At 40.0% G+C, this 144,179-nt stretch overlaps 1 protein-coding gene and 1 pseudogene across 2 annotated transcripts; both read right to left on the reverse strand.

Moving 5' to 3' along the window:
* Positions 1-9,000: 9,000 nt before the first annotated feature.
* FERMT1 (FERM domain containing kindlin 1) lies at positions 9,001-73,364 on the reverse strand. Of its 2 annotated transcripts, none has more exons than XM_060031217.1 (15): positions 73,034-73,364; positions 67,965-68,133; positions 65,891-66,124; positions 55,399-55,545; positions 48,093-48,306; positions 45,968-46,070; positions 35,949-36,056; positions 35,402-35,533; positions 33,470-33,519; positions 19,575-19,699; positions 18,708-18,814; positions 17,019-17,240; positions 16,286-16,410; positions 15,080-15,221; positions 9,001-11,413 (listed from the first exon to the last, which is right to left on the reverse strand). In XM_060031217.1, exons 2-15 carry the CDS (start codon positions 68,113-68,115, stop codon positions 11,240-11,242), a joined length of 2,034 nt encoding a protein of 677 aa, XP_059887200.1. In that variant the 5' UTR covers positions 68,116-68,133; positions 73,034-73,364; the 3' UTR covers positions 9,001-11,239. The 2 variants fall into 2 exon arrangements, with proteins under 2 accessions (XP_059887200.1, XP_059887201.1); XM_060031218.1 differs by lacking the exon at positions 9,001-11,413 and adding an exon at positions 14,214-14,335.
* Positions 73,365-96,393: 23,029 nt separating this feature from the next.
* On the reverse strand, positions 96,394-97,117 carry LOC132437633 (pyridoxal kinase pseudogene; annotated as a pseudogene).
* Between the last annotated feature and the right edge of the window lie 47,062 nt (positions 97,118-144,179).

Here is a 144,179-nt window from a genome sequence, read left to right on the forward strand (position 1 = left end):
CAACTGGGTTTCCATCCACCCAACTAGCCAAGTTAGAAACTGTAGGTAAAGCTCAACCCTCTGCTCCATTACTCTACAAATTCACTTGTTTACTGTTAACTACAATCAGCTGGGAATACATTCAGCCGAAAGTTATAGAAAACCTACATAATAGTGGCTTAAACACATTTGTTTATTTTTCTCACATAACAGAAAGTCCAGAATTAGGCAGCTGTTGGTGTCCCTTCAGTTGTCCCATGATGACATGGACTCCTGTTTTTAGGCTCCACAATCAAAGGGGATCCTTTCATCCTCAGGTTTGTTGCCTTTGGGTTGTAAGAGGGCTGCTGTACCTCCAGGCAACACATCCACATTCAAGGCAGGAAAAATGGGAAAGGTGAAGCCAGCTGCATATCCCTTTTATCAGTATAGAAAAAGCTTTCCCAGAAATCTCCACAGTGTACTTTCGCTTAGGCTTCATTGGTCAGAACCGGTCACGTGGACACCCCTACCTACAAAGGGAACTGGGAAGTGTGGAACAAGATTGTCAGATTGGTCCAGACCAATAAAGATCCATGCCTGGGGCTAGCCACATTCCCTCAGCCAAATTCCAATTCTGTTAGCAAGGAAGAAGGGAAAATTGTGTTGGTAGGTAAAACTGTGTTGGTGGGTAAATAATAGTGTTGGTCACAGTTGCAAAGTCTGCTGATTTTAGTTCTGAGATAGCTCTCACATTTCCTATCTCTCTCTCCACTGTCTTAGCTCCAGTCCTCAGTGTCTTTTGACTTGTCCATCACAGAAGCCTCTGAACTGACCCTCCAACTTCCAATGTAGCCCTCCTACAACCATCCTCCATCAGCTGCCAGACTTATGTTTCTAAAATGCAAATCTGATTATGGCCCCTCAAATATAAGAACATTCAGTGGCTCTCTCTACTAGTGGTTGCTCTGGCAAGCTTGGCCTAATTCTCATCCATCTCCTCACTTGGCAAACTCTTACTCTTCCTTCGAAGCCAAGTCTAAATGTCCCCTCCTCTGGGAAATCCTTCCTACTTTGCTCCTGATCTAACAAAACTATTCTCTCCTTTTTTTTCTCATATGTCTGTTTTATATATCAAGAATAAGGGGCTTCCCTGGTGGCGCAGTGGTTGAGAGTCCGCCTGCCAATGCAGGGGACGCAGGTTCGTGCCCCGGTCTGGGAGGATCCCACGTGTCGCGGAGCCCATGGCCGCTGAGCCTGTGCGTCCAGAGCCTGTGCTCCGCAACGGGAGACGCCACAGCAGTGAGAAGCCCGCGTACCTAAAAAAAAAAAAAGAATAGTACATGTTATACAGTATTACAAAGTTATTTGTTCAGAGGCCTGTCTCTTGCTAGATTATAAACTCTGTTCAGTAGATTCTCCTTTGCAGCTGGCATAGTGTGTAGCATGTAACAGGAGTTTATGGCAGAGGGAGCTCCTCATCTCCCAACAACTATTCTCACCTTTATCAGAAAAAGAGTGCTGGTTTTTAATTGAGTTCATATTACTTTGAATAAAGACCAAATATTTCAATCTGCCTTGTAGCTAAATGAAGCCATGTGACATAATGCCTGGAGATAAAGCAGCCACATTAGAGATGACATCAAAGTCACACCATGAGATGGCAGAGTAAAAAGCTAAAAGGATGTGGGTCCCTGACATGGTATATAATGTCTTTTTGGCCTAGGCTTGCCTTAGCTTTAGGTGGAAGAGAAAAAAACTTTCTTGTTTTTGAGCCACTATTATTTTGGGTTTTCTGTCACTTGTAGCTAAACAATTCTAACTGAAATGTGTAAAAATTGTGTGTGTGTGTATTTAACTAAATTGGTTGAATTATAATTGGCTGAACCCTAGCATGGCTTGAAAACTCTTGGCCCATAGACTGCATTACGTTCTCAGATATATTGGATATATAATCACATATTTTAAAGATATGCGAATACTAGGCTTGGCATGCCTCATGAATCCCTGTGGTCTCATAACTGACTTACTGTGCCCATGCACACTGCCTACCCCTGAATGCATTTGCATTTACAGTGCTTTAGCCTAGAGTGGACTCTGCTAGGTTATAAGCAATGGATTATTCAACAGCTTGCAAAGTGTTTGCCCATTTGTTCTCCTGATGTTTACCCATTTCAAAGAACCATTTACAAAGGGCAGAAAAGGAAGAATAAACACATTTCACTCAGCCTCTGAAAACAGAGCTCAGTCCATGAAGAAGAGTCACCTCTCCCTGGTTGAATTGTCATCAATCATTTATATGCAATGGCAGGAGCTAGGCCAACCCTTTGTCGGGTCCGGGGGTGGGGGGGGTGGGGGTGGTTGTGTGGTGGGAAGGGTTGCCTCTTGTCATGGTTTGGTGTTTGCTCTTCTGGGAAGAAGGCAGAACTCTTTCCCCCTCCTAAACCCCACCTCTGACCCAGATTTGCAGTCAAATGTCATATTGGACAGGTAGACCAGCTGTTGGGGTCTAAAGATATTTTTAGAGGAAATTTTCACCATTTTGATATTTGAAATCTGATGTAATGTAATTGGGGGGAAAATGTCTATGGAGTTTTGTAGTCCTGATCTAATATGTTCTGGGAAAAGTCATCTCAGTGGTATATTATCACGTATAAAGACAGTCTAGGGCTCTTGGCTCACAAGGCCTTGCCGTTCACATGGGAATATCAAGAGCTGTGCTAAAGTCAGAGGTCTGGGTTCACATCCTCACTTCCCACATTTTAGCTGGGTGATCTTGACTAGTTGCTTGACCTCTCTGCATACAGTTCCAGTGTGTGCTGGAGTCAGGTCAGCCCTGTCAGAGAGCCAGGTGTTTGAATCTCTTCCCAACTCTGTGTTCACTGATGTCCTCTTGAGGTCACGTTGGCTGTAGTAGGAGTCTTTATACCAGGGAAACTGGCAAATCAGGGCTCCCTCCTGCCCATGGAGTTATTAAAAATTTACCAGGACTCCACTGCACTTTCCAGATCTGTACAATGGAGCTGATAATACCTATCTCACCTAGAGGATGAATTGAAAGACCTGGTGGGAAGCACAAGTGATAGCCCTTAATACGTGTTAGCTTCCTAATTCTTTTAGCTGTGGTCTGTTAACTATATTATTGTTGAGACTGTTCTTTGGGGAAGCAGGAGCTGACTTCAGCGGCTTTAAAATGGCACAACCATTTAACCCCTCAGTATCCCTTTTGCCCCTGGGGCATATTTGACTGCCATGGCAGGCTGTCAACCTGTCCTGATATTTGAGTCATCTATGTGGCCTGACACAGATAACAGGGTCCTGTTGGGAGAGTGATGCCAGAGCTTTGAGAGAAAAGCAAATGCGTGGTAGAAAGGTCCGGAGTGTTACAGCAGAGTAGGGGATGCAACTTGGCCTGATTGGGTAGGGGGGGAGGAATGGACTGTAATCACTGAATGCTGGGACGTAAGGGGCTACAAGAAACCACACAGTGCCAAACCCTTGCCTTACAGCTGAGGAGACAAACACTCTCAGACCGAGGCTTGATCTTCCTTTACTGTTGTTTTTCCAGTTTCATTTTTGACCAGGCTGTTGCTCTTAGCTTTTGATTATGGTGAAAACCAGATCAAGTTCAGAATCTGTAAGAGAATTTTCTGAATGGAATCAGAAAAGCATGCGAGAAAATATCTTAAAATGGGAATGTAAATTGGTGCAACCACTGTGGAAAACAGTATGGAGGTTCCTCAAAAAGTTAAAAATAGAGTTACCATATATGATCCAGCAATTCCACTTCTGGGTATTTATCTGAAGGAAATGAAATCACTCTCTTGAAGAGGTATCTGTACCCCCATGTTCACTGCAGCATTATTCACAATAGCCAAGATGTGGAAAAAAACTCAAGTGTCCATTGACAGATGAATGGGTAAAAAAAATGTGGTACATCCACACAATGGAATATTATTTAATCTTAGAAAAAAAGGAAATGCTGCCATTTGTAACAACATGATGGACCTGGAGGGTTTTATGCTAAGTGAAGTAAGTCAGACAGAAAAAGACTAATACTGTATAATCTCACTTATATGTGGATCTAAAAAACCTGAACTCACAGAAACAGAGAACAAATTGGTGGTTGCCAGAGGTGGGGAATGGAAGGTGGGAGAAATTGGTGAAGGTGGGAAAAAAAAGGAAAAAAAAAGAAAGATAATGTCTTAAAAGATGAAGCATTATGTTTCCACATCAGAAGTTGTAAGCTTAGGGCAGGATCATAGCCCCACAATGTGCATTCAGACAGCACTCAAATAGCTACTTTTTTTCCCCCAATGAATTTCTTATCAATTAATTAACCAATTTCCACGAGTCTGTAACACCTTAATAGATACTATATTGAAATATAAAAAAACAAAAACAAAAGCAAAAACAAACCAGGGTACAGGATAGTATAAAGACTGGAAAGACACTCAAAAATGCCAACAGAGTATATCTTTGGATAGCGTTAGGGTGGATAGATAGATAGAGGATCGATTTTTTTCTACTCTTCGTGATACTTTATTCTGTGTTAGCTATTCCACAATAATGCTACTTGACAAATGACCCCAAAACTCAGTTTCAATAGCAAGAATTGATTCCCATACTAATAGTCTGAGGGTCAGCTGATCTAGCTTGGGTCCAACTTGTGGATTAGGTTCTGACCTGCTGCATGTGTCTCATGCAGCATCTGTGGCCCAGGTGATTACTTAGGGAGCCTGTTCTCACAGCCGGTGACAGGAGTGCAAGAGGCCAGTCAGATTGTACAAGCACATGGAGGCCTCTACTCACATCAACCACTAACATCCCATTGGCCAAAGGAAGTGATATGGCCAAGCCCGTACAATGGGGCAGGAGGTATGCACTACCCACACTGGGAGGGGAGCAAGTATCCAAATTATCATGTGAACTTCTTTGAAAATAAGTACGTAAATACTTTTATAACTGAAAGTATGTCCTCATTAAAAATAACGATACTTTAGCTTTGTATTGCATTTTATAGTTTTTAAAACATCTTTGCTGTCATTCCGTCCTATATTCTTTCCAGTAGCCCAGTGATATGGTGGGGAAAGCAGCAACCCCATTTTTAAAGATGTGAAAATTCTGGCTATGTTATTTTCCTTGAACTGCCATAAAAGATTATCATAGGCCTGGTGGCTTCAAACAGAAATTTGTTCTCTCACAGTTCTGGAATCTAAAAATATAAAATTAAGATGTCAGCTGGACTGTGATCTCTCTGAAGGTTCTTGGGAAGAACACTTCCTTGCTCTGGTGCTTGCCAGCATTCCTTGGCTTGCAGCTACGCCGCACTAATGTCTGCCTCTGTCATCACATGGCCTTCTTTCTCTTTGTCTCTGTTTGTCTCTTCTCTTATAAGGACACTGGATTTAGGGTCCACCCTAATTTAGTACACCTCATCCTAACTTGATTACATCTGCAAAGACTATTTCCAATTAAGGTCACATTCACTGGTTCTGGGTGAACATGAAGTTTTGGGGTACACTAGTCAACCCACACACTGGCATGCAGAGTTTACGGCATTTATGCTCATAATTCCTCCAGTGTTTTGTGTCCTCTCCACCAAATCCATGCCACGTGTCTTAGGCCAGAGCTTCTCAAACTTAATTGTGTACACATAGCACCTGAGAGTCTTGCTAAAATGCAGAGTCTGATTCAGAAGTTTGGGGTGGGCCTTGGAGCTGGGACTAGGGTGAGGTAAGGAGGCCCTGATAGTAGGATCTCCTTAAATGTTGTGCCCTGGGTAACTTGCTAGTCCCGGCCCTGTGAGATTCGGCATTTCTGACCAATGCTGTGGATTCAAGCAACACACTTTGAGTAGCAAGGTCTCAAGTTGCAGTCTATGTGGGTTTAATGCTCGGTATCTGACCCTCAATAGTGAAGAGGATGCTTTCCATTTTGAAGCTGGGTGCGTGGGCTTTGTAAGTCATAGAAAAGAACACTGGTTCTGCTATGTTTTTAATGCTGGGTCTTGTGGGCTGACCTGGCTGCCAATATTGGTGCTTTGGGAACATTGCAGGGAGTTAAGTGGTAGCATGGATATCTAGGGCCCCTTTGTAAGCCCCTCATCAGACCTCCATCCCAAAGCCTGACTGGTTCCTGGGATACCTGACTATTCCAGAGCTGGCTCCCCCACTTTCCATTGTGTTGCCTGCAAGAGCATACTTGTTCTCTCCCAATAGCCACAGTGGGCACAAGTGGGGGCTTCCTTTCCCAGCCAGGTGGTGGGCTCAAACCAGCCATCCCATCACCAACCCCTACTGTTGAGCCCGGGCCCCCCAGGCTCTGTTGCATTCCCCGCCCCCTCTTTTCTCAAGGAGATATATATACATGATTTTTTTCCCTTCTGGAACCTCATTTGCCTTCCCTGCTTCCCTGTCATGGGCCCTGCTTGTGGTCATCAAGGACCCTGATGACACATCCTTTGAGTCAGAGGACACAGGCTTGGGCTTTGGACCCTCCCCTCCCCTGAGGCCCTGGGTCACCTCACAAAGGGCTTCGCGTCTTCCCTGGGCAGTTCCTGCATCCCAGGGATCTCAGAGAGCAGCCAGGGGCCCCGCCTCCCAACTCACTGGCCCAAGAAGAGAAACAACATCCTGCTGGGTTCCCGGACAGGAAAGCACCATCAGTGGGGGTCCCCTGAGAAGGAGGGGCTGTGGGATTTTTCCTCTGTAACGACTGGAGAAACCGAGGCCTGCTGGGGAATTATGGGTCTTCAAGGTCACATGTCAAGTCAGAAGGAAGTAAATTCATTTAGTTGAAAATCTCTTCAACAGTCGTTAGTGAGGAGCATTAGTGAGCCTGAAGAGAAACCTCACATTCCCATTCTGCTTATGTGCGTTCATAGGGGCTCTTCTGAGGGAACTGGGTCTTCATGCAACACGGATGTTTGGGCAAATGTGGGTAGGCTCCCGGAGGCTGTTTCTAAATCGTCCGATCTGGTGTTATGTGAAGTGGCTCCCGTGGAGCTCTGGGCTCAAGGGTGGCTTAATTCATTGGGATCCGACCTTTTACTCAGTAAAAGTGTTCAGCTCTGAAGAAGTCTGAGAACCCATCACCCCAAGGCCGGTGGGAGCTCCAGGGCAGCACAGGCATTTGTGAGGAGGGAGAATGTGCAGGCTGGTTTTGTTCTCTTTGATGGAGCTCAGTAACTCCACTCGGCTTCAGGAAGGTACCTACTGTTGAGAAAGGGGACAGGAAAACTTGAACACAAGGAAGGGCCACGTGCTGACCTTCAGATTTTCCAGGATTTCCAGGGTTCAATGGCTCTTGAAGGAAGGGGGCATGAAGGGGAAAAAGGGGTAAAACAGAACAGGAGGCGGCTCCCTCCTACCCCTGCCATCCAGAGAGATTCTCGGGTGATAGTGGGGCGGCGGGGAGAGGAGGAAGCAGGAAAACCACATGTTTGTGTGGGAAAATAATGAAAAAAATTCATATATATAGCATTATTTCACATGATCATATCTCCTGTGATTTCATAAAAATCATGTGTTTGTGTGGGAAAATGAAAGAATATAGTTCATATGTATTTCATTATTTCACATGATTTTCCTGCCTTTTCCCCTTCCTCCTGTCACCGCAGAATCTCTCAGGGAGGTTAGAGGTGTGGAAGGGAGCCTCCCTTTCTATTTTACTCTTTGCTGAATGTACTGAAGTGAAAAAGAAGTCTTTACTTACAAGTGAATTACATTTTTTTTTTTTAGCAATTTCAGAAAACGAATATTGCAGGATGTCTTGGCTTCAAGTGCCTACAACTCAAAGATGAGTTTTGAAATGAAAGACTCATTTGTTTATTTTTCTACCATGGGACTGAAAATGAAACTTGCCCAGAATCAAAATACTCACTTCTCTGACTCCCAGACCTTTTTTTTAAAAAATTAATTTATTTATTTTTGGCTGCGTTGGGTCTTCATTGCTGCACATGGGCTTTCTCTAGTTGTGACAAGTGGGCGCTACTCTTCGTTGCAGAGCACGGGCTCTAGGCACGTGGGCTTCAGTAGTTGTGGCACATGGGCTCAGTAGTTGTGGCTCATGGGCTCTCAAGCGCAGGCTCAGTAGTTGTGGTGCACGGGCTTGGTTGCTCCACGGCATGTGGGATCTTCCCGGACCAGGGCTTGGACCCATGTCGCCTGCATTGTCAGGCAGATTCTTAACCACTGTGCCACCAGGGAAGTCCCTTCCAGAACTTTTTGATCCACCTGTACCTCCCCAGCTCCTCTGGGGCAGCCAATCCTCTGACTTCCCTGGCCCTCCCCCACCGGTGTGTGACATGGGGACACTGAGCTCGGGAGAGGCCTGCCTTGGGGCTGGGAGTGGGGCAGGCAGTTCAAGGCTGAGCAGGGCTGGAAATGGAAGGGTGGGGTTTGCTGGGTTAAGCTCAGTAGTCTCTGGAGTTAAGACCTGGCTCTGAATCTTGGTTCCACTGCTTACTCTTGGTGTGACCTTGGGCACGTTACTTCACCTTCGGAGCCTGGTTTCTCCTTTGTGAAATGAGAAGGCAAGCCGTTTCTGCTCCCTGTGGGTTGATGTGAGAATTGCACAAAGGGTTATATAGCACGTGGAACTATATTCAATGTCTTGTAATAACCGATAATGGATAAGAATCCATTATCCATAACACTACACATTCCTAACCCTTATGGACCATCTATCACTAAATCAGATGTGCCCGTGACATTGGGTCATCAAATCAGAGGCCCTCTGATGTCCCTCTGCTTCTGGCTACTTTTTTGCTCTATCGTGCTTTTTCTAAAAGGTGGACCCGGATAAAAAGAGCTCACGATATGTCAGGAAATCTAGTGACAGTCAATGAGAAAAGAGTTGAAACCAATGGTTAAGTGAGGTTTCTAAGTCAATCTCACTGCAGAGAATAGCTCAGATATTGGAATTGTGAGGAAAAGCAAATGTTAAACCTGAAAGTTGTACTCTTTTTTCATAATGGAGAAAATATTCGCCTTTTTAGAGGCAACAGACTGGAGAGGACACAACTAGACCATATTCAAATCCATATAAACCATTTAATTTAAAAAGTCATATAAAATAACAGACAAAAAAATGCAGAATTCCCCATGTACTGTAGATAAGAAATCAAACAGGGTTGAAAGGCACACATTCATTTCAAATTTCATCATAGGAAGTCAGGTGACCTTTGCACCCAATGTAAAAAAAAGTCCTTAAGTTGCTCTTTGGAATAGCAGTGTTTAAGGTTTTCCTGCCATGCTTGTTTATTCCTCTGGGATGTGACTGTGGAGTTGTGGAAGAAATGCTCCCCTGAAAGTCTGGTTAAACTGGTCAGCTCTTCTGAGTGTTTTCATGGAAATGTCAGACAGCCAGGAAAAGCTAAGGCAGAAGGTTGAACCAAAGGTTTAGCTTTGGTAAATTAGGCAGAGCTACGTTTGACAGCAGACAGGGAAACTGTGACATCAAGGAGCATTACTTTAATGTCGGGCCCAGCTAGGCTCTAAAATAATGGAGCCCAGGACTATGGAGAAATGACCACCAAGTTCAATGCAGTTCACTTGGCACTGGTTTCTGTACAAAACGTTTCAAACTCAGTTCTTTTTGACATGGACCAGATTTTCCAAGTGCCCAAGCCACATCCAGGCTTTAAGCTAGGCCTCAGAAGTTCAGTTGCCTGAAGATTCTTCAATAACATTCACCTCTAAGGAGAGGCTGAAAGAGGAATTTCCAGTGACAGCTTCTGGCTCAGGGCCCAAGGGTCCCCAGCCAAGGCTGTCTCGAGGTGGCCCCCAGAATTGCAGAGATCTTTCTTCTCGAACAGTTTTGTTAGAAAATAAAGCAACAGCCAATGTTTTTGGGCATCTGAAATCCAGCCAGGCCCCCTGAGGTTTGCATCCTAAAAGAACTTCAAAATGGAAACAGAGTCTCAGCCTTACCCTTGCAACCCACATCCTTTGTGTGACAGGAGAATATTTATAAAAACATACTAAAATACATCTGATATTTCCCTCTAACCCCAGTACTGCCTTTTACCTTCTTAAAACTCAATCCTCCCAACACTGATGAACCAAAACAGAAAATGACAATTGAGGCAGCTGTTAACTGGCCCACATTCATGTCTCAAGGCAGAGACAACAGAGCAAAAAGTAGAGAAAAAAAGAAGTCCATTATCTGCTTTTGATTTACAAAGCCAAAGGCCTTCAGGGGAAAGGCTGTGAGTCATATAAACAGACACAAATCCAGAACACTGGGTAGTGATAAAAGCAAGGCTTCCCTACCCCACAGACCAGCCAAAGGCCCTAAGTAGACAGAAGCCCCTGGGGAAGCTGAGAGCCCTTAAGTTGGTGGTCTTTGGGTACGGGGCTGCCCTGTGTCCTGTTCTTCTCTCCCTGACGGGTTGGGATGGAGACCTCACTGGAAACCTTGATGCTGGGAGGTGGTTTTTATGAAGAGAGAACTAAGCCCATCTTCCTGAGCCTCAACCCAGAGTAGAAGCTGTTGAGACATGGAGTGGGTTTGAGAAATGGGTTTCCCTGAACCCTTGTGTCACTGTGTCTTTAGAAGGACTTAAGGGATCCCCTTTAATTGTGGTTGAAGGCTCCCCAGGAATGGAATGGGACTTGCAGGTGGGGCAGTAACCGATGTCCAAGACCAGATGGGTCAATGGTCACCTTGGCAGATGTCACTCGGGACTGATGACACTGAGGGCCACTACTCTGACCCCTTGTCACCAACTGGTACCAGGTAACTCCACCTTTCCCCAGACCTTCACCCCCAGACTTTGACCTATGGGACAAAAGTGTATGCAGGGGCTCCCTCTGCCATTTTCACAAGATGGTAGTTAAAGGCACTTCTGTTAAGGAAAGATATTTCTTTTCATACCTGAGTTTGGGGAATAAGATTTGTCCTTGCTACATGTGCTTTTAACCTGTCTTTCCTTTGACTTAGCAAAAAAGCAGATAAGCACACGGACAGCTTCTAGCCATGCACTTGCAGGTTCTGCAGGTCATAGCTACAGGTGGAGCCTTGGAGTAATGCCGAGCAGTGTCCTCTCTCCCGCCCCGCATTACAGAAGAGGTTAACTGAGGCCCCTTCCACAGCGGGTAGCAGAGGGCAGAGTGAGGAGAGGGATGTGCTAGGCAGGGTGCTGGAAATGAGGCGAGGGTCTGGGTGTCCAGTGGTGAATATATGCTGTCAGCCTGGAATGTACACATGGTGCAGGCTGTTGACCCAACGTCCGGGTAGGACTGCCCTCTGTGTAGGTCCAGCAGGCCTGCTTTGTTCACTCCTGGCCACCGGTCAACTTGTGGAACAGGTCCTCGTCGAGAGTTTCATTCTGGTCCTTGGAGCGGGTGGACAGGAAAATGTAGCCCCCGATGTACTCATGCACGACTTTGCAATCCGCGCTCAGGCAGGTGAATGCGATGGAGACGTTCTGGTCAAATTCGATCGCCACCTGGAAGAGGAAGGCACAGGTATACTTAAGCTCTGACAAAGACGAATGAGAAAGAAGCCGCTTGGCTGGAGATGGTCCCAGAGCTGAGGACTCCTGAGGTGCTGACAGATGGGTTTCCCCAAACCCTGCATAACCCGCTGCTTGCATCAAAGCTTACAGAAAACGTCTCTGCTCTCTGGGCGCCCTCTTGTGGTGTCAGCTTTGCTGCACACCTGGCAAAACATTCTAACGCTCAACACAAAAGATATTTCCTGTCTGGCTCTTGTTTAGATGAAAGAACTGTCTAAGCACTCCCTGTGTGGAGGGGCAGAGTGCTTTGCAGATTTTTTAGTGGAGAGAAAAAGGCTCATGTGAATTTTCCTACAGCCACGGCCCTCACTCCTTCCCAGCTGGAAGTCATAAACTCTAACACTGGAAGAAACTGAAGCTTCACCCGTTCTCCGCCTTGGCTGCCCAGTGGAATCAGCTGGGGACCTTTAAGAATCACTGATCTACACAGAAACATTCTAGTCTAGAACCCTTCATTTCTCCCAATTACTTCTTTCCATCATCCAACAGTGGGTGAGTACAGGCACATGTGTCACTTAGATGTGATTTACAATTTCATTTCCAAAGGTCCTTTTCAAAAGACGGCCTTTCAATGAATTTTAACACAAAAGTGTACAAAATGTGTTAGTTTACCAACTCTACTTTTGTCATACATTGGCAACCCCTTTAATATCTAGAGACTAGATATTATAAAATTAGGACCCATTTGTCCAGTATGTACATAATATATACAGTAAAGTTAAACCAAAGGCATGTAACATATAGAGCAATGGATAAGTTGAAATGTTCAATAGTACACACCAGCAAAAGTCTTTTGCAAGGCTCATTCTTTATTTTGCAACATCTAAGCTTTTAGATATCCTGAGGTGACAATGTATGATAAAAAGTAGAGCTAATGAATTAACCAATTGGTAAATATCTTTGTTACAACTGATAAAAAAAAGCAGCATCTTGGATATGGAATTGTTAAACCGTCTCTGAGAAATGTACGTCAGGACTAGCTCATTAGGTTAGCAGCAGAGGGGCAGAAGGAAGTATAAAGGGAGGCATGTATGTGGATGTGTTTGTATTTATGTTTTGCTTTCTGTCTCATTTTTAATGGAACATTAAGGAAATGTGGTATTTTAATCATAACTCTTCCAATATCTTTATCTAGAGGCCTGTTGCCATTTTTGTCTTTTATGAAATTTTTGTTGCCAAGCAAGGCAGGATTACATTTTTTTCCTTGTAGATTGAGTTGGTGTAGTGTATTCTTGGTTATCAAAATACTCAAATAGCTTTGGGACGTTGAAATGGTAAATATTCCTGATGTCTGAAAAAGCACAGTACATAACTGTATGATCTTACTTATATGAAAATGGATGCTTAGTTGTATAGATACACAAATGAGACCTAGAAGGACACATCAAACGGTAAACTGCTTATGATTATGGATGACTTTGCTTTTTGCTTCTTGTGTTTTTCGGTTTCCTATTATGCACATGTTAACTTTTAAAAAATAAATGTTATTTTAAAAACAAACAAACAAAAAAAGAATCACTGATCTCAGTAATTCCCAGAGTCAGATTTTTTTCCAAACTGTGTTATTGAGGTATAACCGATGTATAATAAACAGACCTATTTAAGGTGCACAGTTGGATCATTTTTTTTTTAAATTGTAGTTGATTTACAATGTTGTGTTAACTTCTGCTGTACAGCAAAGTGATTCAGTTATACACATATACATTCTTTTTTAAATATTCTTTTCCATTATGGTTTACCATAAGATATTGAATATAGTTCTCTATAACCTATACAGTAGGACCTTGTTTATCCATTCTATATTTAAAAGCTTACATCTGTAACCCCAACTTCCCACTCCATCCCTCCCCCAATCCTCTCCCCCTTGGCAACCACCAGTCTGTTCTCTATGTTCGTGAGTCTGTTTCTGTTTTGTAGATAGGTTCATTTGTGTCATATTTTAGATTCCACATACAAGTGATATCATATGGTATTTGTTTTTCTCTTTCTTTTTTTTTTTTGCGGTACATGGGCCTCTCACTGTTGTGGCCTCTCCCGTTGCGGAGCACAGACTCCGGACATGCAGACTCAGCGGCCATGGCTCACGGGCCCAGCCACTCCGCCGCATGTGGGATCTTCCCGGACCGGGGCACAAACCCGTGTCCTGTGCACCGGCAGGCGGACTCTCAACCACTGCACCACCAGGGAAGCCCTGTTTTTCTCTTTCTGACTTATTTCACTTAGTATGATAATCTCAGGCTGCATCCATGTTGCTGCAAAAGGCATTATTTTGTTCTTTTTTTTATAGCTGAGTAGTATTCCTTTGTACCTATGTACCACATCTTCTTTGTCCATTCATCTGTTGATGGACATTTAGGTTGTTTCCATGTCTTGACTATTGTGAATAGTGCTGCTATGAACATAGGGGTGCATATATCTTTTTGAATTAAGAGTTTTGTCAGGATATATTCCCAGGAGTGGGATTGCTGGATCATATGGTAATGATCATATGGTAATCATATGATACTGGATCATATGGTACTTCTATTTTTAGTTTTCTGAGGAACCTCCATACTGTTTTCCATAGTGGCTGTACCAACTTACATTCCCACTAACAGTGTAGGAGGGTTCCCTTTTCTCCACATCCTCTCCTGCATTTGTTATTTATAGAGTTTTTAACGATGGCCATTCTGACTGGTGTGAGGTGGTGCCTCATTTTTTGTAGTTTTGATTTGCATTTCCCAGAGTCGGATTTACACGACCTTGGGGGTACAAGGTTTTCGAGTCACTGCCTTAGAGGCCATCTAATCTCAGAACATTGTTCTGCAAATGAGTCCAGATGGTCAACAGCCCTGCTGAGAGGAATCCATGGTTCTTAAAAAAAGAAAAATGTGAGTCACTTATCCTCGCTCTACATTGACAGCTTTATACTGGAAAAATGGAAATGCCAAAGGAATGCGATAAAGATCCTATATCAGCAACAGCAGAATGTTTTAAATCATCAGGACACTCAGGTGTGTCTGACTTGGTCTAGCACGTCCTGTGATGCAGGCATGGCCTGACCTGGTTCCTAGGGCGGGGACGATGGGGGCTCAGGGCTCCTGAACTCAGAGGCTAAGTTTCCTCCATGACCCCTGTGTACCTCGCTGGCTTCTCTGATACTTTTCCCCTTTGGGACTGGAATGCTCTCCAGGTGGGCAGTTGAGCCTCTGAGTTCTCAACCAGTTACATCTCTTGGCAGCCAGTCAGATGACGCCTGTTTTGTATTTATTTTGTATGATATTTACATCTCAGGTAGTTTCAGCTAGGTAATGGTCAGCCTAAATCTTACATAATCATACACTGAGTTGAAAGAAATTAATCAAACTGCTCAGCAATTTTAGAGTCTGTCTGTATGGAGACTAAGCCAACTTGTGTTAATTCAAAAGCATTTGGTCTGTGCTTGCTAGGAAACTGCTCAGGACTGCATGTGATTATTTTAGCAGACAATTACCACATGCTTGTGGTTTCTGAGTTCTAAGTATAATAACACCTTCTTAAAATCAAAATAAGCTGCAGTTCTGAGGGAACACACATTTATAGGCCCAATGCTGAATGTACCAAAAACTTTCACTTTACCTGCCGGATTTCCCAGTTTACATTCCACTGTTTCATATTTGTAAATCTCCATGTTGTAATTGGAATCCCAGTGGCTGCATCGATTCTAATCAATCTATTATATGAAACTCCCAGGATGTCATCTTTCTTGCTTCCTTTAAATCTGAAAAAAAAATAATTAAAATATGAAACTGCTTCCTGTAACATGATGTTCATTCACATACAACTTCTTAAAGAGAATACCAACATTTCAAATCATTTCTGAAGAACAGACAATGAGGGATTAACTTTCTATAGAAGGGCATTTTCATTAGGATAGAATATGAAGGCTGGAGAGTAGGCTGTCCTGCAGACATTATTTAAGTGAAACTGACATCAAAGGAAAGCAAAATAAGAGGCAGTCAAGTCAGTTAATTCGAATTAGCACGAACTGTGTATGCTAGGTACCCTTCTAGGCACTGGGAATACAGCAGTGACCTAAACAGACAGAAGATTCCTGACCTCATGCAGCTTGTGTTCTAGTTGGGGGAGAGGGTCATGAATAAGTGAAATATACATGCCAGATAAGGTCATAAAGGAGGATAAGGCACAGAAGTGGGACAGGGAATACTGGCAATGAGGTTGTTACAATTTTAAATCGAGAGGGAAGGTATCAGTGAGAAGGGAGATTTGATCAAAGAACTAATGTCTGTGAGGGAGTGAGCCATGTGGATATCTGGGGAAAAAGTATCTTAGGCAGAGGGCACAGCCAGTGTGAAAGCCAGAGTCTTTTTTTTCCCTCAGGCTCAAGGCCCTGCTAGGAGGCCAGTGTGGCTGGGCACAGTGAAGGAGGGGAGAGGATGTGAAATTCCAGCACTAAGGTCTTGTAGGGCCACTATAAGGATTTGGCTCTTACTCTGAGTATGACACAATGCCTTCAGCGGTGGTGAGCAGAGGCCTGACGTGGTTTGACTGAGATCTTAAAAGGATCACTCTTGCTGCTAAGTTGAAAACTTAGGGGACCCAGGAGAAGCAGAGAGATCTGGTAGGCACTGTGAACAGAGGTATGGAAGATTGTCATGAGCAGCCAAAAGTGTTTGGGCCATTTGTGAAAGGACAGTATTCTAAAATTAAAAAAAAAAAAAAGAAAGAGTTCTACATTCTAGACCAAATGAGAATAAACTGGGCTCCATGAAACCACTTAAAATTGAACAGAAAGTGAGAGAGGCAAGTGAGCATTGTAATCACCTGACAAGGTAGTAGGTGAGGCCGAATTCAGGTAGAGACTGCCATGCCTGAATGAACTGCAGCTTGGCTTCGACCAGGGGCATCTGGGCCACGTTCTGATGGGCTTCCAGGATGCGGGCTGCCAGCTAAGCAGAAGTGGGAGATGTCAAATTCTCCTTAGCAGGCACTGACTCTCTACAGCAATCATCCCGTTGGCCCCGGGTCCCCAACGAGAAGAATGAATGCAAGGCCCAACTACAGCTCCATAAAGACAATTCCTCCCATTCATTCATTCACTCTCTCTCTCTCTTTCTATAATACATGCAAATCACTGTGGAGAAACAGGAAGATGGACCAACACATAAATATCTAAGCTTTATGTAGATGAAGAGTCCTGAGTTCTTTCTGGGGTCTGTGGTCTCCATGGACAATGGTTCTACTTGAATCAGTTTATCTGTGTAACTTTCAACCCCACTCTTATGGAAGCATAACTTAAAATTTTAATTTGTGGGGACTAAATCATTATTTTTAAATTAGGTTTATTCTGAGAATATTGCCATGTTCAGTTAGCAGTATAGTCACTGCTAACAAAATTCACAATAATTTCTTAATATCATCTAATACCCAGTTCATAGTCAAATTTCCCTATCAGCTGATTTTTCATGATGATGATCTCAGTCATTTAAATTATTTATTTTATTTCAGAAAATACAGAATTTGCTGCAGACAATCACCCCAACCAGATTAGCAGTACCTGTTTAGACTTGTGCTTTTTTGCACACCTAGGTGACACAAAACATTCTGGGTTCATATCCATGTTTTCAAGACCGGAAGCCACCTGAGATGCTGAGTTCCGGTTTTTCATCCTCAGAAATGAAAGGATGTTAAGGACCTCTGGCTGGTAGGAGCTGTCCGCCATGGTTTTGCCCTTTGATGCCAAGATGCAGGCAGCCATCCACTGGGCATACTGACTCTCCTGCAGCAAACACCAGAGAGCTGAGAAGTAAGTTCAAATGCAAAGCAGCCATGCTGGGAACAGAGCAGGACCTGGGCTTTCATCTCTATGATACAAAACCGTCACCTTCCCAGCAAGGAAAGATATGAAGTGGCACACATTCAGATTGACTGTTAACCACGTAATTTAAAGTCCAATGAGAGCTTTTGAGTCCTGTGTTGAATTTCTAGATACCACGGGGCTAGAGAATATGAATGTCAACTTTAAGAAATTTCATGTGGAGAACTTTGCATTTAAAGATGAACCAAGGAGGGACTTCCCTGGTGGTGCAGTGGATAAAACTCCATGCTCCCAATGCAGGGTCCTGGGTTCGAACCCTGGTCAGGGAACTAGATCCCACATGCATGCTGCAACTAAGAGTTTGCATGCCACAACTAAGGAGCCTGCGAGCCACAGGTAAGGAGACCGTGTGCTGTAACTAAGAAGCTGATGAGCTGCAACTAAGGAGCCCACCTGCCGCAACTAAGACCTGATGCAACCAAATAAATTAAAAAAAAAAAAAAGATGAACCAAGGACAAAAAGGAGCTCCACGGGGCACAGACAGGTGAAAACCCAAACTACCCGATAGCCTCCTTGACACATATTTCCATTTTCATATCACATCTTATCTCTATGACAGAAGAAAATGAGGAAAAATCATTAACTGACTTCTCACATTATTTCTCCCCTGGCCTATCCTTAGTAAAGATTCTAATCCCATAGCAGGAATCAGGTCCATTGGTGGTGCTGAACCAGTTAGTGGTGGCTTCTATTGTTCTTTAATGTCTGTGCTCATTTGTTACTTCAGGGAGCAAAGGGGAGTGGTCCCAGAAGCCGAGGGGATGCAGGTGAAGAATTGAATTAATTCTTCAGGGCAACAGTAGGTGTGGTTCACTGAATCACTGGCCTCAATCTTCACCCTCCTAGCATCCACACCTCTTGCCATGTAATTTTACAGTCCCTCCCACCAGAGCTAGAGTGTAATTTCCCGTATCTTGACTTTGGGCCTGGCCATGGATGTGCTTTAGTCAATGGAGCATGGGTGGAAATGACAGTGTACCTACCAATTGACTGCAAGCTTAAGATTTAGGAGGTCTCACACGTTCCCAGTTCCCCTCTGGCACTTCTGCCATCACTATGAGAAGAGCCTCCTCCCCAGGCAGCCTGGGACCCAGAATAAATCCCATGAGCTCAGCCTGTGATAAGGAGCCAGCCGAGCCAGGTGGATGGCTTGAAGCAGATCTGCCCAGATGCCCTCAGCCTGGATCACTCAATCCCCAGCCCACCTGCAGAACGTTTATTCATATGTGTCTGTGTGATTTTTGTGATTGTTTGTTACAAAGCAATAGCTGACTGATGAGTGCCCTCATTTGAGAAAACACCTGAGATGGTTTGTCCTGAGGCTTAATAAAGGTGAAGTGACTTACCATTTCTGTGGTTTTACTTACATGGTCACATCTCAGATATACTTCATTCATACCATCAGCAACCGGGATTAGTAACTTGATTCCAAATTTTCTCCCTGCTACATTTACATCTGGCACAACTTCACAGCCTGAGTGATAAAAGGCAAGGACAGAACTGAGTTCTGAGAGATCTCTTAGACAAATATCAGATGTGCATCTAAAATAAAGACTTTGAACATAAGCTCCTCAGATTTGGTTCTCTTCTGAAAAACTGAGGAGCAGGCTGATAACATTAATTAAAGGATAACTAGATAAGTTATGAACATAACATGGATAAATAAAAATATTTCTTTTATGGATTTCTTAAATAATCATCAGTTGAATTCATTTTTCAGGTTGATTGGCTATTCTAACTCATATAATCAGTTATTGAATATAAGCTTTGAAATGAATTAAAGCAGAGGGAATCCTCTGATTGTCACAATGATAAGGGAATTGAGTGCACTAGTTAATTAAATTTTTAGTTAATGGAGTTACCAGTACACTCACGGCCACTTTCAGAAATCAGGCACAAAAGTGATACTGAATTACACATAATTGTTTTGGAATTCAGAGTGTTTTTCAGGATCCAACAATGTCTAATGTACTATGTTTATGACACCAATTACCACCACTTCAGAGAGTTGGACACACTGGGAAAGAAGGGACAGCATAACACAAATAACCATTCACTGGTTTGCATTTCAGGTCCATGTTTCACAGGGAGGAGGAGCTGCAGGCAGGCGGTCACTGACAACCTGTGACATAAGAGGTTCCTCTGGGAGTGAAGCTGCTTCACTGGTGGGAGTCTTGGCTTTCATCCGCTTGCTGGGCCATGACAAGCCATACCAAGATATTGGACCCTCTTACCTCTAAGATTTAGTTTTTCTACTGGTTCTCCTTGTTCAAGTTCCTTATTTTTAAAGTAGGCTATAGACGTGTCTTTAAAGACGAACCAATATTGTTTGAAAGCTTTTAATATTAGCTTCTTGGGCCTGCAAATTAAAGTACAGTAAGCATTTGAAAAAGCATCCAGAAATGTAGGACACATTGCAAATTCAAGTGGATCAAGATGCTCTAGGGACCCTTTGAAACAACATCCTCTGTATTTTTAAAAATAATTTTCAAATTGCTAACTCATTTCTAAAAACTGAAAATGGGGTTTTGATATGAGATGCAGAAGTTAATGCAAAATCTCAGGAGCTAGACCACCTGGGGCTACACTCTGGCTCTGCTACTGTATAAATGTGTGACCCTGGAAAAGACACTTCATCCTTCTGGGCCACATGTACTACTTCTGTGTGATGGGAGAGTATCAGCCTCCAGTTCATAGGGCTTTTGTGAGGATGGAAAGAGGGAATCTCTATAAGGTACCTGGCAAACTGAAGTGCTCAACAAATTATTATTATTATTACTATGATGATGATGTGAGAAACATCCATGAATCTGGTGACATCTAAAATTTCAGTTTACTTCTTGAACCTGAAAAAGCTGTCTATACGGACAACACAATCTTCAGATTATCAGACATAAAAATCAGATATAAAGGTACTTTTCTGTACTTTCCTCTTGACCCTTAAGAGAAACCATGAGAAAATTCCCAGTGAGCCATGGAAATCACCAAAATCTACAGCTAATCTACATAGACTCACTCTTATTAAAAAATATTTTGGCACAACATTGTAAATCAACTATACTTCAATTTAAAAATATTTTGGGGGAAGACCTCCAACCATGATATCCATTGGGGCCAGAAAACTTTGTACTCTGGGCTAGACAAGGTTGGCAATGCCAATGGCAGGCCTCAGCTGGGTCATTCAAAATAGAAAACAAGAGATCGAGCTGGGGAGTAGGGAAGGGGATACAGATGGACAGAGAAAAGGTAATAGGAATTGTATGTGGTTTAATGGAACAAGCCCAGCCTTGGGGGTGCATCAGGGTATCTCATGTCTGAGGGGTAGATTTCTGCATTCAAGAACAGAGGAAGAGAGGAAGCTTGGGCTTAACTGCACTCATATATAATTTGGGGTAAGTCTTTTAACATGTCAGTACTAGTCTTTCATTAGCTAAAAATGTGCTATCCTTAACACCAGGATAAGAGAGAATATGTTCATTAAAAAACCAATGTATTACAGGAGATTATTATATAAAAATCACACAATAAAACTGAAAAACATTATACGGAGTTAATAGTTCTAGGATTTAGAAAATCACTACCTTAAAATAGTATTTATCATGTTGAGAGTTGTAGGTACTATAATTCTAAGGAACATATTTAAAAGATTACTTGTCTAAGAATCAGATTCTCTAAAGTTAATATTTTCAAAATAAAATCTAAAGACACAGCCTACAACCAAAAGACAGTGAAGTCTCAGTTTAGTCCTAGGCATCTAAATATTTCTATTCAGAATTAAGAATGAAACTCTGCTTCTCTATTTTAACTGGACTTTAAGAGTATCAAAAGATCTTAAATTCCCTCTACTATTTTCTTCCAGGTTGGTTCATCCTCCAGCTGCTTTTGCATATCCCCAAAACTAATGATGTTCCAGAGGCTGAGGCAGGGCAGGGAAGGAGGAGTGGAGAAGGTGGCTGGGTGGGGAATGGTGCACACAAGAATGAGATAGTTTTTTGTACACTGAAAACTAGATGACGCTGTTGAAAGAAATTGGAGAAGACACAAATAAATGGAAAGATATTCCATGCTCACGAATTGGAAGAATTAACATTGTTAAAATGTCCATTTTACTTAAAGAAATCTACAGATTATATGCAATCCCAAAGATATTTTTCACAGAAATAGAATTAAAAATTCTAAAGTCTCTATGAAACCACAAAAGACTCTGAATAGCAAAAGCAATCCTAAGGGGGAAAACAAAACAAAACAAAATGAAATGAAACAAAACAAAAAACAAACAAACAAATGAAAAAACAAAGCTGGAGGTATCACCCACCCTGATTTTAAACTAAATCACAAAGCCATAGTAATCAAAACAGCATGGTGTTGGCAGAAAAACCCATGCGGTTATGGACAATTAATTTATGACAAAGGTGCAAAGTACATACAATGGAGAAAGAATAGTCTCTTCAATAAATGGTGCTGGAAAAACTGGACTGCTACAGGCAAAAAATGAAACGAGATCACCATCTCACACCATACACAAAAAACAACTCAAAATGGATTAAAGACTTGAATGTAAGTCTTAACCATACCTAAAACCATAAACTACTAGAAGAAAACATAGGCAGTATGCCTATGTTTGCTAACATTGCTAAGACATTGGTCTTAGCAATATCTTTCTAGATAAATCTCCTCAGGCAAGGGAAAAAAAAGCAAACATTTAAAAATTGGATAACATAAAACTGAGAAGCTTCTGCACAACAAAGGAAACAATCAACAAAATGAACAGACAACCTACTGAATGGGAGAAGATGTTTGCAAATGGTATATCCAATAAGGCATTAATATCCAAAATATATAAAGAGCTCATACAACTCAACAACAACAAAAAACAAACAACCCAATTAAAAACCGGGCAGAGGAGCTGAATAGACATTTTCCCAAAGGCATACAGGTGGCCAACAGGTACATGAAAAGATGTTCAACATCACTAATTATTAGGGAAATGCAAATCAAAACTACAAGGTTAAAATCATCTCATGCCTGTTAGATTGGCTATTATAAAAAATACAAGAAATAACAAGTATTGGTGAGGTTGTGGAGAAAAGGGAACCCTCATACGCTGTTGGTAGGAATGCAAACCAGTGTAGCCACCATGGAAAAAAATATGGAGATTCCTCAAAAAATTAAGAATAGAACTACCATATAACCCAGCAATTTCATTTCTGGGTATTTATCCATAGAATACGAGAACACTAATTTGAAAAGATATATACACCTTTATGTTCACTGTGGCATTATTTATTGCCAAGATATGGAAACAACCAAAGTGTCCATCGATAAATGAACAGATAAAGAAGATGTGGTATGTATATGTATATGAATATATACATATATATTCACAATGGAATATTAGCCACAAAATAGAATGAAATCTTGCCATTTGTGGCCACATGGATGGACTTTGAGGGTATTATGTTAAGTTAAATAAGTCAGACAGAGAAAGATAAACACCATATGATTTCATTCATGTGTGGAATACAAAGAACTAATAAAAAAACAAAAGACAAAATAAATGAACAAACCAAACCAAACCAAAACAAACACCTAGATAACAGAGATCAAAGTAGTAGTTACTAGAGGGGTAGGGGTGGGGCAGGGGTGGCAAAATGGGTAAAGGGGATCAACTGTATGGTGATGGATAGAAACTAAATTTTTGGTGGTGAGCACACTGTAGGGTATACAGGAGTAGAAATATAATGTTGTACATATGAAACATATAATGTTATAAATCAATGTTATCTCAATAAAAATAAATTTCAGAAAACCAAAAAACAAAACAAGCAATCAATAAATGTTACCTGAAGTATGACAAAAAAAAAAAAAAAAAGAAAAGAGACAGTGTCAAATACTCATGGAGCTTGTAATTAAAAGAGGGAAATGTATAAGTAAATAAATATAATAAAATGTGGTAAGTCATACCACAAGGACATAGGAGTGGTGAGTAACAGAGTACACAACATTTAAACATAGAATGAAGGATCAATAAGAATCTGATGGGAGGAACAGGGAAAAGAAATTTCAAAAAGAAAAGTTCAGGGACTTCCCTGGTGGTGCAGTGGTTAAGAATCCACCTGCCAATGCAGGGGACATGGGTTTGATCCCTGGTCTGGGAAGATCCCACATGTCATGGAGCAACTAAGCCCATGTGCCACAACTACTGAGCCTGCGTGCTGCAACTACTGAAGCCCATGTGCCTAGAGCCCGTGTTCCGCAACAAGAGAAGCCACAGCAATGAGAAGCCCGCACACCGCAACGAAGCGTAGCCCCCACTCACCACAACTAGAGGAAGCTCACATGCAGCAACAAAAACCTAACACAGCCAAAAATAAATAAAATTAAAAAAAAATAAAGAAGTTCAGGCAACTGCATGTGCAAAATGCAGAGACGAATCAGAGCCTGGCACCTTGCTGGTAGGAGTTGGGTCAACACTTCTTGGACATCTGCCTCATGCTGGGTGCCAGGTTGAGCCATGGAAATGGACAAAGAGGCAGTTTCTGAGGCTACAGCATTTCCATGTGTGGGGCTGATGGGGACCAGAACAGCAAGCAGACGAGGGACACAGTGGGACTCTGAATGTCCACCTAAGGAACTGGGCTTTATTTTCTAGAAAAATGGTTCTCAAATTCTGGTGTTCATCAGAATTGGGAGGGAACTTGCTGAAGACATACAAGCCTGGGCCCAGTCCCAGAGAATCCTTCCTATTCAGCAGGTCCAGGTTAGGGCCCAGGCATCTTCATTTTAAGTAACCTTTCCTAACATGGTTCCCTCATTTGAGAAACACAACTCCAGACCAGTGATCTCCAAACTAAAATGTGGCACACCCAATCCTTAAAATATTTTGAGTACCTACCCCCTAACATATTTACAATTATTTATTTGTAATATATTACAATATATACATTACAAAACTTATATAAACCTAAATTAAAAATAAATATATGTGAAAAGTTTGGTTTGTTTCAAGAAGGGAGGTTGTTGCTCAGTTATACAAACCCCAGTGGAGGAAGCACACTGTTGGCCGTGTTTACTGAATCACACTATTCATATTTTAATGCCGTCTACCTGTTTGTGAAGGTTTTTATTGAAACAAGGCTGCTAATTTCCATCTTTGCTGATGTCAATCATTCACATATGCAAATTGATCAGGATATGTTGCTCTTTAATATTTTTAATGAGTGGGTTTAAAATACACTATCACTCTTAATTTGGATGCTTTAACACAGCAAAATTCTGTTTCCAGGTTTTAAAGGTGAGCAGATAATACTGCTTTAATAGGCAGTATCATTACTGGCAAAACTGTGGCAATGGAAACATTTCCAAAAAATTGTTTCAAAATGTTCTCTTCATCAGTGTCTTATAATTTTCTGCATACAGGTCTTTTTGGTAGGTTTATTCCGAGATATTTTATTCTTTCTGTTACAATGGTAAATGGGAGTGTTTTCTTAATTTCACTTTCATTTTTCATCATTAGTGTATAGGAATGCCAGAGGTTTCTGTGCATTAACTTTGTATCCTGCTACTTTAACAAATTCACTGATGAGCTTTCGTAGTTTTCTGGCAGCATCTTTAGGATTCTCTGTGTAGCGTATCATGTCATCTGCAAACAGTGACAGCTTTACTTCTTCTTTTCTGATTTGGATTCCTTTTATTTCTTTTTCTTCTCTGATTGCTGTGGCTAAAACTTACCAAACTATGTTGAATAAGAGTGCTGAGAGTGGGCAACCTTGTCCTTTTCTTGATCTTAGTGGAAATGGTTTCAGTTTTTCACCATTAAGGACAACGTTGGCTGTGGGTTTGTCACATATGGCCTTTATTATGTTGAGGAAAGTTCCCTCTATGCCTACTTTCTGCAGTGTTTTTATCATAAATGGGTGTTGAATTTTGTCAAAAGCTTTTTCTGCATCTATTAAGATGATCATATAGTTTTTCTCTTACAATTTGTTAATATGGTGTATCACGTTGATTGATTAGCGTATATTGAAGAATCCTTGCATTCCTGGAATAACCCCCACTTGACCATGGTGTATGATCTTTTAATGTGCTGTTGGATTCTGTTTGCTAGTATTTTGTTGAGGATTTTTTGCATCTATGTTCATCAGTGATATTAGCCTGTAGTTTTCTTTCTTTGTGACATCTTTGTCTGGTTTTGGTATCAGGGTGATTGTGGCCTCGTAGAATGAGTTTGGGAGTGTTCCTCCCTCTGCTTTACTTTGGAAGAGTTTGAGAAGGATAGGTGTTAGCTCTTTTCTAAATGTTTGATAGAATTCACCTGTGAAGTCACCTGGTCCTGGGCTTTTGTCTGTTGGAAGATATTTAATCACAGTTTCAATCTCAGTGCTTGTGACTGGTCTGTTCATATTTTCTATTTCTCCCTGGTTCAGTCTCAGCAGGTTGTGCATTTCAAAGAATTTGTCCATTTCTTGCAGGTTGTCCATTTTCATGGCATAGAGTTGCTTGTAGTAATCTCTCATGATCCTTTGTATTTCTGCAGTGTCAGTTGTTTCTTCTCCTTTTTCATTTCTAATTCTATTGATTTGAGTCTTCTCCCTTTTTTTTCTTGATGAGTCTGGCTAGCAGTTTATCAATTTTGTTTATCTGCTCAAAGAACCAGCTTTTAGTTTTATTGATCTTTGCTATCATTTCCTTCACTTCTTTTTCATTTATTTCTGATCTGATTTTTATGATTTCTTTCCTTCTGCTAACTTTGGGGGCTTTTTGTTCTTCTTTCTCTAATTGCTTTAGGTGCAAGGTTAGGTTGTTTATTTGAGATGTTTCCTGTTTCTTAAGGTAGAACTGTATTGCTATAAACTTCCCTCTTAGAACTGCTATTGCTGCATCCCATAGGTTTTGGTTCGTTGCGTCTCCATTGTCATTTGTTTCTAGTTATTTTTTGATTTCCTCTTTGATTTCTTCAGTGATCACTTGGTTATTAAGTAGTGTATTGTTTAACCTCCATGTGTTTGTATTTTTTACAGATCTTTTCCTGTAATTGATACCTAGTCTCATAGCATTGTGGTCGGAAAAGATACTTGATACAATTTCAATTTTCTTAAATTTACCAAGGCTTGATTTGTGACCCAAGATATGATCTATCCTGGAGAATATTCCATGAGCACTTGAGAAAAATGTCTATTCTGTTGTTTTTGGAAGGAATGTCCTATAAATATCAATTCAGTCCATCTTGTTTAATGTTTCATTTAAAGCTTGTGTTTCCTTATTTATTTTCATTTTGGATTATCTGTCCATTGGTGAAAGTGGGGTGTTAAAGTCCCTTACTATGATTGTGGTACTGTCGATTTCCCCTATTATGGCTGTTAGCATTTGCCTTATGTATTGAGGTGCTCCTATGTGGGTGCATAAATATTTACAATTGTTATATCTTCTTCTTGGATCGATCCCTTGATCATTATGTAGTGTCATTCTTTGTCTCTTGTAATAGTCTTTATTTTAAAGTCTATTTTGTCTGATATGAGAATTGCTACTCCGGCTTTCTTTTGATTTCCATTTGCATAGAATATCTTTTTCCATCCCCTTACTTTCAGTCTGTATGTGTCCCTAGGTCTGAAGTGGGTCTCTTGTAGACAGCACCTGCTGAGACTGAACCAGGAAGAAATAGAAAATATGAACAGACCAATCACAAGCACTGAAATTGAAACTGTGATTAAAAATCTTCCAACAACAAAAGCCCAGGACCAGATGGCTTCACAGGCAAATTCTATCAAATATTTAGAAAAGAGCTAACACCTATCCTCAAACTCTTCCAAAATATGGCAGAGGGAGGAACACTCCCAAACTCATTCTACGAGGCCACCATCACCCCGATACCAATACCAGACAAAGATGTCACAAATAAAGAAAACTATAGGCCAATATCACTGATGAACATAGATGCAAAAATCTTCAACAAAATACAAGCAAACAGAATCCAACAGCACATTAAAAGGATCATACACCATGATCAAGTGGGGTTTATTCCAGGAATGCAAGGATTCTTCAATATACGCAAATCAATCAACATGATACACCATATTAACAAATTGAAGGAGAAAAACCATATGATCATCTCAATAGATGCAGAGAAAGTTTTCGACAAAATTCAACACCCATTTATGATAAAAACCCTGCAGAAAGTAGGCCTAGAGTAAACTTTCCTCACCATAATAAAGGCCATATATGACAAACCCACAGCCAACATTGTCCTCAATGATGAAAAACTGAAACCATTTCCACTAAGATCAGGAAAAAGACAAGGTTGCCCACTCTCAGCACTCTTATTCAACATAGTTTTGGATGTTTTAGCCACAGCAATCAGAGAAGAAAGGGAAATAAAAGGAATCCAAATTGGAAAAAAAGAAGTAAAGCTGTCACTGTTTGCAGATGATATGATACTCTACATTTCCCATTTCCCATTGCAACAAAAATAATAAAATATCTAGGAATAAACTAAGTAGACAAAAGACCTGTATGCAGAAAATTATAAGACACTGATGAAATAAGTTAAAGATGACACAAATAGATGGAGAGATATACCACGTTCTTGGATTGGAGGAATCAACATTGTGAAAATGACTCTACTACCCAAAGTAATCTACAGATTCAATGCAATCCCTATCAAACTACCACTGGCATTTTTCACAAAACTAGAACAAAAAAATTCACAATTTGTATGGAAACACGAAAGACCCCAAATAGCCAAAGCAATCTTGAGAACGAAAAATGGAGCTGGAGGAATCAGGCTCCCTGACTTCAGACTATCCTACAAAGCTACAGTAATCAAGACAGTATGGTACTGGCACAAAAACAGAAATATAGATCAATGGAACAGGATAAAAATCCCAGAGATAAACCCACGCACATACGGTCACCTTATCTTTGATAAAGGAGGCAAGAATATACAGTGGAGAAAAGACAGCCTCTTCAATAAGTGGTGCTGGGAAAACTGGATAGGTACATGTAAAAGTATGAAATTAGAAAATTTCCTAACACCATACACAAAAATAAACTCAAAATGGATTAAAGACCTAAATGTAAGGCCAGACACTATCAAACTCTTATAGGAAAACATAGGCAGAACACTCTATGACAGAAATCATAGCAAGATCCTTTTTGATTCACCTCCTAGGAAAATGGAAATAAAAACAAAAATAAACAAATGGGACCTAATGAAACTTCAAAGCTTTTGCACAGTAAAGGAAACCATAAACAAGACGAAAAGGTAACCCTCAGAATGGGAGAAAATATTTGCAAATGAAGCAACTGACAAAGGATTAATCTCCAAGATTTACAAGCAGCTCATGCAGCTCAATGACAAAAAAACAAACAACCTAATCCACAAATGGGCAGACGAGCTAAATAGACATTTCTCCAAAGAAGATATACAGATTGTCAACAGACACATGAAAGAATTCTCAACATCACTAATCATTAGAGAAATGCATATCAAAACTACATTGAGGTATCACCTCATACCGGTCAGAATGGCCATCATCAGAAAATCTGCAAACAGTAAATGCTGGAGAGGGTGTGGAGAAAAGGGAACACTCTTGCACTGTTGGTGGGCATATAAATTGATACAGCCACTATGGAGAACAGTGTGGAGGTTCCTTAAAAAACTAAAATAGAACTACCATATGACCCAGCAATCCCACTACTGGGCATATACCCTGAGAAAACCATAATTCAAGAAGAGTCATGTTCCAAAATATTCATTGCAGCTCTATTTACAATAGCCAGGACATGGAAGCAACCTAAGTGTCCATCAACAGATGAATGGATAAAGAAGATGTGGCATATATATACAATGGAATATTACACAGCCAAAAAAGAAACGAAATTGAGAGATTTGTAGTGAGGTGGATGGACCTAGAGTCTTTCATACAGAGTGAAGTAAGTCAGAAAAAGAAAAACAAATGCTGTATGCTAACACATATATATGGAATCTAAGAAAAAAAGAAAAGGTCATGAAGAACTTAGGGGTAAGACGGGAATAAAGACACAGACCTACTAGAGCCTGGACTTGAGGATATGGGGAGGGGGCAGGGTAAGCTTTGAGAAAGTGAGAGAGTGGCATGGACATATATACACTACCAAACGTAAAATAGATAGCTAGTGGGAAGCAGCCGCATAGCACAGGGAGATCAGCTAGGTGGTTTGTGACCACCTAGAGGGGTGGGATAGGGAGTGTGGGAGGGAGGGAGATGCAAGAGGGAAGAGATATGGGAACATATGTATATGTATAACTGATTCACTTTGTTATAAAGCAGAAACTAACACACCATTGTAAAGCAATTATACTCCAATAAAGATGTTAAAAAAAGCAAAAGCAAAAAATCCGCCCCCAAAACCCAAAATGTTCTCTTCACAGCATTAATATCTTTCAAAAACTGGTTATTTTCTCACTCATTTTACAATCACCTTTTCCTAAATGACAGATTAAGTGCATTTATTATTTTGAAAGTATCTGGAGGCTCACTACTGATGGCCACTTATCATCACAGAGAGGTCATAGATTTGGAACTTCTTTTTTTTTTTTTTGGCTGCGTTGGGTCTTCGTTCCTGTGCGCAGGCTTTCTCTAGTTGCAGTGAGCAGGGGCTACTCTTCGTTGCGGTAGCAGGCTTCACATTGCAGTGACTTCTCATTGCAGAACACGGGTTCTAGGTGCATGGGCTTCAGTAGTTGCAGCACGTGGGCCCAGTAGTTGTGGCTCTTGGACTTAGTTGCTCTGTGGCATGTGGGATCTTCCCAGACCAGGGATCGAACCTGTGTCCCCTGCAGTGGCAGGTGGGTTTTTAACCAGTGAGCCACCAGGCAAGTCCCTCTTTTTTTTTTTTTTTTAAGTATAACTCTTACAGGTAATTTTGCATGTGATAACCAGTGAGCCTTAGAGTAGGACTAAAGATTTTCGTAGTCACCCTCCATCTCTTTAAAAATACTGTAAAGATTCTACCAAATTTAAGAGTCTCTTATTTATGAACTAAATCACACTGACAGTCTTCTATAGCACATTGGGTATGTTTGACTGGAACTTCTTTGCTACAGTAACTTGATTATGAATGACTCCATGAATGAGTTTTATTTGTAACCTCTCCCTATAACCCTGCTGTGGAGCCATTTATTCCAAGGTAGTTTCTCCAACAGTGGTTACACCTTACAGTTTGGAGATAAATCATTGTTTTTATTAAATATGTAATTGACTATTAGGATTGTATCTTGCCTGATTTATATTTAAGGGTTTGTAGCAAGTAAAATGTTGAGAGATTGGGCATAAAGTTCTAGATTGATTGTTATCTTCTCTTAGCCCTTTCAAGATATCTTCCAGCCAACAAGAACAGTTTTTCCTTTATAGGAAATCTATCTTTTCTCTTTGACTTCAAAGACTTTCTCTTACCAATGGTTGGCCACACCAAGATGTACGTTTATACTGATTTATTTTGTTGGGATTTGTGATTCTTGAATTTAAGGAGTTTGTCTTCAACAATTATGGAAAATAAGCATTCTCTTTGGAATGTTTGCTTCTCCCCTTTTTTTCCTTCTGAAACTCCTAGTTGAACCTTCTCATTCTATCTATACCATATCTTCCACTTCTACCTTTCTAAGTCCTCTCTTTGTGTTTTGAACTTGATGTTTAATACATGTATTCAATTTTAAATTTCTATGACTATATTTTTCTTTCTTAGAGTTTCTAATACTGCCTTTCATTACAATTTTTACCTTTCAATGTACTTAATGATTCTAAACATACTCATTTTATGGTTTCTTCAGATTGTTCTATTACCTAAAATTATTAAAATGGCTAATCCTCTTATTTACTGGGCCTACTGACTTTTCTTTATGGTGGTTCATGAACTCACCTGGTTAGTAATTTTTATTGGGAGGTTGTTTGTTTGTTTGTTTGTTTTGGGGGTGTTGCTGTTTTCTGTAGAAGGTCCACGCATGCTAGATTGTGAATATTTCCCTCCAAGTATTTTTGCAATTACATTTGCTAGGGTTTCATAGCTTCTGTGGTTCTGGACCAGTTTGTGTTTTATTTTTCAGAATTCTCTTATCATATAAGACATTTAAATTTAGATCTACATCTGTGTGTGGCACAGACCTTGGCTCTGACTTTTCAAGAGACATTTCATCTCCCCACACAGCACTCTATGCAAGGATGAACTTACTCTTCCTTTGACTGATAGGCAGTTTTTCTACTCCCTGTTAAGCAGAGAAGGCAGCTCTTGCAAGTTTCTGGCTTTAGGCAGCAGATTCAGTCCTGGCTCATAACTTTACAGGAGGCAACCCCACCTTGAATCCTGTGTGGGGATTAAAATTCCAGCCCTGAGCCATGAGAATCAATGTTCATGGCCAAACCCCCCTGTGCAGCTGAAGCTTCATTTGTAGAACTAGTTCCCTCTTCGTTTCCTGAAAGCTGAGATTTCCCAGTCTCACTTCAAGATCAACTTTGTATTGACAATTCTTTTTATCTTACCCAACATTCAAATGAATTTATAGTGAGACTGAGATTTGCATCAGATCAGAGGCCATGTTGCTAGGAAGTGAAGTTCACTATTTATATAGTGGTTCAATAGATGTGTTTAGGGGGAAAAAAGAGCTTCACTGTCAAAGAAAAAAAAAATTAAAAATCAAAGGGTTAGTTCAATGCTCTTCTCCTGCTGAGGAAAGGAGGCCCAGAGAAATGAAGGGTCTATAAGGGTCACACACCCACTAGCAGCAGAGCTCCACTCTCCAACATCTTTCCTCCCTTCCCTTCTCCTTTTCTGTTTCATCCTCACCCCCCGCTTCCTCCTTTATTATTTTCTTCCAGAAACCATATTATATTATACATTCAACGCCTTGAAACCTTTGGTAGATAAAGTGGCCACTGGTGAAATATGAGGACAACTTTGTGAGTTTTAGCATAATAATCACCCTAAAGTGATACGGATTCAGGGCTTAGTTTCAGGATATCGCTTCCTTCATCAAAAACATCTATAGGAAGAATATTGTCATTATTTGGTTTGCGAAGAGCTCAATTTGCACTATATAGAGAAAACGGCAACTGAATTTCTTTTAAGAACAATTATTAATAATTTATTAAGATATATTTGTGGATTCAAATCCTTATTTTTTTTCTGTAGCTCTGACTATAACAATATGCATGGTTGCAACTATTTATACCACAGAAGTTAAATGAATGACCCTATTGTTTGGAACCATCTGTTAAAAATCACACTAAAAAAAAAAAACCTTGTAGAAACCCAGTGACAAATATTGTTACCTCCAGACGCTTGTTTCTCATTTATAGCTGATTCATTGTTCATTCTTTCCAAGTCTTTCTTTGCATTATATGTTAAAAAAAGCGACTTGTGTTTCTTTTCAAGCCAACTGACTCAGTGAAGTGTCAGCTTGTTAAGAAAAGTCAACAAACCATAAAGTAACTGATAGAACTTCAAAAGAACCCTACTCTTTTCATCCTAACCCACCTTGGCACCATCACAAATGTGGCAGCCCTTTCTTCCCATGAAGAAGGTAAAAAACTTCTCTGCCTTTTTAACAGTTTCAGATTGACCTGAGGTGGCTGGGGAGTTTATCAGAAATACTTTAACAGGTGAAGGTAGATAAACTAAGGTGACTACTCTCTATAAGCCCAGGATCAAAGTTCTAGAGACAACTGATTTTTAAACCATGAAAGAGCTTTCAAATAGTGTGAGAGTCCTGAGCAGGTGGACCATAGAAAGAATTCCAGTCTGGCATATGTGTTCAGTATCACTGACACCAGCCGTGTTTACACCACCATTTAATGAGCCAGGCACCATGCTCAATGCTTCATATGCATCATCTAATTTAATTCTCCCAACAAGCCTAAGGGAAGGTATATCCCCACTTTATAGATCAGGAAACTGAGGCTCAGGGACATAAGGACAATACCTGAGGTCACCCAGCTGATGTGCATAGTGGAGCTAGGACTCCATCCATTGCCTGATGCCAAAGCTCATGCTCTTACCTTTGAACAATGAACCTGCCTAATGGATGTTCAATTTAAACTCCTAGACTCTTTACCTGCAAGATTTTGTGTAACTTCTTTCCTCTTCAAGGGTGACTTACCTAAATAATCTGAGATTATCTGCAAGTTTAGGGATATCAGTAATGTCCTCCTGAGGAAAAGCAGATAACATTTGACAAGCAGTAATTAGACAGGTGGTGCTGATACTCTGTACCTGCACTGTCCCACACTGTAGCCACCCGCCATGTGTAGGTATTTACATTAGAATTAATTAAAATTAAATAAATTGAAAAACTCAGTTCCTCAGTCCACCAGCTACATTTCCAGTTGTTACCTTGGGGGTGAGGTGGGGGAGGGTTAGGACTAGGATCGGGCACATGTGGGACTTCTGGGGTGATTGGTAAAGTTCTAGTTCTTGATTTGGGTGGTGACTTGGGTGATAAATTAATACTAATTTGTTAAGCTGTACGTTTTTGTATTTTTTACTTTCCTGTGTCATATATTACACAAATGAAAAAAGATTTTAAAAACTACCACACACTATCACTCAAGTTAAAAATCTGAGTTAGAAACTACTAATTTGGGGCTTCCCTGGTTGTGCAGTGGTTAAGAATCCACCTGCCAATGCAGGGGACATGGGTTCGAGCTCTGGTCCGGGAAGATCCCGCATGCCGCAGAGCAACTAAGCCCGTGCACCACAACTACTGAGCCCACGTGCCACAACTACTGAAGCCCGCGTGCCTAGAGCCCATGCTACTCAACAAGAGAAGCCACCACAATGAGAAGCCTGCATACTGTGATGGAGAGTAGCCCCTGATAGCTGCAACTAGAGAAAGCCCACGTGCAGCAACAAAGACCCAATGCAGCCAAAAATAAATAAATAAAAGAAATAAATTTATTAAAAAACTACTACTTTTATGTATAAACAAAATATTTTACAATGTTTATATCAGAGTGGATAAGTCTTGCTATATCTAGTTCACTGATTAAACTCTCAGAAGGAATCTCATTCAAAGTTCATTCTGCAGTGTAGGTTGGTGCCTTTTTTCAAACTGAAAAGACTATTGTTTGGCATCAAAAAAAAATACTGAGGAAGGTGAGAAGGGAATTTTTTATTTATTCTAAGAAGGATGACTTTTCCATTGTAAGTATTTAGTGGAGGATGTAGACAAAAGAGAAGTCCAGTTTCATGGGGCCCATGTCTCTAACAAATGTGATTCAGGGCCTGAATCTCTACAGAATCTGGGAATTCAGTTTGTATGAAGTATTTGCTTTGGCATGATACCAATTTCCTATTTTAAGGAATTTAACCATAATAGAACACACATTAAATACAAAACTATATAATGACTCATTTTTATCTATTACTATTTATAGCCAATTACAATGACTCTACCTCTCTGATTCAATGTGATTAAACTAATGACTGAAGAAGTTATACAAAAGAGTGGCTCCCAATGAATGAATCAAACAAGGAGGGGCACTGCAATTATAAAGCTGACATTCAGCCACATTTCTTGGATAAGGAGCAATAAAGATGATAAAACAGTGTTATTTCTTTATGTTTTACTGGAGAGTTTTTCTTTATTTACTAAAGTCAAAAGGTTCAGGAACTTTTTACAATGTCCAACCTTGCCCAGTTGAAATGTATGACTAAGTCAACAGATCATATGGTTTCTCTACTTTCACAGCTACCTCATTCTTCTAGACTTAAGTTAAAGGGCCAATTCATGTTCCACACTAGTGAAATGGAGCCCTCAGCAGTCTTTCCCTCATACAAGCTAGCTTATCTTTAAGAAGAAATACAATATGAAAGAATTGTCATTGAGAGTGATGAAAATACCTTACCGTCTCTTACAGAGCGACCTGAGAAAAGCTAGTCCGTTCTTGCTAGGTTTAAGTTTGTCAGATGAAGAGAGTATTTTCTATTTTTCAAAATCAGACAAAATATTCCCTTATAATAATAAAAAAACTCATCTATGTTTGTCAATCAGAGCAAAGCCACAATTCCGAGTTATCAGAAAAATTCATACCAAAGTGTTGTCTGCTTTTCCACCTTCCAGGGTCACTTCCAAATTAGAAAGTGCTGCTTCTACTTCATCGACCTCAGACTCATTTGTAAAATCCTGTATTTCAGTAGACAACGACAGTTTGCTAATGTGATACTACAACAAAAACAGAGGTTTTAGGAATGTTATAAACACAAGGGAATCCATCGGCCATTTCTTCTTTGAAGACAATTCCCCTGTAATACTGAACATCTCCTGGAAGGAGATCCCCCAGCTATGTAGGGAAAATGAAATATAATTTAAATTATTTTGAGATTTATGGTTAGTCATGTTCCAACTCAGTTCTTTCCCATCACTGGTTGACCTTGTAGTGCAGAAGAGATGAGGACGGCAAGACTGATGCTTTATAAGATGTGCATGTGGATGGGTTATGAGGAATATTTTAAATAATTTACTACCCTCATTTTCAGCTCTTTTTCAAAGAAAAACAATCAGTATGAAGAAAATGAAACTTTAAGGAGAACAAATTTGCTTTCTCTCCTTTCAGAGAAAGGTACCGAGGTTCCCATACCTGTAGTGCTGCAAAGATCAACATTTCTTCCTCCGTGCAGTCAATTTCTTCTAAGAGAATGGCCCACCTGGCTTGTTCATAAAGTTGGTTTATTCGGACAGCATCGTACTAGAGAAAGAAAGAGATATATGTGTGTGTATGTATGAGGGGGCATATTTACATTCCACAGTACAAAAGATCTAGAATAACTGAGGCCAATCCTTGTTAATCAGATGCAATAAACTTTAGTTCAGGTAACGGAAAGAAACCCCTCTATCTTTCCACTGCCCCAGCTCATTTTACTTCTGAATTAAGAAGTTTCTTTCTCAAAATATTTTCCAGAGCTTCTTGAAGGGGCCAAACTGACCCATCTTAGATTCCAGTATTTTCCCTTTCTTATCACACTTCTATTGTTGGGAAACACAGGTAGTGAAATGGTTTATGTGATAAGTAGTATAAGGAGAAGGGGTCCCCAGGCTAATCTGTAGACTCTGTAAATCTAATCAGAATCTGACAGGGGTTTTTAGTGGAACTTCATGCAAGCTGATCAAGTTGGGCTGGAAGAGACAATGTTCAAATATCTCCAAGAACATTTTGAAAAAGAACAATGCTGGGGAGACACTTGTCCTCCCAGATATTAAAATATATAATAAAGTGGCAGCAACTAAAATAGTGTGGTATTGGTATAGCAATTCACAAAATGTCAGTAAAGCAATATCCAGCAACAGACCTATGTATGTATATAATTTAATATAAAAGAAAATGGCATTTTATCAGCAGGGGAAGAAAGAATTCAGCACTATAACAGTGTTAAAAATGCCAAGCAATTTGGAGAACAAAAATCGAAAATCACAAAACAATCTTACACATCCAAAATACATAAATTACAGATAGATTAAAGAATCTAAACATGCAAAACCACAATGAGATACCACTTCACATCCACTAGGATGAATCTAATCTAAAGGACAGATAATAACAAATATTGGTAAGAATGTGGACAAATTGGAACCCCTGTGCATTGCTGGTGGGAATGTAAAATGGTGTAGCCTCCATGGGAAACAGTTTGGCAGTTCCTGAAAAAGCTGAACATAGAATATGATCCAGCAATTCCACTCATAAGTATATACTGAAAAAAAATTGAAAACCGGGACTCAAACAAATACTATTACACCAATGTTCATAGTAGCATTATTCACAATTGCCAAAAGCTAGATACAACCAAAATATCTATCAATAGATGACTGAATAAACAAAATGTAATGTATATCCAATACATACAATGGAATACAATGGAGTATTATTCAGCCTTGAAAAGGAAAGGAATTCTGATACATGCTACAACATAAATGAACCTTGAAGACATTACGCTCAGTGAAATCAGACAGACACAAAAGGACAATTATTGTATGATTCCACTTACATGAAGTACCTAGACTAGGCAAATTCATACAGACGGGAAGTAGGATAGAGGTTACTAGGGGCTGGAGGAAGGGGAAAATGGGGAGCTTTGTTTAATGGGTACAGCGTTTCTGTACAGGATGATGAAATAGTTCTGAAAATAGTGGTGATAGTTGCACAACACTGTGAATGTACTTAATGCCACTGAATTGTAGACCTAAAAATGGTTAAAATGGCAAATGTTATGTTTTGTATATTTTACATTAATTTTAAAAAGTCAAAAAAAAACAAAACCGAGACTTGTACATGAATGTTCACAGCAGTATTTTTCATAATAGCCAAAAAGTAGAAACAATCCAGATGTCCGTCAGCTGACAAATGCATAAATACATATATATATAATGGAATATTATTTGGCAATGAAAAGAAATGAAATACTGATACATGCTACAATATGAATAGACCTTGAAAATTCTACGCTAAGTGAAAGAAACTGTCACAAAGTACCACATAGTTTGTATATTGTATAACTCCATTTACATGAAATGTCCAGAATAAGCAAATCCATAGAGACAGAAAGTAGACTGATGGTTGCTTAGGATTAGGAGGGTTGGAGGGAAATGGGAAGAGACTCCAAATGGGTGATGGACTTCTTGGTGGGATGATGAAAATGCTCTGAAATTAGATAGTGGTGTTGGTTGCACAACTCTGTGAATATACTAAAAACCATTGATTTGTACATATTAAATGGGTGAAATGTTGGTATGTGAAATGCATGGTATTATGTGAATTATATATCTAAAAGCAGTTATAAAAAAATCTAAAGATAACAATCAAAACTATTAGAAGGAAACATGAGAGAAAACTTTTTGTAATTTTTCAGCAAGGAAGCCCTTTCTAAGCAAGACAGGAAAACTTTAGGTTATGCTGTATAAGGCTGACTTGACAATCAATAACTAAACTTTTTTTTTTTTTTGCGGTACGCGGGCCTCTCACTGTTGTGGCCTCTCCCATTGCGGAGCACAGGCTCCGGACACGCAGGCTCAGCGGCCATGGCTCATGGGACCAGCCTCTCCGCGGCATGTGGGATCTTCCCAGACCGGGGCACGAACCCGTGTCCCCTGCATCGGTAGGTGGACTCTCAACCACTGCGCCACCAGGGAAGCCCAATAACTAAACATTTTTAAGTGAAAAATCCCCTGAATAAGATTATATATTTATAAGGTATAGATTGAAAGGAAATATCTGCAATAAAAAAGGTAATATCCATTACACACAAAGTGCTCCTATAAATAAATACAAAAAATATAAAGAGTTCAATAGAAGATGGGGCAAATATATATATCAACAGGCAATTCACAGAAGAAAACAAAATGGCCACATAAACATTAGAAAAGATTCTCAACCTCACTAGTAATCAGAGAATTCAAATTAAAACAAGAAGACATAGGGCTTCCCTGGTGGCATAGTGGTTAAGAATCCGCCTGCCAATGCAGGGGACACAGGTTTGAGCCCTGGTCTGGGAAGATCCCACATGCCGTGGAGCAACTAAGCCTGTGCGCCACAACTACTGAGCCTATGTGCTGCAGCTACTGAAGCCCATGCGTCTAGAGTCCATGCTCCACAACAAGAGAAGCCACTGCAATGGGAAGCCCGCACACCACAACGAAGAGTAGTCCCCACTCACCGCAACTAGAGAAAGCCTGCACACAGCAACGAAGACCCAACACAACCAAAAATAAATAAATAAATTTATTAGAAAAAAACCCCAAAAACAAGATGACATAATTTCTATTTTCTTATGGGATTTACCCAGGCTGTAAGTGCTGGTAATGGCTGGTATTGGTGAGGATGTGGTGCAAACGGGCACTTACACATATGAGATCAGTAGGAAGAACTTTGGTGGGATATTTAAATGTTTTTTTTGCCCTTTCATGAGCATGTCCACAGTTACTATTCTAAAGAAATGCAAAGTACTCATCAAAGACACTTGTACAAGAATGTTCACAGTTTTTGAAAGAGGAAAAATTTCAAGCAACCCACAGGTCCTGATAAACTATAGCCTTTCCTCTGATTATTTTGTACTGGTTAAAAAAAGTGAGTCAGACACATATGCTGACATGAAAAGATGGCTGTGATATATTATGAAGTAAAAAGAAGCGAGCTACACAGCAAATACATGATCCTATTTATGTAGGAAGAAAAGATCCTGAAAATCTGTTCAAAAATACGTTTATAAATGTATGTGAAAAAATCTGCATGAATGATTAATCATTAAGCTGTTAACTGTGGCTAGTTCTCAGGAGAAAGGTCATGGTAAAGGACTATTTTCCATTTTTACTCTAAATAATTCCTTTTTAGTATTAGCCATTTTTAAGTGTATGGTTCAGTGGCATTAAGTACACTTGCGTTGCTGTGCAACCATTACCACCATCTGTCTCCAGAACTCATTTCATCTTACAAAACTGGAATTCTGTACCAATTAAACAATAACTCTCCTATGTTTGATTTTCTTTTCTTTTCTTTTTTTTCATATTGAGGCTATACTTTACTGTATCCTTTAAAAACGATAAACTGTTAAAGATAACATGGGGGAGAAATAGAAAGATAGAGTACCTAAACAGGTTTATCACGGGTTGGTTGGCATGAGTTCGTTTTTCGTTTTGCATTAACTTTATGCACACTAGGGAAAAAGGTGACAGGGAAGGTCAAAATCCGCAGTGAACCCGAACCTGGCAAGCGGTGCTGCTCTTAGGCCAGTGGGACCGTGACCTGTCCACAGGCTCCCTCCTTCTCAGCATTTCTAAAGCTGCTTGGAAAGGAGGGCAAATGCAGATCCAGGGGTGTGGTTTTCAGGAGGCTGGAATAATAAGAATCTTAAGAAAGTCTGTCTTTGTTTTGTGAACTTCAACGGGTGTCATGGAAATCCTCAGGAGTTTGCCCCAGAATCCTCCAAAAACAAACTAAAATATGACACACATAAAAACATTCATGGTAGCATCATTCATAACAGCTCCAAACCAGAAACAACCCAATGTCCCTCAGCTGGAAAATGGATAAACAAGTGTATCCAAATGTGTCCAGCCACACGATAGGACACCACTCCGGCAAAAACACAGATAACCTTCGAAGTCATCATGCCGAGAGTCCAGATACAAGATTACACACTGTATGATTCCATATGTGAAATTTCTAGAAAAGGCAAAACTCAAGACAGAAAGCACACCAGGTGCGGGCTGGGGCTGGGGGCAGGGACTGACCACAAATGGGTATGAGGAAACATTTTTGGGTGACACAAGTGTTTTAAAACTAGATTGTGGTGATGGTTGCACAACTGTATAAATTCACTGAAAATCACATTGTACACTTACAATGGGTAAATTTTATGGCATGTCAATTATACTGTAATCCAAAGACATGACAACTAAACAAACCACACACACAGTGCACACCAAAACCAGGCAAGCAACGCCCAACCCACTCCCCCATAGGCCCCTGCCTTTAATTCACAGCTGAAACACAAAATCTAAATAGTATGTGCGGTTGCCGAAATCTGAATTGGACTAACAAACTGTCATATTTGTCTATCTATCTATCTATCTATCAATCAATCAATCATCTATTTCTCCCTCTCTGTCTGCTGTAGGGGTTTTAGTGAGAGTAAGTTAAATCACCCTGTAAGGCTTCTCTCTCAAATGCAGTCAGTAAAGATTTAAAAAATTTAATAAGAGCTTTCTCACCTAAAAATACTTAACTCCCCTCCACCCCAAGCCAGATTAAAAAAAAACTCTTTGACAGAATATTGGTTAAACAAGAGTTGCCTGCATTTACAGACTAACATCAAGAGAAGATGCTGGGCCAGCCTGGCTCCTGCTGAGGAACCTGGATTCCTCTGCGGCATCCACAGAGCTCTGGATTTTCCTCTTTGGAGGCTTGTTCACATTCCCACTGAGGCTCTGGGACAGCACAAGGTCCTGGGTCTTCACAGGTTCATTCATTAACAGGTGTCCCAAAAGCTTTTTTCCTGAGAACTCTTTCAGTGGTTTCAGCTACTCAGAAACAAATTTTTCCCTGGTGGGAACTGGCTACTGCTGCCCTCTCCTTGGCCCTCAATTTCCTTTGTCTCCTGGTTAATTGAAAATAGAAACCACCAAAGCACGTGGTTTCTGCCAACCCCACTGCTTGAATCCCTGTTTCTCCCTATCTAGTCAATTCAGTAAACCCTTCCCTCCTTCCACCAACCAACAATATAAAAAATAACAAAACCTACCTCCCATAGTTTTCATGCTATCAGGAAAGGATTACTATTTGGATCTAATCACTCTTAAGTGATTCCCTAAAAACTTGGGTAGCAAGTTTTTTAAATTAATTAATTATTTTGGCTGTGCTGGATCTTCATTTCTGCGCACAGGCTTTCTCTAGTTGCTGCAAGCGTGGGCTACTCTTCGTTTAGGTGCGCGGGCTTCTCATTGCGGTGGCTTCTCTTGTTGCAGAGCATGGGCTCTAGGTGTGCGGGCTTCAGTAGTTGTGACATGTGGGCTCAGTAGTTGCGGCACGCAGGCTCAGTAGTTGTGGCGCACGGGCTTAGTTGTTCTGCAGCATGTGGGATCTTCCCGGACCAGGGCTCAAACCCGTGTCCCCTGCATTGGAAGGTGGATTCTTAATCACTGGACCACCAGGGAAGTCCCCAGTTGGATAGCAAGTTTTAGTATCTTCTAGGCCTCTTATTAAAACTGATGTACCTTTTCTCTAGTGAACATTTAAAAAAATACTATAAACTACTGGAGTCACAAAAGTTTTTTTTGTTTTTTTTAAATGCACACATTTTAAAATGCACTTAAATGGGGCAAAAGAGTATATAATGATGGAATTCATTTTGAATGAATTCAAAAGGGACAAAGGGTGTACAATAAAAAGTCAGTCTCTTTCCCTTCCTTGTTCCCCACAAAGTGTAGTTTCTCTACCGATTGTTTTGTACCTTGTTCTTTTTCATTCAGTAATATTCCCTGAATATGCTCCCCATCAAAAGAAAGCTGATTCATTCCTCCTAATCAAAACACTATATGAATGGACCATAACGTATTTAACCAGTTCCCTATTGATGGATGTTTAGGTGTTTTCCAATTTTTCCCTAAAACAAATAATGTAATAACTGTTCTTGTGTACAGACATATCAACTCACATATTTGAGTATAACTGTGGTATAAATATCAAGGGGTGGATTTTCTGGGTCAAAGCCATGCAGAATGGTAATTCTGATAGAAATTGCCAAATTGCCTTCCATAGAGGCTAGATTAATTCATAATTTGACCTACAAGCAGTGTATGTATGAGAGAGCCTATTTCCCCATACTCTTGCTAACTCAGATAGTGCATGAAACTTTTTGATCTTTGCCAGTATAAGACCTTATAAGAGCCATTGTAGTTCCTTTTCTATGAACTATGTGTTCACATCCTTTGCTTATTAGTCTCCTGGGTTGTTGGTATTTTATTATCGATTTGGAAGAGCTCTTGATATATTAGAGACTGGCCTTTTGTTTGTAGTATGTGTTGCAATGACTTTTTTAAACTTCATTTATAGTTTTTTTGTCATGCATAAAATTTTCATTTTTTTAATTAAAATGTACCAATCTTTTCTTTATGGAGTCTGGATTTTGCATTTTTAAAGTATATCATATTTGAAATGTATTCTAGTACTTTCATACATCTGAGATTTTAATCAGTGCCTGTTGCCTCAGCTCTATAGCTTGCTTGGATCTCTCCTCTGAAAGCCAGAGAAGAGAAGCTCCCTGGTCCTATTATATGATTTAACTCCTAAATGTAGGGTACCTTGTATGTTTGCAGTGGTTTCATGGGTGCTATCTTTGCTCTTCTTGATTTGATTGTAGATTCTTTGAAAGCACAAACTCTATCTTAATTTTCTATATCCCTCTACCCAGGAGCCTTAAACTTGGTTTCATTTATAGCACTCTGTACTTTAGGAGGGCAGAGAAGGGAGGGCTGCCACAACTCTAGAGTGGTTGGGGAATCATCCTGCACCCCAAAGTCCTATCTCACCAGCTTGAGTTTTCCTGTCACCTTTGGGTTGACAGCTGCTATTTGGCTGTTAGATTCAGATACATTTTGTTCATAGGCTATGGACACAGAACTCCTTACCAATTAAGCAAGCAGGGGCTGGAGGCAAAGAGCCTAGGACAACAGCCCTAGTAACATTTGCCTTCCGGGTTCTTGTCCCCTTCTGGAAGAATGATTCCTTTTAATCTTCCACTTTTTAGACAACACATTTTTAACACTGCCCCTCCATGTTTGATATTTATGCTGATGATCTGCCATGTCTGACTTCCTTGACTGTGATGTCACTTACATGTTCCTGACTATTATTTTAAGCAGTAGATGACTGAGTTTACTTTTAACATTGAGCTCAATTGCCAAAGCAAGGGTTTTAATGGGGAATCTCTTGGCAAGGAAATTGATAGGAGGGTCTCCAAGGACCAGCTGATCCCATCCTGGAGGAGGCGACTAGGAAAGTCTGACTCTCCCAGCATCCTTGCAGCACGTAGGGGTTGAGGGTAAAGGAAATATCAGAAGTGCTCCAAAACTCCAAGGAGTTTGAAGTTTATTTATAGAGAAAATCCATGAATGTGGTACAATTAGAGGTGTGAGTCCTGAAATTACACTCAGTTGTGGCTCAGAGAAGAGATGGGCCAGTGTGACCAAGAGTAGAGAAAAGCTCCTTTCTGGAAGGAATAAGACCGGAATGTGATCTTAGGGCAGGGTTTCTGAATCTGCGATTCTTGGATTTGGGAGTCTAAATCAGGTGGTCCATAAGCCTGGATTAGAAAAAACTACACCTCCATTTGCACCGGCTTTTAATGGAAATTTAGCATTTCCTTCCATGGTGAATGTAGGCCACAAACCACAGTACTACAGAGCACTTGTGACTTCATGACTACCAGAATCACAGATTTTTCATATTGCATCACAGTTGCTATTTTCAAACAATGCTCACATTCATCATCACTTTGATATCAACTAATTAAACAGATATGTTACTTATATCCATTTTGAAAAATATTTTGGTTACTATAGTTCAATATAGTTCCATTTTGTAATCCTATGTATTTTATTTCATAAATTTGAAAACGTTATTCTACCGTCCAGCAGTTTTGGGCCCTCAACTTCTATTTTAGTTCTTGGCACACGGTAGTTGTTCGATAAATAATTGAATAAATAAAACAACAGGGGCACAAGTCTGAAGAGATAAGTTGGGGCCACATTCCTGACTTAGCAATTAGAAAATGCATAAGTATGTTTTATTTATGTGTTATCTAGTTTCAGAAAAAAATTTAAGGCAGTTTATTAGAATAGATAGCATACAACAAGGTAGATTAAGTTACCTAGGAACTAGGCAAGGAAAGAGTAAAGCTGAGTCAGGAATGAGGCTAAAAAATGAGGTTACAGAAAGTGTAAAGATTTGATTCTAGAAGGCAACACAAAAAGGAAAACCTGAATAATTGTATAATTCACATTGCCCTTAAGAAAATCAAAACAATTGGTTAAGAGAAGCCGTAACAGTAATTTCTCCTGAAGATTTTATCAAAGAAGAGCCAAAGTTTGCTTTCTTACCATGATTCACTGGAAGTGATGTACTCCAGATGCAAGCTAGGCCCATGGGCAGTAAGTTGGATCTCAATCAAAGACTGAGCAAGAGCTCCACAGAAACAAGGAAGAGGGCTTATTTTGAAGCAGATGCCAGTTAGGTAAGCAGTGGGAGTCCAGATGGGCCTCTGGAGACCAGACAAAATGAGGACCAAGCAGAAGACAGTGACACAAGAGGCGGAAACACTGCCGTGGATGAGGAAGGAACGGGTGCAGAAGAGGTGACCCGAGGCAGGCCCCTTGAACAAGTGCCCGGTGATAATTGAAGAACAGCAGTCAGCTCGGAACTGGGATGGGAAGGATACCATCATGCTGTGCACTCAGAGGACTGGTGACCCAGTGTGTGTTTTCTACTTTGGGCCACTTTAAGTGCCGATTCACAACTCTACAAAAGGGAGAATTGGGACAAGGAAGGGGCAGATGTTCAGAGGACTTATTTCACCATTCAGCTGTCCTAGGAAACTTCAGGTGGGAGATGTGCACTTAAAATGAGAGTTGGAAACCAGCTGGGGGTCTTTATTTATCCAGATAATCCCTCTGTCTCATCACCCAAGACTCATTCAGCACCGCAGTGGGGAGCCAGGTGTGTGCTATCATGAGGTCCTGGCTTCTTTGCCAAAACCCCTTCCCTTTTAACCTGGGCCTTGACAACTCCCTCCTTCCTAAGCATGAAGGGCTCCAACTCTGCGAGTCACTCTCTTTTTGTTCCTGCTTCACTGTGAATGGAGAGGGACAGCACATGCCATGAGTGAAGACCCTTAGAGACGCCCCTAACTCAGGGGTAGCCTACCTTTCATCTGTTAGAGACAAACAGATGAAAATCCAGAGACCAGTATACATTTATTGGTCTAACCCTACAGAGCTAAACAGAAGGTTACATAAATTAATCCTAATTTTGAAAACTAAATAACTCAATTTTACACTTTCATGTATTCACATTAAAAAAAAAGGGAGAGACAGAATACAGAAAAAGTATCTTACTTTGGGATTCAAGTCAAAGAAAGTGTAGTATTTAAATCGTAACAGCAGCTGCTCATCCTCCTGGATGCCTTGCTCCATAAGGGAACGTGAGGAGTCTAGCCAACTGGAAAACAACAGGATGAGTTTTAAAAGTCAATCAATTTTACATACATAATTATAGTATTATACAATGTGTTTTTATATACATATACATGTATATCTAAATGTATATGTGTGTATATATACACCCTTGAACAAAGTCCGGGTTAGTAATATAACCAAAACTCAGTAAGGGAGATGACTTGATAATAGCTTATATCTCCATTTTATCATACAGCTTTCCAAGTGCTTTTTTGTATGTATATATTTTCTCACTGACACTTTAAAGTAACCAACTGAAGGAGCCAGGGCAGTTCTTATTTTTATTTTTTTTTGAGTTAATTTTTTTACAATTTAATTTTATTTATTTTGGCTGCACCAGGTCTTAGTTGCGGCATGTGGGATCTTTAGTGGTGGCATGTGGACTCAGTTGCAGCACGCGGGATCTTTAGTTGTGGCATGTGGGCTCTTAGTTGCAGCATGCGGGATCTAGTTCCCTGACCAGGGATTGAACCCGGGCCCCCTGCATTGGGAGCACAGAGTCTCATCCACTGGACCACCAGGGAAGTCCCCCAGGGCAGTTCTTATTTTCTCAGTTTTACAGATGAGGAAAATGAGCCTCAGAAACATTAAGTGATATGTTCAAGGTCACATGCCTCGTGGTGGAGCCGGAATTAGAATCTGCGCTTGGTGACTATTGCATGTACTTGTTCTGCATGTATTTGCTGACTGCTGACCACTTCTACACTAGGTGGTCCAACCCAGAACTGGCTCTATCTTACAGAAAGTTCTATGTAGAACTTTCTGTAACGATGGAAATATTCTATATTGCCCTGCCCAACTGAGTAGTCACTAGCCACATGTGGTTACTGAAGGTTTAAATGTGGCTAGTGCCACATTTTAATTTTAATTATATTCAAACATAAATGTAAATGTCCATATGCGGCTAGTGACTCCTATACTGGGTAGCACAATTCTAGTGTTTGAAACATAAATACTGGCAATGGTGAGGTGTGATGAAAAGTTAACAACAAAACAAGGTGGGAATGAAGGGCATCCAATACCACTGAAGGAAAATGGTTTGAACTTCTATCAAGTATTTTATATATGTTTATATATATTGATTATATATATTCATATATGTAATATTCTATTACATATTATATATTCCCTTTTGGGAGAATAAGAATAACCAAGATGCAGTCTCCAACCTAAAGGAATTGACAGTCCGTGGGGTAACCAAGCCTTATACTAAAGGAACAAGGTAACACTGGAGCCAAAGAACAGAACTCAAGGGAAGTGACTGATCTTGAATGGTGACATCTCAGAAGGAGACTGTATGTGGCTGGGCTTTAAAGGACAAACAGGGACGGGCTGGTAGAGGAGGAGGGAAGGAGAGGGTTCTGGAGCAGGGGAAAAGCTGGAGGTGAGGCGGTGACACAAGAGTGAGCATGCACGTGGGGGGATGGGGTGCATGACAGCACAGCAGGACGGACAGATGGACATCTTCGGGACCAGATCTCACAGGGAGTGGAATGCTGTTAACAAACTTGACTTGACTTGGTGGACAACAGGGAGTGAAATAGATGGTGGTTTGAGAAATAAATTGTGTTTTCTGAGACCACTTCATACAAAAGCTGAAGGACTCACTTGTTGGATCACAGAATGGAGGAGTGCTCTACGAAAGACAGTGAGGTCACCTTGGGTCTCCCCTGCTGCTCCATGGGGACCAACCCACTTATAAGCTGTTCTACATTCCATAAAATACACTTTGCACACGTGTACGGTCAAAGAGTTAGTATTCACATACGGTAAACCGTTGAATTAACCCAGTGAGTAAATGTTGTTACACTTTAAATGTATTGAAATGATGAAAGGCTGCATTTTTCCCTTTTGTTGCTAAAATCAGCACTGACTTTTGTGAACAGTATACAATCCCTAGGTATGCTAACTTAAAAATGAAACACCCCTTCCCCCATCCCTGCAGCGTCTCTCTTACTATATCAACATCAGTTCACAGAGACACAAAACGAAGTCATGTCCTTACCCTGCGTTAAGCTTGGCTTTGTCAACCAGAGACCGAGGCTGGTACATGTCAGCAAGAGCTTCTGGTGACTGAGGGGGCTGGCTGAATGCGAGGATACTGCAGTTTTGTTCAGTCAAAGGGCTGTCACTGAACCAAGTCATTGTGGATGACGCTGGCGTTCCGTTGATGGGGTCATATGTGGGGGTCATGGTTCTACTGTATAAGCCAGGACTTACTGCAAAGCAAAGGAGAGAATGAACTAGGATATGAGATTTGGGGTAGGAATCTTTAGAAAAATAATTACCAATATTGCTTGTACTAAAATGGATTTTGAAGTTAAATGTTTGTTAACATTGAAAATAATCAGATAAGTCATGAGTGATGGGGAGAGAAGTTAAACACAGGTAAAACTCCTGTCTGAATATTTAGCTCCTGGGAAGCTTGGGAACTCATAGGCTGTAAAAATTTCCGAAATCAACCCAGACAGATGTGGGACTATCTCCTTCTCAATAATTCAAAATTCTCCTATTTCAGTAGTGAGTTCTGGCACTATTAGAAAACTGGAGCTCTCGCAGAATGCATGAATACACTATATTTTTTTGGCAAATCCCCTAAACAAATCACAGTATTTAAAATTTTAAGAAACCAGCTAGTTGACGGTTTATAAATCATCTGAATCTAATTTGCATAAGGAAAGCATAAATAATCCTTTTCATTCTTTTCATTGGAATATACTATGCAAGAAGCCCTCAGAGTTGCAAGCAAGCTAGAGATTAATTCTTTTTTCTTTTTTTTTACATCTTTATTGGAGTATAATTGCTTTACAATGGTGTGTTAGTTTCTGCTTTATAACAGAGTGAATCAGTTATACATATATATATATATTCCCATATCTCCTCCCTCTTGCGTCACCCACCCTCCCACCCTCCTTATCCCACCCATCCAGGTGGTCACAAAGCACCGAGCTGATCTCCATGTGCTATGCGGCTGCTTCCCACTAGCTATCTATTTTACGTTTGGTAGTGTATATATGTCCATGCCTCTCTCACTTTGTCACAGCTTACCCTTCCCCTCCGCATATCCTCAAGTCCATTCTCTAGTAGGTCTGTGTCTTTATTCCCGTCTTACCCCTAGGTTCTTTATGACATTTTTTTTGCTTAGATTCCATATATATGTGTTAGCATATGGCATTTGTCTTTCTCTTTATGACTTATTTCACTCTGTATGACAGACTCTAGGTCCATCCACCTCACTACAAATAACTCAATTTCGTTTCTTTTTATGGCTGAGTAATATTCCATTGTATATATGTGCCACATCTTCTTTATCCATTCATCCGATGATGGACACTTAGGTTGTTTCCATCACCTGGCTATTGTAAATAGAGCTGCAATGAACATTTTGCTACATGACTCTTTTTGAATTATGGTTTTCTCAGGGTGTATGCCCAGTAGTGGGATTGCTGGGTCATATGGTAGTTCTATTTGTAGTTTTTTGAGGAACCTCCAAACTGTGCTTCATAGTGGCTGTACCAATTCACATTCCCACCAGCAGTGCAAGAGTGTTCCCTTTTCTCCACACGCTCTCCATCTAGATTTTTTGATGATGGCCATTCTGACCGGTGTGAGAGGATATCTCATTGTAGTTTTGATTTGCATTTCTCTAATGATTAATGATGTTGAGCATTCATTCATGTGTTTGTTGGCCATCTGTGTGTCTTCTTTGGAGAAATGTCTATTTAGGTCTTCTGCCCATTTTTGGATTGGGTTGTTTGTTTTTTTGTTATTGATCTGCAGGAGCTGCTTGTAAATTTTGGAGATTAATCCTTTGTCAGTTGCTTCATTTGCAAATATTTTCTCCCATTCTGAGGGTTGTCTTTTGGTCTTGTTTATGGTTTCCTTTGCTGTGCAAAAGCTTTTAAGTTTCATTAGGTCCCATTTGTTTATCTTTGTTTTTATTTCCATTGCTCTAGGAGGTGGGTCAAAAAGGATCTTGCTGTGATTTATGTCATAGAGTGTTCTGCCTATGTTTTCCTCTAAGAGTTTGATAGTTTCTGGCCTTACATTTAGGTCTTTAATCCATTTTAAACTTATTTTTGTGTATGGTGTTAGGGATTGTTCTAATCTCATGCTTTTACATATACCTGTCCAGTTTCCCTATCACAACTTATTGAAGAGGCTGTCCTTTCTCCACTGTGCATTCCTGCCTCCTTTATCAAAGATAAGGTGACAATATGTGCGTGGGTTTATCTCTGGGCATTCTATCCTGTTCCATTGATTCTATATTTCTGTTTTTGTGCCAACACCATACTGTCTTGATTACTGTAGCTTTGTAGTATAGCCTGACATTAGGGAGCCTGATTCCTCCAGCTCCGTTTTTCGTTCTCAAGATTGCTTTGGCTATTCAGGGTCTTTTGTGTTTCCATACAAATTGTGAAATTTTTTGTTCTAGTTCTGTGAAAAATGCCAGTGGTAGTTTGATAGGGATTTCATTGAATCTGTAGATTACTTTGGGTAGTAGAGTCATTTTCACAATGTTGATTCTTCCAATCCAAGAACATGGTATATCTCTCCATCTATTTGTATCACCTTTAATTTATTTCATCAGTGTCTTATAATTTTCTGCATACAGGTCTGTTGTCTTCATAGGTAGGTTTATTCCTAGATATTTTATTCTTTTTGTTGCAATGGTAAATGGGAGTTTTTTTTGATTTCGCTTTCAGATTTTTCATCATTAGTGTATAGGAATGCCAGAGATTTCTGTGCATTAATTTTGTATCCTGCTACTTTACCAAATTCATTGATGAGCTCTAGTAGTTTTCTGGTAGCATCTTTAGGATTCTCTATGTATAGTATCATGTCATTTGCAAACAGTGACAGCTTTACTTCTTCATTTCCGTTTTGGATTCCTTTTATTTCCTTTTCTTCTCTGATTGCTATGGGTAAAACTTCCAAAACTATGTTGAATAAGACTGGTGAGAGTGAGCTACATTGTCTTGTTCCTGATCTTAGTGGAAATGCTTTCAGTTTTTCACCATTGAGGACAATGTTGGCTGTGGGTTTGTCATATATGACCTTTATTATGTTGAGAAAAGTTCCCTCTATGCCTACATTCTGCAGGGTTTTTATCATAAATGCGTGATGAATTTTGCCAAAAGCTTTCTCTGCATCTATTGAGATGATCATATGGTTTTCTCCTTCAATTTGTTAATATGGTGTATCATGTTGATTGATTTGCGTATACTGAAGAATCCTTGCATTCCTGGAATTAACCCCACTTGATCATGGTGTATGATCCTTTTAATGTGCTGATGGATTCTGTTTGCTAGTATTTTCTTGAGGATTTTTGCATCTATGTTCATCAGTGATATTGGCCTGTAGTTTTCTTTCTTTGTGACATCTTTGTCTGGTTTTGGTATCAGGGTGATGGTGGCCTCATAGAATGAGTTTGGGAGTGTTCCTCCCTCTGCTATATTTTGGAAGAGTTTGAGAAGGATAGGTGTTAGCTCTTCTCTAAATGTTTGATAGAATTTGCCTGTGAAGTGATCTGGTCCTGGGCTTTTATTTTTTGGAAGATTTTTAATCACAGTTTCAATTTCAGTGCTTGTGATTGGTCTGTTCATATTTTCTATTTCTTCTGGATTCAGCGTTGGCACGTTGTGCATTTCTAAGTATTTGTCCATTTCGTCTGGGTTGTCCATTTTATTGGCATAGACTTGCTTGTAGTAATCTCTCATGATCTTTTATATTTCTTCAGTGTCAGTTGTTATTTCTTTTTCATTTCTAATTCTATTGATTTGAGTCTTCTCCATTTTTTTCTTGATGAGTGTGGCTAATAGTGTATCAATTTTGTTTATCTTCTCAAAGAACCAGGTGTTAGTTTTATTGATCTTTCCTATCATTTCCTTCATTTCTTTCTGATCTGATTTTTATGATTTCTTTCCTTCTGCTAACTGTGGTGTTTTTTTGTTCTTATTTCTCTAATTGCTTTAGGTGCAAGGTTAGGTTGTTTATTCGAGGTATTTTCTGTTTCTTAAGGTAGGATTGTATTGCTATAAACTTCCTTCTTAGAACTGCTTTGGCTGCATCCCATAGGTTTTGGGTCGTCGTGTCTCCATTGTCATTTGTTTCTAGGTATTATTTTATTTCCTCTTTGATTTCTTCAGTGATCACTTCATTATTCAGTAGTGTATTGTTTAGCCTCCATATGTTTGTATTTTTTACAGATCTTTTCCTGTAATTGATATCTAGTCTCATAGCATTGTGGTCAGAAAACATACCAGATACGATTTCAATTTTCTTAAATTTACCAAGGCTTGATTTGTGACCCAAGATATGATGTATTCTGTAGAATGATCCGTGAGCACTTGAGAAAAACGTATATTCTGTTGTTTGTGGATGGAATGTCCTATAGATATCAATTAAGTCCATCTTGTTTAATGTATCATTTAAAGTTTGTGTTCCTTACTTATTTTCACTTTGGATGATCTGTCCATTGATGAAAGTGGGGTGTTAAAGTCCCCTACTATGAATGTGTTACTGTCGATTTCCCCTTTTATGGTTGTTAGTATTTGCCTTATGTATTGAGATGCTCCTATGTTGGGTGCATAAATATTTACAATTGTTATATCTTCTTCGTGGATCGATCCCTTGATCATTATGTAGTGTCCTTCTTTGTCTCTTCTAATAGTCTTTACTTTAAAGTCTATTTTGCCTGATATGAGAATTGCTACTCCAGCTTTCTTTTGATTTCCATTTGCATGGAATATCTTTTTCCATCCCCTCACTTTCAGTCTGTATGTGTCCCTAGGTCTGAAGTGGGTCTTTTGTAGACAGCATATATATGGGTCTTGTTCTTTTATCCATTCAGCCAGTCTGTGTCTTTTGGTGGGAACATTTAATCCATTTACATTTAAGGTAATTATCGATATGTATGTTCCTATTCTCATTTTAATTGTTTTGGGTTCATTATTGTAGGTCTTTTCCTTCTCTTGTGTTTCTTGCCTGGAGAAGTTCCTTTAGAATTTGTTGTAAAGCTGGTTTGGTGGTGCTGAACTCTCTTAGCTTTTGCTTGTCTGTAAAGGTTTTAATTTCTCCATCAAATCTGAATGAGATCCTTGCTGGGTAGAGTAATCTTGGTTGTAGGTTTTCTCCTTCATCACTTTAAATATGTCCTACCAGTCCCTTCTGGCTTGCAGAGTTTCTGCTGAAAAATCAGCTGTTAACCTTATGGGGATTCCCTTGTGTGTTATTTGTTGCTTTTCCCTTGCTGCTTTTAATATGTCTTCTTTGTATTTAATTTTTGACAGTTTGATTAATATGTGTCTTGGTGTGTTTCTCCTTGGATTTATCCTGTATGGGACTCTCTGTGCTTCCTGGACTTGATTAACTATTTCCTTTCCCATATTAGGGAAGTTTTCAACTGTAATCTCTTCAAATATTTTCTCAGTCCTTTCTTTTTCTCTTCTTCTTCTGGAACCCCTATAATTCAAATGTTGGTGCATTTAATGTTGTCCCAGAGGTCTCTGAGACTGTTCTCTGTTCTTTTTATTCTATTTGCTTTATTCGGCTCTGCAGTAGTTATTTCCACTTTTTTATCTTCCAGGTCACTTATCTGTTCTTCTGCCTCAGTTATTCTGCTATTGATCCCATCTAGAGTATTTTTCATTTCATTTATTGTGTTGTTCATCATTGCTTATTTCCCCTTTAGTTCTTTTAAGTCCTTGTTAAATGTTTCTTGCATTTTCTCTATTCTATTTCCAAGATTTTGGGTCATATTTACTATCATTATTCTGAATTCTTTTTCACGTAGACTGCCTATTTCCTCTTCATTTGTTCGGTCTGGTGGTTTTTACCTTGTTTCTTCATCTGCTGTGTGATTTTCTGTCTTCTCATTTTGCTTATCTTACTGTGTTTGGGGTCTCCTTTTTGCAGGCTGCAGGTTCATAGTTCCTGTTGTTTTTGGTGTTTGTCCCCAGTGGCTAAAGTGGGTTCAGTGGGTTGTGTTGGCTTCCTGGTGGAGGGGACTAGTGCCTGTGTTCTGATGGATGAGCCTTGATCTTGTCTTTCTGGTGGGCAGGTCCACATCTGGGGGTGTGTTTTGGGGTGTCTGTGGACTTACTATGAGTTTAGGCAGCCTCTCTGCTAATGGGTGGGGTTGTGGTCCTGTCTCGCTAGTTGTTTGGCATAGGGTATACAGCACTGTAGCTTGCTGGTTGTTGAATAAAGCTGGGTGCTGGTGTTGAGATGGAGATCTCGGGGAGATTTTTGCCATTTGATATTATGTGGAGCTGGGAGGTCTCATGTGGACTAGTGTCCTGAAGTTGGCTCTCCCTCCTCAGAGGCAGAGCACTGACTCCTGGCTGCAGCATCAAGAGCCTTTCATCCACATGGCTCAGAATAAAAGGGAGAAAAATAAAGAAAGAAAGAAAGAAAGAAAGAAAGAAAGGAAGGAAGGAAGGAAGGAAGGAAGGAAGGAAGGAAGGAAGAAAGTAAGGTAAAATAAAATAAGGGCTTCCTTGGTAGCGCAGTGGTTGAGAGTCCACCTGCCGATGCAGGGGACATGGGTTCATGCCCCGGTCTGGGAAGATCCCACATGCCACGGAGCAGCTGGGCCCCTGAGCCATGGCTGCTGAGCCTGCGCATCCGGAGCCTGTGCTCTGCAACTGGAGAGGCCACAACAGTGAGAGGTGGGCATACCGCAAAAAAAAAAAAAACTTATTAAATTAAAAAATAATTATTAAGAAAAAAAATTTTTTAAAAAGTACCAAAACAACAACAACAACAAAACTACGGAACTAGAGAACCCTAGGACAATGGTGAAAGCAAAGCTATAGAGACAAAATCTTACAATAGCTCTGATGTACGACTGTAAAAATAAAAGGATGATGCCTTTACAGAATTTTTACTGCCCCTCCTGTTACACACCCAACTCAAAATTTAAATTGAGTTCAGGAAAGAGTGATATGAAGGTAGGATCAGGAAGAGAAGTATATCTGAGTGATCTAACAAATTTCCTTTATTCCCCAAATTCATGGCCAATTCTACTAAAGTTTTACATTCATCCGTGACCTAACACATACAATTAAAATAATGAGCCATACAACATACCTTGTCAAAAAAATTCTGTTAGTTCTAAAATTATTTGGATATTCTATCCTCATCACTGGAATCTTCAATTTTAGTCCTCTTTGTTTGGGGGAGAGAAGAAAGGTGACCAGAGGGGAGGAGAGTTCTTGGGACTTAAGAATTTAAGAAATGCTTGGATTTAATAATGAATTAAAACAACAAAACACCTATCATAAATCTTCTTCTTCAATACATCTTACCTGGCGGACCTGAATTTGTTGGAGAACACTCCAGGCTTAAAATATCTTCAATTATGGGCTCCTTATTATTTTTTTCTTTTCTTTTCTTCTTTTTAAAATATTCACCAGAAGGCTTTAACAAGGAAACTTCTTCTGCTCTTCTAATATCTAAAAAATAAAAAACATATAAAAAAGAAAGAAGACATGCAAAAAGTAAAAAGAAAATTCCTTCTAAGACTCAAGAGTCATGTTGGGCATCTGAAACCATTTCTCAGGAAATTCCTGACAGATAAATGGAACTAAATCGCATTCCTTTTGAAGAAATTGAAGGGGATAAGTGACTCCCAAAATGGGTGTGTGTGGGGGTCAGATAGTGGAGGGAGGTTCAGTCTAGGAAAATTTCTAATTTGTTTTTTAATATACTGTGAAAATATTTCAAACATATCTAATGTGAAGGGAATAGTATAGTGGCTCCTTCCTGTGATCGTCACTCTGCTTAAACTGCTCTCAGCATTTCGCTATGCTTGTGTCATCTATTGACTACGTTTTCCCCTCCCTCCTTGCTTCTTTCCTTCCTCCCTCCCTTCCTTCCTTTTCTGTTTTTAGGTTTTTAAGCAACAACAAAAGACCCCATCTTTTTTCTTTATGGACCAGCGGTCTTCAGAGCCTTTCTCTGCCCAACAGCTACTTTCATCCCCGAGGCAGACTTGGTAGGTGCCCTGCCCACCCCTTGGCCATCACCATTTCAGTGAGCTCTGACCCCCTTCCAATGGCAGCTAGGATGTGTCTCTCTACCCAAGGGTTTGCTCTGGATGCCAGAGTCCACACTGCTCAGATACAGATGCAACTGGCCACATGAGTTCAGTGAATTAACGCTCCCCAAGATCAGCCCTTGATGACTCAATGACTGATGAGAATGGTGTATTAACACCCCAGCTCCCTTGCCCCTTGGGTGGCACAGCCCCAAGACATGTCCACACTGCCTTCCAGAGGTCCCCAGTTGCCCAAAGTGTGACTTGATCAGTGATACTTGCTCATTAGTGGCCTTCTCTTCCCAGTCTCAGTTTCCCACTCCCAGCCAGTGTTTCCTGGCATCACCTTCCAAATAAATAATATTTGTACTTGAATTCTTATCTCAGGGCTGCTTCTGGAGCACTCAAACTAAGAAGATAGTCCCCATTTTCCTCCATTAATCAAATATACTTATAACTGCCATTTCCAATCAGAACTGATAACTTTATAAACACACTGCGCTGCTAGGATCCTAGGTAAAAGCCAAGGAATGTGGATGTTAGAGTTTCTGGGCAGCTTTCCTGGAAGTAAATGCACTGATTCCATAGGTCCTCCTACCTCTTAGTTCAAACATTGCTTGGTGCTGAGGCTGAGGCTGGCAACTGGGCTCGATTCCCTCCCTTTAACCAAGCCTGACTGTCAGGTTGCAACACACACCTGTGACCATTCCAAATGCATAATTTATACACAAAACCCAGAAATGAATCAAAATTTCCAGTGGAAGCTTTACAAACAAACAAAACAAAACAAAACTCTGATATCTCCAAGCCCAAGATTTGTGTCTTGTCTTTTCTTCGAGGGAAAAAATCATCCTATTGCTAAATTTGATTTAGTTTCAATTGGTCACACATAAAAAGTGATTATTAGGGAATTCCCTGGTGGTCCAGTGGTTAGGACTCGGCCCTTTCACTGCTGTGGACTGCGTTCAATCTCTGGTTGGGGAACTGAGATCCCACAAGCCATGTGGCATGGTCAAAAAGAAAAAAAACAAAGGGTTTATTAGAAATGCCAAGTTGAGTCCTTTAGAACTACCATGAAGGTGTAATCTGGAAAAGAAAAGAATGTATGAATGTTTCTGTTTATTTCAAAACTTCCAAGTTTTTGGCCTCAGCTACAATGTGTGCTTCCAGTCCACTGTGGTGTGTGAAATGTAGAATTTTATTTACTCATTTACTCTGTTTTCAAATTTTCTTTAGAATATTACTGAAAGCAAGGTGCCCTGTGCTTGTTATTTGCTCACCATGCAACAGGGACAATTCTGGAACTTATGTTTTGTAATGGAAGCTTCCATTCATTTGCTCAGTCAACAACCAGTTACTGGAGTTGAGGAAGATGGCGGAAGAATAAGACGCAGAGATCACCTTCCTCCCCACAGATACATCAGAAATACATCTACACATGGAACTGCTCCTATACAACACCCACTGAACACTGGCAGAAGACCTCAGACCTCCCAAAAGGCAAGAAACTCCCCACTTACCTGGGTAGGGCAAAAGAAAAAAACAGAGACAAAAGAATAGGGATGGGACCTGCACCAGTAGGAGGGAGCTGTGAAAAAGGAAAGGTTTCTACAAACTAGGAAGCCCCTTCGTGGGCGGAGACTGCATGTGGCGGAGGGGGGAAGCTTTGGGGCCACGGAGGAGAACGGAGCAATAGGGGTGCGGAGGACAAAATGGAGAGATTCCCGCATAGAGGGCCGGTGCCTACCAGCACTCACCAGCCTGAGAGGCTTGTCTGCTCACCTGCGGGGACAGGCGGGGGCTGGGAGCTGAGTCTTGGGCTTCGGTCGAATCCCAGGGAGAGGACTGGGGTTGGCGGCGTGAACACAGCCTGAAGGGGATAGTGCACCACTGCTAGCAGGGAGGGAGTCCGGGAAAAAGTCTGGACCTGCCAAAGAGGCAAGAGACTTTTTCTTGCCTCTTTGTTTCCTGGTGCGCGAAGAGAGGGGATTAACAGCGCCGCTTAAAGGAGCTCCAGATACGGGCGTAAACCGTGGCTAAGAGCGCGGACCCCAGAGACGGACATGGGACGATAAGGCTCCTGCTGCTGCCACCAAGAAGCCTTGTGAACAAGCACAGGTCACTATCCACACCTCCCCTCCCAGAAGCCTGTGCAGCCTGCCACTGCCAGGGTCCTGTGATCCAGGGACAACTTCCCCGGGAGAATGCACAGCTCGCCTCAGGCTCGTGCAACATTATGCTGACCTCTGCTGCCACAGGCTCGACCTGCGTCCGTACCCCTCCCTACTCCCGGCCTGAGTGAGCCAGAGCCCCCGAATCAGCTGCTCCTTTACCCCGTCCTCTCTGAGCGAAGAACAGACGCCCTCAGGTGACCTACACGCAGAGGCGGGGCCAAATCCAAAGCTGAACCCCGGAAGCTGTGTGAACAAAGAAGAGAAAGGGAAATCTCTGCCAGCAGCCTCAGGAGCAGAGGATTAAATCTCCAAAATCAACTTGATGTACCCTGCATCTGTGGAATACCTGAATAGAAAATGAATCATCCCAATTGAGGTGGACTTTGGGAGCAAGATATATTATTTTTTCCCCTTTTCCTCTTTTTGTGAGTGTGTATGTGTATGCTTCTGTGTGAGATTTTGTCTGTAAAACTTTACTTTCACCATTTGTCCTAGGGTTCTGTCTGTCCATTTTTTTTCACTTAAAAAATCTTTTTTGTTAATAATTATTTTTATTTTAATAACTATTTTATTTTATCTTACTTTTATTTTATCCTCGTTCTTTCTTTCTTCTTTTTCTCCTTTCTTTTATTTATTTATTTTTTTTTTGCAGAACACGGGCCTCTCACTGTTGTGGCCTCTCCCGTTGTGGAGCACAGGCTCCGGACGTGCAGGCTCAGCGGCCATGGCTCATGAACCCAGCTGCTCTGTGGCATGTGGGATATTCCCGGACTGGGGCATGAACCTGTGTCCCCTGCATTGGCAGGTGGACTCTCAACCACTGTGCCACCAGGGAAGCACAGATTTTCTCCCTTTTATCCTGAGCCGTGTGGATGAAAGGCTCTTGGTGCCCCAGCCAGGCATCAGCGCTATGCCTCTGAGGTGGGAGAGCCAACTTCAGGACACTGGTCCACAAGAGACCTCCCAGCTCCACGAAATATCAAACAGTGAAAATCTCCCAGATATCTCCATCTCAAAAACAAGACCCAGCTTCACTCAACGACCAGCAAGCAACAGTGTTGGACACCCTATGCCAAACAACTAGCAAGACAGGAACATAACTACATGCATTAGCAGAGAGGCTGCCTAAAATCATAATAAGGCCACAGACACCTCAAAACACACCCCCAGACGTGGACCTGCCCACTAGAAAGACAAAATCCAGCCTCATCCACCAGAAAACAGGCACTAGTCCCCTCCACCAGGAAGCCAACACAACACACTGAACCAACCTTAGCCACTGGGGACAGACATCAAAAACAACGGGAACTACGATCCTGCAGCCTGCAAAAAGGAGACCCCAAGCACAGTAAGATAAGCAAAATGAGAAGACGGAAAATCACACAGCAGATGAAGAAACAAGGTAAAAACCCATCAGACCGAACAAATGAAGAGGAAATAGGCAGTCTACCAGAAAAAGAATTCAGAATAATCATAGTAAAGATGATCCAAAATCTTGGAAATAGAATAGAGAAAATGCAAGAAACATTTAACAAGGATCTAGAAGAACTAAAGAGGAAATAATCAACGATGAACAACACAATAAATGAAATGAAAAATACTCTAGAAGGGATCCATAGCAGAATAACTGAGGCAGAAGAACGGATAAGTGACCTGGAAGATAAAATAGTGGAAATACCTACTTCTGAGCAGAATAAAGAAAAAATAATGAAAGAACTGAGGACAGTCTCAGAGACGTCTGAGACATTAAACGCACCAACATTCGAATTATAGGGTTCCCAGAAGAAGAGAAAAAGAGAGGGACTGAGAAAATATTTGAAGAGATTATAGTTGAAAACTTCCCTAATAAGGGAAAGGAAATAGTTAATCAAGTCCAGGAAGCACAGAGAGTCCCATACAGGATAAATCCAAGGAGAAACACACCAAGACACATATTAATCAAACTATCAAAAATTAACTACAAAGAAAATATATTAAAAGCAGCAAGGGAATAACAACAAAAAACACACAAGGGAATCCCCATAAGGTTGACAGCTGATCTTTTGCAGAAACTCTGCAAGCCAGGAGGGAGTGACAGAGCATATTTAAAGTGATGATGGAGAAAAAACTACAACCAAGATTACTCTACCCAGCAAGGATCTCATTCAGATTTGATGGAGCAATTAAAATTTTTACAGAGAAGCAAAAGCTGAGAGAGTTCAGCACCACCAAACCAGCTTTACAATAAATGCTAAAGGAACTTCTCCAGGCAAGAAACACAAGAGAAGGAAAAGACCTACAATAACAAACCCAAAACAATTAAGAAAATGGGAACAGGAACCAACATATCAATAATTACCTTAAATGTAAATGGATTAAATGTTCCCACCAAAAGACACAGACTGGCTGAATGGATACAAGAACAAGACCCATATATATGCTGTCTACAAAAGACCCACTTCAGACCTAGGGACACATACAGACTGAAAGTGAGGGGATGGAAAAAGATATTCCATGCAAATGGAAATCAAAAGAAAGCTGGAGTAGCAATTCTCATATCAGACAAAATAGACTTTAAAATAAAGACTATTACAAGAGACAAAGAACGGCAGTACATAATGATCAAGGGATCGATCCACGAAGAAGATATAACAATTGTAAATATTTATGCACCCAATATAGGAGCACTTAAATACATAAGGAAAATGCTAACAGCCATAAAAGGGGAAATTGACAGTAACACGATCATAGTAGGGGACTTTAACACCCCAATTTCACCAACGGACATATCATCCAAAATGAAAATAAATAAGGAAACACAAGCTTTAAATGATACATTAAACCAGATGGACTTCATTGATATTTATAGGACATTCCATCCCAAAACAGCAGAATAGACATTTTTCTCAAGTGCTCATGGAATATTCTCCAGGATAGATCATATCTTGGGTCACAAATCAAGCCTTGGTAAATTTGAGAAAATTGAAATTGTATGAAGTATCTTTTCCGACCACAATGCTATGAAACTAGGTATCAATTACAGGAAAATATCTGTAAAAAATACAAACACATGGAGGCTAAACAATACACTACTTAATAACGAAGTGATCACAGAAGAAATCCAAGAGGAAATCAAAAAATACCTAGAAATAAATGACAATGGAGACACGGACCCAAAACCTATGGATGCAGCAAAAGCAGTTCTAAGAGGGAAGTTTATAGCAATACAATCCTACCTTAAGAAACAGGAAACATCTCAAATAAACAACCCAACCTTGCACCTAAAGAAATTAGAGAAAGAAGAACAAACAAAACCCCAAGGTTAGCAGAAGGAAAGAAATTATAAAGATCAGATCAGAAATAAATGAAAAAGAAATGAAAGAAATGATAGCAAAGATCAATAAAACTAAAAGCTTGTTCTTTGAGAAGATAACGAAAATTGATAAACCATTAGCCAGACTCATCAAGAAAAAAAGGGAGAAGACTCAAATCAATAGAATTAGAAATGAAAAAGGAGAACTAACAACTGTCACTGCAGAAATACAAAAGATCATGAAACATTACTACAATCAACTATATGCCAATAAAATGGAAGAAGTGGACAAATTCTTAGAAAAGCACAACCTTCCAAGACTGAATCAGGAAGAAATAGAAAATATAAACAGACCAATCACAAGACTGAAATTGAAACTGTGATTAAAAATCTTCCAACAAACAAAAGCCCAGGACCAGATGGCTTCACAGGCGAATTCTATGAAACATTTAGAAGAGAGCTAACACCTATCCTTCTCAAACTCTTACAAAATATAGCAGAGGGAGGAACACTCCCAAACTCATTCTATGAGGCCACCATCACCCTGATACCAAAACCAGACAAAGATGTCACAAAGAAAGAAAACTACAGGCCAATATCACTGATGAACATAGATGCAAAAATCCTCAACAAAATACCAGTAAACAGAATCCAACAGCACATTAAAAGGATCATAGACCATAATCAAGTGGGGTTTATTACAGGAATGCAAGGATTCTTCAATATACGCAAATCAATCAATGTGATAAACCATATTAACAAATTGAAAGAGAAAAACCATATGATCATCTCAAAAGATGCAGAGAAAGCTTTCAACAAAATTCAACACCCATTTATGATAAAAACCCTGTAGAAAGTAGGCATAGTGGGAACTTTCCTCAACATAATAAAGGCCATATATAACAAACCCACAGCCAACATTGTCCTCAATGGTGAAAAACTGAAAGCATTTCCACTAAGATCAGGAACAAGACAAGGCTGCCCACTCTCACCACTCTTATTCAACATAGTTTTGGAAGTTTTAGCCACAGCAATCAGAGAAGAAAAAGAAATAAAAGGAATCCAAATCGGAAAAGAAGTAAAGCTGTCACTGTTTGCAAATGACATGATACTCTACTTAGAGAATCCTAAAGCTGCTACCAGAAAACTACTAGAGCTAATCAATGAATTTGGTAAAGTAGCAGGACACAAAATTAATGCACAGAAATCTCTGGCATTCTTATACACTAATGATGAAAAATCTGAAAGTGAAATCAAGAAAACACTCCCATTTACCATTGCAACAAAAAGAATAAAATATCTAGGAATAAGCCTATCTAAGGAGACAAGAGACCTGTATGCAGAAAATTGTAAGACACTGATGAAAGAAATTAAAGATGATACAAATAGATGGAGGGATATATCATGTTCTTGGATTGGAAAAAATCAACATTGTGAAAATGACTCAATTCCCAAAGCAATCTACAGATTCAATGCAATCCTTATCAAACTATCACTGACATTTTTCACAGAACTAGAACAAAAAATTTCACAATTTGTATGGAAACACAAAAGACCCCAAATAACCAAAGCAATCTTGAGAACGAAAAATGGAGCTGGAGGAATCAGGTTTCCTGACTTCAGACTATACTACAAAGCTACAGTAATGAAGACAGTATGGAACTGGCACAAAAACAGAAATATAGATCAATGGAACAGGATAGAAAGCCCAGAGTAAACCCATGCACATATGGTCACCTTATCTTTGATAAAGGAGGCAAGAATATACAGTGGAGAAAAGACAGCCTCCTCAATAAGTGGTGCTGGGAAAACTGGACAGATACATGTAAAAGTATGAAATTAGAAGACTCCTTAACACCATACACAAAAATAAGCTCAAAATGGATTAAAGACCTAAATGAAACTATGAAACTCTTAGAGGAAAACATGGGCAGAATGCTCTATGACATAAGTCACAGCAAGATCCTTTTTGACCCACCTCCTAGAGCAATGGAAATAAAAACAAAAATAAACAAATGGGACCTAATGAAACTTCAATGCTTTTGCACAGCAAAGGAAACCATAAACAAGACCAAAAGACAACCCTCAGAATGGGAGAAAATATTTGCAAATGAAGCAACTGACAAAGGATTAATCTCCAAAATGAGCATGAGCTCCAAGCAGCTCATGCAGATCAATAACAAAAAAACAAACAACCCAATCCAAAAATGGGCAGAAGACCTAAATAGACATTTCTCCAAAGAAGATATAGAGACTGCACACAAACACATGAAAAATGCTCAACATCATTAATCATTAGAGAAATGCAAATCAAAACTACAATGAGATATCTTCTCACACCGGTTCGAATGGCCATCGTCAAAAGATCTAGAAACAATCAATGTTGGAGAGGGTGTGGAGAAAAGGGAACACTCTTGCACTGTTGGTGGGAATATAAATTGGTACAGCCACTGTGGAGAACAGTATGGAGGTTCCTTAAAAACCTACAAATAGAACTTCCATATGACCCAGCAATCCCACTACTGGGCATACACCCTGAGAAAACCATAATTCAAAAAGAGTCATGTAGCAAAATGTTCATTGCAGCTCTATTTACAATAGCCAGGACATGGAAGCAACCTAAGTGTCCATCAACAGATGAATGAATAAAGAAGATGTGGCACATATATACAATGGAATATTACTCAGCCATGAAGAAAAACGAAATTGAGTTATTTGTAGTGAGGTGGATGGAGCTAGAGTGTCATACAGCATGAAATAAGTCAGAAAGAGAAAAACAAATACTGTATGCTAACACATTTACATGGAATATAAGGGAAAAAAAAAGAAAAAGGAAAGGTCATGAAGTACCTAGTGGTAAGACGGGAATAAAGACACAGACCTACTAGAGCATGGACTTGAGGATATGGGGAGGGGGAAGGGTAAGCTGTGACAAAGTAAGAAAGTGGCATGGACTTATATACACTATCAAACGTAAAATAGATAGCTAGTGGGAAGCAGCCACATAGCACAGGGAGATCAGCTAGGTGGTTTGTGACCACCTAGAGAGGTGGGATATGGAGGGTGGGAGGGAGGGAGATGCAAGAGGGAAGAGATATGGGAACATATGTATATGTATAACTGATTCACTTTGTTATAAAGCAGAAACTAACACACCATTTTAAAGCAATCATACTCCAATAAAGGTGTTAAAAAACAAACAAACAAAAAAACAAACAAGCAGTTACTAAGCAGTTGATGTGTGCCAGGCATTCTCCTAGGTGTTAGGAACACAGACATGTTCAAGAAATGGTTCTGTTTTCACCTTATTTAATACTATACCAACCTGCCCTACCCAACACTGGCACTCTCAATCCTGTGTACACTATATACTTTTTCCTTTTTTTCTCCACTACCTATCTCCTTTTAACATCTTATTTTTTTACATGATTTATTTTCTGTCTCTGTATGCTACACCGTAAGCTCAAGGAGGGCAGAGATTTTGGTCTATTTTTTTGCTTAACCCATCCCTAGCACTCATCCTAGTGCCTGCCAAACCAATACGTATATATTTGTTGAAGGAATGAATGAGCAGTTTACAGTTTAATGGGGAGATAGATCACTCACTCACATACCGTATATACTGTGTTCAAATACTAAATCTTTGCCTTGGAACTCAAGAATATACCTACACACTTTCAAAAAATATAAAATAAGAACACCTTCCTGACCCAGGGTTTGCTCCTATTATGGAAGTCCCAGGAAGAAGAAATGGTTTGGACAGTGTTGTCTCTAATGGCTGTTAAAGTTTCTGATCCATAATTAAGTGTACTTTCCTGCTTAAAATAAACTCCACAAATGATGTTTGTGGACAGAGTTATTTACTGGAGCCAAATGTTAGGGAAGCAATTAAGACATTGCATCACCATTATCTCAAAAACAATAAAGACACATTGGCTCTATGGTGATAATAATTTAATGGAACTCTTTTTTTGTCTTAAATATAATGATGATTTCAGTATGGCTTAGAGAAATGAGTTTTGGGGGGGGAAATCTTAATGGGGTTGTCTCTTCTGTTTACAAATCTCTTTGAAATAGTTTTAAGCTTTGTGGAAGTGAATCTGATTTATTCCAATAATTTTCCGTTTGGTTTAACTTCACTTAAATGGCTAAAGTCTCCAGAACTGGGCTCAAAAAGTATGCTCCTAATAAGGCACATGTTCTGTAAAGCCAACTGCTTGTGGACAGAAGTGCACGTATTTTCCTGTCCTCCTCTGCTGAGAGTCCAGAGGGCGCAGGCGCCTGCGGAAACTCACTCAGGGCTCTGCAGATGTCGCTGACCGCTCTGAAGACCACGGCCGAGAAGCTGACTCGCAGTCGCACTGTCTTCACGTTGGGCAGGCGGAGGCGAAGCATTTTATGCTGAGGGGTGAAGAGAAGCTTTGCATCTGCCTGGACCCCACATTTGTCCAGGGTCCAGTGCGTTTTCAGAAGCCAGCAGTGCTTTTGTTCCCACCAAAGGGCAAAGTCTGACCAGTCCTGGGCTATGTCTGCAAGAACGGAGAACACAGTGCAGTAAAGTGAGAGTGAGCACTCGCACCCCAGAGTCAAGTCCCTTGTGTGCAAAACTGAAGCCAACGCTCCCACCTCCTCTTACAACCCAAGGTTCCATCATTCTTGGCTTCTTGTCAAAGTCCCTAAGGCAGGGCAGGTAGAAGACAGACTGAACCTTACCTTCTTTATATTTAAATACTATGGAAGTAAGAGAGACATACAATTTTTGCTCCTGATGAAATACTAAAGTTATCTTCTCCCAAGTCCCTTGGTGCCATGGTCCTTTCTGGGAAGGCCAGGAGCATCACCTCTGTTTAATCAAGATTATTTCTCTAATAGAAGTGAATCTTTCCACAAGGGAATATCAACAGCTCCCAATCAAATTCCACGCAGAAGTACTGGGAAGCTGACATTTCACTCTTCTCAGGAATGTCCATCTCTTATTAGCTCCACCATATTCCCAATTTCCAAAGTGTTTACACTGAAATCAGAGCTGAATATTTTCTCTCTTAATGGTAGCATCAACATTGAATTCTTCCCCTTCTTCAATGCCCCTTGGTATCTAGGTTGAATCTTTCCCCTTTGCCAATGTTAGAGTCAATATTCAATCTTTTATTTTGCTAAATTAAGAGCCACCGGTATTTTTATTTCCTTAAAAAATAGTTTCTCCCTCTTTCTTTCTCTCTATTTAAATTAGAAAATGTTTCTCTCAGTGTTATTAGAAGTATAAATGCTATAACTATTTTGGAAAGTCCTATTCAGGAATTTTTCTCTGAGCTATATACCCATTAGAAATGCGTGTACTATATAGACCAAAAGACAGGTACCATCTGTAAAAGCCCCCAAATGGAAACAATCCAAATATCTATCAACAGGTAAATGGATAAATTGTGGCATAGTCATACAATGGAATATTATACTGCAATGAGAATCAATGAACCCAAACTATATGCAATAGCATGGTTAAATCTCACAGACATAATGTGGCAGGAAAGAAAGCAGATGCCTAAGAGTATATTATCCTGTATAATTCCACTTATATACAGTTTACTGTACAGTTTACTCCTATGGAGTAAGAATTCAGGATAGTGGTTACCCTTGGTGGGGCAGTGGCTGGGAGGGGTTAGGTGCGGGACTTGGGTGGGGGAACAGGTAATGTTCTCTTTCTTGATCTGGGTGGTGGTTATATGACTTTGTGAAAATTCACTGAACTGTACACTTATAATAAGTGCACTTTTCTGTACGTATATGATACTCCAATGAAAGCTTCCTTAAAAATACTTTATCACTAGTGTAAATGATAAGCTAACATCTGTGGTCTTAAGTAGAAGACAAAAAATAAATAAAAAGAAAATAGAACATTATTAAATTCTAGGTACCTCATGTTGACTCGTGATGTGAAGACTCTGACCCTGAAGACTTCTTTCATTGTTTTAAACAGGGTAAGTAGCAAATGGTGGACAATGTTAAAAGACATATTGGCACCAGGCCGCCTGCATCTCGGAGCAATCAAGCATTAACAGAGAATCACACAATAATCTAAGGCCCCAGGTGTGGTCTAAAGTCACCATGGAAGGGGTCCTGTTCTTGTGCAAATAGGTTTTTACACCTACTGGGGAGCTTTTGTTTGCCACCAAAGACTCAAATTTTCACATTGGGGGTCAGGGGGTGGTTTGGGCTCCTTCAGGCATTTCTCTTCCTCTTGCAGGCAGGGACCATTACAAGATGGATCATCAAAAAAATTTAGATGGTCAGACAATCCAGTTCAGCCATTTAGTGGTGATGCAACAGAGAGGGTTTCAAATGTAGAGAAACCATAAAGAAGCAGCAACTTACTGATCTGTTCCACTAACTTGAGCATCACTCCCCCAATGTGCAGGTCTCCAGACACTCTCAGTGTGATATCCTTCTGCTCCTCTTCATTTGGATGGTCAACTTGGATCACAAGCTCCCAAGAAGCAGACGCAAAGTCACTGGATGAGAGCATTGTGGCAAATGCAGGTGTCTTTGCGTAAAAAGGCAGATAGATCAGAAGGAGGGTGGGACTCGTCAAGCAGACCTTGCAGAGCAAAACATTTTTCCCCCATTTTAGCCCCCCTTCAAAAATGCCACAGGGTTCCTGATATTAAATTCAGCATCTTAACTTTAAAGAGAAAAAGTGTTATAAAATTATCTCAAGGCCTTCTAAATTTATGTACTTCACTTTTCCACCCTCCCAGGTCCACCTGGCTATTTTCTGTGCCTGCCCAGTGCATCCATCCCTCTCTACTGACTCTTCTTGACCTTCTCTGAACTATTCTAGCAATAGGTAACAAATCATGGCAATCCTTGACACTTAAAAAAAATCAACTTTATTGAAGTATAATTTGTATACAATAAAATGCATTGAATTTAAATGTACACTTTGATGTATTTTGTTGTATGCAAATTATACCTCAGTAGAACTGATTTTAAAAAAGGAAATTAAAATCTTTATCTTGGTACTTCCCTGGTGGTGCAGTGGTTAAGACTCAGTGCTCCCAATGCAGGGGGCCAGGGTTCGATCCCTGGTCAGGGAACTAGATCTCACATGCAAGCCACAATGAGTTTGTATGCTACAACTAAGGAGCCAGCAAGCTGTAACTAAGGAGATCTTGAGCCACAACTAAGGAGCCTGCCTGCTACAACTAAGACCCAGCCCAACCAAATAAATAAATATTAAAAAAAATTTATCTCTAATGTATATACATATGTATTATTACATTCCTCCCATAAATACTGATGACATCTTCTGGTATGAAAATTCAAAAAATAAAAATAGAGCAAAACCGTTTCTTTTTTAGTCATATAGCATAGTTTTATCTTAAGCACATAGAGATGCAGGTCATTAGTTATTGCCACATATTTGATTTACTTGAATAACTGTTTTATATCATATAGAGGTTGATAAACAAGTGCATCAATTAAGTTTTTGGACACACCTTTAGCAACAGATTTAAAACAGGAGTGACAGACATACAAACCCACTCTTCAAAGTACAGTTAGGGGTGAGAACTTCAAACCCATAGTGTTCTCCTCGTTGGAGGAACTATCATGAAAGAAGCTAAGCAGTATCAGAACTGAGTGTTGTGGGGGTAATAGGAACACTGGGATCCAAATTGGCAGAACTTAAAAATGTCAGCTCTCTCTTAAATAGAAAGCAAATGATACTACCTCTCTTGGCTATCTTAAGATTTAAAATAAAAATCAGTCATTTAAGTGATAACAAGTGTTTTTCATTTTTCCAGGTAAAGACAGCTTATGAGAAATCTATGTTTTCATAAGGCCTGTTTTTGAGAAACATCTGTGCATGCAAACGGCCCAGGAAAGGGCTTCTCTAATGGAAAGTGCACATGAACCCTGAGAACCTTATTAATATGCAGATCCTATTCAGCAGGATCTTATTAACATGCAGGTTCTAGTCAGCAGGTCTGGGGTGGATGTGGAAACCCTGCATTCATAACAAGCTCCAGCTAATGCTGGTCTTCCTCTCACACCCTCAAATTGCAATAGCTACTTGAAAAATTAGCTCCAGGACTCATTTCCTCCCTTCAAACTAACTAGATCACTTATTAAGCCAGGACTATGGTGACCTCTGAGAAGGTCTGCAGAAAGTGGGCATAGAGGGAACGTACCTTAACATAATAAAGGCCATATATGATGAACCCACAGCTAAAATCATACCCAATGGTAAAAAGCTGAAAGTATTTCCCTCTAAGATCAGGAACAAGACAAGGATGCCCACTCTAGCCACTTTTATACAACATAGTATTGGAAGACCTAGCCACATCAATCAGACAAGATAAAGAAATAAAAGGAAGCTAAATTGGAAAGGAAGCAATAAAACTGTCACTGTTTGCAGACGACATGATACTATACATAAAAAATCCTAAAGATGCCACCAGAAAACTACTAGAGCTCATCAATGAATTCAGTAATGTTGCAGACCACAAAATATATATATAGTAATCTGCTGCACTTCTATACACGAACAATGAATTATCAGAGAAATTAAGGAAACAATCATATTTACCACTACATCAAAAAGAATAAAATACCTAGTAATAAACCAACTTAAGGAGGTAAAAGATCTATACTTGGAAAACTATAAGACACTGAAGAAAGAAATTGAAGACAACACAAACAGATGGAAAGATATACCATATTCATGGATTAGAAGAATTAATATACTTAATATATAATTAATATAATTAATATAAATACTACCCAAGGCAATCTACAGAGTCAATGCAATCTCTATCAAAATAGCAACAGCATTTTTCACAGAACTAGAACAAATAATTTTAAAATTTGTATGGAAACATGAAAGACCCCGAATAGCCAAAATGATCTTGAAAAAGAAGAGAGCTGGAGGAATCATGCTCTCTGACTTCGGACTATACTACAAAGTTACAGTAATTGAAACAGTATGGGACTGGCACAAAAACAGACACATAGATCAATGGAATAGAACAGAGAGCCCAAAAATAAACCCACACACTTGTCAATTAATCCACAAGGGAGGCAAGAATATACAATGGAGAAAAAACAGTCTCTTCAATAAGTGGTGCTGGGAAAACTGGACAGCTACATGTAAAAGAATGAAATTAGAACACTCTCTAACAACATATACAAAAATAAACTCAAAATGGATTAAAGACCTAAATATAATCAGAAACCATAAAACTCCTAGAAGAAACCATAGGCAGAACACTCCTTGACTTGAATTGTAGCAATATTTTTTTTGATCTGTCTCCTAAAGCAAATGAAATAAAAGCAAAAATAAACAAATGGGACCTAATTAGACTTAAAAGTTTTTGTATAGCAAAGGAAACCATAAACAAAATGAAAAGACAACCTATGGAATGGGAGAAAATATTCGTAAAAGATGCGAAAGACAAGGGGTTAATTTCCAAAGTATACAAATAGCTTATACAGCTCAAGTAAAAAACAAAAGCAAAAACAACACAGCCCGTTAAAAAAATGGGCAGAAGACCTAAATAGACATTTCTCCAAAGTAAACATATAGATGGCCAACAGGCACAGGAAAAGATGCTCTACATGTTAATCATCAGGAAAATGCAAATTAAAACCACAGTGAGATATTGCCTCATACCTGTCAGAATGGCTATTATCAAAAAGACTACATATAACAAATGTTTGCAAGGATGTGGAGAAAAGGGAACCCTCCTACACAGTTGGTGGGAATGTAAATTGGTGTAGCCACTGTGGAAAACAGTATGGCGGTTTCTTGAAAAACTAAAAATAGAACTACCACATGACGCAGCAATAACACTCCTGTGTATGTATCAGAAACAAAACAAAACAAAACAACTGAAAACACCAATTAGAAAAGATACATGCACTCCAATGTTCGTAGCAGTATTATTTACAATAGATATGGAAGCAACTTAAGTGTCCATCAACAGATGAGTGGACAAAGAAGATGTGGAATGGAATATTAGCCATAAAAAAATAATGAAATTTTGCCGTTTGCAACAGCATGGATGGACTTGGAGGGTATTATGCTGAGTGAAATAAGTCAGACAGAGAAATACAAATACTGTACAATATCACTTATATGTGGAATCTAAAAAAATAAAACAAACTAGTGAATATAACAAAAAGGAAACAGACTCACAGATATAGAGAACAAACTAGTGGTTACCAGTGGGGAGAGGAAAGGGGGGAGGGGCAAGACAGGGGTAGGAAATTGAGGTACAAACTATTATGTATAAAATAAATAAGCAGCCAAAACTAACACAACATTGTAAAGCAATTTTACTCCAATAAAAAAAAATTTAAAAAAAATAAAATAAGCTACAAGGATATATTGTACAACTCTTAAAACTCTGAGCTAAACTCTCAGTACCTTCACTAAGCATTCCTACTAACATAAATATTTCCCAGTGAGGACACAATAAAGATAACTCTTTCATAGACAAACTCATAACATGCCATTGAAGTATTTGACTTTAAGATCCTTACAATTTCTAAAATGCTATGATTTGAGGTTTTGTTATTTAAAATGTTTTGTACATAAAGAAAATAACCTTACTTTTAAGGTGACCCTTACTGCTTGTTTCGTGAGCAATCAGACAGTGGGTTTTTTCTTTTCCTAACCTGGGCAATCAAAACACTTCTCATTTAGGCAATAAATGGTGATTCCCTTACAACGAAATTCTGGCTAAAATTAGGCAATCTGGTTTCCCCACATTCCTCTCCTATCTTTTCTGTGCCTTTTTGAGCGAACTTCTCACGTTCAGCAAGCTGTTACTTGTTGAGGAAAGCACATCTAAGTTAAAGACAAGAACAAGAAGCAAAGCACACCACCAGACCTGCCTTCCTCTGGGGAAGCCCAGTTGCCCACTTCCTCGGGTCCTTTATAGAAAACTCAATCAAGAAAGACAGACAGACGCAGGCAGGCAGACAGAGAGAAAGATGGGGGGAAATAGACCCAACGCTTCCCCTGGAAGATCAGAGAGTGAGTGGGTCCGAAGGCCTCTGGCCTGTCTTTTGCCAGCTCTGCAGGGTCCTGGGGCCCAGGGGGGTGTGGTGGGTGGGTAAAAACCTGCCCCCTACCCCCATAAAGGCCTCTGGCCTGTCTTTTGCCAGCTCTGCAGGGTCTTGGGGCCCAGGGGAGTGTGGTGGGTGGGCATAAACCTGCCACCTACCCCCCCCCCGCCCCGCGGCTGGACGGACAGTTTACTTTGCGCAGCCAGATACGCAAGGACGGAGAAGGTGGTCACAAGCCGAGGACGCGGTTTTTAATTCACCAGCCATTTAAGTGCAAGGGGCTGTAGAAAGGCAGGGGCGGGGGTCTCGGGAACCTTTGGCGCCCATCGCAGCCTCCCCTCCCAGCCTGGTCCCGGCCCCTCGCCACCCACCTCCTTTCCGGAGCCTGCGGCGTGCAGAGTTGCTGCCCCCTGGAGACCCGGCCAGAGGCCCCTGCGGCCGAGCCAGGGGCGCGTGGTGGGTGGCGGCAGCTGCTCCGCGAGGTTCGGCTGGCGAGGGCTGCGCGCGGACCTGCCACCTAGACAGGCACCCGCCCCCGCCGCCCAGTCTCCGCCCCGCGCGGCCCCCGGGGCAAGGCCGGCCAGCACAGCGGGCAGGCGGCTGCACGCCCAGCCCCTGCCTGCCAGGTCCCGCTGCCCGAGGAGGAGGCGCTCCGCAGACTTCACGGGCAAAGGGTGGTCGCCCGGCTACCGCGCGGCGAGAGGGCGGGGAGAACCCGGCGGAGGCTCAGCCCCGTGCCCCTCTTGCGACCTCTCATCCTGCCCACCCTCCCTTAGACCGCCTCCAGTTTCCCGGTTCCCCGAGGCCCGCCCAGTACTAGCCCGGTGATTAAGGTCCTGCTACTTCCCCGCCCTCAGGGTGTACCAGTCACTCACACCCCGGGGTGCGTCCACGCGCCAGGAGCCCCGGCTTCAGGCGGGAACAACCGCCTCCCCTCTAGAGAGCCTGGAGGAACTGTGGTCGCCAGGTGGAAGAAACAAAAGCGGTTCATCTCTGAGTAAGAGGGTGGTGTAAACCCCTGAGAAGGGTGAGGCACCCCAAACATGCACGATGGAAGACCCTGGGGGAACCCAAGGCCCCGCCCCTCGCGGAAGTCTGGGTGGCTCACCTCACATTCACCACCCAGCGCTCCGCTCACCCTCCTGTGGGATTCATCCGAAGAGAGCAGGAAGGGTGGGTGACCTTGGGGAAGTTACACAACCTCTCCAAGCCTCCTTCGCCCAAATTACACACTTTTGTTGAGTGTTTACTATGCACCAGGTCTGGGGTTGAGCTTTGAGGATACAGTCAGTGGTTATAAAATAGACAGGAAATTATAGTTTTCTCATCTGTAAAATGGGTAAAGGGATGGAATTCCCACCACCAGAACTGCATTCAGTCCATGGAGGAGTTTTATGCAGTATAATAGTCTTTAGCGATTTTTGTCAAGTACATAAAGCTTTCGATAACTTAAATATTAATTTAAGATGTTGTAAAATTTAGAAATGGAATCTTTGTTTTGCTTGGACATTACCATATTCAGCCATTATTATGTTTTGAAAGTACTTTACCTTTAATTTGAAAAGGTCAGTTGAACAACCGTCAGCAAATATGGGATTTTATAATTAAAATGATTAAAAAATTTGAAACTGAATTTCCTAATTTGGTAGAGTTTGTCAACTATAGGAAGGTGGTCAGCTGTCTTCTGATCTGACTTCCCCACATGCCTAATACCGACTGAGCAAATATGCACTTATTTGGGACAGAAAGTGTCTAAGACTTGCTTTCTGGAGACTGTGCATGGTTGATTAGACCATAGACTGTCTTCAGGATCTTGGATATGATCAGGAAGCAGTAACGGCTTTCTTTACGCCAAATTAGTTTTCCATTTTAGTTGAAAATATCTGGATTGCGCTAAAGAATTTAACTGGTTTTAAGCTTTCTGCTTGGCCTAACTTCTTTTTTAAGCCTTTTAATGGAAATATTATATATTTATATGCAAGAACACAAATCATAAATATACAGCTGGTGAATTTCACATACTGAACACACCTGTGTTGTAATGAAATTCCGATCAAGAAACAGGACATTGCCAGTCCCCAGAAGCCCCCTAATCCCACCTTTTAGTTACTACCACCCCTCACCAAGAGTAACCATTATCCTGACTTCTAATCCTCAGATGGGTTTTGCTGATGTTTGTACCATACATAAATGGAGTTGGATGATGTATGCTATTTTGTGTCTGGTTTCTTTTGTTCAGCATTATATTTTTTAGTTTCATCCATATTGAATGTCCTAGGCTTTTTTTTTACTACCTAGTTATTATTGTGATGCAGGTCCAACTCATCCCCTAAGGTTCTAGTTTAGAAGTGTATTAAAAAGTATATTCTGGACTTCAAAATTTCATACATATATAAACAAGCAATACTCACCGTAATCCCTCTTAAAAAACAAGCAGAATCAACATTTTGAGTCTGTTATTTAATCCATACATACTCATCAAGCAATGAATAAGCTTATTTATTCATTCAGCCACTGTATAACTGTGAGCTAGACACCAAAACAAGTGCTGAGAATGCTCAGATTAGGCACAGACTTTATCTTCGTATCATAATATGATACGAAGGAATACAGAGGAGGGATGTGTACCTCTCCCAGGTGTGTACCTCTCCCAGTTGTGTGGTGTGGTGGGGAGTATGAGAAAAGGCTTCAGAGAGGAGATGGGTTTTGAGATGGAATTGGAAGATTTAGTTGCCTACAATAAACTGTAGTCTCTAGAAAAATGTTTTAAGGTATTTTTTAGTTAGCAGATAGTTATTGTACTTCAAGAGATGTATTTCCTGATCTTAAAAATTTCCATGTTCATGGTGCAAATAGTGAAACAATAACTATTATCAGATACTTATATATGGCAAAGCTGGCCTGAGAATCATTACCCTCAATAGGTAAGTTAGTCATGTTTGCATTATCATGTGGGATATGAGTGTGTAACAGAAAAGAACAAACCTGAAATGTACATGATAGCCCATTCTCAAGGCTCTGCCTCCCTTTAAAGATATAACACTTCTCATTCATGTAGAGAGAAAATATTGTGGAACAGAGGTTTACAGGAACCTTGTTGGAGGTTTACAGGAACATGGTGACCTGACTTACATGGATAGCTGCAAGCACAAAGGATTCCAGCACCAAGAAGTTTGAAACAACCAGCCACACTGCTCCTCTTTTACTGTAAAAAAAGCCTGAATTCTAACTCCAGGAAGATGGTTCTTTGGGACACTAGTATACCATCTTCTTAGTCTGCTGGATTTCTAAGTAAATTCGCTATTCCTTGCACCAATAGCTTGTTTCTCGATTTATTGGCCTGTCATGTGGCGAGCAGTATGAGCTTGGTAATAAATACATTGGAGTGGATGAGAGATGTGTCCATGTTCTTAATTGCTGAACAGAAAAGGGAAATACAGCAGTTGAGGGCCTTTGACCATCCTGGCTACTTCAACCTGTGAAGCACAAGTGACTTTCTTCCTCTAACACCTTTCTACTTCCACCACATGAGCCCTCAAAGTTTAAAAAATTCTTTATAATCAACTTAGAGAGAATGAGAAAGCTGCTAGAAGGAGAAAAGAGGTGTTTTTTTCTGGATTGATGCTTTTATTTGACAAAACAAATAGGCCGTTACTCAATGTAAACTTCTGTGTTGTGCATTCAGCTTATAAACATTCTGCAAGTCTGGCAACTAAGAAATGACAAGAGTCACCGAAAATGTATTTTTGTTTGCACTGAGTCCTTGGGACTCAGCAGTTGTGTTCACGTTTGTGGACAACGCGTTCTATTGAGTGCAAAGAAGCAGAATGTGCCTATTATAGCTACACCCTCCTTTCCAGCTGTACAAATAATGAGCACTTTCTATGCCCAGGCAAGTTCTAAAATGTTCTCCCTGACAGGGTAAAGAGGTGTGTCTTGATGTATCGACAGGCACTGGATGAAGAAGTGTGAGGAAGAGCAAAGGAGGCCTTGCTCCCTGTTGTTGAGAGTGAGAGGAGCAAGAAAGATGGTGCCTCCCTCCCTCCCTTCCCCTCCTTCTTTCCTTCTTCTTCCTTCCTTAGCATCCATCTCAATCAAAGGGTGCAAAAGAATATACACTGATAATTAAGTCTTCGTCCTCTTCTGATAATGAAGTTCCCTTCCCCGGAGAAAACTGTTACTATTTCCTCCTGAACTTTCCAGAGATAGTCTTTGTGCATAGGCTATTTAACTTTTATATGGTAGTATTCTATACATATATTTTTCTGTGTTTTGTTTTCTCACTTTAAAATATCTTAGTTATCCTAGTGGACATCATTCATATTCATGGCTGCCTACCACCCTTGGAAAGTCCTCTTTACATATTTGTAGAAATTCTTACGTTATTATTTCAGTCTAGAAATCGGAGCTCAAATTCTCAACCTCCCTTGCGGCTAGGGCACAGGCCTATGACCTACACCGTTTCACTTGGGCACACATAGACATAACTTTAATTTGGAAGTGAGTGAGATGCAAAGACAAGATGTACCTGAGGTTTCCATCCGATAATCATAGGCAAGAATCATTGATGGATTATAAAATGAGTAAAAGTATGTTGAGAAACAGGATATTTGTAGTCTCAGAATATCTCCCTACAAAGTATTTGTCAATTACATAGGGAAAGATACATGGTAACTTCAGAGTGGAGAAAACTGGCAGTTATCACCTTAATCAAGTGATCAAAATGAACATCATCTGTAATAATGCATATTGACCTCACACACCTGAGAAGACACAGCATCACTTCTGTAGTATTCTTGCCCAAAATATACAACCTCAATTTAATCATGAGAAAATGTCAAACCCAAATTGGAAGATAGTTTATGAAATAAGTAGTTAATATTCTTCAGAAGTGAGAATGAGAGACAGAAAAACTGAGAGACTGTGTCAGATCAGAGGAGACTCAAGTGACAACTAAATGCCATGTGCGATCCTGGATTTAGTCCTGGAATGGAGAGCGGACATCGGTGGGGAAGGCCTGTGAAATGTGAACAGGGCAGTAGGTTAGTTAATAGTATTATTTCAATACTAATTTCCTGGTTTCCATAAGTGTATTGTGGTTATGTACAAGGGTAGACAAGTTCTCTGTGTACCATTTTTGCAACTTTACTATAAATCTAAAATTATTCAAAGTGAGGAAGAGGAGGAAGGTGGTGGCAGGAGCATGCTCTGACCCTGAAGCAACTAACTAAGAGGATAAGGAGGGTTCAGGGTTCTGGATTCAGCTATGACCTCCAGTGAGCAAGGGGAGAAAAGTCCATGTACAGATGGTTGTTTGTTGTAACCCAGAGTTTTCAAACTGGCTTGGGGTTTGGAGCCCATGTCTGGTACTTTTACCCCGGCAGTGAATTTATAGCATGATGGTTCAGGACTTAAAAACCGACAAATTTGGGTTCACCTGTTGGTACTGCTGACAGAACAGAGCAGAGGGCTTGGGCATGTTTTAATCTGGATCTCTGACGAAACTGAGATCTGTCTGATCTCAGTTTCTGGTTCTGTAAAATGGGAGTAATAATACCCATCTCGTAAGGTGCTGTGAAATGAGAGAATGTTCCTGAAGCACAGAGCACAGAGCCTGAAACATGGAAAATGTTCAATAACTTTATTTATTACTGGAGTAATAAGTAAATAAGAAAGAGTGGGGGTGTTCTCTGGGAAAGAGGAGGAATTGGAGACTCTGAGGCTGTTGCATCTCATCCCAGTGAGGTAAGACTGTGCTCACCTCTCCTCCTCTCTTGCTCAGAGGTAAGGGACCAAAGAAGGGGAGGAACTGTCACTTAGGTGAACCCGTAGGAATTTATTAACTTTTTCAGACTGCACCACAGGGAAAATGTGACAGTTTACACCCAGGTTAGCAGGAAAAGGTTCACAGTGAGCTCTTTCCAAATCCCAATGCAGGTGTAAGGTGATCTAGAAATATTGGAATGATTTCTGTCCTGCTTTCTTGTAATATATGTTCAATAAACACTAGCTATTATTATAGTAGCAGGTATGATTTTGAAAAATCCAGAATGCTGAGTGTGAGAACGGTCATGGTCCTTTATTTTTCTAAATATAACTTCATATTTTGATTTTTGGTTAAAAATAATTGATTGAAAACTCATACTTATCTTTCCTTCCTATTGACTCCCTGCTAAAATTATAGTATAGGAATAAAAAGGTATAAACTTACAATGACAAAGGTTAACAGGAGAAAGGCCATCAGCCAATAAGAGATTTCAAGATTTCCTAGAAGATAGAAAATTGAAGAAGAAATGGTTAGTAATGAAGCAGAGTAGTGAAATCCATAGTCTAGGAGTGAAAATGGGAATGTGACTGAGGCTTTCCAGAATATTCTCAGAGAAACTCAAGTCCTGGAAATATCAGGTGTGACAGACAGTGGATATGAAATGTGTTGTCAAAAACAAGGGAATGAATAGAAAGTCTCTATAAAGAATAGTCAGTCCTCTCACTGTCACATTCAGGGTGAATATATGGCTGCCAGATCTCCACCCTGCGGGCCCAAATCCAGAGGGCTCTGGTCCTTAGAAGTTAAATGTTTCCGGGATTCCCTGGTGGTGCAGTGATTAAGAATCCGCCTGCCAATGCAGGGGACACAGGTTCGAGCCCTGCTCCGGGAAGATCTCACATGAAGTGGAGCAACTAAGCCCATGCGCCACAACTACTGAGCCTGCATTCTAGAGCCCGCGAGACACAACTACTGAGCCCGAGTGTCACAACTACTGAAGCCCGTGCACCTAGAGCCTGTGCTCTGCAACAAGGGAAGCCACCCAATGAGAAGCCCGCGCACCACAGCGAAGAGGAGCTCCCGCTCGCCGCAACTAGAGAAAAGCCCGCGTGCAGCAACAAAGACCCAAGGCAGCCAAAAATAAAATAAATAAATTTATTTTAAAAAAAAAGTTAAATGTTTCCTTTGAAAACGTTACTTGGTATTAAGGCCAACTCCCCACTCAATTACCCTAAAGCAAAGCGTATCAGTGAAACCTCCCAAATAGATCAAAAAAACTATATCCTCATTCTCAAATGCTATCAAACATTTAAGGAAATCCTCCAATATAAGAGAGAAACAAACTTTAAAAAATCCTTATTTTATTTTATTTATTTTTTCCAGTTTTATTGAAATAATTGACATGAGAAAATTTAACACAAAAAAATGAGTAAAAGGATAAGAAACCTAGAGGGTCAATACAAGAGAAGAGCAAAAATACAGTGGGGTAAATTATCACAGAAATAATGTGAGAAACTGCCCAGAAATGTGGAACATGAACCTCCAGTTTAAAGAGTTTACTGAATACCCATCAAATAAATAAGAGATAGCTACACCAAAGTACAGCATTATGAAATGAAGATCACTGTGGAAATATAAAAAACCTAAAAGCTTTTAGGAAGAAAAAACAGCTTATCTACAAAAGAACCCAAATGAACACTCTATACCCAGTCAGACCATCAATCAAATATGTTTCAGACATGCTGGGACTAAGAAAATTTAATTCTCACAAAACCTGTCTTAGAAACATTCTCAAAATGAGCTCTAGAAAACAAGGAAGTGAATCAAGAGAGAGGAAGACCTAGGATGCAGGAAACAGTAGATCCAATCCAGAAAAGCAAAGGAGAATTGATTGCCCTGGGAGGAGTTCTCTGGGGCAAAAGAAGACATCGTAGAATATCTGATGTTATGAGAAATTCAGAAAAAGATTTGGGATATGGTAAAGAAAAGTAGGGCAAAAAAAAATAAACTCATTTAGAAAACTCAGGAAAGCAAAGGGACATGAAAAAGGAAATATAACTTTTTCAATTTAAAAACTTAATCTATAAACAAAGCAAATAAGACTTAATTATAGTTATGAAACAGAACGTAAACATTGTCAGTGTGATATAATAAGAAAGATATTTGGTCTTTATCCGGTTCCTGACACACAGTTATTAAAACCCTTGGAATTTCCTGAGTGATAAGGGTGACAGGAGTGTCTTTCATTGTAACTGGTGGCTCTTGGCAGGGCCCTGGATAGCCTCAGGCTGGGGGCTGCTTGCCAGAAAGACCAGGCCTTGATTAAAATCTTGGAACTTTCAGTACTACCCTCTAATCATTAGGAGCCGGAGTTTGAGTTAATCACTAACTGCCACAATCATGCCTATGTATTGAAACCTCCATAAAAACCCTCCAGCGATGGGTTTTGGAGAACTTCTGAATTGGTGAACACATCCACATGCTAGGAGGGTGGTGCACCCCAACTCCACAGGGACAGAGACCCCTGCACTTGCCATCCTTCTGGACCTCATGCTCCGTACTTCTTTATCTGCCTGTTCATTTGTATCCTTTCTTATTAACTGGAGTAGTAAGTACAGCATTTTTTCTGAGTTCTGTGAGTCTTTCTAGCAAATTATTGGACACTGAGGGAGGGGGACTGTGGGAACCCATGACTTTGTAACCAAGTCAGACAGAGTACAGGTAACTTGGGGATGCAATTCTTGGAACTGGCATCTGAAGTGAGAGCAGTCTTGTGGGACTGAGTTCTTAAACCTGTGGGGTCTGCTGCTACTCCAGGTGGCCAGTGTCAGAATTGTACTGACTTGAAGAACACCCAATTTATGTCAGAGAATTTAGAGAATCGGTTGGGGTAAAAGCCCTCCAGTCAACATCAACAATGCAAAAATAAATGCACAGGTGACAGAATTTGAGGGTGGAAGAAAGAAAGAATGATGAAGGCAAATGTTAGAGGTGCTAAAAGCCTCATGTTACATTGTGGGATGCCAGAGATATGGTTGATAAGCAAGTAATCAATGTTTTAGTATATTACTTGAAGTAACAAAAGTAACCAAGAGAAGAACTAAAATAAAAATAAGTCTAAATATAACTGTATTGGGAGGTGGGAGTTTTATAAGAGAACTTAATACTCATCTATTACACGTGGAAGTCCACAGATGATGTCTAAAATTGGTAAATTGAGAATTAGTAGTAGAAACATATTATATACAGTTGATTCTTATTATTCATGGGAATTATGTTCTATAAAGTTGCCATGAACACTGAATTAGCCAATAACGAACCATTGCTCCTAGGGAAAATATGTGCAGACACACACACACACACACACACACACACACACACGTACATATCTCACATAGATCATAATCTTAAATTTAAAAACAACTTATCCTTGTAGATCCTATTTTTAAAAATTTTCTGAAGTTCAGAAGTGTTAAGTGACTAACCCTAGGCTGCTCCACTAATAGATGCCAGAGTTGAGATTCATACTACATCCAAGTGACCCCAGAGCTGGAGCTTTTTGCAGGACACTGCACTGCCCACTGATCTCCATCCTCTTGTCATCTCTGTAGTGGAAGAAATTTTCACATATTGAAGTACGGGGAAATCATTCTGGCTTATAAATGATTTAGCTTAAACTTTATGCTAAACTATCGATAAAACAGCCTGTTTGTGGTCTACCAAACATCTGCTTTAATCATTAAAGGGTGCATTGATTAGAAGAATGTCCATATTAAAAATAAAGATTAAATGCCTCCTTTCCTGGGATGGCAGTGCTGGTATTCCTTCGATGATAAGACGCCCTTCCCAGGTGCCAAGGACTTATTGACTCGCTGTGTATGTGCTGTGCTGATCTGTTTAGTTTTGAAACCTTGAAAGAATGTATGCCTGACTTGTTTGATGTTCTTTGTTCTGACAAGATGTAAAAGTGCTGAAAACCATGCTTCTCCAGAGTGGTTTCTCAGAGTTATTGGAGAGGTTATCTCCCCAACTATAGTCCTCAATTTGGGCCAAATAAAACACTTTTCTATTCCTATTATAGATTGTTTATTGATTATTTCCAATGACATTGCTTGGCATAGCCCATAGCATGTCAGAGAAACCCACCTGAAATCGCCTGGAGTCTACTTTGGACCAGCGCTTGGTACAAAGAACGGGCCCCGTGAGCCCCTCCAGCTTCACAGCACCTTTCAGGTGCTTCAGTGAGTTTTTCCTGATATCTGGGTCTCCTTGCATTAAGTGACAGTCCATGAATTTTATTTGAGCTGTTTGTTATCTTAAGACTTGGAGTCTTAAGATAACAAACCAGTACATTTCCTAGTGGAAGGAACCTAGGGGAAAGTTACTAGGCAGAGAACCTAGAGGGAATTTCTAGGCAGGAAAAGCCTAGAAGGAACTTTGGAGTGAACTGAGTTGGCTGACCTCTTTTTAAAAAGTGGCATATTGGAAATATTTGTCCTTTATAGTAAAATGAAACTAAAAAAAACAAAACTAAGGGCGGGAAATTGTGCTTTTAATGCCTACCAGCTCCTGGACAGGAAGCCACCCACTGGAACTCCAGTTAGGTTCATGTACAATTGGTACAGAGCTAATACTTGCAAGTACTTATCTAGCCCTACAATAGCCAGGATGGGACACTTTTGAAATTCCAAAACTGTTTTTTTGTGTGCACAGTTAGAATAAGCTGCCTTGATAAAACATCTTTTTAAAATTCTGACCCTGAGAGAACAAAAGCACTCCTAGGAGAATATTGGAAATTATAACTCTTATCATGTCCTTGAAATGTAAACATAGCCCACATTGCCTGAGACTACAGCCCTGGCTCAATTAGTAGAACCTAAAACTTAAAAAAAAAAAAAAAAAGGGAAAAGAGGCCTTTTAAAACTCAAGCAGGAAAACTATGAGATCTCTGTGTCTAGCTGGATGTATGTATGTCTGTGTGCACATTATAAATATGATGTTTCTACCTCCAGATGATGTAAAATTAATTTTTAAAAGAGCTCTACTAGTTGACTTAAATATTAGCACTTACAGATCAATATTTCTTTTTTTTTCTTTTTTTTTTTTTGGCCACTCTGCGCAGCATGTGGGATCTTATTTCCCCAGCCAGGGATCCAACCCATGCCCCCTGCAGTGGAGCATGGTGTCCTAACCACTGGACTGTCAGGGAATTCCCAAATCAAATATTTCTTTTTATTTTTTATTTTTAAAACTTTTATTAGGGTATAGTTGCTTTACAATCTTGTGTTAGTTTCTGTTGTACAGCGAAATGAATCAGCTATATGTATACATATAACCCCTCTTTTTTGGATTTCCTTCCCATTTAGGTCACCAGAGAGCACTGAGTAGAGTTCCCTGTGCTATACAGTAGGTTCTCATTAGTTATGTATTTTATGCTTAGTATCAATAGTGGATATATGTCAATCCCAATCTCCCAATTCATCCCACCCCCTTTTCCCCCTTGGTGTCCATACATTTATTTCATATATGTGTCTCTATTTCTGCTTTGCAAATAGGTTCATATGTACCATTTTTCTAGATTCCACATATATGCATTAATATAGGATATTTGATTTTCTCTTTCTGACTTACTTCACTCTGTATGAAAGTCTCTAGGTCCATCCATGTCTCTGCAAATGGCACAATTTCTTTCATTTTTATGGCTGAGTCACATTCCATTGTATATGTACCATACCTTCTTTAGCCATTCCTCTGCTGATGGATGTTTAGGTGGCTTCCATGTCCTGGCTATTGTAAATAGAGCTGCAATGAACACTGGGGTGTGTGTATCTTCTGGAATTATGATTTTCTCTGGGTATATGCCCAGGAGTGGGATTGCTGGCTCCTACGGTAGTTCTATTTTTAGTTTTTTAAGGAACCTCCATACTGTTCTCCATAGTGGCTGTTATCAATTTACATTCCCACCAACAGTCTGGGAGGGTTCCCTTTTCTCCACACCATCCCCAGCACTTACTGTTTGTAGTTTTTTTTTTTTTTTTTTACATCTTTATTGGAGTATAATTGCTTTACAATGGTGTGTTTGTTTCTGCTTTATTTTTTTCTTATTTTTTATTTTTTTAAGACAAATATGATTAAAGCACTTTCCATCTAGTATTTTCTATTTTAACATCTTTATTGGGGTAAAATTGCTTTACAATCGTGTGTTAGTTTCTGCTTTATAACAAAGGGAATCAGTTATACATATACATATGTTCCCATATCTCTTCCCTCTTGCATCTCCCTCCCTCCCACCCTCCCTATCCCACCACTCTAGGTGGTCACAGAGCACTGAGCTGATCTCCCTGTGCTTTGCAGCTGCTTCCCACTATCTATCTATTTTACGTTTGGTAGTGTATATATGTCCATGCCACTGTCTCACTTTCTCACAGCTTAACCATCCCCCTCCCCATATCCTCAAGTCCATTCTCTAGTAGGTCTGTGTCTTTATTCCCGTCTTACCCCTAGGTTCTTCATGACATTTTTTTCCCTTAGATTCCATATATATGTGTTAGCATATGGTATTTGTCTTTCTCTTTCTGACTTACTTCACTCTGTATGACAGACTCTAGGTCCATCCACCTCACTATAAATAACTCAATTTTGTTTCTTTTTATGGCTGAGTAATATTCCATTGTATATATGTGCCACATCTTCTTTATCCATTCATCCGATGATGGACACTTAGGTTGTTTCCATCTCTGGGCTATTGTAAATAGAGCTGCAATGAACATTTTGCTACATGACTCTTTTTGAATTTTGATTTTCTCAGGGTATATGCCCAGTAGTGGGATTGCTGTTTCATATGGTAGTTCTAGTTGTAGTTTTTTAAGGAACCTCCACACTGTTCTCCATAGTGGCTCTATCAATTTACATACCCGCCAACAGTCCAGGAGGGTTCCCTTTTCTCCACACCATCTCCAGCACTTACTGTTTGTAGTTTTTTTGATGATGTTCATGCTGACTGGTGTGAGGTGATACCTCATTGTAGTTTTGATTTTCATTTCTCTAATAATTAATGATGTTGAGCATCTTTTCACATGTTTGTTGGCCATCTGTATGTCTTCTTTGGAGAAATGTCTGTTTAGGTCTTTAGCCCATTTTTGGATTGGGTTGTTTGTTTTTTTGATATTGAGCTGCATGAGCTGTTTGTATATTTTGGAGCTTAATCCCTTGTCAGTTGCTTTGTTTGCAAATATTTTCTCCCATTCCAGGGTTGTCTTTTTGTCCTGTTTGTGGTTTTCTTTGCTATGAAAAAGCTTTTAAGTTTAATTAGGTCTCATTTGTTTATTTTTGTTTTAATTTGCATTACTCTAGGAGGTAGGTCAAAAAAGATCTTGCTGTGATTTATGTCATAGAGTGTTCTGCCTATATTTTCCTCTAAGAGTTTTATAGTGTCCAGTCATATTTAGGTCTTTAATCCATTTTGAGTTTACTTTTGTGTATGGTGTTAGGGAGTGTTCTAATTCTATTCTTTTACATGTATCTGTCCAGTTTCCCCAGCATCACTTATTGAAGAGACTGTCTTTACTCCATTGTCTATTCTTGCCTCCTTTGTCATAGATTAGGTGACCATAGGTGAGTGGATTTATCTCTTGGCTTTCTAACCTGTTCCATTGATCTATTTTTCTGTTTTTGTGCCGGTACCATATTGTTTTGATTACTGTGGCTTTGTAATATAGTCTGAAGTCAGGGAGCCTGATTCCTGCAGCTCTGTTTTTCTTTCTCAAGATTGCCTTGGCTATTTGAGGTCTTTTGTGTTTCCATACAAATTGTAAAAAATTTTTTTCTAATTCTGAGAAAGATGCTATTGGTAATTTGATAGGTATTGCATTGAATCTGTAGATTGCTTTGGGTAGTATAGTCATTTTGACAATATTGATTCTTCTAATCCAAGAACATGGTATATCTCTCCATCTGTTTGTGTTGTCTTTGATTTCTTTCAACAGTATCTTATAGTTTTCTGAGTACAGGTCTTTTCCTTCCTTTGGTAGGTTTATTCCTAGATATTTTATTCTTTTTGTCACAATGGTAAATAGGAGTGTTTCCTTAATTTCTCTTTCTGATATTTCATTGTTAGTGTATATGAATGGAAGAGATTTCTGTGCATTAATTTGGTTTCCTGCAACCTTACCAAATTCACTGATTAGTTCTAATAGTTTTCTGGAGGCACCTTTAGGATTCTCTGTGTATAGTATCATGTTATCTGCAAACAGTGACAGTTTTACTTCTTCTTTTCCAATTTGTTTTCCTTTTATTTCTTTTTCTTCTCTGATTGCCATGGCGAGGACTACCAAAACTATGTTGAATAACAGTAGTGAACGTGGACATCCTTGTCTTGTTCCTGATCTTAGAGGGTATGGTTTTAGTTTTTCACCATTCAGAATGATGTTTGCTGTGGGTTTGTCGTATATGACCTTTATTATTTTGAGGTAGGTTCCCTGTGTGCCCACTTTCTGGAGGGTTGTTTTTATTTTTTTAACATAAATGGGTGTTGAATTTTGTCAATAGCTTTTCTGCATCGATTGAGATGATCATATGGGTTTTATTCTTTAATTTGTTAATATGGTGCGTCACATTGATTGATTTGTGCATTTTCAAGAATCCTTGCATCCCTTGGATTAGTCTCATTTGATTATGGTGTATGATTCTTTTACTGTGTTGTTGGATTCTGTTTCCTAGTATTTTGTTGAGGATTTTTGCGTGTAAGTTCATCAGTGATATTCATCTATAATGTTTTATTTTTGTAGTATCGTTGTCTGGTTTTGGTGTCACGGTGATGGTGGCCTTGTAGAATGAGCTTGGGAGTGTTCCTTCCTCTGCAATGTTTTAGGAGAGTTTGAGAAGTATCAGTGTTAGCTCTTCTCTAAAAGTTTGATAGAATTCACCTGTGAAGCCACCTGGTCCTGGACTTTTTTTTGTTGGAAGATTTTTAATCACAGTTTCAATTTCATTACTTATGATTGATCTGTTTATATTTTCTGTTTCTTCCTGGTTCAGTCTTAGAAGGTGGTACTTTTCTAAGAAATTGTCCATTTCTTTCATGTTTTTCATTTTATTGGTGTATAGTTTCTTATAATAGTCTCTTATGATCCTTTATATTTCTGTGGTGTCAATTGTAATTTCTCCTTTTTCATTTCTAACTTGATTGATTTGAGTCCTCACCTCTTTTTTTCTTGATGAGTCTGGATACAGGTTTTTCAGTTTTGTTTATCTTCTCAAAGAACAAGCTTTTAGTTTCATTGATCTTTGCTATTGTTTTCTTCATTTCTATTTCACTTATTTCTGCTCTGATTTTTATGATTTCTTTCCTTCTACTAACTTTGGGTTTTCTTTGTTCTTCTTTTTCTAGTTGCTTTAGGTGTAAGGTTAGGTTGTTTATATGAGATTTTTTCTTGTTTCTTGAGATAGAATTGTATGGCTATAAACTTCCCTCTTAGAACTGCTTTTGCTACATCCCATAGGTTTTGGGTCATCGTGTACTCATTGTCATTTTCTTCTAGGTATTTTTTAATTTCCTTTTTGATTTCTTCAGTGATCTTGGTTATTTAGTAGCATATTGTTTAGCCTCCATGTGTTTGTGATTTTTACAGTTTTTTTGTAATTGATTTCTAATCTCATAACATCGTGGTCAGTAAAGATGCTTGATACAATTTCAATTTTCTTAAATTTACTGAGGCTTGATTTGTGACCCAAGATGTGATCTATCCTGGAGAATGTTTCACGTGCACTTGAGAAGAAAGTGTATTCTGCCACTTTTGGAATGTTCTATAAATATCAATTAAACCTATCTGGTCTATTATGTCACTTAAAGCTTGTGTTTCCTTATTAATTTTCTGTCTGGATAATCTATCCATTGGTGTAAGTGTACTGTTAAAATCCCCCACTATTATTGTGTTACTCTTGATTTCACCTTTTATGGCTGTTAACATTTGTCTTATGTATTGTGGTGCTCCTATGTTAGGTGTATAAATATTTATAATTGTTATGTCCTCTTCTTGGATTGATCCCTTGATCATTATGTAGTGTCCTTCCTTGTCTCTTGTAACAGACTTTATTTTAAAGTCTATTTTGTCTGATATGAGTATTGCTACTGCAGCTTTCTTTTGCTTTCCATTTGCATGGAATATCTTTTCCCATCCCCTCACTTTCAGTCTGCATGTGTCCCTAGGTCTGAAGTGGGTCTCTTGTAGACAGCATATTTATGGATCTTGTTTTTGTATCCATTCAGCCAGTCTGTATCTTTGGGTTGGAGCATTTAGTCCATTTACATTTAAGGTAATTATCAATATGTATGTTCCTATTACCATTTTCTTAATTGCTTTGGGTTTGTTTTTGAAGGTCTTTTTCTTCTATTGTGTTTCTCGCCTAGAGAAGTTCCTTTAGCATTTGTTGTAAAGCTGGTCTGGTGGTGCTGAAATCTCTTAGCTTTTGCTTGTCTGAAAAGCTTTTGATTTCTCTGTTGAATCTGAGTGATATCCTTGCTGGGTAGATTAATGTTGCTTGTAGTTTTTCCCTTTCATCACTTTAAATATAACCTGCGACTCCCTTCTGGCCTGCAGAGTTTCTGCTGAAAAATCAGCTGATAACCTTATGGGAATTCCTTTGTATGTTAAGTTTTGTTTTCTCTTGTTGCTTTTAATATTTTTTCTTTGTATTTAATTTTTGATAATTTGGTTAATATATGTCTTGGTGTGTTTCTCCTTGGGTTTATCTTGTATGAGACTCTGTGTGTTTCTTGGACTTGATTGACTATTTCCTTTCCCCTCTTAGGGAAGTTTTTGACTATAATCTCTTCAAATATTTTCTCAGACCATTTTTTTTTCTCTTCCTCTTCTGGGACCCCTATAATTTGAATGTTGGTGAGCTTAATGTTGTCCCAGAGGTCTCTGAAACTCTCCTTATTTCTTTTTATTCCTTTTTCTTTATTCTGCTCTGTGGCAGTTATTTCCACAATTCTATCTTCCAGCTCACTTATTTATTCTTCTGCCTCAGTTATTCTGCTATTGATTCCTTCTAGTGTACTTTCATTTCACTTATGGTGTTGTTCATCACTGTTTTTTCTTTAGTTCTTCTGGGTCCTTGTTAAACATTTCTTGTATTTTCTTGATCTGTGCCTCCATTCTATTTCTGAGATTTTGGATAATCTTTACTATCGTTACTCTGAATTCTTTTTTAGGTAGATTACCTATTTCTTCTTCATTTATTTGGTCTTGTGGATTTTTACCTTTTTCCTTCATCTGTGACATATTTTTCTACTGTCTCATTTTTGTTGATGGGTGGAGCTGTGTTCCTGTTTTGCTGGTAGTTCGGCCTGAGGCTTCCTGCACTGGAGCTTGTAGGCTGTTGGGTGGAGTCAGGTCTTGGTGTTGAGATGAGGACCTCTGGGAGAGCTCACACCGATTTGTATTCCCAGGTGCCTGAAGTTCTCTGTTAGTCTAGTGTCTTGGACTTGGCGCTCCCACCACAGGGGCTCAGACCTGACCCTTGGCCTGGGAACCAAGACCCCACAGGTTGCATGGCATGGCAAGTAAAAAACAGAAAACAGACAAAGACCAATGCAAATAATAAAAACAAAACTGAACAAACACACACACAAAAAAAGAAAACAAACAAATAAAACCCAAAACAAATTAGAAAAACAAATCCAAGCAAACAAAAAACAAAGCAACAAGCAAACAACAACAACAAGAAAAAAAAATCACAAGGAAAGCATAAAACCAGAAGACACCCAAACAAACAAGAGAGTTCAAAACCAATAATAAAAACAAAACTAACATAAACAGAAAACAAAAAATAAAATAAAAGAAAAGAAAAGCTAAGAGAACAAAAGACAAACACACAAAAATGACAAAAACAAAAATAAAAAAAGAAATAATAAAAGAACATAAAAGCAAAAGAAAATAAAAAACACAATGAAAGAAAACAGCACAAAAATATCCAAAGAACAAACCAACAGAAAACCAAAACAACAACAAAAAACAACAAAAAACAGACAACAAAAAAGAACAGAACAATAACAAAGAATAAAATATAAAATAAAATTAGAAAAGTTAAAAATATATTAGAAAAAATGAAAATGAAACAACAAAACAAAACACAACAACAGCAAAAAAAAAAATTAATTAATTTTAAACAATTCCCTGGTACCTCCACTATGAGTGTCCTTGTTCCCACGGTGAAGTGCATGCAACTCTGCCTCCCCAGCTGGCCCTCCAAGACCTCTAGGTAGGTCTCTGGACCTGCTGTGTCAGCCTCACCTCTGCGTGTATTCCTTTCAACCAGCATCTGCTCCTGAAGCTGGCCCAGAGCACATGTGCCTGTGTAAACCAGCTGGGGTGCAGGCTTCCATGTGTGTGCCTGCAGGGGCTTGCGAAACCAGAGAGGGCCTTGAAGGTGGGCAGTGCTCAGTCTGTCTGGACCCATAAGGCCAGAGGAGGCCCCATCAGGGGACAAACATGGGCTGCCAGGACCCACGCAGCCTGTGGAGGCTTTGTGGGGTGTGCAGTGCTTGGGTCCACTGGGACCCACATGGCCAGAGGAGACTTTGGTGGTGGCAGGGCTCAGGTCCAGTACCCACGTGGCCTGCAGAGGCTTTGGCTGGTGTGGGGCTCAGGCCCAGGACACTAGAAGGCTCACCAGGGCCTGAGCAGGCAGGGGAGAACCTGGCTTGAGGGGAGGATGAGCCAGATCAGGTGTGCACCTGTGCCACTGCCCGAGGAGGTTGGGCCAGCAGGTGGGGAAGGGTGCTACAATGGAGGCCCTGCCAATTGTGTTCCACTCATCAATGGTGCCTCACTTCCTGCTGCCCCATGCTGCCTCCCCACCACCAACAGCCATCCCCTGCCTGGGTCCACCCTCCAAATTCCACTCTCTGGCACCCAGCCTTCCTCCCTACCAGGGAACACAGCTCAGGCTGGGGTGTGCAGGGCTGTGGCATGGACCATGTGCATAGGTCCCACTCTGTCCTACCCTCCACTGACTGACTGTTGCATTCCCCTCCAAACCCCCTATCCCCTGAAGGTCGCTCTCTGTCCCTGGTGATCCCCTCTCTTCTCTCCCAGCCCCACCTCAGGGGTGCTGGTCCCATCCCGCCTCCACTTTTCTTTACCCCTTCCTTCTCTCTCACATCCTACCCGGTTGTGCGGGGATTCCTCCCATCCCCTTAGGTGTCTGAGGTCCCTCATTAGTGCTCAGTAGGTGCTCTGCGAGAATTGCTCTGATGCATTCTTATACTTGTGAGGAGACACAAACTCCACATCCTCCTACTCCACCATCTTAACTCTACCCCCAAATCAAATATTTCCAAATATAACAAAAAACTATTCCCAAATCTTTAGAAGATCATGTGATCTAGGATTAATCCTTAATGAGTGAAAACAAGTATAAGTTTTTGGTTTGATTAATACAGACATGTCTTTAGAGTCATAAACATTAACTATAATACTTTTACCTAGGTTTACTAAAAGTCAATAAGCTCATATTATCTCTGTTACAAAATTTGTCGACAAGAAAATTAACTTGGTAAGATGATATTTTTGTAAGTAATAAATAGAGGATAAATGGGATAAAAGTTTTTAAGTGAACTCTTTAAGAATGATTGTTTTGTGGTATGTCTACCTAAAAATAGTTTCTCCAGACTTGAAACTTTAGAATTTTCCTAGATTAAGTTAAATGATAAGAGTTCATTGAATATACAGATCACTTCCAATTAAGGTAAAATACTAAAACATTAATTGCTAAGAAAGTCTAAATTTACCTACTTTTGTCTCTTTATTAGAGAAAAACTAAAGATGCTTGAGTTTGTTGGAAAGACGTCTTGTACCCCATTGAGGGAAGAAATTGGGTTATGAGAAAACGTATGTTTTTAGAGATTATGGAATATGTTCACAAGTTTGCCAATCAGGAAATGCTGATATGACAAACAGTTCACAATTGCTTGCATCTTGGTTTTTGCCAGAGATTAAGGTTTTTTTAAAGGTTAAAATTGATAATATATAGGTAATTAAAGATATTAGAAATAATAAGGGAAATATTTCAGTATACAATGAAAATAAGATGTGTGTTTTCAGTAAAAGAAAGTATGAAGAATGGAAATGCATTTTGCTAAGGGAAAAGAAAGTGATTTTTGTCCTGAAGCATCTCAAAGAGAGATATTAAACTAATTAGGTTTATTCAGTATGTTAAATTATGTGGGAAGCATTGTCAAATAAAAGGTAATATTAAGTCTTCTTCATGTTATATCTACATAAGTGTATATTATGAGTTCCAGAAATTATATGAAATTCCTGGAAGTCTTATATGTCCTGACATAAAATGTTATGTTGTCATCAAAATTGAGGCTTATGCTAAAGGGACTGAACCCAAGTATCAGGAGAATGCCCTAGATGACTTTCATGCAAAGGCAACAACAACAGAATCTGTATAGATAAAATCCATTCCAATTCTGCAAGAAAATTGACCCCTCATTGGCAGGATTTTGCCACGCTGATGTCCTTGTAACAAGGCAACAGTCTGTTCCTAAATGAGAGATATTAAGGTGGGTAAGCAATACCTGTGAATTAAACAGTCAGGGTTATGGGAAACCCAAGATGGCTACTGGATTCTTCCCAGTTCTCTGATGAACCCCATTTTTCATGTGATGGGTTAAAGCCTTCTCTTTCTGCAAGGCTGATGATGTCACAATGGTAAAGAAACTGTTAGAAAATGTATTTTCCACTTGGAGAATATTTTCCACAATCCCCAGTGATCAAGACACTCACTTCATTGGGCAAATCATATGAGTCTTAAAAAAAAAACTTGAAAATTTCTTGAAATTATCACTGTCACTGTCACCTTCAATCTTCAGGCAAGGTCAATAAAACTAATGGAAAAACTGGACTTCAGCAGAACAAAAATTAATTACATGGGATTGAATGAACTGGTAAATACAATTTTTATGACTTTTTGTCTGAAATATTACTGGCTTTTAATTTTTGTCTTCCAGACATAAGGGAACCTTTCCTCTTAAGCTAATTATAACTTACAGCAATTATGTAAATTATATCTTTATAAGCAGATTATAAGTAGATTCCTCTCTACTTGATCCCTCCAGAGATTGGAAATCCTTAGGTTCCCAGCAGCATTTCCAGGTGAATAAGGAAGACCACTTCCTGGCAGGTGCAGGAACCTCAAGATATTTTAGACTTCAAGAAGAGAGGTATACACCTAAATCTGTAGGTATTGCAGGCAGAATCTGATGGCAAGTTCTTAGCATGGCTTTCCTCATCTTGAGAGGACTTTTAAAAGTTCAATTTGAGATTCCTCTTGAAAAGTTCCAGCAAAGCCAAATTTAAAAGAACCTATACGATCAATTCCACTTATGTAAATAATCAGGCCAAGTTTATTGAAATCAGACTTATTTTTGAAAATAAATCAGTCTTAATTTGACTATATTTGGTGAAAAATGAAGATAATTTAGAGAGAAAAATCATTTTTCCATAATATATCTTGTGGATATTGAAGTTTTGTATATACCGAGGTTTTCTATTTACTACCTACATCCAAGATGCCTCTTTGTTGCTATGTTACATTATTGTAAAGTTTATTGAATTATTGAAAGGATATTCTAAGCTTGCTTCTGAAGCTAATCACAGTAATCTATCTTTGGATGAAGATCAGATGCCACATGACCTGCATCCAGGAGATCATGCTTACTGGAAAAGACATCATATAAAGGACACTCCAACCTAGATGAAAGGATTCTTATCAGGTATTCTTAAGTAGCTCATGTACAGTGAAACTTACGGGAATTGACTCTTGAATTAATATTTCTGACTTAAGAAAGCCTCTGCACCTGAGTGTTTTATAGAAAGGACTTCTGACCTCAGATGACATCCACACCAGGACAAAAAGATGACAACAATGGTAGACAGCTGACCCAAGAATCTGGACTGGGCCTGTAAGACTCATCCTATTAATTCAATTGTACTGTTTACCAAATACTCATCTCCCTATCAAAATTGAAAGTTATTGTTTTACTTCTAGCTATACTTTTGATGCAATGTTCAAAATGGAAAGAAAATTCTTTAGTAAAGTTGTCACAGAGTATAGCTCCTGGAGGCAATCTAACTGACTGTTGGATTTGTCATCAAATTCCTCCATCAGTACAAGACCAATTTGGCCCCTCCTAACACCTATATCATGACTTTTCAGATGTTTCTAACATTACCACCCACCTTGACTGACCTCCCTCTGGCCTAACCTTTCAGGTTCAAATTCTTTAACATATTAATTTGTCTATCCTTTGTCTGATACTATCCATGATCCTTAGAGACCTGACACAACTTACCCTAGGACACCTCACTCTGTTCCTTACTTAATTAACAAATGTCTTAAAGAGAAAAACATAAGAAAATTATGCCAGCAACTCCCTTACATCAAATACCATACAGATAGGTTTTGGAAAGCCTACAAGAGAAATGACCCATGGTTTAATACCGCATTAACAAAACTTCCAACTGATGAAGCTATCAATGAGAGCACTCTAGGAGGGATCACTTGTGCTCCCCCATGTTTTGTCTTCGTGTGGTATTGGAATTGATCCACTTTCCTAAAGATGGGCACATAGTCTTACTAGCTGGCAAATAGAAGGTTTATTTTTACTAGGATAATATGTTACTCCATTGCCTATACATAAGTAAGTAGATGAACCTCCTTTCTCTCTTCATTACAGAGTCAAGAGATCCATGTTAGCAAGATACCAAGATATCTCATGACAAAATCTTTTGGCAATCTTGGTTCCTAATGCAGGAGTATGTGTAAACAGAGATATGATTAGAAATCTATCACCCACCATTGGTCAAATAGTTGAGGAAACTGAAAAAAAGCATTGCAGCATAACAGACATCCCTAAATTCCTTAGCCCATATAATATTAGATAACAGAATTGCCTCATATTTTTGTTGGTTAAACAAGGAACCATTTATGTTATTGCTCGCACTACTTGCTGCACTTATATCAACAGCTCTGGAGAAGTAGAGGCACACACACACACAATTTCCCAAAAGAGTGAAATGGCTACAAGATCAGACATTTTTTTCCCGTTTTGCTTACAAATGATTATCATTGTCATAGTATGTATTGTTATTCTTTTCCTGGCTATGAAGCTACTCAGGACATGTATCACTACTTGCTTTAAGCCTACTGTTTACAGCAGGTGTAACATAGCCAGGTCATTGGAAGCAACCTAAATGCCCATCGACAGACAAATGGATAAAGAAGATGTGGTACATATATACAATGGAATATTACTCAGCCATAGAAAGGAATGAAATTGGGTCATTTTTTGAGACGTGGATGGATCTAGAGACTGTCATACAGAGTGAAGTAAGTCAGAAAGAGAAAAACAAATATCGTATATTAACACACATATGTGGAACTTAGAAAAATGGTACAGATGAACCGGTTTACAGGGCAGAAATTGAGACACAGACGTAGAGAACAAACGTATGGACACAAGGGGGGGAAAGCGGCAGGGGTGGGGATGTGATGAATTGGGTGATTGGGATTGACATGTATACACTGATGTGTATAAAACTGATGACTAATAAGAACCTGCTGTATAAAAATATAAACAAAATAAAATTTTAAGAAAAGCAGGTGTAACAATGTTTATGTGACAATTCAACATAATTGATAAAATGTATAGCCTATAAAATGTTTCCCCATTAGCATACATCTGTGCTTGTTCACTATGTCTGATTAGACACCCCCTCCCTCCCACCCCCCAAGTGGATAACTAGGCAAATCTCTTCTTTTTTTTTTTTCTCATGAATGAAAAAAATGTCAAATTTTGGTCACAGCTCTAAGGCAGACGTTACATTTTTCACAAGGATGGAAATGGAGACACCTAACGCTGGGTGTTAAGGAGGTGGGTTCATACGGCTCTCACAGCACTATGGCCTGGATGATGATCTCTGGGATCTTGATGTCCTTCTTGCTCTGGACAGTCCTCAGCTACAGCTGGGCTGGGCTGGGCTTCAGTCCTTCCACAGCCTTGGCTTTTGCACACTTGATGGTCTGCTGCAGAACATGGTGCATGGCCGACACAGTATTTTCACAGGCCACCTTGAGACTGTTGAGTTGCTTGTGCATCCATGCCAAGAGCACGGCAGTGAAGAGGTCCCCGGTGCCTATGGAGACTGTGTCCACCTTGCACATCTCCATGAGGATGCTCTGCATCATCACGGTGCCGTCAGGGGTCTGGGTCATCTGGCTCCCTGGCATGATCAGGTAGTTAATGCCCCTTGGCGATGGCAGGTCTAAGCTGGTGATGACCACTGTGTTGAGGCCCATTAAGTGCAGCACGTCCATCACTCACTGCTAAGTCTTCTTCTTGGCTGTGAATCTTTCTGCTGCTCAGCAACTCAGTCTCAAATTGGTTGGGGGTTATGATGTCTGCAACTGGCATGTCCTTCTCTCTGTAAACCAGAAGAAGGTCCTCAGGGAGGTAGATGGAAACTTCTCTGTTCCACTTGTCTCCCATCACGGGGACACACATGACCAAGAGCCTGGAGTTCTGCTGCTTCAGCTCCTTCCTGGTGTCCACCACCATGGCCAGGAAGAACTTATCTTTCATGTAATCTGTGAGCACATAGTTATATTTGTTCATGTTGTTCAGCTCCAGCCCATCATACAGCTCGTGGAGCTCATCTGAGTTCAGCACTTGGCCATTCCAGTGTGAGTAGCCTGTGTGGTTTAAAAACTGGACAGAGTTCACTACATCAATCTTGAACCCCAAAACATGTAGTGGGAGTGTGACCGCCTGATTGCCCATGTAGCCACAGATGACATGGCTCTGAATGGAGAGCACCTGACAATCTTCCTCCTTGCCAGGTCTGCCTCAGGGGCAGGGCCAGGCAGGGTCATTGTCTCCGCCGCATGCTGGGGCTGTGCTCCACTTGGTTCCAGCTGCACTCAGGCTCTGCTCCGCTGCAGCCCTGCTCAGTGAAGGCACTCTGCTTGAACGATGGGCCACCTCCCTCTTAGGCAAATCTCTTTACATGTATAAACAACAAAAACGGAAGCCTAACACTGAGGGACATGATGGACCCAGGGCAGGCAGAAACTACCCTGGCATTGAGAGACAAATATTTTGATCATCAGTGCTTTCTATTCAAAGATTTTCAATCAGAAGGGAGAAATAATGGAAGGAAATTTTCACATATTGAGGTATGGGAACGTCTGGTTTCTGGATTATACATGATTTGACTTAAATTTTATGTTAACCTAAACAGCCTGTTTGTGGTCTATCAAACATACATTGTACATCTGCTTTAATCATTAAAGAAAAAAGTACATTGACTAGAAGTAAAGAATGTCCACATTAACAATAAAGATTAAATGCCTCTCTTCCTGTGATGCCAATGCTGGTATTCCTTCAGTGATAAGACTGCCTTCCTAGGTGTCAAGGACATCTGTTTATTTTTGAAACCTTGAAAGGATGGTGTCCCTGACTTGTTTGATGTTCTTTGTTCTGACAAGATGTACAACTGTGCTGAAAACCATGCTTCTCCAGAGCAGCTCCTCAGATTAATCTGAGAGGCTGTCTCCCTGACCATAGTCCTTAATTTGGGTCAAATAAAACTCTTTTATTTTCCTATTATAGATTTTTTATTGATTATTTTTGAAGACATCTGTGTGAGAGCTGAAACAAGAAGGCAGACTACTGCCTTGCTCTACCTCACCTGGGCAAAAGCATGTTAGAGATGATTCAAATTTTTTGTTTCTACCACAAAAGCACCTTGAGTATTAATTCTGGAGTTACAAATAAATTTTAGCTAGTAGACAAATTCACAAATATGGACCCATCGAGTAGTGAGGCTTCACTGTATAGAGATATGGACTTGACACCCAGGAGAAAGAGCTAAAAGAATTAGAAATAGTTGTCTCTGGGAACAGGACACTGGATGGCAAGGAGTGAGTTATGGGACAGTTGCTTTTAATCAAGTATAAATTTTAATTTGTTAACAAATTTAAAATGAATAATTTTTCAAAAATATTTTAAACCACTCCTTCTTCCATGACTTCTTCTCCCCTTCGTCCAGGCTGGTGGAAAATGTAATCCATCATTATTGGGTTTCACTTCCCTGACCTCCAGCATCTCAAGAATATCCTGAGATTATTTTAGAAAAGGCAGAGCTTTCTGGAAGGGCTCTCTGGACTCCAGTCTAACTGGTCTCTAAAAATTTGTCTTCTCTAAGTACTTACTTGAAAGAAATGTCTCTCTTTTTCTGAGCCCAGTTTGAGACTGGGTCTTGCCCTGTGGCTTCCAGGGCCACAGTGAATACCTCTCTTGCATTTTTCTGGGAAGAGGATGGTTCTTGGGAAGGGGGCAGGGGCAGATGGCAACCTCAACTTCTCAGTAGGAATTGCAAATGACAGTTGTTTCCAATCCTTGACCACTGGGAAGGGTAAGTTCAAGCTTGCTGTTTCCTGAGTCATGAAGGCAAAATTTAGCCTTTTGTTGAGCACTATCTGTGTCCCAGGCACAGTGTCTAGTTCTTTGTATGCATTACGTTACTTAATCCTCACAACCTAAGGGGACATTTTACAGATGAGGAAACTGAAGCTTAGGGAGCTTAAGCAATTTGCTCAAGGTCATCCAGCTACTAAGTGGCAAACTTGGGATTTGAACTTACACCTGGTTAACTCTCAAACCAATGCTCTCAACAGCTCACAATACTATTGGCACACACATGCAGTATTCCTTTTGCAAATTTCAAATTCTACTTAGTTTTGATAGGTTGAATTTCTGGCAGCTTCTGAGAGTTTATTGCCATTTATGAGGACTTTATCTTGGCAGGATGGTTTCCTTAGAGCCCACCAAGGAAGGTGTGCTTTTTGTTGCTTCTCACTTTGTTTAGACTGTTCCTTCCATCTGTACTGCCTTCCCTGACCCTTCCTTTGTGTATAATTCCTAGCCATCCTTTAAGAACTAGCACTGTAGGTGGTGAAGCTGTGGGAAGCACAGGTGAAGGAAGGAGAAATTTTAACCTTGAATGAAGACTGACATTTAAATTTTTACTTGGAACTGGACTATCTCTTACCAAAGTGAGATTTTTTTTTTTAAAAGGACCACTGATGTTGGGAGCACTTTTCAGATCTAAGAGGGTCCAAGTGTTTTATAAAAGCTGCCCTGATTTTCATCCAAGGAGCGAAATATAAATACCTTTTTTCATGTCAACAGGCAGAATGAGAAACAAATAAAATAGTTTTAAAAAATTATGCTGCATGAGTCTTGCTTAGTTATTGTATTAATAATACACATATTTGTACAATACTTAATGTGATTGCAAGCTTTCTACTGTTTGGATAAACATAATTTATTTTAAACCATTAAATCTACTGTTTCAAATTGTCTCCATTTTCCCCCAATTTAAGACTATGCTGGACATCTTGTTAAATTTTTTTTCATGTATGTAAAAATGTAAAGGGTTTTGGTATGATTGTAAATATTTTTTGCCAGAATATTCTCTCTAGAAATATATCAGAGCTCCTCTAAGATTATTATGCATTGTTACTATCACTGTCCTGTATGAAATATTGTGCTTTACTAGGTCCTTGGGATACCTGCCTTTGACACTCAACTGAAACAGCAAGGGACATATGGCAACACTATAATAATGACAATGTATGTGTTTATTATTTTACAGTTTCATTTACCTTAATAAATGAACAGTTTCATGTACCTTTCATATTCAAGGCTTCTCAAACTATACTATGCAGATAAATCATTTGGGTATCTTTTTTTTTAACATCTTTATTGGGGTATAATTGCTTTATAATGGTGTGTTAGTTTCTGCTTTATAACAAAGTGGATCAGTTATACATATACATATGTTCCCATATCACTTCCTTCTTGCATCTTCCTCCCTCCCACCCTCCCTATCCCACCCCTCAAGGCGGTCACAAAGCACCGAGCTGATATCTCTGTGCTACGCGGCTGCTTCCGACTAGCTATCTACCTTATGTTTTGTAGTGTATATATGTTCATGCCTCTCTCTCGCTTTGTCACAGCTCACCCCTCCCCCTCCCCATATTCTCAGGTCCATTCTTCAGTAGGTCTGTGTCTTTATTCCTGTCTTACCCCTAGGTTCTTCATGACATTTTTTTTTCTTAAATTCCATATATATGTGTTAGCATACGGTATTTGTCTTTCTCTTTCTGACTTACTTCACTCTGTATGACAGACTCTAGGTCTATCCACCTCATTAAAAATAGCTCAATTTCATTCCTTTTTATGGTGAGAAATATTCCATTGTATATATGTGCCACATCTTCTTTATCCATTCATCCAGTGATGGGCACTTAGGTTGTTTCCATCTCCAGGTTATTGTAAATAGAGCTGCAATGAACATTTTGGTACATGACTCTTTTTGAATTACGGTTTTCCCAGGGTATACACCCAGTAGTGGAACTGCTGGGTCATATGGGAGTTCTATTTGTAGTTTTTAAGGAACCTCCATACTGTTCTCCATAGTGGCTGTACCAATTCACATTCCCACCAGCAGTGCAGGAGTGTTCCCTTTTCTCCACACCCTCTCCAGCATTTATTGTTTCTAGATTTTTTGATCATGGCCATTCTGACTGGTGTGAGATGATATCTCATTGTAGTTTTGATTTGCATTTCCCTAATGATTAATGATGTTGACCATTCTTTCATGTATTTGTTGGCAGTCTGTATCTGTATCTGTATCTTCTTTGGAAAAATGTCTATTTAGGTCTTCTGCCCATTTTTGGATGGGTTGTTTGTTTTTTTGTTATTGATCTGCATGAGCTGCTTGTAAATTTTGGAGATTAATCCTTTGTCAGTTGCTTCATTTGCAAATATTTTCTTCCATTCTGAGGGTTGTCTTTTGGTCTTGTTTATGGTTTCCTTTGCTGTGCAAAAGCTTTGAAATTTCATTAGGTCCCATTTGTTTATTTTTATTTCCATTTCTCTAGGAGATGGGTAAAAAAGGGTCTTGCTGTGATTAATGTCATAGAGTGTTCTGCCTATGTTTTCCTATAAGAGTTTGATAGTTTCATTTAGATCTTTAATCCATTTTGAACTTATTTTTGTGTATGGTGTTAGGGAGTGATCTAATCTCACACTTTTACATGTACGTGTCCAGTTTCCCAGCACCACTTATTAAAGAGGCTGTCCTTTCTCTACTGTACATTCCTGTGTCCTTTATCAAAGATAAGGTGACCATATGTGCATGGGTTTATCTCTGTGCTTTCTATCCTGTTCCATTGATCTATCTTTCTGTTTTTCTGCAAGTACCATACTGTCTTGATTACTGTAGCTTTGTAGTGTAGTCTGAAGTCAGGTGCCTGATTCCTCCAGCTCCGTTTTTTGTTCTCAAGATTAATTTGGCTATTCGGGGTCTTTTGTGTTTCCATACAAATTGTGAAAATTTTTGTTCTAGTTCTGTGAAAAATGCCAGTGGTAGTTTGATAGGGATTGCATTGAATTTGTAGATTGCTTTGCATAGTAGAGTCATTTTCACAATGTTGATTCTTCCAATCCAAGAACATGGTATATCTCTCTATCTATTTGTATCATCTTTAATTTCTTTCATCAGTGTCTTATAATTTTCTGTATACAGGTCTTTTGTCTCCTTAGGTAGGTTTATTCCTAGATATTTTATTCTTTTTGCTGCAGTGGTAAATGGGAGTGTTTTTTCGATTTCACTTTCAGATTTTTCATCATTAGTGTATAGGAATGCCAGAGACTTCTGTGCATTAATTTTGTGTCCTGCAACTTTACCAAATTCATTGATTAGCTCTAGTAGTTTTCTGGTAACATCTTTAGTATTCTCTATGTATAGTATCATGTCATCTGCAAACAGTGACAGCTTTACTTCTTCTTTTCTGATTTGGAATCCTTTTATTTCCTTTGATTCTCTGATTTCTGTGGCTAGTACTTCTAAAACTGTATTGAATAAGAGTGGTGAGAGTGGGCAATCTTGTCTTGTTCCTGATCTTAGTGGAAATGCTTTCAGTGTTTCACCATTGAGGATGATGTTGGCTGTGGGTTTGTCATATATGGCCTTTATTATGTTGAGGAAAGTTCCCTCTATGCCTACTTTCTGCAGGGTTTTTATCATAAATTGGTGTTGAATTTTGTCAAAAGTTTTCTCTGCATCTATTGAGATGATCATATGGTTTTTCTCTTTCAATTTGTTAATATGGTTTATCACATTGATTGATTTGCGTATATTGAAGAATCCTTGCATTTCTGGTATAAACCCCACTTGATCATGGTGTATGATCCTTTTAATGTGCTGTTGGATTCTGTTTGCTAGTATTTTCTTGAGGATTTTTGCATCTATGTTCATCAGTGATATTGGCCTGTAGTTTTCTTTCTTTGTGACATCCTTGTCTAGTTTTGGTATCAAGGTGATGGTGGCCTTGTAGAATGAATTTGGGAGTGTTCCTCCCTCTGTTATATTTTGGAAGAGTTTGAGAAGGATAGGTTTTAGCTCTTCTCTAAATGTTTGATAGAATTCGCCTGTGAAGCCATTTGGTCCTGGGCTTTTGTTTGTTGGAAGATTTTTAATCACAGTTTCAATTTTAGTGCTTGTGATTGGTCTGTTCATATTTTCTATTTCTTCTGGATTCAGTGTTGGCACGTTGTGCATTTCTAAGAATTTATTCATTTCGTCTGGGTTGTCCATTTTATTGGCATAGACTTGCTTGTAGTAATCTCTCATGATCTTTTGTATTTCTGCAGTGTCTCTTGTTACTTCTCCTTTTTCATTTCTAAATCTATTGATTTGAGTCTTCTCCCTTTTTTTCTTGATGAGTCTGGCTAATGGTTTGTCTTCTTCTCAAAGAACCAGCTTTTAGTTTTATTGATCTTTGCTATTGTTTCCTTCATTTCTTTTTCATTTATTTCTGATCTGATTTTTACGATTTCTTTCCTTTTGCTAACTTTGGGTTTTTTTTCTTCTTCTTTCTCTAATTGTTTTAGGTGCAAGGTGAGTTTGTTTATTTGAGATGTTTCCTGTTCTTAAGGTGGGCTTGTATTGTTATAAACTTCCCTCTTAGAACTGTTTTTGCTGCATCCCATAGGTTATGGGTCATCGTGTCTCCATTGTCATTTGTTTCTAGGTATTTTTTTATTTCCTCTTTGATTTCTTCAGTGATCACTTCGTTATTAAGTAGTGTATTGTTTAGCCTCCATGTGTTTGTATTTTTTACAGTTCTTTTCCTGTAATTGATATCTAGTCTTATGGCGTTGTTTTCAGAAAAGATAATTGATACAATTTCAATTTTTAAAAATTTTCCAAGGCTTGATTTGTGACCCAAGATATGATCTATCATGGAGAATGTTCCATGAGCACTTGAGAAAAATATATATTCTGTTGTTTTAGGATAGAATGTCCTATAGATATCGATTAAGTCCATCTTGTTTAATGTACCATTTAAAGCTGGTGTTTTCTTACTTATTTTCATTTTGGATCATCTGTCCATTGGTGAAAGTGGGGTGTTAAAGTCCCCTACTATGAATGTGTTACTGCTGATTTCCCCTTTTATGGCTGTTAGTATTTGCCTTATGTATTGAGGTGCTCCTATGTTGGGTGCATAAATATTTACAATTGTTATATCTTCTTCTTGGATCGATCCCTTGATCATTATGTACTGCCGTTCTTTGTCTCTTGTAATAGTCTTTATTTTAAAGTCTACTTTGTCTGATATGAGAATTGCTACTCCAGCTTTCTTTTGGTTTCCATTTGCATGGAATATCTTTTTCCATCCCCTTACTTTCAGTCTGTATGTGTCTCTAGGTCTGAAGTGGGTCTCTTGTAGACAGCATATATATGGGTCTTGTTTTTGTATCCATTCAGCCAATCTGGGTCTTTTGGTGGGAGCATTTAGTCTATTTACATTTAAGGTAATTATCGATATGTATGTTCCTATTCCCATCTTCTACATTGTTTTGAGTTCGTTATTGTAGATCTTTTCCTTCTCTTGTGTTTCTTGCCTGGAGAAGTTCCTTTAGCATTTGTTGTAAAGGTGGTTTGATGGTGCTGAACTCTCTCAGCTTTTGCTTGTCTGTAAAGGTTTTAATTTCTCCATCAAATCTGAATGAGATCCTTGCTGGGTAGAGTATTCTTGGTTGCAGGTTTTTCTCCTTCCTCACTTTCAGTATGTCCTGCCAGTTCCTTCTGGCTTGCAGAGTTTCTGCTGAGAGATCAGTTATTAACCTTATGGGGATTCCCTTGTGTGTTATTTGTTGTTTTTCCCTTGCTGCTTTTAAGATGCTTTCTTTGTATTTAATTTTTGACAGAGTGATTACTATGTGTCTTGGCATATTTCTCCTTGGATTTATCCTGTATGGGACTCTCTGTGCTTCCTGAACTTGATTAACTATTTCTTTTCCCATATTAGGGAAGTTTTCAACTATAATCTCTTCAAATATTTTCTCCATCCCTTTCTTTTTCTCTTCTTCTTCTGGAACCCTTATAATTCGAATGTTGGTGCATTTAATGTTGTCCCAGAGGTCTCTGAGACTGTCCTCAGTTCTTTTCATTCTTTTTTCTTTATTCTGCTCTGCAGTAGTTATTTCCACTATTTTATCTTCCAGGTCACTTACCTGTTCTTCTGCCGCAGTTATTCTGCTATTGATCCCATCTAGAGTATTTTTCATTTCATTTATTGTGTTGTTCATCATTGTTTGTTTCATCTTTAGTTCTTCTAGGTCCTTGTTAAATGTTTCTTGCAATTTGTCTATTCTATTTCCAAGATTTTGGATCCTCTTTACTTTGATTATTCTGAATTCTTTTTCAGGTAGACTGCCTATTTCCTCTTCATTTGTTAGGTCTGGTGTGTTTTTGTCTTGCTCCTTCATCTGCTGTGTGTTTTTCTGTCTTCTCATTTTGCTTATCTTACTGTGTTTGGGGTTTCCTTTTTGCAGGCTGCACGTTCGTAGTTTCCATTGTTCTTGATATCTGTCCCTAGTGGCTAAGGTCGGTTCAGTGGGTTGTGTAGGCTTCCTGGTGGAGGGGACTAGTGCCTGTGTTCTGGTGGATGAGGCTTGATCTTGTCTTTCTGGTGGGCAGGTCCACATCTGGGGGTGTGTTTTGAGGTGTCTGTGGACTTATTATGATTTTATGCAGCCTCTCTGCTAATGGGTGGGGTTGTGTTCCTGTTTTGCTAGTTGTTTGGCATAGGGTGTCCAGCACTGTAGCTTGCTGGTCGTTGAGTGAAGCTGGGTGCTGGTGTTGAGATGGAGATATCTGGGAGATTTTCACCTTTTGATATTATGTGGAGCTGGGAGGTCTCTTGTTGACCAGTGTCCTGAAGTTGACTCTCCCACCTCAGAGGCACAACACTGACTCTTGGCTGCAGCACCAAGAGCCTTTCATCCACATGGCTCAGAATAAAAGGGAGAAAAAGTAGAGAGAAAGAATTAGTAGAAGTAGGAAGAAAGAACGAAAGAAAGAAAGAAAGGAGGGAAGGAAGGAAGGAAGGAAGAAAGAAACAAAGAAGAAAAGAAGGAAAGAAGGAAAGAAGGAAAGAAAGAAAGAAAGGAGGGAGGGAGGGAGGGAGGGAGGGATGGTGGGAGGAAGGAAGGAAGGAAGGAAGGAAGGATGGAAGAAGGGAAGGAAGGAAAAAAGAAAGAATGTAAAATAAAATAAATTAAAATATAATAAGGTTATTAAATTAAAAAATAATTATTAAGAAAAAAAATTAAAAAAAAAAACTGGACAGATAGAACCTTAGGACAAATGGTGGAAGCAAAACTATACAGACAAAATCTCACACAGAAGCATACACATACACACTCAGAAAAAGAGGAAAAGGGGAAAAATCATAAATCTTGCTCTCAAAGTCCATCTCCTCAATTTGGGATGATTCGTTGTCTAAAGGAGGGAAGGAAGGAAAGAAAGAAAGAAGATAAAGTAAAATAAAATAAAGTTATTAAAATTAACTGTTAAGAAAAAAATTAAAAAAAAAAAAAACGGACGGATAGAACCCTAGGACAAATGGTGGAAGCAAAGCTATAAAATCTCACACAGAAGCATACACATACACACTCACAAAAAGAGGAAAAGGGGAAAAAATCATAAATCTTGCTTCCAAAGTCCACCTCCTCAATTTGGGATGATTCATTGTCTATTCATGTCTATTCATGTATCCACAGATGCAGGGTACATCAAGTTGATTGTGGAGCTTTAATCCGCTGCTTCTGAGGCTGCTGGGAGAGATTTCCCTTTCTCTTCTTTGTTCTCACAGCTCCTGGGGCTCAGCTTTGGATTTGGCCCCGCCTCTGCGTGTAGGTCGCTGGAGGGCGTCTGTTTTTTGCTCAGACATGAAGGGGTTACAGGAGCCGCTGATTCGGGGGCTCTGGCTCACTCAGGCCGGCGGGAGGGAGGGGCGCGGATTTCGGGTCAAGGCTGCGGCGGCAGAGGCCGGCATGACATTGCACCAGCCCGAGGCCCGCCGTGTGTTCTCCCAGGTAAGTTGTCCCTGGATCCTAGGAACCTGGCAGTGGCTGGCTGCACAGGCTCCCTGGAAGAGGGGTGTGGATAGTGACCTGTGCTCGCACACAGGCCCCTTGGTGGCAGCAGCAGCAGCCTTGGCATCTCCCGCCCGTCTCTGAGGTCCGCGCTTTTTGCCGCGGCTCACGCCCATCTCTGGGGTTCGTGCTTTTAGCCACGGCTTGCGCCCATTTCTGGCGTTCCTTTAAGCAGCGCCCTTAATCCCCTCTCCTCGCGCACCAGGAAACAAAGAGGGACGAAAAAGTCTCTTGCCTCTTCGGCAGCTCCAGACCTTTTCCCGGACTCCCTCCCGGCTAGCCGTGGTGCAGTAACCCTTTCAGGCTGTGTTCACGCAGCCAACCCCAGTCCTCTCCCTGCGCTCCGACCAAAGCCCGAGCCTCAGCTCGCAGATCCGCCTGCCCTGGCGGGAGAGCAGACAAGCCTCTCGGGCTGGTGAGTGCCGGTCGGCACCGATCCTCTGTGAGGGAATCTCCCCGCTTTGCCCTCCGCACCCCTGTTGCTGTGCTCTCCTCCGCGGCTCCGAAGTTTCTCCCTCTGCCACCCGCAGTCTCCGCCTGTGAAGGGGCTTCCTAGTGTGTGGAAACTTTTCCTCCTTCACAGCTCCCTCCCACTGGTGCAGGTCCCATCCCTATTCTTTTGTCTCTGTTTTTTCTTTTTTTCTTTTGCCCTACCCAGGTATGTGGGGAGTTTCTTGCCTTTTGGGAGGCCTGAGGTCTTCTGCCAGCATTCAGTAGGTGTTCTGTAGGAGTTGTTCCACGTGTAGATGTATTTCTGGTGTATCTGTGGGGAGGAAGGTGATCTCCACGTCTTACTCTTCCGCCATCTTCAGAACACCCCTCCCCCATTTGGGTATCTTGTTAAGATGCAAATTCTGACTCAGTGGGTCTGAGTTGGGGCCTGAGAACCTGCATTCCAGCAAACTCCCAGATGTTGCTGATGCCACTGGTCTCAAAACTACATTGTGAATAACTAGTCTTTGTTTATCTTAATTCCTGTGATAATCTAACAAATAACAAAAACCTCAAGTTAAGTGATTTGTCTTCAGTCCTGACAATGCAGCTTCTTTCAGTCATTCATTTGTTCACTCACTCACTCCTTCAGGCACTGTGGAGACTGAAGCCAGTGAAACCAAACCCCACCTTTGTGGGACTTGTCTTCTAGTGGAGAAGACCGACTATAGGTGAGTAAATAAATAAATACAAATAAAACAATTTCAGGTAATAAAAGTGTTTACAAAGGAAAATAAAGCAGGGCAAGAGAGTGACTATTAACAGGGGTCTTCTGGATCTAAAGTTTACTCTCTATACTCGTCGATTAAAGATATGGCCTTCACTATTGCATAACACTTCATAGGTCATGTTTTGCTATCAAATCTCTTCCCCCTACTTAGTTTTCACAATATCCCTGTGATAAGTTTAGGCAAGGATTCCACATAATCCAGCTGGTGAACCATTCAAACTTCTTGAACTAAAATACAGAGGGAGAGAGGCACCCTCCTTAAATAAAAGGTCTTTTGTTTTCATTTGAGTTGACAAAGGAAACTTTGGCCTCTTCTTGCCAATCTCACTCATGGAGGTCGAAGGGGAAAGGAGATGGGAGAGATGACTGATTGTGTGTGTGTGTGTAGGTGTGTGTGTGTGGGTGTGTGCACCACACTCAATCCATTTGTCTTGGAAGACTACATCTAGCTGTTAGGATACTTTGGCTGTAGGCAACATAAACCAATTCTGTCTTAAAAAGGTAAACAAATAAAATTGAAAGATATGGTTAGGTACGTATAGTTCACAGAATCAGGAAAAAGCTCCCATTAGACTTCGGAAAGCACAGAAACCATGGCAGATCATGGATCTAGGGAGTCCCTTTAGGCTTCTCTCTTCAGACGAATGGGCTCCATATAGTTTCAGTCTTTGTGTCTGTTAGGGGTTGAATTGTATCCCGCCAAAATATATGTTGAAGTCCTAGCACCCAGTACCTGCAAATGTGATCTTATTGGGAAGTAGGGTCTTTGCAGATGTACTCAAGTTAAGACGAAGTCATACTGGAGTAGTGTGGCCAATCCAATATGTCTGGTCCCCTTATTAGAGGAGAAGTGACAGAGACATGTGGGGAGAAGATGGCCATTGACAATGGAGGTAGAGATTGGAGTGACACATCTAAAACCCAAGGAATGCCAAGGATTGCCAGCAAACACCAGAAGATAGAAGAGGCAAGGATGGATTCTCCCCTACAGATTTCAGAGAGAGCATGGCCCTGTCAACAACTTGATTTCAAAATTCTACCCTCCAGAATTGTGAGACAAAAAATTTCTGTTGTTTTAAGCCATTCAGTTTGTGGTACTTTGTTATGGCAGCCCTAGGAAACAAATACAATGTTTTTCTGCTCCAGGTTCAAACTCCAAGGAGCAAACATCTGAGTAGCCCAGCTTATGTAATGTGCACACTCATGAGATCATATTTGGGGGGGTGGGCGGTTCTTCAATGAGTAAATAGATGCTGTTGCCAGCAGTAGGGAGAATGGATGAGGGCAGCAAAATAAGGATATGTACCTGGTATGAACCCATGTGTGCTGCTGGAGCCTCATGACCTGGGGTGGGGGTGGAGGAGTGATTTAGGAATGTTCAGGCCACTTCCTTGGGTTGCTCCAAACCCTGGTGGTGTTTCTGTGAGTTCTTCCTGACTGGAGCAAATTCAAACCTCTTTACAAATTGAACATTATCACAAGGATCTTGATAACTATACTGAAATTTTCCATTTTTAAAATCACTCACCCACATATGCACCAACCAATAAACAATTTATCTGTTTACCCACCCATCCATCCACTCCTTGACCTACGCACCCTTCTCATCACTGTTAACTGATCTATATGTTTATCCACTCATCTACTCTACCACCTGTTCACCTAACTATCCATAAATGAGCACCTACGTTTGTCAGGCAATATTCTTTTTTTTTCTTTTTTTCATTTTTTGGTCACACTGCACACCTTGTGGGAGCTTAGTTCCCTGGCCAGGGAGTGAACCCAGGTCCATGGCAGTGAAGGCACTGAGTCTTAACCACTGGACTGCCAGGGAATTCCCCGTTAGGCAATGTTCTTCAGTTTGTTCATTTATTCAGTCATTCATTCAATAAATCAATCAGTATTTGTTGAGTGCCTCCTCCATTTCAGACAATGTTCTAGGTGGTGGAGATAAAGCAATGAATAAGAAGATATGGTCTCTGCCCTCATGGAGTTTGCAATATTGTTGTAAAGGTAGATGTTAAACCAATAACTAGGAAGACAATATGTGAGGCAACTTCTCCTTTTGTCGTAATTCCTTTTCCTCTTGTACCTCCCTCTGTTTAGTGTGTATGGAAAACTTTGATTTTGGAAAATTTACAGAGCATATAGCGTAGGCAGATGACTGGATTGGAGAAAAGGAACATCACTTCCTGAGGTGAGTGAGATTGAAGTCCACTAGACTCTAAGCTCCTGGAGGGCAAGAAGAGTGTATATTTTAATTCATCACTTTTTCCCAGGACTTGTCACAGAGAAGACACCAAACAAATAGGTGCTAAATGATAAAAAGGGCAAATATTTACTCTGTAATTTCCTGAGTTTTGACCCTTTGAAATATTTTTTTTTTTCTGATTCTGGCACTTTCAAGATCATAGTTTATTTATTACTTCAGATAAAAAGATAGTATACATATTAGGGAATCCCTTAAAATTCAACTCTAGCATTATACAGCATCTATAACTTTTGCACTGAATGTTAACCAAAAAAAGCTCTAAACACCTGAAAGCCACACTAGTAACATGAACTATGGTAATAAAAAATTTGACATTTAATTTGCTCAATATATAGTATTTACATTACGAAACCAATGGTGATACGATAAACAGTGATAAAGAAATAGTAAAACTAAACTTTACAAAGCAAAGTTTTATATTCTTACAATATGCTAATTATCATAATTGTATATAAAAATTAAAACATAGCAGAGCTTTCTGTTACAGAATTCTTAATTATCTGAGTTGTAGTCATTACTTGCTAACGATTTACATGCAACATTTGCTAGTACTGACATTTGATTTTTTTCCCCCAAGAAAGTGTAAGTAGATATTTATTTAAGAGCAGACATTAATTTACTTGTGGACAGAAAAAGATAAAACTGTACTCAAGATTCGTACTGGTCACAAGCCTCTTCTCTATAGAAATGATAAAAATAGTAAGACCGAAAAAAACTCCTGAAAGGAGATGCATAGGCAAAGAGTACCATGAATGGCACAGCTCAAAAAATCTTGGGACCAATTAGACACACATCTTTTCTCTCTCCTTCAATGATGAGAGGTCTATTTTGCCATCAAATTATAATAACTGCAGCAAGTAAAGGGTACCATCAAATTATCATAACTGTAGCAAGTAAAGGGTACCAGGTATACAACTAATTAAACCTTGCAAAATACTAAGATGGGCAGGGGTGGCCGGAAGAAGGAACAATTTCCATATAATTCAAACTATATACAGCATAACTAGAATGGGAGCTCATCCCAAACTGACTATATGAAACAACTGGACTTTTATGATTTAATAGTTAAAATTATAACAAGTGTAATAATACAATAGAGTTACATGGGAAGCAAGAGCCAAGGGGCACTTTATATTATTTACTATGTATTTCAGTTTAAAAATAATTTTGCTAAGTATACATCTCAACTGAGGTCTATGTATAAAATGTACTAACAGATACAGATATTTACCTTTGGTGACTTAAAGGCCTTTTTGTGACTTCTGTCTGAATTGCAGGCAGAATGCTAGATGTACATGCACATGTGGAAAAACTCAACCTGAAGTAATCCAAAAGATGTGCATGTGAGGAGCCTGGAGGTACTCTGACATTCAAAGCACACCAGAACCCAAACAGGCAACAGTGAGGATGGCCACAAGGAATGGAATGCCAGTATGGCAGAAAGAGGAAGGCCAGCAGAATCCTGCATACATACACAAAAGAAAAAGCCACCCACCATTTCATAAAACAAAAGCCAATTATAGTGTGGGAAGTGCAAACTGCAGAAAATCAGAAGTCCACAGAAGAAAAACGACTGGCTCCTGTGAGAGAAAGGAGGACGCTTCGTTCTGAGCAGGGTCACTTGGTGAAGGCTGTCATGGTCACCCAGAGCACCTTGTTGGTGCTGGCCTTCAGACACTCCACCTCAGAGACCCTTTGAAATATTTAAGGACAATACTTAAAAAAAATAAAGACAATACTTAAACAAAAAGAAATTAGGGACGACCTTAAGTAATATTTTTACAGATTTCTGTAGCTGTTCTATCTCCATTGTAGAGATAAAAAACCATCCCAGGAAACTGAGAGGAAATATAGACAAAAGAATTCAGAATAGACAATTCAAAGATGATTGCACTTTAAGGACTCCCAAAGAGCAAAAATAAATGCTAGGAAAATCATTCTCAGCATTGTGAAGCTTGGCAGGACTCAGACAAAAAACTTATTTCAGTATATTTTCAACATACGTTATAATGCTTTTTAAAATGCATTTTTCTCGATTCTAAGATGCACATCAGTGGTAGAAGATGTAAAATGGAGAGCCCCATGGGGAACCTCACTCTCTCCTCCTCAAAGGATCACCTGAGTTCTTCCATACTCTTTTTGGGAGAGGTCCTGAATGAAAGCCAAGCTGTTCCTATGTTCCTCTGACAGTCCTTTACTGAGGAGACACCAAAGGGCAATAAGAGGGAATTTTATGGCACCGCTGGTAAGTGGTGCCTTCAGTCCAGCTGCTTGGGACCCAGCCGGGAGAACTTGAGACAGATGGCCACACCAGGGACATTAACAAGTGGAGATTCTGGGTTTGAGAAGGTTCCCTCCATCTATTTGCCATTGAGGTGATCAGGTAGCAGTGGGGAGGATGGAAGTGAGAGAACATAGCACATCACACCTGCCAGCTGCTGAGTCTTTGGAAGTCTCTTTATAATTTCATTTATTTATTTTTACTAAAGTATAGTTGATTTACAATATTATGTTAGTTTCAGGTGTACAGCACAGTGATTCAGTTTTTAGAGGTTACACTCCATTTATAGTTATTATAAAATAATGGCTATATTCTTTGTGATGTATAAACATCCTGGTAGCTTATTTATTTTATACATAGTAGTTTGTACTTAATCCCCTACTCCAATCTTGCCCCTCTCCCCACTGGTAAACACTAGTTTGTTCTCTATATCTGTCAGTCTGTTATATTCATCCATTAAAACTTTTTTAGATTCCACATATTAGTGAAAACATACAGTATATTTGTCTTTCTCTGTCTGACATTTTTCACTTAGCATAATACTGTCCAGGTCCATCCATGTTGCTGCAAATGAATTTTTTTATGGTTGAGTAGTATTCCACTGTGTATATATACCACATCTTCTTTATGCATCATCTGTTGATGGGCACTTCGGTTGCTTCCATACGTTGGTTATTATAAATAATGCTGCTATGAACATTGGGGTGCATATAACTCTGGAAGTCTATTAGTTAAAATCCCAGAAACACACAAAATGTTATCCATAAGCCACTATCCAGAAATGATAAACTTGTTAATATTTGGATGTAAGTTTCTTTAGTCATTTTTTTCTGTCTCTATATAGAAAAATATACAGAAAAATATTTTTGATAATAATAAGGTTCATATATATAGTTTTATAAACTGCCTCTACCATCTAAAGGATTAATGTATAATACATTACGTATTAATGTATTTTTTCCCATTAAATATTATTAGTCAATGGATATTTGTTTACTACCTGGCCCTGCTATGCTACTTGCCGAGGGACTTTTAAAAACAATAAATTTATTTATTTATTTTTGGCTGCATTGTGTCTTTGTTGCTGTTCATGGGCTTTCTCTAGTTGCGGTGAGTGGGGGCTTCTCTTCAGTGCGGTCCACAGACTTCTCATGGCGGTGGCTTCTCTTGTTGCGGAGCAGAGGCTCTAGGCGCATGGGCTTCAGTAGATCTGGCATGGAGGCTCAGTATTCGTGGAGCAGGGGCTGAGTTGCTCCACGGCATGTGGGATCTTCTGGGACCAGGGCTCGAACCCATGTCCCCTGCATTGGCAGTAGGATTCTTTTACACACACACACATATATATATATGCATATATATATATATATATATATATATATATTTAGGTCCATATTTTTTTAATTTATTTTTTTATACAGCAGGTTCTTATTAGTCATCAGTTTTATGCACATCAGTGTAAACATGTCAATACCAATGTCCCAATTCATCACACCCCCTCCCCCCTCCCCCATGCCGCTTCCCCCTCTTGGTGTCCATATGTTTGTTCTCTACATCTGTGTCTCCATTTCTGCCCTGAAAACCTGTTCATCTGTACCATTTTTCTAGGTTCCACACATATGCGTTAATATATGATATTTGTTTTTCTCTTTCTGACTTACTTCATTCTGTATGACAGCCTCTAAATCCATCCACTTTTCTACAAATGACCCAATTTCATCCCTTTTTTATGGCTGAGTAATACTCCATTGTATATATGTACCACATCTTCTTTATCCATTTGTCTGTCGATGGGCATTTAGGTTGCTTCCATGACCTGGCTGTTATAAACAGTGCTGCAATGAACATTGGGGTGCATGTGTCTTTTTGAATTATGGTTTTCTCTGGGTATATGTCCAGTAGTGGGATTGCTGGGTCATATGGTAATTCTATTTTTAGTTTTTTAAGGAACCTTCATACTGTTCTCCAGAGTGGCTGTATCAATTTACATTTCCACCAACAGTGCAAGAGGCTTCCCTTATCTCTACATCCTCTCCAGCATTTGCTGTTTGTAGATTTTCCGATGATGCCCATTCTAACTGGTGTGAGGTGATACCTCAATTGTAGTTTTGATTTGCATTTCTCTAATAATTAGTGATGTTGATCAGCTTTTCATGTGCCTCTTGGCCATCTGTATGTCTTCCTTGGTGAAATGTCTATTTAGGTCTTCAGCCCATTTTTGGATTGGGTTGTTTGTTTGTTTAATATTGAGCTACATGAACTGTTTATATATTTTGGAGATTAATCCTTTGTCCATTGATTCATTTGCAAATATTTTCTCCCATTCTGAGGGTTGCCTTTTCATCTTTTTTATGGTTTCCTTTGTTTTGTAAAAGCTTTTAAGTTTCATTAGGTGCCATTTGTTTATTTTTGTGTTTTTATTTCCATTACTCTAGCAGGTGGGTCAAAAAAGGTCTTGCTGTGATTTATGTCAAAGAGTGTTCTTCCTATGTTTTCCTCTAAGAGTTTTGCAGTGTCTGGTTTTACATTTAGGTCTCTAATCCATTTTGAGTTTATTTTTGTGTATGATGTTAGGGAGTGTTCTAATTTTATCCTTTTACATGTAGCTGTCCAGTTTTCCCAGCACCACTTATTGAAGAAATTGTCTTTTCTCCATTGTATATCCTTGCCTCCTTTGTCATAGATTAGTTAACCATAGGTGTGTGGGTTTATCTCTGGGCTTTCTATATGTTCCATCTATCTATGTCTCTGTTTTTGTGCCAGTACCATATTATCTTGGTTACTGTAGCTCTGTAGTATAGTCTGAAGTCAGGGAGTCTAATTCCTCCAGCTCCGTTCTTTTCCCCCAAGACTGCTTTGGCTATTCAGGGTCTTTTGTGTCTCCATACAAGTTTTAAGATTTTTTGTTCTAGTTCTGTAAAAAATGCCATTGGTAATTTGATAGGGATTGCATTGAATCTGTAGATTGCTTTGGGGAGTAGAGTCATTTTCACAATATTGATTCTTCCAATCCAAGAACGTGGTATATCTCTCCATCTGTTGGTATAATCTTTAATTTCTTTCATCAGTGTCTTATAGTTTTCTGCATACAGTTGTTTTGTCTCCCTAGGTAGGTTCATTCTTAGGTATTTTATTCTTTTTGTTGCAGTGTAAATGGGAGTGTGTCCTTAATTTCTCTTTCTGATTTTTCATCATTAGTGTATAGGAATGCAAGAGATTTCTGTCCATTAATTTTGTATCCTACTACTTTACCAAATTCATTGATTAGCTCTAGTAGTTTCCTGGTGGCATCTTTAGGATTCTCAATGTATGGTATCATGTCATCTGCAAACAGTGACAGTTTTACTTCTTCTTTTCCAATTTGTATTCCTTTTATTTGTTTTTCTTCTCTGATTTCCATGGCTAGGACTTCCAAAACTATGTTGAATAATAGTGGTGAGAGTGGACATCCTTGTCTTGTTCCTGATCTTGGAGGAAATGGCTTCAGTTTTTCACTATTGAGAATGATCTTTGCTCTGGGTTTGTAATATATGGCCTTTATTATGTTGAGGTAGGTTCCCTCTATGCCCACTTTCTGGAGAGTTTAGGTAGGTTCCCTCTATGACCACTTTCTGGAGAGTCTTTATCATAAATGGGTGTTGAATTTTGTCAAAAGCTCTTTCTGCTTCTATTGAGATGATCATATGGTTTTTCTTCTTCAATATGTTAATATGGTGTGTCACATTGATTGATTTGAATATATTGAAGAATCCTTGCATCCCTGGGATAAATCCCACTTGATCATGATTCTTTTAATGTTTTGATTCTTTTAATATGTTGTTGGATTCAGTTTGCTAGTATTTTGTTGAGGATTTTTGTATCTATATTCATCAGTGATATTGGTCTGTAATTTTCTTTTTTTGTGGTATCTTTGTCTGGTTTTGGTATCAGGGTGATTGTGGCCTCATTGAATGAGTTTGGGAGTGTTCCTTCCTCTGCAATTTTTTGAAAGAGTTTGAGAAGGATGGGTGTTAGCTCTTCTCTAAATGTTTGATAGAATTCACCTGTGCATCCATCTGGTCCTGGACTTTTGTTTGTTGGAAGACTTTTAATCACAGTTTCAATTTCAGGGCTTGTGATTGGTCTGTTCATATTTTCTGTTTCTTCCTTGTTCAGTCTTTGAAGGTTATACCTTTCTAAGAATTTGTCCATTTCTTCCAGGTTGTCCAATTTATTGGCATAGAGTTGCTTGTAGTAGTCTTTATGATGCTTTGTATTTCTGTGGTGTCTGTTGTAACCTCTCCTTTTTCATTTCTAATTTTATTGATTTGAGTCCTTTCTCTCTTTTTCTTGATGAATCTGGCTAATGGTTTATCAATTTTGTTTATCTTCTCAAAGAACCAGCTTTTACTTTTATTGATGTTTGCTATTGTTTTCTTTCTTTCTATTTAATTTATTTCTGCTCTGATATTTATGATTCCTTCCTTCTGGTAACTTTGGGTTTTGTTTGTTCTTCTTTCTCTAGTTGTTTTAGGTGTAAGGTTAGATTGTTTATTTGAGGTTTTTTTGTTTCTTGGTAGAGGTAGGCTTGTATACCTATAAACTTCCCTCTTAGAACTGATTTTGCTGCATCCCATATGTTTTGGATTGTCATGTTTTCATTGTCATTTGTTTCTAGGTATTTTTTGATTTCCTCTTTGATTTCTTCAATGATCTCTTGGTTATTTAGTAATGTATTGTTTAGCTTCCATGTGTTTGTGTTTTTTACGACTTATCCCCTGTAATTGATTTCTGATATCATAGCCTTGTGGTCAGAAGAGATGCTTGATATGATTTCAATTTTCTTAAATTTACTGAGGCTTGATTTGTGACCCAAGATGTGATCTAGCCTGGAGAATGTTCCATGCGCACTTGAAAAGAAGATGCAATCTGCTGTTTTCAGATGGAATGTTCTATATATATATCAATTAAATATCTCTGGTCTATTGTGTTTAAAGCTTGTGTTTCCTTATTAATTTTCTGCTTGGATCATCTGTCCATTGGTATAAGTTGGGTGTTAAAGTCCCCCAGTATTATTGTGTTACTGTCAATTTCCTCTTTTATAGCTGTTAGCAGTTGCCTTATGTATTGAGGTGTTCCTATGTTGGGTGCTTATATATTTATAATTGTTATATCTTCTTCTTGGATTGATCTCTTCATCATTATGTAGTGTTCTTCCTTGTCTCTTGTAACATTCTTTATTTTAAAGTCTATTTTATCTGATATGAGTATTGCTACTCCAGCTTTCTTTTGGTTTCCATTTGCATGGAATATCTTTTCCCATCCCCTCACTTTCAGTCTGTATGTGTCCCTAGATCTGAAGTGGGTCTCTTGTAGACAGCATATATATGGGTCTTGTTTTTGTATCCATTCAGCATGTCTGCGTCTTTTGGTGGGAGCATTTAATCCATTTAAGTTTAAGGTAATTATCAATATGCATGTTCCTATGACCATTTTCTTAATTGTTATGTTTTTTTTTTTTTTTCCCAGTACACGGGCCTCTCACTGTTGTGGCCTCTCCCATTGTGGAGCACAGGCTCCAGATGCGCAGGCTCAGTGGCCATGGCTCACAGGCCTAGCCGCTCCATGGCATGTGAGATCTTCCCGGACCGGGGCACGAACATGTGTCCCCTGCATCGGCAGGCAGACTCTCAACCACTGCACCACCAGGGAAGCCCTATGGGTTTGTTTATGTAGGTCCTTTTCTTCTCTTGTTTTTCCCACTTAGAGAAGTTCCTTTAGCATTTGTTGTAGAGCTGGTTTTGTGGTGCTGAATTCTCTTAGCTTTTGCTTGTCTGTAAAGCTTTTGATTTCCCCATAGAATCTGAATGAGATCCTTGCCGGGTAGAGTGATCTTGGTTGTAGGTTCTTCCCTTTCATCACTTTAAGTATATCATGCCACTCCCTTCTGGCTTGTAGAATTTCTGCTGAGAAATCAGCTGTTAACCTTATGTGAGTTCCCTTGTATGTTATTTGTCGTTTTTCCCTTGCTGCTTTCAATAATTGTTCTTTGTCTTTAATTTTTGCCAATTTGATTACTATGTGTCTTGGCATGTTTCTCCTTGGGTTTATCCTGTATGGGACTCGCTGTGCTTCCTGGACTTGGGTGGCTATTTCCTTTCCCATGTTAGGGAAGTTTTCAAGTATACTCTGTTCAAATATTTTCTCTGGTCCTTTCTCTCTCTCTTCTCCTTCTGGGACCCATATAATGTGAACGTTGTTGCATTTAATGTTGTCCCAGAGGTCTCTTAGGCTGTCTTCATTTCTTTTCATTCTTTTTTCTTTAGTCTGTTCCACAGTAGTAAATTCCACCATTCTGTCTTCCAGGTCACTCATCCGTCCTTCTGCCTCAGTTATTCTGCTATTGATTCCTTCTAGTGTAGTTTTCATTTCAGTTATTGTATTGTTCATCTCTGTTTGTTTGTTCTTTAATTCTTCTAGGTCTTTGTTAAACATTTCTTGCATCTTCTCGATCTTTGCCTCCATCCTTTTTCTGAGGTCCTGGATCATCTTCACTATCATTATTCTGAATTCTCTTTTGGAAGGTTGCCTATCTCCACTTCATTTAGTTGTTTTTCTGGGGTTTTATCTTGTTCCTTCATCCAATATATAGCCCTCTGCCTTTTCATCTTGTCTGTCTTTCTGTGAATGTGGTTTCTGTTCCACAGGCTGCAGGATTGTAGTTCTTGCTTCTGCTGTCTGCCCTCTGGTGGATGAGGCTATCTAAGAGGCTTGATGGGAGGGACTGGTGGTGGGTAGAACTGACTGTTGCTCCGGTGGGCAGAGCTCAGTAAAACTTTAATCCACTTGACTGTTGATGGGTGGGACTGGGTTCCTGCTCTGTTGGTTGTTTGGCCTGAGGCAACCCAACACTGGAGCCTACCTGGGCTCTTTGGTGGGGCTAATGACAGACTCTGGGAGGGCTCACACCAAGGAGTACTTCCCAGAACTTCTGCTTCCAGTGTCCTTGTCCCCACGGTGAACACCTCTGCAGGAGAACCTCCAACACTAGCAGGTAGGTCTGTTTCAGTCTCCCCCGGGGTTACTGCTCCTTCCCTTGGGTCCTGATACGCACACTACTTTGTGTGTGCCCTCCAAGAGTGGAGTCTCTGTTTCCCCCAGTCTTGTCAAAGTCCTTCAATCAAATCCTGCTAGGATTCAAAGTCTGATTCTCTAGGAATTCCTCCTCCCGTTGCCAGACCCCCAGGTTGGGAAGCCTGACGTGGGGCTCAGAACCTTCACTCCAGTAGGTGGACTTCCGTGGTATAAGTGTTCGCCAGTCTGTGAGTCACCCACCCAGCAGTTATGGGAGTTGATTTTACTGTGATTGAGCCCCTCCTACCATCTCATTGTGGCTTCTCTTTTGTCTTTGGATGTGGGGTATCTTTTCTGGTGAGTTCCAGTGTCTTCCTGTCGATGATCGTTCAGAAGTTAGTTGTGATTCTGGTGTTCTCACAAGAGGGAGTGAGAGCACGTCCTTCTACTCTGCCATCTTGAACCAATCAGCAGGAGTATTCTTAACCACTGCACCACCAGGGACATCCCTTGCTGAGGGATTTTAAAGATGTATTAATTAGAGTTTCTAGCACCAAGGAGATTACAATTTAGCTAATAAGAAGACATAAAATACGTATAGTAATAAAATAGCTAAATAATATGACAGCATTAGAAGAGTCCACACATTACAGTTTGGGGGAGATTGTTTGTTGATGGTGATATAGAATCAGAAGATTTGAAATTATCTCAATAATATTGTTCACTAAATGAATTTGCCACACAATCATTTTGAGTCTCCTCATCTATAAAATGGGAATAAGGATAAAAACAGTACTAACTACTCTGAGAGGTTGTTTTGGGATAAAATAACAACAATAACTTTAGTAATAGTAATAGAAGGCACTTATACAGATATTACCATGTGCTGAGTACTGTTCTAAGAATTTAACATACATTAGCCAACCAAACATCATGGCAGCCTTAAGTAAAGAACTGTAATTATCCCTATTTTATAGATGAGGAAATGGAAGCACAAAGAAGCTGAATAACTGGCCCAACATCATACAGTTTAGAAGGGGCAAAGTGGGCTTTGAACCCAGGCAGTTTAGCTTTGTGTTGACTATGTATCTGAAAGAGGCTTTGCAACTGGAAAATGCTTTATAAATGGGATTATAAATTTTACTGTAAATAAAAAGTTCTAAATGAGAGGCCCTTGGCTGTTAGAACTGTGGGTTTCTTTTTATTTTTTGACCACACTGCATGGCTTGTGGGATCTCAGTTCCCCGAACTCAGGCTGTGGCAGCGAAAGCCTGGAATCCTAATGACTAGGCTACCAGGGGACTCTCAGAACTGTGGGTTTCAATGCAGGAGGTTTCCCTGGTGGCACAGTGGTTAAGAATCTGCCTGTCAATGCGGGGGACATGGATTTGAGCCCTGGTCCGGGAAGATCCCACATGCCGCAGAGCAACGAATCCCATGCACCACAATTACTGAGCCTGCGCTCTAGAGTCCGTGAGCCACAACTACTGAAGCCCGTGTGCCACAACTACTGAAACCCATGCACCTAGAGCCTGTGCTCCACAACAAGAGAAGCCACTGCAATGAGAAGCCTGTGCACTGCAACAGAGTAGCCCCTGCTCTCAACAACTAGAGAAAACCCACATGCAGCAATAAAGACCAACACAGCCAAAAATTTAAAAAATGAATAAATAACTAAATTTTTTTAAAAAAAGAGGGGTTGGGGAAGGCTTCTGGAAGGCATGGCCCTTTGAAATGGGAGCAATGTCTCTGTTTTGAAATCAGCTGCTGTCTGTATCTTTCACTAGTCTCAAGAGTGAAATCAGGAAGTGAAGAGACCATCTGAAACTAGCTCAAGGACAAAAGGAGTATGTTGGTCATAACTGAGATGTCGAGAGGCATGGCTGGACCTGGGATTTCATCAGAGCCCTGTCTCTTTCTCACCTTGTCTTGGCTCTGTTTTCTTCTGCAATGGTGTTATTCTCAGGCTGACTCAACTTGGTGAAAAGGATGACCTTCACTATGCCCATTATGACTGCACAGTTGGAAATGCTGAAAAGTTCTGACAATATCCTGGGAAGGCCTCCCATCAGTCTGGTGGGAGCAGGTGCCCACTCTTGGGAGGGTGGAACCAGCCTCAAGTGAATCACATGGACTGAGGAGGATTCTTATGGAATGGGAGTGGGATGGGTTCTCCAAAATAATGAGATGCTGGGCAGAAAAAAATTATGTCTGCTCTCGACTTGCTACTCTGTGTGGTCCACAGATAAGCAGCATCAGCATCACCTGGGAGTTGCTAGAAATGCAGTTTCTTGCTTCCCACCGCAGAGCCATGGAATCAGAATCTGCATTTTAACAAGATCCCAGGTGATTCCTGTGTCCAGTGAAGTATAAGTGCTGTACCATAGAGTGCTGTTAGAGAGATGTGGTTGATCTCTCTCACTTCTCTTCCATGTGGACTCTGTGAATGTCTAGAGTTGCTACAGTCATGAAAACATCACAATCAGAAAATGCAGGAGAAGGGAGGACAGGTAAGGGCAGTGATACCCTTAACTGTTGGCAAGAACTCTCTCCTGTCCCTCAGCTCTCCTCTGGCCTTGTCCATCCCACTGGCTGAGAAGTCCATTGGGCTTAGAGGAGTGCCCCCTGCAGACCACTTCTAGACCCTTTTAGGGCTTCCACTGGGTACCTGAGACTCAGGAATTCTGTGCACAACTGGTCCCAAGCATGTTTCTGCCTGGGCTTATTCTCAGCCATTGCACTCTGATCACCCAGGTCCCAATGCCTCTCCAACCTGCCCTGAGCAGTGCCTCGGGCTGCCCTTCTTTGCAGGGTGGATCCACAAGTGCGTGCTCCTCTAGGTCTGAGCAGTGGCCCCGGGACCTCACTTTCTTTCAAATGCTGTCCATCTTACTTCTTCTTCTTCCCTTCTTCTCCTACCTCTGAGGCACTTTGGGTTTGTTGGAGGAAGGCAAGAGGAATGATCCAAGGGGGAGAGAACATGGAAGTAGTTTGTGGGGAATTGAATGACTCCACCCCAGGTCTCCAATACTATAACCTACTTCAGTGCACACGTTTTTCTTTGTTTTCATGGACAAATATCCCTTGCCTGGGTTTGGTCATCTCATATCTGCCTGACTTTTTACTTTGGCACTAAATCTTCAATCAGCCAGTCTGTGAAAGGGAAGAGTAGTTCCTGTGTCTGGGACTTGGCTTAAGTGTGTACCCATGAGGCCATTATTGTGTGGGACGGAGCCAGGGGAGGGAAAAGTGCATGAGTGGGCTGTTGGCCTGGGCCTAAGGAGATATTAATCTATAATAGGTGCTCAATAAATGTTTAATGATTGTGTCTTTCTGTGCTTGTTTCTATCTGCAGCGTTCCTTGGTAGGTAGTCGAAGTGCTTTACCACATAGCTCCCACTAGATGTCACTGTTGTCCTGTTTGCAAATCATATCTACTACTTTTCCTCCCGCCCCGCCCCCATCTTGGTTTGATTTCATTAGATCTAGAGCACAAATATGTTCAGTTTTAAGTTAGAGGGCAGATTTTCCTTTAACAATTATCAGAATCCTTGCTTTACTTACATGTTGTCACTGACTTCCTATTACTTTTGTTGTTTTACTTGCTCACACTGGGCATTTGAAGGTCTCTGTAGGTACTTAAAATTTGAATTGAATTGAAAAGAGGGAGTTTCTAGGGATTTGAGGAGGATAGTGTCCTCCTACTTTAACTTACTGCAGTACTATTTGTTTCTAAAAATTAAGTAAATGCCTTGATTCTACCAGAATTTTTTTTTTTTAATATTTATTTATTTTGGCTGCACCTGCTCGTAGTTGCAACACGCAGGATCTTCACTGCAGTATGTGGAATCTTTAGTTGTGGCATGTGGCATCTTTTAGTTGCGGCATATGGGCTTCTTAGTTGTGGCACGCATGTGGGATCTAGTTCCCCGACCAGAGATCAAACGTGGGCCTGCTGCATTGGGAACACGGAGCCTTACCCACTGGACCACCAAGGAAGTCCTCCTATCAGGGTTTTAAACCAGATCTTAAGCCAAATTCAGTGTGAATTTGAAAAGGAAGAAAAAAAATCACTAACCTCTAACACAAAAGTAGCATTTCCTTTGATTATAAATATAGACAACAAACCACAGTAGTAGTTCCTGGAACTATGCCACAAGAAAAGTCGCAATTTTTTATATCACACTTGTTGCCTCAGGGCCTTTGCATTTGCTGTTCCTCCTGCCTGGAATGCTTTTACCCCAGATATGTAGGTCTAAAATGTCACTCTGTCAGAATGGCATTCTCCAAACATCTTGTATAATGTCATCCCTCCTTCTCATCATTACTTTGATTTATTTTAGCTATAGGACTTACCTGACATATTATGTCATCTGATACATTAGGCATTCACTTGTTTATTGTCTGCATCCACTGGAATGTGAGCTCCCAGGGGCCATGGACTTTGTGTCTTTTTTTTAAAGTCTCTAGAGCCAAGAACAGTGTCCAGCACAGAGAAGCTCTCAATAAATATTTATTGCATTAATAAATGAGATAATGAGAACCAGCTTTGCATTCATATCTGTACTAGTTTCTTATTGCTGCTGTAACAAATTACTGACAAAAATTTGTTATCTGAAAGTTATGGAAGTTAGAAGTCTGAAGTGGGTCTCATGGGACTTAAATCAAGGTGTTGGCAGGACTGTGTTCCTACTGGAGGCTCTAAGGGAGAATCCACTTCCTCTTTTTTTCCACTTTGTAGGGGTTGCCCACATTCCTTGTCTTGTGACCCCTTATTATTTCCATCATTATGTCTCCTTCTGTGACTTGAACCCACTAGCCTCCCTTCCATTCGGACCCTTGTAATTACATTAAGCCCACCCAGATAATCCAGGATAATCTCTCCATTTCAAGGTCCTTAACTAATCACATTTGCAAAGTCCCTTTTGCAGTTTAAGATAAAGTATTCACATGTCTTGGGGATTAGGATGTGGACATCTTTGGGGGCCATTATTCTGCCTACCACATTATCTGTGTTATTTAAAAAATGAACTGGTTTGGATGATTTTTTCTTTAGAAGGTCTACGTGGTGGTATAATGATGGGAGGCATGGGGCTAGATTATGAAGCAAACCCTATGTGTGTTGATTCTTTTTTGTGTGTGTGGGGCATGACAGTATTCACTGCCTTGTCCCCTTCTCCACTCCTTCCCCACCCACTCTGTTAAGGATCTACCTGAGCCCAGTCCCAGTACCACCTTTGGCCACCTGTGATAATTTCTCCTCCTCTCCTAAATTGACCTGAGGAAAGTCAACAGAGAAAGTGGATTTGATGAGGGAAGGAACAGTAGGAAGGATCCAATAAAAACTGGAACTGTGCCACTGTAGAAAACAAGAAAGACTCTGTCTTCATTTCTCCTCCCTTGAGTTGAGATCCCATCCATAGTAGACTTACATACTCACAACTTTACCCACCACCTACACTGTCCTCACCTCTCCAGCCTTCACTGGCTGCTAAGAAGCCAAATACCCTGATCACCTACCGGAGCTTATCTCCTGCTACCCTCCCACAAGTTTGCTCTGATCCAGCCAACCTGGCGTCCTTGCTTTTCCTTGAGCACACCAACTTTGCCCTTGATTGTGGGTCTTGCCTTGGCTGTTCCCTCCGCCTGGAATGCTGTTCCCTAGTCTCAGTCTGACTGCCCCTATGGATATTTTTTATCTTCATCTGTAAAAGACCTGCCAGATCTCAAAAGGCTTTTCCAGTTCCTAGGATTTTGGACATCTAGCTGGTCATGGAACTTCTAGGGCACAAATGATAAAAGAGGGGTCTTATCTTATTGTTGTGATTGTAGTTCACAAATTTAATTACTAAGAAATACATTGGTAAGTAGCTTTTTATATACGTTTTCAGCTCTTGAGTATTATAGTTAGGGTTTCTTAGCTAAATGGTTTCCTTTACCATTTGGTTGGGAAATGTGAGTGCTGGTTTAATCACTTGGAGTTTTATTGAACATACTTATCTCAGCTCCACCAACTACATACTGTGTGGCCTTGGAAAATTAATTTAACCTCAATTCTGAAAAAATTAAGAGGTTATTTAGAGTTTTTCATTTTTTTTAACCTGGACCATAATGGAGCATTAGGTGGGAATATCATAATAGCTAAAATTGTAAATTGTAGCTAAAATATTGTACATTTTATATACATCTGTTTTTTCTGGGAGAATAGCCATAGCTTTCATTGATTTCTCTAAGCAATCCATGACTCCCCAAAAGCTAAGAGTCACTAGGTTAGATGATTTCCAAGGACATTTCTCATTTTAGATGAGTGTTTATTGCCTTTTACCTGCTAGGCACTGTAGAATGGTGATTGAAGAAAAAAAGCAAAGTTCTGGTCCTTATGGATGTCCATGTCTGGAAGGGGAAGCATATATAGAGCAACAAATAACTATGGAATAACATGCTGAAGAAGGTGCTCTGAAGATATCCCTCTGAAGATATTTGATAGGATAATGGGAATATCACTTAGGAGACCATCGTAGGCATTCAAACAAGTGATGGTGGAGGCCTAGACCACCGGGATGGCAGTGGAGTTAAGGATGGAGATGAAGTGAATGAATGCAAGGTGTCTTTTGGAGATAGCCTTGGCCAGACTCCATTATGGAATGGATGTTAGTAAGAGAAAGAGACAGAAAGAATCAGTTAAAAGGAATCTTCAGCTTTCTAGCTTGAAGAACAAGTGGTGCCATTTCCTGAGATGGGGAAGTGCTGATGGCATTTCAGAGAGGCAGTCAAAGTTCACATTTGGACAAATCATATGGGAAGATTCTAATGCGTAGAAAAAAATTCTTAAAGAACTAGTAAAGTCTATAGTGGCTTCTCTGATGTGTTATCGCTGGAAATCTCCATTAACTGGTATGATTTTAGATGTTCCTTTCAGTGACCTTCATTCAACAGTCAATGTTCGGCGATCCTCTGTTTCATGCCTCCCATGTACTAGGTGTTGGAGGAGGTCATGGAGAGGACATGACCGCTGGTTGACCTGTGAGCTGGACCCAGGCAATTGGAGGCTCGTCACCCCTCCCCTGTCCTAGGAATGTACATTCTGCCCACTGTTCCCACACTGGGAGCTGGTTTCAAGGACGTGGCCTTGAGAGATTATGTGTTGTTGGGATCAACTGAAACAAATTAAGGCCTCTGTATAAACTTTAAGATTCTTACAGTGGGTGTGGAGATCTACTCCTCTTGAGGCTGCCCAAGACAAGCCTTGCATGTAAGTACCCTTGCTTTTTAAACCTGGCATATACTCTGGCTCTCTCTTTGGTCTCTCCTCGCCCTTCATGTACAGGGATCAGTTTCAGATTTCACCCAGTTTCAAATTTCATCCAAGGAACTCCCAAGGTTGTGAACTAACAATTAATGAGCCAGGCAGGAAACCCAAGAAATGGGCCTTGGGAAAGAGGCATCTGGGGGAAATCATGACCTCTATGTGGGGAGGGATGGCTCATATATTAGATGCTTGTGGACTATGTGAGTACAGGGATGCCCCTAAAACACTGGCTGGTCTGATGCATTTGTTTGAGGAACCATGCTGAATGCACTGCAGTGAAGAAAAGAGATGAATGTCTGTCTCTGCTGTGGGTAGGTTGGTGGTCTCCAATGTCCAACAAGAGGCTAAGGCTTGATTAGAAAGTTGGAAGAAGAGCTGAGGTTAGAGAAGGATGTGCCATATCCACTGCTCTGCTAGCTTCAGGGCTGGCAGACCAGATGGGAGAGCAGGGTGAGAAATTGAAGAACTTGGCATGTCATTTTGCAAAGCTAGTGGGACAGGGAGGGGGCAGGGCACAACCTTTAAAAGAATGGCATCGCTGTTGAGGAAACGACCTAAACTGGTTAGAACCAACTAGGCCCAAGTTGGTGGAAAGTTCGATTTCCGGTGGAACTTGAGCCTCATTATATGCTCATTGTAATACATTAACATCTAAGTGACACACCCACAAGCACGATGACAGTTCAGAGGCCAGTCATAAAAGGCCAAAAAGTGGGTGGTGACCCAGTTCCTGGAAATCCCTGCCCCTTCCTCGAAATAGTTGGAATAATCCTCCCACTCGTTAGCCTATGAAATTGCCCTGCCCATAAAAACTAATCACCCATATTTCAGGGCCTTTTGTCTTCTGAGATGGCCCACACTGTGTCTGTGGAGTGTGTGTCTCCCAGGGCCACTCTCACTCTCTGAGACAGGCCGCATTCTGTCTATGGAGTGTATATCTCTCTCAGTAAGCCTGCTTTCACTTTCCTACAGCTTGCTCTTGAATTCTTTCCTGTGCTAAGCCAAGGACCGGCATTTGGCAGCCCATCCCAGGGACTCACTCAAGTCCTGGGATGTGACCCTCCTCTTGCACCCACTTTTTCCTGCAACATTAGGAGGGTGCAAGCTGCCACAGATTAAGGTCCAAACGCTTTGGCAAAGCCTGATTGGGACTCTAGGAGATGGAATCCCTGGGAAAGTGAGGAAGCAAAGAGGAGGACATTGTAGTGATTGACAGTGAAATCACCCCATGGTGTTGACCCCCAATACAAAGGAAGACAAAAGCACAGCAACAAAAACCCCAGCCAGCAAGGCAGCCCCCAGTTCATGATGAGACAATATACTCCTTTTGAGCTTATTGTTATAGCTGCCATGTTTCAGCAAAAGGCCAGGTAAAGTATCCAGGCATGGTTAGTGCAGCTATGGGATACAGGAGGCGATGACATTTATCTGAGCAGCAGAAGGCAGAGGAAATGAGCAACATCACCACACACCCTGCCCTCCAGCAGCTCCTGCATTGTGCTTGGGACATTCAAAGTACTCACTCGCTTGTTGATTAGATTATTCTAGCCTGCAGGGAGGATTGGCCCAATGAAGCACATGGAATCCTGGAAATAGAGGAGATATGGCAAATTCTTAGGGAGTTGGGAATGAGATGAGTCACCTATGGCCCTGTCTTTGAAGACCTTGATCAGGCCACATTCACTACAGGGATGAGGGCCAAGATAGTCCAGCCTGCTCCCAGCACCTGGTATAGGACACTCATACCCATGCTGAGCCCAGTAGTGGGACAAGACATTTATGACTTTGGGCAATGCATTGCTGATATGGGGGAAACTGACAAATCCTGGGGACGGGTATGGGCTGTGGGAAAGACCCAAGACAGAGAGGGAGCTCTAAAAGCCAAAAGCCTATCCCAACTGGCTCTAAAGTGTCCCGTAAAATTAACTTGGAGGCAAATGTGGTTTGATCTCCTTGCTGCGAGGACCCCACCTGAGAAGATAGACCGCCAACCCAAATCTGGGTTGGTAGGCCTGTGCAAAGCCTTAAAACCTGAAGGACAGCTCAGAACTGTCCCACCTGCCCTTTTCTTCCCTGATGCCCTGCCTGTTCCCGCAGAGGCTGCAGGGACACAGTCCTGTTTGGAGTGGGTGTCTCCCATGCCCCAGGTATAGGATGCAGACCAAGATCGCCTCCAGGTGAGAGCAGTTGGAGACAATCAGAGGTCTCATGTGGTGTTCACTATTCACTGGTCCCCTAGAAATAAACAAAAGGTGATGGCTCTAGTTGATAGTGGAGCCTAATGTGCTCTAATACATGTTCAACTGCAGAGGTTTCCTCATCCCCTCGGCACCGTCAACCCAGTGGGTATTGTATGCCCTGCCCACGACACTTTCAACAGCTGGTATGGTCAGTAAAAATGTCAGATGGCGCATGGTGACTGGCCATGGGCCACCGAGAATTGAACAAGGTGGGGCCCCATCTGTGCAGCTGTGCCCAACTGACCTCATCTTAGAAACCTTGGCATGGCCCTAGGAAGATACCATGCTGTGTTGCCTTTTTTAGTTCACCTTGGGCCACTAGGTCACAAGATCATTTTGCCTTCACAAGGGAGGGACAAAAATGCACCTTTCAAGTGCTTCCCCAAGGCTGCCGCATGTCATGGGATGGGAACCCTAGACCTGTCCCTGTTCTCCTTCTCCACATCAGGAAAATGGGTCCACTACATCAACGATACTATGTTAACCTGTGAAGACTTGCCTCTGCTGCAGGACACTCTGCAGACTTTACTGGAACAGCTGTGAGGGAAAGGATGGGCGATGAACCCACAGAAAATTCAAGGCCCAGGCACCGCCATAAAGTTTTTGGGAGTCATGTGGTTGGGTAAGCTTCCCATTGTCCCAGAAGCTGTGATTGATAAAGTACAAGCCTGTCCAACCCCTAAGAACACAAAAGAGGTGCAAGCCTCTGTAGGGATTTGGGGTTTGGAGGATGTTTATTCCCCACCAGGCACAGTGCTCCATCCCTTATGCCACTTGGTAAAGAAAGGGCATTTGTGGGACTGGGGATCAGAGCAGCAAGCCGCCTTTGAGAAGGAAGAATACTAGTGAAGCAGATGAAAGCTCTGGGCGTCTCCCAAGTAGGGCTGCCCTTTGAGTTTGGTGTTTATGTGGCTCTGCAAGGTATGGGCTGGGCACTGTGGCAACAGGAGAGAGTCCTCCTAGGATTTTGGTCTCAGCTCTGGAAGGGGGCAGAAACCCCATGTACCCAATAGAGTAACAGCTCCTGGCAGTGTACACAGCACTCCCCCAGGCAGAGCCTCTCACGAAGGCGAGAACATCCCTTCCTATCAAGGGGTAGGTTGAGAACATTTTCCATCGACCCACCTCTGCCATGGCTCAACCTCCCACTCTAAGTGGCAGCCTTTTTACATCAGAGGAGCACCCTTCTGCCAGCCCACTGTCTCTAGATATGTGGGTGCTACTAGGCCTTGAAGGGTATGTGGATCCTCCAGATGCCCTCTCCCCTATTTCTGTGGCAGCCCCTGCAGCCTGTAGAAAGGGAATGGGGGAAATTTCCTCGCATGCCTGGTATACAGATGAAACTAGTCAGGGCAATCAGCCCATGTGGACTGCAGTCACTGTTCAGCCCAACACTGACACCATCTGGATGGAAAGAGGAATGAACCACAGCAGCCAGTGGGCTGAACTCAGAGCACTTTGGCTGGTGATCACTCATGAGCGCCGGCTGTTAACTCTTTACATTGACAGCTGGGATGTTCTAAAGGGATTAATCCTATAGCTTGAACAAGAGGAAGCTGAGGGGTGAATGACCATGAATAAGCCATGTGGAATCAGGATATATGGAAGGACATCTGAGTTCATCTGCAAGAGCCTGAGGCAGCCCTGTCTTCCAAAGTCCCACCTCGTAAAGCACTGACATTCCCTGGCAGTTAGGAAGCTTGGGTACAAGCTCTAGCAACTGACCCTTAGTAGATACAGCAGACTGGGTGCATAGAAAAAGCAGTCACTGCAGTGCCTGGGTGGCATATTGCCAAGTGTGCTGGATTGCCCTCAAAATATAATGACTTGTTTAATTCAGTAACAACATATCCTGTGTGTTCTAAACAACTCCCAAGACAACAAACTGCAAAAGGAGTCTGTGGCCATTCACCAGAGTTCCCAACCAGTGAGGGATTGCAAATTGATTATATTGGCCACTCCCTCCAAGTGAGGGTTTTAAACATGCCTTGGTTTGTGTGGTCACTGCATCTGGCCTTTCTTCTGTTGCCACTCAAACCAGGCTGCCACCATTAGGGGATTAGAGAAGCTGAGTACCACGGACAGATACCCTCATTGACTAGACAGTGAGTGGACATCACATTTCAAAGGTCATGATGTACAAGAATGGGCAAAAGAACATGACATTGAGTGGAAGTTCCATCTCCCCTAGATCCCACAAGCAGCAGCATTGGTAAAAAGGAAGAATGAAATATTAAAGCAACAGATTAAATTACTAACAAGTAAAGCACCTTTGCTGGGTAGACTAAAGTACTGTCCTAGGCTTTAATACATTTGAAGGATCAGCCAGTAAGGCCTGTTGCCCCATGTGTCAGACTGGGGACCCCTGCTGCGATAGCCAATGCCTTAAAGGTATGGAAGTCTCGGGAGATGGCCATTGCCCTGACTCTTATTGTGGATCAACGTGCTGCTGAGAACACCAAGCCCCATCACACCTCGGAAAGGCGTATCTACTGGAATTTGTAATGGGGCATACCCACAGGGATGGGAGAGTTACTTCACACTCCTGGGTGAAGGGGAACTAGTCAGCCTCCACTGGGATCCTGTCGTCCTGCTGTAAGCTGGACCTTTAGAAACACACTATACCTGGAATGGAACACACACCATTGAAAGAGAGGAGAGGATAGGGGTCCTCTTCTGCCTTATCCTGCCCCCCGGTCCACTTCCTCACATCTGACAGCAACTGATTCCTCCAGTCAACATGTATGGTTTGCACAACCATGTCAAGTTCCTAAAGCTGCAGCTACATTAACATCCAAGGGTCAGGCCACAAGTGTAGTTCTTATAGAAAGGGAAGACATTTCCATACAGGTTTCTACTAAATGTCTGTCTTTTTGACCTTAAACTTCTTATGTTCCTGTGGTGTCTGGATAGGCACCTGATGGAAATGCCTTTCTGTGGTGGGCTCACTTGTATGCCCGGCAAAGTAATCAATCCAACTGTTAGGTATGTAGGCAGCTGCCCCTCTCTAGCTCTTCAGGATTGCCATGGAGGGTGTCATCACCCCAGGGAGGGGACTGGAAGGCCCTAACACAGTACATTAAGGAAGAACAAGCTAGGACTAGTACTTTTAATTCATCTGTTATCAGCCATACTGATCCAGAACCCTGGCCTGTGGCACACATGATCAATAACTCTGGGCATGTGTACTCTTTTTCTGTCAATCAAACTATACAGAGAGTCCACCAAACTGCTGATTGGAAGGGTCCTAAAAATACCACCATCAAAACCAGGGTTGCTACACTCAGATTTGGGATGGGTTCATGTAGTTCACCCCAGGTTATGGACACTTGAGCACCCAGGCACCCCTAAGCTGGGAACAGAAAAAATTACTCCAAACAGAACCAACCCAATTGTACAAGGAATATGGGATGAATATCACTGGAACTGTGCAGTCATTCTGTCATGACTGGTTTGGCACTGACTGATCATGCTGTCCAGGTCTAAAATAATAATTTATTACTAGCCCTGAATGGGACTGAATGGTTGTATGACACAAATATTTGGCTGTGACTTTAACTTGGGTGGTTGGGCTACTTAACTCTGGGTTTTCCCTGGGTGCAGGGGAGAACGTGCCCCACAGTACCAAACTTGCAAACTTCCCTCTCCCTAAGGCCAGATGGGCACATTCTATTTTCCACTGGCACGATCATTTGGCCACTGCCTTTGCCCCTTCTGTTGGCTTGGAGAACATTATAGCACACATAGAAGCCTTTACTAAATTCACCCAACAAGCCTTAAATGATAGCTGGCAAAGCCTGTCTTTACTGAACTCTAAACTGTCTCTAATGAGAAAAGCTGTCCTCCAAAATAGAATATACTTGGACATTTTTATTGCCTCGCAAGGAGGCACCTTGCCATTATCCAGAAAGAATGTTATGAGTCTGCTAATGTATCATCTTTACTAAATCACACGAGGACACAAGTGAATGACCTGAGTGATCTGACCCTTGGCCTAAGGGACTTACAAATCAGTGATTTGGATCATGGGCCTTTATGTGGGAAAATTGTTACTTATTTTGGGATTCATCTTAATCTATGTTTTCTCTTGCATGTGCTTATATTGTTGCTGTGGTACCCACCTCCAGTGCAGTCAGATAGCTGCCAAACAAGCCACCTCCATGCTATTGAAACACCTTGCTATGCTCTCAGGGCACATTGTGGAAGAGGTGGGGGCATGTAAGACGGTTAGGGCTAGTCATGAGGGTTGGAGTGTTGGAGGAGGTGACCAAGAGGATGTGACCACTGAACTGGACCCAGGCAATTGGAAACTCCTCATCCTCTCCCTGTCCCTGGAATATACATTCTGCCCACCGTTCCCACAGTGGGAGGTGTTTCAAGGGCACAGTCTTGAGAAAGCATGTGTTGTTGGGACCATCTGGACAGGATACGTGACTGAACCCCATTAAGGGGTTTGCGTTCTTCAATATTGCATTTCTTTTCCTTAAAAGGTAATAACCTGTTTATTATATAGTAGAACTTAGCTTAACCCAGATAATTTAGACATAGCCATGGCATTATAATTTTATTTTGGTCACTGAGGTTGGGGAAAAAAACAATCTAAAGACTGAAGTAGTCTCTGAAGGCCTATAAATTTTTCAACCTTCCCTTTCTCCCAATTTTGAAGGACTGTATGACTTTGATGAAAAGTAAGACTGCCTTCAGTCTTCTGTCTGTCAGGCATTATTGTTGGTGAGGTTCTAAAAACCCAAAAGGAAAGCCAACAAAAACAAAGGAAAAAACCTTGAAAGACCTGAACATGAATCAATTAAATTAGCAATTTAAAAATCAATTAAAGGCAATCAATTAAAAAATCAATTAAAGACAATCAATTAAAAAATCTCCAGAACACCTGGAATTTGGCAGTATTCACATCACTTTTGGGCATTGTGAAATCAAGCAAAACATTCTATTTGGTCTTCTAAATCATTGCTATTCAAAGGGTGATTCCTGGACCAGCAGCATCCGCATCACTTGGAAATGCCTTAGAGATGCAGAATCTGAGGTCTCATACTAGATCTCCTGAATCATCATCTGTATGTAAACAAGATGCTTAGAAGATTCATGGACATGTTAAGTTTTCAAGGAATTGGTCCATTTAATCTAAGTTATCAAATTTGTGAGCGTAGAGTTCTTTGTAGTATTGCTTATTAGCTTTTTAAGGACTGTGGGGTCTATAAAGATGCCCCTTCTTTCACTTCTGATACTGGTAACTAGCTTTTAATTTTGTTGAATTTCTCTTTTGTTTTTCTGTTTTCATTTTGTTGATTTTTGCTCTAATTTTAAAATTATTTCCTTGCCTTTGCTTGCTTTGGTTTTAATTTACTCTTCTTTCTCTAGTTCGCTAAGGTGAAAGCTGAGGTTATTGGTATTAGAACTTTTGACTTTTCTAAAATATACATTTAATGCTACAAAACTCCTTCTAAGTTTTGCTTTAGCTGCATCCTACAAATTTTGATAAGTAGGTTAATTTTCATTTAGTTAATAATATTTTAAAATTTTCTGTTGAGATGACTTTTTTGACTCATGATTTACTTAGAAGTGTGTTGTTTAATTTCTGGCTATCTTTCTGTGTTAATTTCTAGTTTAATTCCATTGTGGTATGAGGACATATTTTGTATGACTTCTATTTTTTTGAATTTGTTAATTGCCCAGAATGTTCCATGTGAGATTGAAAAGAATGTGTATTTTGCTGTTGTTTCATGGAATATTCTATAAATGTCAATCAGTTCAAGTTGATTGATAGTGCTATTCAGGTCATCTGTAGTCTTACTGATTTTCAGCCTGCTTGAAGTATCAATTATTAACAAAAATGTGTTGAAGTGTCCAACTATATTATTGGATTTGTCTATTTCTCCTTGCAGTATCAGTTTTTGTCTCATATATTTTAATGCTCTACTGTTAGGTGCATACACATTTAGGATTGTTATGTCTTCTGGAGAATTGATCTCTTTTACTTTAATTAATTTTTTTATTGGAGTATAGTTGATTTACAATGTTGTGTTAGTTTCTGCTGTACAGCAAAGTGATTCAGTTATATATACACATATATCCACTCTTTTTTAGATTCTATTCCTATATAGGTCATTACAGAGTATTGAATAGGGTCCCCAGTAGGTTCTTATTAGTCATCTAATATGGTAACTGTTATCATATTAGTTATCTAATATGATAGCCATCTGTATGTCAGAGAAATCTCTATTTAGATCTTCAATTGGGTTGTTTGTTTTTTTGATATTGAGCTGCATGAGCTGTTTGTATGTTTTAGAGATTAATGTCTTGTCGGCTGCTTAGTTTGCAAATATTTTCTCCCATTCTGTGGGTTTTCTTTTCATCTTGTTCATGGTTTCCTTTGCTGTGCAAAAGCTTTCAAGTTTAATTAGGTCCCATTTGTTTATTTTTGTTTTTATTTTCATTACTCTTGGAGGTGGATCAGAAAAGATCTTGCTGCGATTTACGTCGGAGAATGTTCTGCCTATGTTTTCCTCTAAGAGTTTTATAGTATCTGGTCTTACATTTAGGTCTTTAATCCATTTTGACTTTATTTTTGTGTATGGTGTTAGAGAATGTTCTAATTTAATTCTTCTACATGTAGCTGTTCAGTTTCCCAGTACCACTTATTGAAGATAGTCTTTTCTCCAGTGTATTTTCTTGCCTCCTTCGTCATAGAATAGGTGACCATATGTGCATGGGTTTATCTCTGGATTTTCTATCCTGTTCCATTTATCTATATTTCTGTTTTTGTGCCAGTACCATACTTTTTTGATTAATGTAGCCCTGTAGTATAGTCTGAAGTCAGAGAGGTTGATTCTTTCAGCTGTCTTTCTTTCTCAAGATTGCCTTGGTTATTCAGGGTCTTCTGTGTTTCCATACAAATCATAAAAAGTTTTGTTCTGATTCTGTGAAAAATGCTATTGGTAATTTGATAGGGATTGCATTGAATCTGCAGATTACTTTGGGTAGTATTGTCATTTTGACAATATTGAGTCTTCCAATCCAAGAACATGGTATATCTCTCCATCTGCTTGTGTCGTCTTTGATTTCTTTCATCAGTATCTTATAGTTTTCTGAGTACAGGTCTTTTGCCTCCTCAGGTCGGTTTATTCCTAGGTATTTTATCTTTATGGTGTGATGGTAAATGGAATTGTTTCCTTAATTTCACTTTCTGACCTTTCATGTTTAGTGCATAGGAATGCAAGAGATTTCTGTGCATTAATTTTGTATCCTGCAAATTTACCAAATTCATTGATGCACTTCAGTAGTTTTCTAGTAGCATCTTTAGAATTCCCTGTGTACAGTAAGTCCCCTACATACGAATGAGTTCTGTTCCAAGAGTGCATTCGTAAGTCCAATTTGTTCATAAGTCCAATAAATTTAGCCTAGGTACCGAACTAACACAATCGGCTATATAGTACTATACTGTAGTAAGTTTATAATACTTTTTCACACAAATAATACATAAAAACAAACACAAAAAATAAAGAAAAAAATTTTAATCTTACATGACAGTACCTTGAAAAGTACAGTAGTACAGTACAACAGCTGGCATATGGAGCCGGCATCAAGTGAACAGGAAAGAAGGGTTACTACCTGGAGGAGGGAGAGGAGGTGGGAGATGGTAGAGCTGAAGGATTGTCAGCAATAGGAGATGGAGGGCAAGCTGCAATTTCACTTATGCCTGACGTTGATGGCACAGGTTCTGGTTCCTTGCTGGATTCAATTCTATCTACCCTCTGAAAAAACGATCCAGTGGTGTCTGGGTAGTAGCTCTTTTTATCTCACCATAGATGGTGCCAGACACGTGCACTAATTTATGTGATTGGACATGCAAACACACATTTACACCTTTGAAAGTTCACAACTTGAAGGTTCCTATGTAGGGGACTTACTGTATAGTATCATGTCATCTGCAAACAGTGACAGTTTTACTTCTTTTCCAATTTGGATTCCTTTTATTTATTTTTCTTCTCTGATTGCCATGGCTATGACTTCCAAAATTATGTTGAATAAAAGTAGAAAGAGTGGACATCCTTGTCTTGTTCCCAATCTCAGGGGAAATCCTTTCAGTTTTTCACCATTGAGAATGATGTTTTCTGTGGGTTTGTCATATATGGCCTTTATTGTGTTGAGGTATATTCCCTCTATGCTCACTTTTGGAGAGTTTTTATAGTAAACCCTAAATGTGTGTTGAATTTTGTCAAAAGCTTTTCCTGCATCTATTGAGATGATCATATAGTTTTTATTGTTTAATTTGTTAATGTGGTGTATCACACTTATTGATTTGTGTATATTCAAGAATCCTTGCATCCCTGGGATAAGTCCCACTTCATCATGGTCTATGATCTTTTCAATGTGTTGTTGGATTCTATTTGCTAGTATTTTGTTAAGGATTTTTGCATCTATGTTCATCAGTCATATTGGTCTGTAATTTTCTTTTTTTGTGATATCTTTGTCTGGTTTCGGTATTAGGGTGATGGTGGTCTCATAGAATGATCTTGAGAGTGTTCCTTCCTCTGCAATTTTTTGGAAGAGTTTGAGAAGGATGGGTGTTAACTCTTCTCTAAATGTTTGAGAGAATTCACCTGTGAAATCTTCTGGTCCTGGACTTTCGTTTGTTGGAAGTTTTAAGATCACAGTTTCAATTTCATTATCTGTGATTGGTCTGTTCATGTCTTCTATTTATTCCTGTTTCAGTCCTGGAAGTTTGTACCTTTCTAAGAATTTGTCCATTTCTTTGAGGTTGTCCATTTTACCAGCATATAGTTGGTTGCAGTAGTCTCTTATGATCCTTCATATTTCTGTGGTGTCAGATGTACCTTCTTTTTCATTTCTGATTTTATTTATTTGAATTCTCTCCTTTTTTTTCTTAATGAGTCTGGCTAAAGTTTTATCAATTTTGTTAATCTCCTCAAAGAACCAGCTTTTAGTTTCATTGATCTTTGCTATTGTTTCCTTCATCTCTATTTCATTTATTTCTGCTCTGATCTTTATGATATCTTTCTTTCTACTAACTTTAGGTTTTGATTGTTCTTCTTTCTCCAGTTGATTTAGGTGTAAGGTTAGGTTGTTTACTTGAGATTTTTCTTGTTTTCTGAGTTCCCTCTTAGAACTGCTTTTGCTGCATCTCATAAGTTTTGGATTGTCGTGTTTTTGTTGTCATTTTTTTCTAGGTATTGTTTTTTTTCTTTCTTTTTTTTTTTTTTTTTGCGGCATGCGGGCCTCTCACTGTTGTGGCCTCTCCCGTTGCTGAGCACAGGCTCCAGACGCGCAGGCTCAGTGGCCATGGCTCACAGGTCCAGCCGCTCCGCGGCATGTGGGATCTTCCCGGACCAGGGCATGAACCCGTGTCCCCTGCATCGGCAGGCGGACTCTCAACCGCTGCGCCACCAGGGAAGCCCTCTAGGTATTTTTTGATTTCTTCAGTGATCCATTGGTTGTTTAGTAACATATTATTTAGTCTCCATGTGTTTGTGATTTTTACATTTTTTTTCCTGTAATTGATTTCTAATCTCATAGCGTTGTGGTCAGAAAAGATGCTTGATGTGATTCCAATTTTCTTAAATTTACCAAGACATGATTTGTGGCCCAAGATGTGATCTATCCTGGGGAATGTTCCAGGTGCACTTGAGAAGAAAGCATTCCACTGCTTTTAGATATCAGTTAAGTCTATCTGGTCTCATGTGCCATTTGAGGCTTGTGTTTCCTTATTAATTTTCTATCTGGATGTTCCGTCCATTGGTGTAAGTGGGCTATTAAAGTCCCCCACTCTTATTGTGTTACTGTGGATTTCCCCTTTTATGGCTGTTAGCATTTACCTTATATACTCAGGTGCTCCTATGTTGGGGGCATTTATATAATATATATATATAATATATATATATAATATGTATAATATATATATATTTAATTTTCTTAATAGATCTTTACTGGAGTATATATATATAATATTATATATATAATATATATATAATATTATTATATATATATTATATATAAAATATATATAAAAATATAACATATAAAATTAAATATATATATATTTAATTTTTTAATAGATCTTTACTGGAGTATATATATATAATATATATATTATATATATATAATTTTTTAATAGATCTTTACTGGAGTATAATTGCTTCACAATGCTGTATTAGTTTCTGTTGTACACAGTGTGAATCAGCCATATGCATACATATGTCCCCATAACCCCTCCTTCTTGAGCCTCCCTCCCATCCTCCCTATTCCACCCATCTAGGTCATCGCAAATCACTGAGCTGATCTCCCTGTGCTATGCTCCTGCTTCCAACTAGCTAACTATTTTACATTTGGTAGTGTATATATGTCGATGTTACTCTCACTTCATCCCAGCTTCCCCCTCCCACCCCATGTCTTCAAGTCCATTCTCTAGGTCTACGTCTTTATTCCTGCCCTGTAACTAGATTCATAAGTACCATTTTTTTTTTTTAGATTCCATATATATGCATTACAATACGGTATTTGTTTTTCTTTTTCTGACTTCACTCTGTATGACTAGAGATTCTAGGTCCATCCACCTCACTACAATTAACTCAATTTCATTTCTTTTCCTTCTTTTAAAACATTTCTTTTATTTATTAATTTTGGCTGCATTGGTTCTTCATTGCTGCATGCGGGCTTTCTCTAGTTGTGGCTAGTGGGGGCTACTCTTCATTGCAGTACGTGAGCTTCTCATTGCGGTGGTTTCTCTGTTGTGGAACACTGGGTCTAAGCATGCAGGCTTCAGTAGTTGTGGTGGGTGGGCTCAGTCATTGTGGCTCATGGGCTCCAGAGCACAGGCTCAGTTGTTGTGGAGCATGGGCTTAGTTGCTCCATGGCATGTGGGATCTTCCCAGACCAGGGCTCAAACCCACGTCCCCTGCATTGTCAGGTGGATTCTTAACCACTGCTCCACCAGGGAGCCCTTGTTTCTTTTTATAGCTGAGTAATATTCTATTGTATATATGAGCCACATCTTCTTTATCCATTCATCTGTAGATGGACATTTAGGTTGGTTCCATGTCCTGGCTACTGTAAATAGTGCTGCAATGAACATTGTGGTACATATCTCTTTCTGAATTATGGTTTTCTCAGTGTATATGCCCAGTAGTGGGCTTGCTGGGTCATATGGGAGTTCTATTTTTAGTTTTTTAAGGAACCTCCATACTGTTTTCCATAGTGATTCTATCAATTTACATTCCCACAAACAGTGCAGGAGGGTTCCCTTTTCACTGCACCCTTTCCAGCATTTATTGTTTTTAGATTCTTTGATAATGGCCATTCTGACCAGCGTGAGGTGATACCTCATTGTAGTTTTGATTTGCATTTCTCTAATAATTAGTGATGTTGAGCAGCTTTTCATGTGCCTCTTGGCCATCTGTATGTCTTCCTTGGTGAAATGTCTATTTAGGTCTTCAGCCCATTTTTTAATTGGATTGTTTGTTTTTTTGATATTGAGCTCCATGAGCTGTTTGTATATTTTGGAGATTAATCCTTTGTCCATTGTTTCATTTGCAAATATTTTCTCCTATTCTGAGGGTTATCTTTTTGTCTTGTTTATCGTTTCCTTTGCTGTGCAAAAGCTTATAAGTTTCATTAGGCTCCATTTGTTTATTTTTGTTTTTTATTTCCATTACTCTAGAAGGTGGGTCAAAAAAGATCTTGCTGTGGTTTATGTCAAAGAGTGTTTTCTTATGTTTTCCTCTAAGAGTTTTACAGTGTCTCGTCTTACTTTTAGGTCTTTAATCCATTTTGAGTTTATTTTTGTGTATGGTGTTCAGTAGTGTTCTAATTTCATTCTTTTACATGTAGCTGTCCAGTTTTCGCAGCACCACTTATTGAAGAGCCTGTCCTTTCTCCATTATATTCTTGCCTCTCTTGTCATAAATTAGGTGACCATATATGTGTGGGTTTACCTCTGGGCATTCTACCCTGTACCATTGATCTATATTTCTGTTTTTGTGCCAGTACCATACTGTCTTGATTACTGTAGCTTTCTGGTATAGTTTGAAGTCAGGGAGCCTGATTCCTTCACTCTGTTTTTCTTTCTCAATTGCCTTGGCGGTTCGGGGTCTTTTTTGTTTCCATACAAATTGTAAAATTTTTTGTTCTAATTCTGTGAAGAATTTATTTGAAGGTTGTAGATTGCATTGGCTAGTACAGTCATTTTGACAATATTGATTCTACCAGTCCAAGAACATGGTATATTTCTCCATCTGTTTATGTCATCTTTGATTTCTTTCATCAGTGTTTTATAGTTTTCTGAATAAAAGTCTTTCGCCTCCTTAGGCAGGTTTATTCCTAGGTATTTTATTTTTTCTGTTGTGATGGTAAATGTGATTGTTTCCTTAATTTCTCTATCTGATTTTTCATTGTTGGTGTGTAGGAATGCCAGAAATTTCTGTGCATTAATTTTGTATCCAGCAACCTTACCAAATTCATTGATTAGTTCTAGTAGTTTTCTGGTGGCATCTTTAGGATTTTCTATGTATAGTATCATGTCATCCATAAACAGTGACAGTTTTACTTCCTCTTTTCCAATTTGTATCATTTTATTTCTTTTTCTTCTCTGATTGCCATGGATAGGACTTCCAAAACTATTTTGAATAAGAGTGGTGAGAGTGGACATCCTTGTCTTGTTCCTGATCTTAGAGGAAATGCTTTCAGTTTTTCACTATTGAGTGTGATGCTTGCTGTGGGTTTGTCATATATGGCCTTTATTATGTTGAGGTAGGTTCCCTCTATGTCCATATTCTGGAGAGTTCTTTTATAATAAATCAGTGTTCAATTTTCTCAGAAGCTCTTTCTGAATCTATTGAGATGACCACATGGTTTTTATTCCTTAATTTGTTAATGTGGTTGTAATCCAATTGATTGATTTGCATATATTGAAGAATCCTTGCATACCTGGTATAAATCCCACTTGATCATGGTAGATGATCCTTTTCATGTGTTGTTGGGTTCTGTTTGCTACTTTTTTGTTCAGGATTTTTGCATCAATGTTCATCAATGATATTGGTCTACAATTTTCTTTTTTTTGTGATATCTTTTTCTGGAAGGGTATCAGGGTGATGGTTGCTTTGTGGAATGAATTTGGGAGTGTTCCTTCCTCTACAGTGTTTTGGAACAGTTTGAGAAGGATCAGTTTTAGCTCTTCTCTAAATGTTTGATAGAATTTGCCTGTGTAGCCACCTGGTCCTGGACTTTGATTTTTTGGAAGAATTTTAATTACAGTTTCAATTTCATTACTTGTGATAGGTCTGTTGATATTTTCTAATTCTTCCTGTTTCAGTCTTGGAAAATTGTACCTTTCCAAGAATTTGTCCATTTCTTTGTGGCTGTCCATTTTGTTGGCATATAGTTGTTTGTAGTAGTCTCTTATGATCCTTTGTATTTCTCTGGTGTCAGTTGTGATTTGTCCCTTTTCATTTCTAATTTTATTGACTTGTGTCCTCTCCCTTTTATTCTTGATGAGTCTGACTAAGGGTTTATCAATTTTGTTTATCTTCTCAAAGAACCAGCTATTAGTTTTATTGATCTTTGCTGTTGTTTTCTTTGATTCTATTTCCTTTATTTCTCCTTTGACCTTTATGATTTCTTTCCCTCTACTGACTTTGGGTTTTCTTTGTTGTTCTTTCTCCAGTTGTTTTAAGTGTAGGGTTAGATTTTTTATTTGAGATTTTTCTTGTTTCTTGAGGTGAGATTGAATTGCTATAACCTTTCCTCTTAGAACTGCTTTTGCTGAATCCCATAGGTTTTGGATCATCATGTTTTCATTGTCATTTTTTTCTAGGTATTTTTAAATTTCTTCTTTGGTTTCTTCAGCGATCTCTTGATTATTTAGTGGTGCACTGTTTAGTCTCCATGTATTTGTGTTTTTTACAGTTTTTTTCCTGTAATTGGTTTCCAATCTCATAGTGTTGTGGTCAGAAAAGATGCTTGATACAATTTCAATTTTCTTAAATTTTTTGAGGCTTGATTTGTGACTCAAGATGTGATGTATCCTGGAGAATGTTTCATGTACACTTGAGAGAGTGTATTCTGCCACTATCAGGTGGAATGGTCTATAAATATCAATTGAATCTATCTGGTCTATTGTGTCATTTAAAGATTGTGTTTCCTTCTTTATTTTCTGTTTCTATGATCTGTCCATTTGTGTAAATGGTGTGTTAAAGTCCCCTACAATTATCGTGTTACTGTCAATTTCTACTTTGATGGTTGTTAGCATTTGCCTTATGTATTGAAGTGCTCTTATCTTGGGTGCATAAATATTTATATTTGTTATATCTTCTTCTTGGATTGATCCTTTGATAATTATGTAGTGTCTTTCTTTGTCTCTTGTAATAGTCTTTATTTTAAAGTTTATTTTATCGGATACGAGTACTGCTACTCCAGCTTCCTTTTGATTTCCATTTGTATGGAATATCTTTTTCTATCTCTTCTCCTTCAGTCTGTATGTGTCCCTAGGTTGAAGTGGGTCTCTTCTAGACAGCATATCTATGGGTCTTATTTTTTATCCATTCAGCCAGTCTGTGTCTTTTGGTTGTGGCATTTAATCCATTTAAATTCAAGGTTATATGAATATATGTATGTTCTTATTGCCATTTTCTTAATTGTTTGGGGATTGGTTTTATGGGTCTTTTTCTTCTCTTGTGTTTCCCACCTAGAGAATTTTCTTTAGCTTTTGTTGTAAAGCTGCTTTGGTGTTGCTGAATTCTCTTAGCTTTTGCTTTTC

Source organism: Delphinus delphis, chromosome 15, assembly GCF_949987515.2.
Source record: "Delphinus delphis chromosome 15, mDelDel1.2, whole genome shotgun sequence".
NCBI lineage: Eukaryota > Metazoa > Chordata > Mammalia > Artiodactyla > Delphinidae > Delphinus > Delphinus delphis.

Bases quoted from the DNA above. Each gene is read 5' to 3' on its own strand.
- FERMT1 (XM_060031217.1), bottom strand. From the start codon at position 68,115: ATGCTCTCATCCAGTGACTTTGCGTCTGCTTCTTGGGAGCTTGTGATC. The intron at 55,546-65,890 runs GTGAGTTTCCGC...TTTATTTTTTAG, and splicing joins CGACATCTGCAGAGCCCTGA to ATATTAGAAGAGCAGAAGAA. The intron at 16,411-17,018 runs GTACTGCTAATC...ACTTCTGCTTAG, and splicing joins AAAAGCACAAGTCTAAACAG to CTGGCAGCCCGCATCCTGGA.